The 144,179-nt window shown below is 40.0% G+C and overlaps 2 protein-coding genes and 1 long non-coding RNA gene across 25 annotated transcripts; 1 reads left to right on the forward strand and 2 right to left on the reverse strand.

The window, feature by feature from the left end:
- Positions 1 to 14,603: 14,603 nt before the first annotated feature.
- LOC131201754 (uncharacterized) lies at positions 14,604 to 23,030 on the reverse strand. Its single transcript, XR_009155991.1, has 2 exons — positions 22,740 to 23,030; positions 14,604 to 15,239 (listed from the first exon to the last, which is right to left on the reverse strand). It is a non-coding gene; the product is annotated as an uncharacterized LOC131201754 (long non-coding RNA).
- Positions 22,284 to 57,406, forward strand: NFE2L2 (NFE2 like bZIP transcription factor 2). The gene is made up of 5 exons (XM_058189810.1): positions 22,284 to 22,601; positions 48,460 to 48,729; positions 48,878 to 48,970; positions 49,143 to 49,340; positions 51,053 to 57,406. Exons 1-5 carry the CDS (start codon positions 22,581 to 22,583, stop codon positions 52,223 to 52,225), a joined length of 1,755 nt encoding a protein of 584 aa, XP_058045793.1. The 5' UTR covers positions 22,284 to 22,580; the 3' UTR covers positions 52,226 to 57,406.
- HNRNPA3 (heterogeneous nuclear ribonucleoprotein A3) lies at positions 55,542 to 74,383 on the reverse strand. 23 transcript variants are annotated; one of them, XR_009155975.1, is made up of 16 exons: positions 74,242 to 74,295; positions 70,748 to 70,847; positions 66,225 to 66,347; positions 65,950 to 66,096; positions 65,619 to 65,829; positions 64,424 to 64,513; positions 64,242 to 64,334; positions 64,069 to 64,146; positions 62,791 to 62,928; positions 61,018 to 61,143; positions 60,865 to 60,934; positions 57,634 to 60,778; positions 57,493 to 57,550; positions 56,413 to 56,474; positions 55,963 to 56,071; positions 55,542 to 55,703 (listed from the first exon to the last, which is right to left on the reverse strand). XR_009155975.1 is itself a non-coding variant. In XM_058189875.1 (12 exons), the coding sequence occupies exons 2-11, from the start codon at positions 70,808 to 70,810 to the stop codon at positions 60,882 to 60,884; spliced, it is 1,122 nt and encodes a 373-aa protein (XP_058045858.1). In that variant the 5' UTR covers positions 70,811 to 70,847; positions 74,242 to 74,296; the 3' UTR covers positions 55,542 to 57,550; positions 60,865 to 60,881. The 23 variants fall into 23 exon arrangements, 4 of the variants coding, with proteins under 4 accessions (XP_058045858.1, XP_058045808.1, XP_058045881.1 ...); XR_009155979.1 differs by lacking the exon at positions 57,634 to 60,778 and having other exon boundaries at positions 74,242 to 74,296; XR_009155967.1 differs by having other exon boundaries at positions 57,493 to 60,778.
- Positions 74,384 to 144,179: the final 69,796 nt, after the last annotated feature.

Below are 144,179 nucleotides of genomic sequence, written 5' to 3' on the forward strand. Positions count from 1 at the left end.
TTATCTCGAACTAATTCCCATCAGGACAGACTGGTCATGGTCATTTTATCATCTGTTATGACTTTTGCTGCCAACTTGACCAGCCCAGGATGGGCCTTGCCCGGACCGTCTCAGTGATGCGAACATTTACCGCGGCTGACCTACTTGCCCTGCGAGATGCCCCTCTCTGGTCTGGCCCTCAGATTATCGAGGCCCACCTTGAGGACGGGCTTTGGAGTCCCGAGAGGTGGCATCACGAAAAATAGGAGGCTTAGGGTTTTTAATTGGCTGTTTTAATAGATTTTTAAGGGAGTTTTAAAGGGATTTTAAGGGGAGGAAACCGACGGGCTTGGGTTGGGGGTGGGAGGAGGGTGGGTGTTGGGGTAACCCGTCGGGGAGTCCAGTTCCTGCGCATGCTCGTGGCGGGGTGGGCGGGTCCGAGGTCATGGGGAGTCGGTGTTCCATTGGTCGAGGTGGTGCTATTTCCACGGTAAGGGGAGGGGCAGATATGGCGGAAGTGGGGCTCATATCGTGTTAGGGGTGCGCTCGATGCTTACAGGCGATCGCGCCCGAGCCTCAAACTTCTCCCGTTCCCCGGATGGTCAGGATCCTCAGGGCCCTGGCCTTCGGCTGATGTTATGCAATGCTCGGTCCGTGGCCAATAAGGCCCCCCTAATTCACGATCTTATTCAGGGGGGTGCCGCGGACCTTATGGGCATTACGGGGACCTGGTTGGGCCCAGGAGGCGTGCCCTTGTTCAGATGTGCCCACCGGGTTTCGAGCATTTCATCAGCCGAGGGCCAGGGTAGGGGTGGTGGGGTGGCGGTTGTGATTAGAGAGAGTCTAGAGCCGAGGAGACCACTGTACCTCAGATTGCCGGGTGCGAATCCCTCTTTGTGAGATGGGGTCATAGATGTCAGATGGGCTTGCTGGTCGCGTACCTGGCTCCTTGCTACGTGACAGCTGCCCTGCCCGAGCTCCTGGAGGTGCTTGCTGGGGTGGCAGTTGAGACCCCCAGACTTTTAGTCGTGGGGGACTTTAACTTGCCATCGTCCGGCTCGTCATCGACGGTAGCTCGGGAGTTCATGGCTTCCATGACGGCCTTGGACCTGACCCAAGTAGTTGATGGCCCTACTCACGTTGGGGGTGGCACTCTGGACCTGATTTTTGTCTCTGGTCAGTGGTTGAGAGATCTGGACTTAAAGGAAATAGTCATTGAACCTTTGTCATGGTCAGATCACTCTCTCCTTCGTCTGGACTTTCTGACCGCCATTCACCACCGCAGGGAGACGGAGCCGACACGTTGGTTCCGTCCCAGGCGCCTGATGGACCCGGAGGGGTTCCGGACGGAGCTTGGGCCATTTCCTGAGGGTCTGGCTCACGGCTCGGCTGAGGAACTTGTTGCGGCCTGGGAACGGGCCGCGGCGGGGGCCTTAGACCGGGTCGTGCCTTTGCGGCCTCTGACCCGGCGCAGGTCCCAACCAGCTCCTTGGTTCTCCGAGGAGCTGAGAGGGATGAAGCGCCGGAGAAGACGCCTAGAGAGTTCCTGGAGGTCTAGCCGTTCAGAAGCTGATCGGACACTAGTGAAGTCCTATACTAGGGCTTACCTAGTGGCAATGAGGGAAGCGAGGCGTACCTCGCCTCCTCCCTCATTGCATCGGCAGATAACCGCCCAGCCGCCCTGTTTGGGTGACCCGCTCCTCCTACACCAGGGGAGCGGATGACCCGTGCAGGGACGTGCTGAGGAGTTTAACGGTTATCTATACGATAAAATCGTTCAGCCGGGATGGCTTGGACCAAGATTGCGTGATACGGGTGAGACGGCTGAGGGTGGTCTTGGTGACATTGTATGGGATGAGTTTGACCCTGTCGCTCCCGAGGACATGGACAGGTTGTTGGGGAGGCTGAATGCCACCACATGTTTACTGGACCCGTGCCCCTCCTGGTTGGTGCTGGCCACGCAGGAGGTGACACGAGGCTGGCTCCAGGCGATTACGAGCGCTTCTTTGGTGGAGGTGTCTTTCCGGCCGCCTTGAAAGAGGCGGTGGTGAGGCCCTCCTCAAGAAGCCTTCCTGGACCCGGCTGTTTTAGGTAATTATCGTCGGTCTCCAACCCGCTCATGGCGAAGGTTGTAGAGAGTATGGTGGCATATCAGTTTCCCTTGCACCTGGATGAAACTGTCTATCTAGACCCGTTCCAGTCCGGTTTCCGACCCGGTTACAGCACGGAGACGGCTTTGGTCGCGTTGGTGGATGATCTCTGGAGGGCCAGGGACAGGGGTTGTTCCTCTGCCCTGGTCCTATTAGACCTCTCAGCGGCTTTCGATACCATCGACCATGGTATCCTGCTGCGCCGGTTGGAGGGATTGGGAGTGGGAGGCACCGTTTATCGGTGGTTCTCCTCCTATCTCTCCGACCGGTCGCAGTCGGTGTTGACAGGGGGGCAGAGGTCGGCCCCGAGGCGCCTCACTTGTGGGGTGCCGCAGGGGTCGATTCTCTCGCCCCTTCTGTTTAACATCTACATGAAGCCGCTGGGTGAGATCATCAGTGGTTTCGGTGTGAAGTACCAGCTGTATGCGGATGACACCCAGCTGTACTTTTCTACACCGGACCACCCCAACGGTTATCAAGTGCTGTCCCGGTGTCTGGAGGCCGTACGGGTCTGGATGGGGAGAAACAGGCTCAAGCTCAATCCCTCCAAGACAGAGTGGCTGTGGATGCCGGCATCCCGGTACAGTCAGCTAAATCCGCGGCTGACCATCGGTGGCGAGTCATTGGCCCCGATGGAAAGGGTCCGCAACTTAGGCGTCCTCCTGGATGAACGGCTGTCTCTAGAAGATCATTTGACGGCCGTCTCCAGGAGAGCGTTCTACCAGGTTCGCCTGGTGCGCCAGTTGCGCCCCTTTCTGGACCGGGAGGCCCTATGCACGGTCACTCACGCCCTCGTGACGTCTCGCCTGGATTACTGCAACGCTCTCTACATGGGGCTCCCCTTGAAGGGCATCCGGAGGCTGCAGTTAGTCCAGAATGCGGCTGCGCGGGTGATAGATGGAGCCCCTCGTGGCTCCCGCATAACACCCATCCTGCGCAGGCTGCACTGGCTACCTGTGGCCTTCCGGGTGCGCTTCAAGGTTTTGGTGACCACCTTTAAAGCGCTCCATGGCATAGGGCCGGGTTATCTACGGGACCGCCTACTGCGACCAGATACCTCTCACCGACCCGTGCGCTCTCACAGGGAGGGACTCCTCAGGGTGCCGTCAGCTAGGCAGTGTCGTCTGGCGACGCCCAGGGGAAGGGCCTTCTCTGTGGGGGCTCCCGCCCTCTGGAACGAGCTCCCCCCAGGACTCCGTCAACTTCCGGACCTTCGAACCTTCCGTCGCGAGCTCAAGACACATTTATTCATCTGTGCAGGACTGGCTTAGATTTTAAATTTTATAGGGGTTTTAAATTGATTTTTAATATTTATATTTCTATTTTTAATGATAGGGCATTGGAATAAGTTTTTTAAAGATTATTTTAATTTTGTATATTGATGTTTTATATGCCTGTGAACCGCCCTGAGTCCTTTGGGAGATAGGGCGGTATATAAATTTAAATAATAAATAAATAAAATAAATAAATAAGATATTCAGCTGTTCAGTTTTGAAAAATTGTTACCTGGGACTGCCAGCTGATAACAATTGCTAGCAGACTCTTTCCAAACTAAAGCCTTCAATATTAAAATCTACTCTTGGATCTAATTAATCTGTAAGTGTCATAAATGTGATCCAGTTCCCAAGCACCCAAATTTTGATCACCTGACCACGGGGATGGTGCAATGGACATGTGAAAAATGGTCATAGGTCACTTTTTTCAGTGCCTTTGTAACTTCAAACTCTCCCTAAATGAGTGGTTGTAAGTCAAGGATTACCTGTACATCCATATAAAGAATTATACAAATATTTGTGGGAGTTTTCTTAGTAGACCGTATTCACTGCATTTTTAAAGATGTCACAGCATCTTTAGTAATTCATGCTTATACAATCATTTCATATTGCTCAATTTTAAATACTTTGTCTTAAATACTTAATACTATTTAATATAAAAATAAGGGGTTCAGCTGAAGGGTTAGGGTTAGGATTAAGCTCTGTAACTCTACCTGTTAAACTATTCTTGATGATGACATTGAAAGGCACATTTGAACAATAGGGGCATTAATCATTTCAGATTTAATCAGGGTTTTAAATATAGGTCTTCGTTAAGTGGAGTTGTTGGCTTGGGTGATACACTTGAGTGTTTTTCAATCCTAGAAAAGCCATAAGACAAAATGGGGGCATTTGTATGAACCACCCAGAATAGTTTTGTATGTTTTATGAGCACATGCACCTCCTCTGGTCCTATTTTTAGGAAAGAAAACAGCTAAACAGCACATCTTGCTTCTTTTTAAACACCCATAGCAACTTTCTTTATTCCATGCAATGTGAAGGGATTTTCCCTCAAAGATCAGCACCTCTTATCATTTGTTTCCATTCTTGAGGACAAATTAATCTGGCTAGATTCTGATTTTCGAATTCTCATGTACTGTGTAGCAGAATTTTTAGAGTTATTTTGTACTGGAGACCATCACACCATTCCACTGTACAGATTTATTTGATTTATTATGGTACCGGTGTGTGTATGTGTGCAAAAGATAAGCCTAAAGTAGGCGGTAATGCAACTCCTTTATATAATTCCACTTACCTTCGCTACTGTTCAGAATTGGGAGCACATGTGCGCATGCGCAGAACCTTCTGCGCATGAACAGAGAGTCCATGATGACATCCGGGCGGGTTGGAAGGGCCTCCCGCGGCCACCACTACCGGTTCACCCAAACCAGGGTGAACCAGTAGAAACCCACCACTGAAATTTATGCAAATTACAATATAAGGTGTTGAGGCAATGGGCGGAATTACAATGGCCTTTTGATTTAAACAAATTATGCTTCCTTGGGTGTTACCAAATGCAAATTACTTTCCAGCCTTTTGCAATCTGTATCAGTGTTCTTTCGTTAAGCATCATGAGCAACCATTAGATTGTGTCTGTGACAGTTTTTTTTAAAGAAATGGAACTTTTACTTATTCCTAATTATGTAACATTCAGGTGTCCAGCAAAAATCACACACCCACATACCTACCCTCCAAGAAATGTGAAGTTGGAAACCATACATTGTCACTATGGAAAGGCTGTTGTTTTTTGCTTTCTTTGGGCCATTGAAAGAAGGTATAAAGTAGTGTAAACATCTGGAAAGCTTCCTTATCAAAACTAAAGAATAGATGGAAATCCAGTCACCAGTTTTCTTAAACTGATTTAATTTCCAACTGGTTTCAGCATTGGAGCCAAGTAACTAAGCTAAAATGAATAGTAGAAAAACTCATTGTTCCTGAAGTCCTTTGTTCTTCTAGTTTCTTTGTTTTGTTTTGTTTCCCATCATAGCATTCTGGTCACATTTAATCAGGGTAAATTGATATTCAACTTAGTCCTCTTTCTAGTCCTCCTGGTTGCATCACAAACTCATTTAGAATTGGTACTATTTATAGTTAATAACTTCTCCAAAAAGACCCGATCAACATTTCAGGAAATAAATCTGTAATCAACTTTGGGGAGACTTCACTTTTTTTACACTTTTAATGTTAGGACTGAACCTACTTTTTCTCACCTACAATAATTAGAAAGGCAAAGAGAGGATTATTTATTTATAAGATTTTTATCCCGCTTTTATTACTTTAATAGTTACTTATGGGGGCAACCATATCTAATTATCCTTCTTCCTCCTCCTATTTTGTTCACAACAATCCAGTGAAGTGAATTGGGCTGAGAGAGTGGCCCAAAGTCACCTAGTCAACTTTCATGCCTAAGGAGGGACTAGAACTCGTGGTCTTCTGGTTTCTAGGCCAGCACTTAACTACTACACCAAACCAACTCTTGGTTTGAAGAATGCTTCTGCTTCCCTTATGGGAAAAAAAAATCTGTTAAGGAATCCTCAAGTCTTGATGACAGAAGATTCCAGCTATTCAATGAGAAAAGAAGTCATTTTAGGAACTCAAGCAGTGTGTGATGTCTAAACCAGGTATTCTCTCTCTGATCTGCCTCTCTTTTCAAAGGAATGTGTCATCCTTCCAATTAATAAGCTCAGGTTAGTCAAGACTCTGACAGTTTACTCAGGTTCAAGAAATCCTTTATTGAGTATTGTCAGCATTTAGAAAGGTGAAGCTAGCTCTAAATCAGGAGTCTCCAACCTTGGCAACTTTAAGACTTGTGGACTTCAACTCCCAGCAAAGCTGGCTGAGGAATTCTGGGAGTTGAAGTCCACAAGTCTTAAAGTTACGAAGCTTGGAGACCCCTGCTCTAAATAGTCCCGCGCTCAGCGATAATTAAAATAATAGGATTTTCCCACTCTCATGTCTTTTAGGTCATATGGGCCAATCAAGTCAGCCACAGGTTCCTACTCAGGTCAGACAGATGTCCGTTGACGTGACCTTGGTTCACAAACTGGCTGGTAGATGTTTTGACTAGCAGCCGAGGCACCACATTCCTAAATTCCCCCATCATTCAACCCCCCCATGAATGGCAACCAAGAAACGAAACAGGAGTAAGCATGAGAGAATGGCTCCGTGTTTTTGATGTTTTTAAAGGAAGCATGGAGTGATAACATTTAAAAAAAAAAAAAGATTCTTGGAAGCAGCCATTTTGATTCTGTGTAAAAATCGGTGGAAAGGGGAGGAAAAAAATTAGCAAATATCTTTGAAAAGTTATTAGAAAAGTCAAAATAGTTTTAATCTTTATATCTGTTTGAGAAAATTTTATATACAGACTAGTAAAATGCTGGAAACACTTGGCTAGCCATGTTTTTCTTGCCAAGAGTGTTAGTTTATGTTTATAAACTTTACTTTTTCTTAAGGTTGCACTGATAGTGTTTCTTTGACTTATAAATAAAATTATTATGGCAACTTTTTAAAAAAGAGAGAGAATGGCTTCAGCTGAAGTTGTTTTGCAGGTTGACAGAATGTTTTAAGGGGTTAATTGTTCTTGGAAATATCACAAGCAACTTTTGGATTGCGATTTTGCTAATTTCTAACTAGTTTCCAACATATGCACTTTTTAAAATTTTTGAATACGAGACAAAAACAATGTAAAGCTGAAATGCAGGAAAGTCTCTATGGTCATCTTATTTCCCAAACTGCTTTGATGCCAAACCAAATGAGCTCCATGAACTTTCTTAGAAGATAAAAGCACTGAATGCCTAACTAACCTGAAGAATGTTAAAGAGAAGCAGGGGAAGAGAAGCACCCATCTTCATCAGGAAGGTGAAGTGATAAGAGTTGCCATAGCTGCAAATTTCAGATGGCCACTAGATGGGAGCAAAAAGCTAGACTTTACTGAAGTTCTTTGCTATCTTCCAGTGCTAGCCAATGTTTTTAGTCTAAGTCTGGTAGTCCTACAAAATGGGAATACAGGGACCATTCTGGTAAATTTGACTTTGTATTTGGTTATGTCTCACAATGAACCCACTTAGAATTTTCAAAATTCTAAATGTACCCATCAGCACCAGATTAGGATACTATACCTGATTTATAGTAACACCCAATAAGTATCCTCCTTGATTTAGGCTTCTAAGAAGACAGCATGGCTTTGCAGATGGCAGTGTCTGTAAGGGTCCTGAACTGAACATCTGCTCAAAGAAATTCTACCCTGATACTTCCTAGTTACGGTATTTGCATCTGACATGAGATTTATGGTAACAACCACCTGTTGGTCCAGTGCAGTTGAAAAGTAGATTACTAACTCATGACTGCTAGTGGCTTATGTGGTATCAGGATAAACCTTGGCAATACGGCAGGAGGAGTATTATTATAATGCAAACCTTGCCCCCTTTGGTATGTATCATAGAATAGAATTTTTTTAATTTTTTTTATTGGCCAAGTGTGATTGGACACACAAGGAATTTGTCTTGGTGCATATGCTCTCAGTGTACATAAAAGAAAAGATACTTCATCATGTACACTCAGAAGGACTAGGGCTTGCATTGCAATGTTCCATCTGCCTGTTTACAAGTAATCCTCAAGATATGAATAGCAATAGTAATAGCACTTAGACTTATATATCATTTCACAGTGCTTTAAAGCCCTCTCTTAAGTGGTTTACAGAGTCAGCCTATTGCCCCCAACAATCTGGCTCCTCATTTTACTGACCTCCGAAGGATGGAAGCCTGACTCAACCTTGAGCCGGTCAGGGTGGAAGTTATAAATGCATCCCTAGTGTGTACTTATGATAAGGATTCAAAACTGTGACCAACAAGAGGTCTCGGCAGCCCTGTGATCTGGATTCAATCCAGGACTGGGCTGCTGGAGGTTCACAGGGGTTCAGGAGAACCTCTAGCTAAGATTCTGTGCAGTTTGGAGAATCCCGCAAATCCCACTCCTGGCTGGCCCCGCCCACCCTGCATTCCCCTCCCAGGAATCCCCACGTGGCCCATTTTGGATGCAGGTAAGTGCAGGGCGTGCGTGGCGGCTCAGAGAGGGCAAAAAACGGGCCTACTAGAAGGCCAGAAATGGGCTTGTTTCCGGCCTCCAGAGGGCCTCCAGAGCCTGGGGAGGCCCTTTTCGCCCTCCTGGAGGCTCGAGGAAAGCCACCGGAGCCCAGGGAGGGCAAAAACACCACTCCCACACCGTGGTGCAGGAGGCCCACTAGGCCACGCCCATCATGGCCACGCCCACTCAGCAACCAGACAGAGAATTCCTTGCTAAAATTTTTGAATCCCACTCCTGATTCAATCACTCGTAGAGCAATGGGCATATGTAGTCCCGTGACTGTCCTTTGTCACCTGCCATTATGACAGGCAATTTCTGATGCCTATATGTTTGCTGCTTTTTTTTTTTTTGCCCCTGGTCACATGGGCAATCAAGATCCAAGGCTTTGCAGCAGGCCTCACTTTTTTTCCCCACCCTCATTGCTGCTGGGTGGAGGATTAGAGGAGTGAATCCCTCTTTGCTGCCTTGTTGCTTCTTTTGTTGCTGAAGTACTGAAGACTGCAGTACTGTTTTAATTTTGTAAATACTTTAACATTTTCATTATAGTACTGTGCTTTTTTATAAGTACTTTACAAACTGCTAAGGAGGAGGCATGCAGTTTGATAGGAAATATCAGTGACAGTGGCCCAGTGAATAATGCAGGAATTTCTGGGAATGATACGGCAAAGAAGAGGGGATAGTATCTCAATAGTTAAATGGAACGATCCCTTTTTTTAAATTTAAAAGCCAAAAATTCGTTTTATGGCGAAGGTTGTAGAGAGTGCGGTGGCATGTCAATTACCCCAGTACCTGGATGAAACCGTCTATCTAGACCCCTTCCAGTCCGGCTTCCGGCCCGGATACAGTACGGAGACGGCTTTGGTCGCGTTGGTGGATGATCTCTGGAGGGCCAGGGATAAGGGTTACTCCTCTGCCTTGGTCCTATTAGACCTCTCAGAGGCTTTTGATACCATCGACCATGGTATCCTGCTGCGCCGGTTGGAGGGTTTGGGAGTGGGAGGCACCGTTTATCGGTGGTTCTCCTCCTACCTCTCTGACCGGATGCAGACAGTGTTGACAGGGGGGCAGAGATCGACCCCGAGGCGCCTCATGGGTGGGGTGCCGCAGGGATCGATTCTCTCGCCTCTCCTGTTCAACATCTATATGAAGCCGCTGGGCGAGATCATCAATGGTTTTGGGGTGAGATACCAACTGTACGCTGATGATATGCAGCTGTACTTTTCCACCCCAGGCCACCCCAACGAAGCTATCGAAGTACTGTCCCAGTGTCTGGAAGCCGTACGGATCTGGATGGGGAGGAACAGGCTCAAGCTTAATCCCTCCAAGACGGAGTGGCTGTGGATGCCGGCACCCCGGTACAGTCAGCTGCAGCTGCGGCTGACTGTTGGGGGCGAGTCACTGGCCCCGATGGAAAGGGTGCGCAACTTGGGCGTTCTCCTGGATGGGCGGTTGTCTTTCGAAGACCATTTGACGACCGTCTCCAGGAGAGCTTTTTATCAGGTTCGCCTGATTCACCAGTTGCATCCCTTCCTGTACCGGGATGCCCTATGCACGGTTACTCATGCTCTCGTTACCTCTTGCTTGGACTATTGCAATGCTCTCTACATGGGGCTCCCCTTGAAGAGCACCCGGAGACTTCAATTAGTCCAGAATGCAGCTGCGCGGGTGATAGAGGGAGCGGTTCAGAGCTCCCATATAACACCCATCCTGCGCAGACTGCACTGGCTGCCTGTTGTTTTCCGGGTGCGCTTCAAGGTATTGGTGACCACCTTTAAAGCGCTCCATGGCTCAGGAGCAGGGTACTTACGGGACCGTCTACTGCCATCTTCTATCTCCCAGCGACCGGTGCATTCTCACAGAGAGGGACTCCTTAGGGTGCCGTCAGCCAAGCAATGTCGACTGGCAGCCCCCAGGGGGAGGGCCTTCTCTGTGTGGGCTCCTACCCTGTGGAACAAACTTCCCCCTGGACTTCGACAACTATCCGACCTTAGGACCTTTCGCCGCGAACTTAAAACCTATTTATTCCGTCTTGCTGGACTGGCTTGATTTTTAAAATTTTAACTTGCTTTTATGGGTTTTAAATTTTATAGGGTGTTACTGTATTTTAAATTTGGCCAATTGAATAAGTTTTTTAAGGGTTGTTCTTAGTATTGTATGTCTTGTTCGTTTTGTATTTTACTTTGGCTGTGCACCGCCCTGAGTCCTTCGGGAGAAGGGCGGTATACAAATTAAAATATTATTATTATTATTAAAAAGAATTTCAGGTTGTGGGACAACTGTACTCCTCTTTATTTCTAACACTGTTCCTGAAATTGATACGGTTGACAGATAGGCCTGAGTGAAGGTAAGAAACAAAGCAAATATACCTTGTGTCTGTCACTTTTCTCTCCATGTGAATTATTCAAGGTTTGGCTACCAGCAAAGCGGGAAAATAAAAAGAACTAGAACATATCAGTGGTGAAATTAATTTTTTTTACTACCGGTTCTGTGGGCATGGCTTGGTGGGCGTGGCAGGGGAAGGATACTGCAAAATCCCCTTTCCCGCTCCACTCCTGGGGGAAGGATATTGCAAAATCTCCATTCCCACCCCACTCTGGGACCAGCCAGAGGTGATATTCTCTGGTTCTCTGAACTACTCAAAATTTCCACTGTTAGAACCTGTCAGAACCTGCTGGAATACACCCCTGGAACATATCCAGGAAGCCCTCGGTTGGCTATCCCAAATGGGCCTTCATCAAATCCAGGAAAAGATCCAGTACAATCATCTCCATATCAGATAAAGAAGAGAACAAACAGAGCAACATTTCATTCCACATGTTGCAGGATTATCTGAAAAACTCAGATCTGTCTGTCTGTCTGTCCGTCCGTCCATCCATCCATCCATCCATCCATCCATCCATCCATCTATCTCTGAATACACATATTTAGAACAGACATAAAACTCAGTTATTAAACAAATTAAACCTTGCCATTTGATTGATCAATCTTTCCATTATTTCAGTAACGGAAACAGTTAACCCTATTTAATCACTATTCTTGAGTGATTATGTATTGAGGGTAGAGACTGAGGCATTATTGCCCTTGTGAGCCACTGGGTGGCACTGTTTAGTAGAAATCAAAAAATGGGGACTCTGGAAACAGGGTTCTCAAATCTTGCTAAAGTACAGATAACCTCAGGACACTTTTCCCACAGGGTTGTAAATGCAGCAGATGCATTGATGCAAGGCTACCTGATTCTGGCTGTAAATATCTGGATGATCTCTAAATAAGGTAAAGGAAAAGGTTCCCCTCGCACATACGTGCTAGTCGTTGCCGACTCTAGGGGGCGGTGCTCATGTCCGTTTCAAAGCCGAAGAGCCAGCGCTGTCCGAAGACGTCTCCGTGGTCATGTGGCCGGCATGACTCAACGCCAAAGGCGCACGGAACGCTGTGATCTCTAAATAGAGATACAGAAATACAGAAAATCTTAAAATGTTAGCTACCATCTAGCGGTCATCCAGATATTTGAATTCCAGATCTGATAGTCCCAACTCACAGCCCCTTGAGGATGGAATCGTTTCCTGTGCCCTTCCTGTTTCCTTCAGACACTGTCGCCTCCATTTTAAACAGAATCCCTTTAGAGAGACTTTCAGACATCAAACAAAACATTTGTTTTATGGCCTCAGTTCATCAACAGATGTTTTTTCACTATGCAAATGAGATAGGCTATTTTGTTTGTTGTATTCAACTGGTTCCTGCTTTGACTGGAGCTTCACAGGCCTTTTTTTTTTTTCTTATCTTGAAAAACAGCTGCGGTTGGCTTTGGCTGAATACAGCAGCCGTCTAAGCTGCTTATTCCTCTGGGCAACAGCTTATTTTGTACCCAAGAGGTAAAAGAGATGCAGACCAAGAAGATGAAAATTTAAGGGAAAAAGAAGTGAAAATGGTAAAAACAGCCTTTAAGCTGGTACTCCAACCAGCCATAATGTGAAGTAAACCGGTTTATGTTTGGAAATGAACATTAGATAAGTTTGCCTCAGCACAGGAATGTATTTTGCTTTCTGTAATCCATGAAATCGATTAAAAATGATATTCAAATTCAATTTTATTTCATCTCAGGTCAACCTGCTTAGAAATAAGCAAACAAAATACGTGTGTGTATTTGTGTGTGTGTGTGTATGTATGTATATATTAATGACCCTGTAATCCCTTGCATCGGGATGGTATTGGGTTGACTGAACGGAGCTGAGTGTTTACTGGCTGGACGCTCTTCCTGATGCTTAACAAGTTCCCAGCAGATATTTTCTTTGTGCCCAAATATCTGCCAGTACCTGGGATTGAACTCACACCCTCCTGATTATAAGGCGAGAGTTCCACCTCAAAGCCACCACACCACTCATTTATATACACATTTATTCACACAATTATTCATAGAAGTGTGAATGGATGTGTGTGTGTGTGTTTGTAGGCGTATGTATATACATACATACATACATATACATACACAAACATACAAAAATCAGATCAGAAGCATGGGAATACATTCCTAACTTTGATGATGGCAAAATGGCAAATATGTGTTGTGACATCACAATGCAAGCTCTGCCCTTTTGTATTTGTGCATGTAGAGTACATAGTGCAGAGTTTGCATAGTGATATTTCCTCAATCCCCCATTATATGCAAAGATGCCTATGGCAATATTGATAGAGATAATACTTTTAACATTAGAAACTGAAACTACTTAAACAATATTTCAAGTGTCAAAATGTGGATTCTGAGTCTTGGTTCCTCTTGGTTTTCCCCTTGAAATTTTTTTTGCTGTTGGTCTGGAATATCTAACTTTGCTTTAGTACAATGCGGAAATTCATTTCTTCTGTTTTCAACATTAACTTTTTTGTGCCTGTTTCTCCTAAGCAGGAAAAATGAAGAAATGTTACATTCCTTGCGGTTCAATAACTTGAAAAACAAGTATTACATATATTTTAAAATATCTCACTCTGTGGATATCCTTGAACTATGATGTTTATTGCCACTGACCATGGGCTCTGCTGCCAGGTGGGAGCTACAATCAAGCTTTGGCCGGAGGGTTAATGAATTTGAGCATCAGGGAATACACTACTCTGAAAATGATTTCCAAAGTGGATTCAAGATAGAGGATGCTTCACACAGCAGTCTGCTCATGAAATAGGGATATAATCAGTGGTGGGATTCAATTTTTTTTACTACTGGTTCTGTGGGCATGGCTTGGTGGGCATGGCAGGGGAAGGATACTGAAAAATCCCCATTCCCTCCCCACTCCTGGGGGAAGGATACTTCAAAATCCCCATTCCCTCCCCACTCCTGGGGGAAGGATACTGCAAAATCCCCATTTCCTCCCCACTCCTGGGGGAAGGATACTGCAAAATTCCCATCCCCTCCCTACCCCACTGACCTGCATTTCAGCTCTGTTCTCCTGTGCAGGGCAACAAAAGAAGACCCAGCCAATCACCTGGGAGGCAGCAATAGACTGACCACGCCGATCAGCTGGGAGGCAGTGAATAGATCAATTGGGTGCTCCAGCCTTACAGGCTAGGCCTCCCTGCAGCCCCCTGGAAGCAAAAAGGGGCATGTGGGGACTCCTGGAAGGGGCGGGGCATGTGGGGGTGGGGCCAGCCAGAGTTGGTATTTGCCGGTTCTCTGAACTACTCAAAATTTTGCTACCGGTTCACGAGAACCGGTTTGAACTGGCTGAATACCACCTCTGGATATAACTATAATTGCTTCCCCTAGCAATACAGGTAATCCTCAACTTATGACCACAATTGACCCCCAAAATTTCAGTTGTTAAACGAAACATTTATTAAATGAGTTTTGCCCCATTTTACAACCTTTCTTGCCACAGTTGTTAAGCGAATCACGGTTGCTAATCATGAATCTGGCTTCCTCACTGATTTTGCTTGCCAGAAATTACAAAAGGTGATCACCTGATCCTAGGGTGCTGTGACCGTCATAAATACGAGTCAGTTGCCAAGTGTCTGAATTTTGATCAAGTGACCGGGAGATACGACCGTAAGTGTGAAAAATGGTCTTAAGTCACTTTTTTCAGGACCATTAGAATAGAATAGAATAGAATTTTTTATTGGCCAAGTGTGATTGGACACACAAGGAATTTGTCTTGGTGCATATGCTCTCAGTGTACATAAAAGAAAAGATACGTTCATCAAGGTACAACATTTACAACACAATTGATGGCCAATATATCAATATAAATCATAAAGATTGCCAGAAACAAGTTATAGTCATACAGTCATAAGTGGAAAGAGATTGGTGATGGGAACTATGAAACGATTAATAGTAGTGCAGATTCAGTAAATAGTCTGACAGTGTTGAGGGAATTATTTGTTTAGCAGAGTGATATCCTTCGGGGAAAAAACTGTTCTTGTGTCTAGTTGTTCTGGTGTGCAGTGCTCTATAGCGTCGTTTTGAGGGTTGGAGTTGAAACAGTTTATGTCCAGGATGCGAGGGATCTGCAAATATTTTCACGGCCCTCTTCTTGATTCGTGCAGTATACAGGTCCTCAATGGAAGGCAAGTTGGTAGCAATTATTTTTTCTGCAGTTCTAATTATCCTCTGAAGTCTGTGTTATAACTTTGGTCACTTAATGTATTTATTCTGCCTGTATTTATTCTTTATATAAATATATTGTTCCAATTCCCAGGCCTTTGGTAGTCCAAAGCAAAAACAGAAAAAGAAATACTGTAACACAAAGAACATACAATATTCATTAACATAAGAAACAGTAGTCTCCCAAAAATCATATTATAGGCTAAGGCCTGAAGGAGTTTCCCAGGTCTTTTTAAACACAAGAACCAAGCCCAAAATATTACAGAAAGCATTGTCATGCCCCATTCCTAGGGGCCAGGAACCTCAATAGGGCTTTTTTGATGATCAGACTGGATGAAAATAATGTTTTGTAATGTAATCCCTATATATCCCAGCACCACACCGGAAGTTATTAAACATAGCTGGATCAAAAGGTGGTCTCTTCAGGAAAGGATGATCATCTCTCAAAATAACACTAACCATCTTCTGAATCTAGCCATCCATACCCCATTCTGGCACCCAGCAAGACACGGTTGAAGCCTATCTGTGGCAGAGCTCATACTAAAGACCCAGCCACATATAATATATGTAAGCCATATATAAGCCCCTGAGGGACTTTTGAAAGGCAGTTAAGACCTTTCAAAGGTTTTCGAAGGGGAAAAACCCTACTGGTTGTTTTAATCAATTTTGTTAGTTCACCATTTTGCACATGCTGGTTACTTTAATGAGGTATAGCTTTGTTTCCCCCTCCCCCTGTTGTTTACTTTCTTGTATGCCACCCAGAGTCACCTTATTTGAACGCTTGGGATAAAAGTGTAATACACCCTTTTTCTGCTTTCTAAGATTCCACAAGCTCAAAAGCCCCCAGATTATAATGCAAGATGCTGTCCCGCTTTCCCCACTTGGACATGCCAAAGCAAAAGAAATACAAGCTATTTTACCTACGAGAAACCATGGGCATTTTACCTCACGTCTCTCAGTCACCCAGAAAAGAGCCTTCAGTAGGAGAGTACAGATACGGGGAAGCCTTGCTATTCATATTGCCAAAAGGAGGCTCAAACCTGAGTTGTATCAGTGGTTCACTTTTGGTTTTATATGATGGTTGCTCTCGGTGTCTTTTCAGTTGCTTCATCTTTTTGAGAAGTGAAACTGCATGGGATGGGCCGCTGGAGAAAGGCCACCAGGTAACCTTGTCCCATGCTGTAGGTGCCTCCATATTTTAAATTCTAAATTTTAATTGAATTTTGATGGGTTTTAAATTTCTGTAATTTTATGGGGTGTAATGTTATTTTAAATTTTCTGGCAAATTTGAATCAGTTTTTTAAGGGTTGTTTTAATTATGGTGTATGTTTCTGTTTGTATTTTATTTGCCTGTTCACCACCCTGAGTCCTTCAGGAGAAAGGCGGTATACAAATTAAAACATCATCATTATTATTATTATTATTATTATTATTATTATTATTATTATTATTATTATTATTATTATTATTATTATTATTGCTGCTGCTACTACTACTACTATTATTATTATTATTATTATTATTATTATTATTATTATTATTATTATTATTATTATTATTATTATTATTATTATTATTATATACAAGAGAGTATCTAAGAATGGGACAGAACTAACCTACAAATTATCAGGAAAATCCCCAAAGCCTCTGGCATATGGGGCAGGCTATTCTAATAGTTCGTTCATCTTGGTTGAAATCCAGAGCAGCTCTTTCTCTAGTCTTCTATCATCTTCAATGTCTTCATACCGGTCCTTATCATTGTCTACTCTACTTCTTTCTGCAAAGGAATCATGGCCTCTGTCACAACCAGTTTCTTGTCATTTTGACTCCTTTAGGTTGTATCCCAATTTATTTATTTTTTGGTCTTCTGTTCAATTCTTGGAAACTGGGCAAATCACTGAAGTTGTGACAGAGGCCGTGTTCCCTTTGTGGTAAGAAGTAGAGTTTTCAGAAGTGGTTTGCAATTGTCTCCTTCCTAGGGCTGAGAGACAACAACAGCCCCAAGGTCACCCAGTTGACTTTTGTGCCTTCAGTGGGAGTCATAGTCTCCTGGTTTGTAGCCCGACATCTTCGCTACTACACCAGACTGGCTCTTCTGACCATAAAGGTTAGTATAAATTCAGAGTTATTTGTAAAACTGGTAGTGGGACTAGCTACTCTCTGCATCACTCTCTACACTAAAATCAAGGGTGAGGGAAGGAAACCCAATGCCAGAATTATTGTTGGAGAGTCCTGGAAAATAACATCCTTGGGCAACCATGATGGGAATGGCCAGTTTGATTGATACATGATAATTTTATACAATATCCACATGACTCCAAGTCATTGATCTGCTAATATATGGGTGGACATGATAGATCACAGGATTATATTGGGCCCCGTTTGTCAAATATTTCTTTGAAATACTCATGATTCTAATTTGGGAGAAAACTAGATCATTCAATTTTCTTCTGAACCATAGTGATTTGGCTGCTCCATTAGTGATCTGGTAGTTTCTAGTTATTTATCCATGGAAAAGTTGGACCAGCAGAATCTGTGGGGGGAAAATGGAATATTCTGGAATGTCCCATCCCTGGAACAGAGAGTATTGCATATTCCTGGTAATAGTAAGGCACTAATGGTAAGTATCGAAGGCAACCAAGTAAACAGGAGACTGCTTGCTCAGAAGTCTTTGTGCAAAAGTCTATTTGGACCTCAGTACATCTGCATCTAGACCAGATACTGGTACTGTATATAGTATTAGGCCATATCAAAAGATGGCGGATGATATTTCTACTGGAAACCTGATAACAAAAATGCTTAAGTTGATAAGAAAAGATAGTGACATAAACAAGGTATTAGTATCTGAATAGATAAATGAAGAATTACTATAAGGATCCTATAGACCCAACTGTTAACTACACCCTTCAGGAGAATCATTATCAAAAGATAATGTCCTGGAGAAAAGATTGGCTCCTGAATCCTGCTTCCTGGAAGTCTCCCTTTTTTCCAACCTGTAGCAACGAATTCATCTAGGCCTTTCCTGTTTGTCCAATCTTCTACTGAATCCAGAATGTGTTTTTTAATATTCAACACCATAACCTGAAGACAAACAACTCTATATCTGAAATCAAGGTATTGCTACAGAGTTTGGAGGTAAAGCAGGTAAAGCAGGCTTACACCATATGGAATTCCTGGAGTGTGAGACTCCCAAGTTATTCTACTTCGGTTCTCATGTAAAAGGCAAATGAGAGTTGCCATTGCCATTCTAACCAGGATCTAACTGCTTATTAAGATAAGTTGGATAAGCTTAGGAGGCTTCCAGAGGCTACCTGAACAACAGACAAACAGCTGTTTCTTTTCTTGCCTCTATGAGAATAGAACTATGGAGCAATGAATCATAGAGCAGTCACTTCCTCCAGTTACAGACTGAATGGATAATGCAAGTTATCAAATGTCTTAAATGAAAAACAAACAAACTGGTTTCTTGGGCATTAGCTTTGTGCTAATTATGCATAGTGATTAGCATTATGCTAATTATGCATAAGAATAGGACCCTCATGGCTCTCCAGATATTGCTAAACTAGATTTCTGAGCACCTGCTAGTTTTGGGTCACGCTGCCTGGCACTGGTAGGAATTGTATTCAGTAATATCAGACGGCCATAGATTCTCCATCTGACCAATTCTTAATATTTTAAGGAATGCTAGTACGCCTATATTTGGTCAAAACACATATCTACACACAAAGGAAAGCCCTGATGTGCCGAAAGCTTTCCATGTTGTTCCTAAACTGTTTCTCAAAAAGGTGTTGCTGCATATCTCCTCTCTCTGAGCCTCTGGGCTAATTTAATCTCCATTAACAGGCTAATAACGCCTCTTGAGAGGATCTGGATTTTGTTTGGGCAGGTGGCTGTTGGCTATGGTCATTGTGTACGGTAACCAATCTGCAATTCAATCCACATTTATTGTGCTGTTACTCCACCAACCTCTGGCAGCACTGCAAAGATACTGTCAACAATCCAATTAGGTGAATTGTTACGTGATATTTCACCATGTGCAGACCTCTCTGGGTTCACTCAGTCTAAATTTTCAGGACATTTAATCAAAAAAGCAAACGAAATTAAAAGGCCTACATTAGGCGGTCTCTCTTGCTATAAGTAGATATTGGTTTTGAAAAAGCTGCAACATAGGAGACTAGAAAAATAAGTGCATGAGTTCCCACCCACAATTTATCCCATTACCAATTGCTGTTACCAAACTAATTTCTCCCTGTTCCCATGCATTCCAATGCAGAGTTCCCTCTTGCATAAAGCTATACTATTCCTTAAACATGTGGATGATTAGGGAATGATAACATATCACCAACATGTTACATACCCAAAGTTTTGATATAATGCCAATTGAGTAGCCTAAAATGCCAGGTAGATTGGCTTTTAAGTTTCTACTGTTCTCTTTTGCCCCATTAAAATCTATTTGATTTGTGAAGTGTCCTAAACATTATTTCACACCAAGATGTTTACTGTTTAAGTAGCAGTGTCATATAATGTATAACGCATAACATACACTATAGAAAGCTTCATCTGTCAATAGATGATCTAAAGGAGACCACAGATTCATCCCCAACAGAGCCCCCACCTGTGTTCAACAGTGAAGGGACACAGGGCAGAAAACTTCCTGCAGAAAGCACAGCTCCTTTCAGCACTTCCAAGAAATCTCCACACCTATTTGCACTACTCAGATGACCCTGAGAACACAGACAAACCTCCAAGTGGCCTCTCTAAAAGAATGCAAATGACCAGCTGTCTGCAAGGAATATAAATCCTTCCATTCCCCACCATCAGGTCAGAGCTGAAGAAGCTTCTTGGATGAGAAGCGAAATGATTTCAAAGAAAAACCAGAAAGTCCAGTTGCCTCTTGAAAAAGCATTTTTGAGACAACCATGACCTGGATGACTGAGAATCTCCATAGACATTTAGATCTAAAGGATACCATCGCATTAGAATTTGTAAACCTTGGAGAAAATATTCAGATCCTTGAGAATGTTCAAAAGACATGAGTCCAACAAGTAAGGAAGTGTTTAGAAAAGAATGACAAGCAACTTGACCGTTTGATGTGATTTATGTTACAAACGGTCTGTGAGGCCTGACTTTTAGTACACCTTGTATTGCTAATTTACTAATATTTGTATACTGTGGTTGGCAGGCAGTCTGGAGGCCTCAGAATGGTTTGACATTACATTATACAATCCCACAAATGTTGTTTTTCCCTCCTGCAAGTGATTCATGTTTTATACACATCACTGCCATGGCAATAAAGATTACAAAGCTTGTTTGCATACTGCAATATTCCTCAAATTTTCTGTTTCTACAAGTTGTGAAAATCAGGAAATTATTTTACCTATTTATAACTTTTTATCCCTACTTTCCACTGAGGAAGGCAGGGTACATTAACCCCATCCCTTTCCTCTTCTGCTCACCACCAGCACTGGAACTGTGTGTTATAGCCTTGAAAGCTAAGAACCGTGCTGGAATTAATCATTGAGCTTCAGGACTGATTTCAGTTTTGAACTTCAGTCTCCAGTGTCCTAGATTAGCATTCTGAATTGCTATATTATGCTGGTTCATGTCCCAATGAGACAGACTATGATTGGGGCTCTCATTATCTTGTATAAATGGCTTGTTTGGTTTGGGTTTACTGTGTTGAGGGAAACCTGTTAATGTGATTTGCAGACTGGTTATGTCTTAATATGGAGTATCTATTACATTTATATGTCATTTATCTTACCGTCATGCGATTCTGGGCAGCTTACACGATCATAAAAGCACAATCTAATAACCATAAAAGCATTTAAAGCAATATTTGTCCCATCTTTCAACCGACTCTGGGCACACCCCTGGTGACTGCCTGGCTAATTCTTGCAATTTTCTTGGTAAAATTTCAGGAGTGTTTGCCATTTCTAGGGCTGATAGTGAGTGAGCGGGCCAAGGTCACCCAGCAGGCTTCATACCTAAAGGCGGGACTATAATTCTCTATTTTCTAGGCTGGTACCTACACCAAACTGGGTCTCATCCATCCCATCTACCTCTTTACAAAGAACGAGTCATATGAAGAGCTGGAAATGGAACACCATTGCTTCAGTTCAGTTTATTTTTAAAACTCATCATTTCAAAAGGTTTTTTTAAAAAAGCTCCTTTCAGCTTTTTAAAGAATGTTGTGGTACAATTTATATGGGATGAGATACCGGCACCTGCTTGAGAAGCAAATATCCACATCCACTGGCTCTTTCGGAAGCTCAGGTGGTTCATCCAGCCAAAGTCCTGTCAGCTGTCCTAAATCCTATCAGCTGTTCAAGAGAGGCCACCAAGCAGGTCCTGGGCTGGCCTTTTCTTATGGACAACTCACTTGCCCTTGCAGCGGTGCTTCTGTCAGGCCTCCATTCCCTTCAGTGTGAAGCAGCCAAGTTAATGTTAGCTCAGAGAAGAGAACACATTTCTCTTCATAACTGGCTTTCTTCACCTCAGCGGTCCACTGGGGTCCAGTGGCAATCTGCTGGAGCAGAGAAGCAAGATTTGTGCAGAGCTGGCCTAGGGTTTAATTTTAATTTTAAAATTAATTTTAAACGGAGTTTTGTACTTTTAACTATAGTTTTAAATTTAGCCTAATGGAATAAGTTTTTTAAATGTTGTTTTAACATGTATTTATTTTATATTTTATGTTTTATAAGGCTGTAAACCGCCCTGAGTCCTTCGGGAGATAGGGCAGTATAGAAATTTGAATAATAAATAAATAAATAAATAAAGACGAGTAGGCAAAACCCAGCTGCCTCCTTCACTGGTGTCCGGAAGGCTAAAAAGGGGCCATAGCAAAAAAGAAAAGGAAAGGAAAAGGAGTTGCCCCTCTGCCCGCTTAGGAGAGGAACCATGAAAAGCAGCTGCAAACAGCAATCGCTGACTTATTTATCCCTTGTACCCTCTGGACCGTCTCAATCCCACCCATCACACTTTCCAAGCTGTTTCTTGACACCTAGATTAGCTTTGCCTTGCAGCTCCTGCCGGTGTCCCGCCTTCCTCAGGGTGGGGTGGCTGTCTGGGTGTCCCGCCTGGCCACAAAGACCTGAGGGGCTCCGGCTGCCACCCAAGTAACCCTCTAGAGGGCAGAATCAGCGGGGCTTCCCTGCTCCGGCGATCTCGGCTCCGCCAAGAAGGACGGGCTCCTTCCTAAGCTGCCTTCCTCCTCTCGAGACCAGCCAGTGGCTCGGGAGGAGAAGAGCGGGGCGGGGCAGCCGGCGGTTTCCCGGCAGTCTGGGACGTAGGAAGAACGGACGGCCGAGAAAGCGGCTGGCTGGCTGGCTGGGCGCGGAGAAGTTCAGTGGGCGGCGGCCGACGATCAGGAGCCTTCCTCGCCGCGCTCCACAGCTAGCTCAGTCGCCTGGGAACGGGGAGTTTTAAGACGCCGCTGCTGCTGCTGGCTGCCGTGGCCGGCGCCGGTTCCCCATGGAAGTCGAGATGCCGCAGGTGAGATCCAGCTCCCCCGCGGACAGGGGACTCTCTAGCGGCAAAGGAGAGCCGGGCATTTTCCCCAGCGGAGCATTCCAAAGAGCGGGAGTTTGTGGGGGGGGGATGGGGGACGAGACGGTTTAGGAGAGAATTTACTTCTCTGAGTTGGACCCAGGCTGGGTCGCGTTAAGCAGAAGAGGTGCCGCCCACTCTTTCCTCCCCCCGCCGGCCTCAGGCAGCTAACGCTGGACTCTATCTGGCTTCAGCCTTAGCCCCGCCCTCCTCGTGATGTAACAATCACGTTGCACCGCGCTGACTCATCGGCGCCTCTGCCGGTCTTTGTCGGCGAGGAGGGGGGAAGGGCGAGTTGAAGGAGTGGGAAAAGGCTTGGGAGTGCGTAGAGGGGATGGCGGAAGAGCAGAATAGAGCTGAAAGGGACTTTAGAGGTCTTCTAGTCCAGCCCCTTGCTCAAAGCAGGAGACCCTATATAGTACCAATTTCAGACAAGTGGCCATCCGGTCTCTTCTTAAAAACCTGCACGTGAATGAATAGAATAGAATAGAATAGAATATTTATTGGCCAAGTGTGATTGGACACACAAGGAATTTGTCTTGGTGCATATGCTCTCAGTGTACATAAAAGAAAAGATACGTTCATCAAGGTACAACATTTACAACACAATTGATGGTCAATATATCAATATATATTGAAGCACCCATCACTTCTGCGGATGAAGCCGCGGGGAAGCCCCTGAAGGAAACTTATTTTAAATACGTTTGTCCGTCCTCCGGTCCTTCATTTGTAGTGATATCTGCAATTGGGATTTTTTTAAAGATGTCGTGTGCCGCTTGCCACCCTCCCCGCCTCGCCTCGCCTCCAAAGAACTACAGAGGTGAAGGTTGAGAACAAGGTTGGCTGCGGTTCCAGGAAGCAAGAGTCCGTTTGAGAGTTTACACAACTTAATAGAAATGCGGCGTCTTCCGTATTGCGATGGACACCAAGTCAGGGCTTGTTGTACTGGGACTTGAGGCGCGCTCGTGGAAAGCTGGGCTACCGAGGGCTACCCTTCTACACCGCTGGCCCTTCCACCTTAAAAGAGTCCCCAACTTCTAGGTTAATACAGCGGGGGGAAAGTCTTATTGTAAACTCCTTCCGTGTTACATAATGAACGTGTTGAAGCTTCTGATAGCCAACTTGTGACAAAGTGCTGGACTAGGGGGGGAACTTTGCCTAGATCTAGCAGAGCTCTTCCTAGTTTCAGGCCTGGGTTTTTTGGTTTTTTTTTCCAGATCTGGAACTTTCTGGTAAAAGATGATAAAAACAGGGCTTGGGCTAAATATCTTTAGGCAATTTGCAATGTCAGAGGCCTTCAAAGAGCAGAAAGGGAGGGGGAGAAAGACAGAAAGAAAGAGAACAAAAGAAATAAAAAAAGGAAAGAGGGAAGGAAGGAAGAAAAGAAAAGAAAAATAAAGAAAAAGTTTGTTGTGGCCCAAATCCTGGTGACTTTTTTTTTGGTCTTGGGTGTTTTTCATATGAATGATTGTGGTGTATTAAATGATAATTTAATTTGGAGGATCCTATGCATGAAAATTACCATAAATCAGGAAAAAAAGCAGGCATTTTGTAAATACTACATAGGAGTTTATTTTGCCATTGTGAAATGAGTCAAGAACGAGATATATACTGTCTGTAGACACTAAAGGCTAGAAAAGGATTTAAAGTTGCATTTTCTCATGTCAGAATTTACTTGAAATACAGATGTGCTGCTTTGTCCTATATGTACAAACACCCAAAACATTTATTTCAAATACTGAAGTAACATAATAAAAAGTATACTTTGCTTTTTTTTTCAATAAAATAAATTTTAAATCATTATAACCCGTTACATGTTTACTCAGACAAAAGTCCTATTATGTAACTTGCCTCCCCAAAGAGGAATGTTAATGCTACTGTCAGAAATAGGGAGAAGTATAAGAATATAAGTATAAGAAGTATAAGAAATAAGGAGATTTTGGGCATTTAACATAAAAAGAGTTTATCCAAACTGTTTCTGATAAACTAATCTAAAATAAAATTGGTATAGATGAGCCTTATGAAAAAGCAAAAAATACTTCAAAATTCAATCAAAATATTCTAAAATTTCAGTTAAAAATTCACAGATTCCAGGCATGTTCTTTTTGCAAAGGGGTGTCTTCTGTTCATTGAGATCCATGAGAGTTTCTTCATCAGAGGAAGTTCAGAAGAAAAGTTGGTTGCTGCTGTTGCCACCAAATTCCTTATGTTACCACCTCCCACTGCAGGCTGATTTTGCTGTTTTCAATATTTTGGAAACTTCCAACAACGAGGATGAAAAATTGGCAAAAGTGATCTGCCCTCTTTTTTTTCTAGCCACAGAATCTGAAGTCAACCATAGAAATGCTGCAACATCAAATACTAAATCTTGGAGAAATAAATAGCATCACAGGTAGTCCTCGACTGATGACCACAGTTGAGCCCAAATTTTTTGTTGTTAAGTGAGACATTTAAATGAGCTTTGCCCCATTGTATGACCTTTCTTGCCACAGTTGTTCAGTAAATCATTGCAGTGGATAAATTGGTCATGGTTGTTCAATGAATCTGATTTTCCCATTGATTTTGCTTATCAGAAGGTTACAAAAGGAGATCATCTGACTTTGGGACACAGCTACGGTAATAAGTATGAACCAGTTGTCAACCATTTGAATTTTGATCACAAGACCATGGGGATGTTACATAGATTGTAACTGAAAAATGGTCATAAGTCACTGTTGTAACTTTGAACAGTCACTAAATGAACTGTTGTAAGTCAAGGACTAGCTGTATTTTCTTATCAAAGTGATGAAAGTGTTGCTAACTTACTTGCCTGGGGAAGATAGTTTATAAACACAGGTGCCCCAATGAAAATGAACTTCCCTTAATCACCACAGATCTAACCTCTAAACCCTTCGTGTGTTTCATGCCAGTTGTCAAACATCAAACATGCAAATAAGTGGAACCATCATTAAAAAAAACTCCCCATAAGCCTTGAGAAATGTTACTTTAAATTCTGAGATTCTTTTAAAAGTTTCTTAAAAGTTTGCATGCAATGTGGAACATGCAATTGTTAAACCTGTGCTTAAACAATACCTCTATAGTATTTAGTCTAAAACTGAATATATCCCACGTTTCCACAATCAGACTAACTGCAAATAGGTATATGATGCTCAGGAAAGAACAGCAGTGTTTTAAAAATATTCTTACTTCCCTAGATTGAGGTCTTTTTAAAAGGATAGGGTAGTATTTTCTATCTCCTGTATTCTCAAGTATGGGAACAAGCAATGTTATAGTAAGATTTAGCCAACGGCTTGGACTGAATATCTTTAGACAATTTGCAATTTCAAAGTCTTTCAAAGAGCAGAAATGGGGAGAGAGAATCCTGGTTACTTTTTTTTTGTCCTGGGTTATGTATATGCATGATTAAAGGAGGTTTCCATATGAACGCTGGTGGTGTATTAAATTATAATGAATTTAATTTGGAGGATCCAGAGTACCATGTCTGTGAAATTACTATAAAACAAGAAAAAGCTTGAATACAAGGCTGATGTAGCTGTAAATGGTGCAGGTTTTCCTGCCTGAGCAGGGGGTTGGGCTAGAAGACCTCCAAAGTTCCTTTCAACTCGTGTTATTCTGTAATTCTGTACTTTTACAATCTATAAAAGAGAATTTGGTCTATCACTGATTTACACTTTAAAGAGTAGTAATGGAAAACACAGACTGTAATAAAATTCCCCTGGTGTTTCTTCCTCACCACCCCATTGTCTGGTCTCTTAAGACTTGGTCTTCTGAACCTTCCGTTCTATGGTATTGTTAATTATTTACTTACCTCTAAGTACAAAGATTGCCACTCTCAATTGCTCCATGGGAAGCCAAGTATGATCATAAGGAGAGATGATTTACAATTTCATAAGACATTTGTAACATAGCTTTGCTATTTCACAAGAACACTAAACGTATTAATTTTATGCACAGAGAAACGTAACAATGTTTACTGAGTAAGAGAATAGCCATGATGCTTTAGGTGAATATGGTCGTGGCTATGGAATGGTTATGGTTTGGAATATTGGATTTGACATGTCGCAAAAGTGGTCAGCTTTTCTGAGGCATATCAAGGTTTTCAATGAAATTTAAGATCTCAGTAGTTGCTCCCACCTGCCTCAGTTCAGGAATAGTACCCACCAGTGCTGTTTACGGGTTGTCCTTTTTGTACCAGCAACTCTTGAGCAGACTTGTGTAGCTCAGAATTTTGGTCTTGCTAGAAAGTAGAACCTACACCACAACTTTGCATATTGGATGGGGAAATTGGAAAAACAGAAAACCATTTCTGCATGGCTACCAATCCCACCTTGGATCTGTGCCCATGAAGTCACCAGAAATCAACTTTGTGGGAAATAACACATCTTTTTAAGCTTGTACTTGTTGTAACTGCACAAGGCAAACAACTTGCCTGATTAATTTGTGATGAGGCCCTTGCACTTTTGAGATATTGGTTATGACATTCAGAAAAATAACAAATGCAAAAGGAGAGGCTTTTCTTTGTGTGGCAATTTTATAAAACAGAAGATTCTGACATGAAATTGATCTTCTAGGCCAATGATGGAGAACCTTTTAGACACCGAGTGGCCAAACTGCGCGTGCGCACATGCCCAAACTGAAAGGCAAGATCTTTTTCTTTCATGAGCTTCTGTTTCGTCGTTTGCAGGGAAACAGAAGCTCATAAAAGAAACGCCACGGAGATCTGACTTGGGGCGACGGCATGCGTGCCAGCAGTGTCTGCCATAGGTTCTCCATCACGGCTCTAGACCAAGACAAGCTGAAACATGTGGGCTTATATATTCATTTTTGGACTCTTATGAAAGTTAGGCAGTTGCCAGGAGTCAACATTGACTTGAAGGCATAAAAAAATTAGCTACGCCCAATTTGTATAGGGTGGTATAGATGCTTTGTGCAGAACAGAAATAAACTTAAGACTGAAAAACTATTTGATTGCATCACAATGTTACATTGGTCTGGTAGGCTAAATTTATTTATTTATTTATTTTTCAAATTTTTATACCGTTCATCTCCGAAGACTCGGGGCGGTGTACAGCAAATAAAACACAAATAATAATAAAAAAATTAAAATACAATATTAGTTAAAAATCTAATTCAATGGCTGTATGTTAAAAGTATTAAGTAAAAAATTACGAAATAAATTAAAACCCCTTTAAAAACCCACAATATTTAAAATTAATCAATAAATAAAATTGTGGAAAATTTCATGGCATGAATTTTGGCCCTGAAAACAGAACAATATACTGGGTGAGCAGAATATTACTACTGTGACTTTAAACTATAGTAGCTACATTCACATGTTATGCTGAATCGAAAAAGGTTTGTTTGGTTTTGGCTGAATATGTCCACTGAGAAGGTTAGAATTTATCAGATACATTATACTAAATTGTATCAACCATGGTTTGTTGAAAGTTGCTCATTAACTTTTGACAATACATTTGCAAACAGCGAAATCATTGTGGGCTTAGGCCCAACATAATATCCAAACCTGAAATAAAATTGTGGCTAAGGTAGAGTGTTACGATTTTTAAAAAGGGATGCAAAGTGTTCTCCCAACTGGCATTGTCTCTTATTCTGCTTTTCCCACCATCTGTGAACAGATCTGGAGAAATACTGAGGTGTCAGAAGATTGGAGAACAGTAAACACAATCCCAGTACTAAAAAAGGAAAGGGGGAGGGATCTAAAACTACAACTTATTTAAGATCTATACTGAGCAAGGACAGATGGATAGATGGTCGAGCAGCATGTCTATGAACACTTAGGGAGAAAATGCCACTTGTTAGACTAATCTCTTCTTATGACTGAATGGCTAATTTGGTAGACAAAGGGAATGGAATGGAGATAGTATAACTTGATCATAGTAAAACATGTGACAGATTTTTCCCTGATAATCTTTGTGGGTATAATGGATAAATGTGGAGTTTTGATCTGATGAATTTTCATCTGGTTGGATAACTACCCCAAAGAGACTTTATACACAGATATACTGTACATCATCTAGGAGCTAAAATATTGAATTTGTGAGTTGACATATTTAGAAATGATCCAGATGATGAAATAGAAATGAAACTTATCAAATGGACTGATTACACTAAACTAGTTATTAGCTAATACTTTAGAGGATAAACTAGGTATTGGCTAATAGAGGACAAAAATCACAATTTGAAATTACCTCAGAAATTTGAACTTTGGGCTAAAAGCCAATGGAAGGTGTTAGCTGTGAGAAAGGTAAGATAAGAAAAACTAAATGTATAGCCATAGGGCTTGGGAATTGTGGCTTGGTGGGTCATATGTATGAGAAGGATCTTACAGATTAGCTGAATTTGAGCAAGCAGTAGGATATAGCAGCTACAAAATTGAGCTTTAGTAATAGAAGCATTGTGCCAAGATTGCAGAATGTAAGTGTTGCAAAGAACTCTGGGGTTAAAACACTCTTGAAATACTGTAGTTCAAGGCATTGCACGTTGAAAGAAAGAGACTGGTTCGAAAGTGGTTTGGAAACCAACTCTCTGAGAAATAGCTAAAGGAGCTCACATAAGAGAAGGCATAGGGGAGACGTTGCAGTGTACAATTAACACAGGTATTCACAGGTATAGTATAGGTGGTACCTGGTTCAATACTGGTAGTAGTAACTGTGAGAGGGTTTTTGGAGTCCTAGTGGACAATCAGTTAAATATGACCTAGCAGTGTGCTGCAGCTGCTAAAAAAGCCAACACAGTTCTTGGCTGTGTTAACACAGGGATAGAATTAAGATCATGTGAAGTGTTATTACCATTTTATAATGCCTTGATAAGGCCACACTTGGAATACTGCATCCAGTTTTGGTCTCCACTATGTAAAAAAGATGTTGAGACTCTAGAAAGAGTGCAGAGAAGAGCAACAATGATTAGGGGACTGGAAACTAAAACATAAAAGAATGGTTGCTGGAATTGGGTATGTCTAGCTTAATGAAAAGAAGTACTAGAGGTGACATGATAACAGTGTTCCAATATCTCAAGAATTGCCACGAAGAGGAAGTCAAGCTATTCTCCAAAGCACCTGAGGACAGGACAAGAAGCAATGGATGGAAACTAATTAAGGAGAGAAGCAACCTAGAACTAAGAAGAAATTTCGTGACAGTTAGAACAATTAATCAGTGGAACAACTTGCCTCTAGAAGTTATAGGTGCTCCAACATTGGACTTTTTAAAGAAGAAATTGGACAACCATTTGACTGAAATGGTTTCCTGCCTGAGCAGGGGCTTGGACTAGAAGACCTCCATGGCCCTTCCAATTCTGTTATTCTATATACTAAAAAGCTGCTAGGTGCAAGAAGAGATTAATTTGTTCTTTGTTGAAACAAAGAGCAAAATATAGATTAACAGATTAAATTTAGGAGAAAGAAGAATCAGGCTGAATATTAGGAGAAATTTCTTAATGTTAAAAACTGTAAGCAGTGGAACAGTTTATTTTGCTGTATTTTATTTTTTCAAAATTATAAAACTGTCCATTTCACAAGAAGTGATTTTGGGTGGCTATATAACAGATTAGAAAGACAAGAAAAAGCTGGAGGTTTCCAAAGGAGATTGCCACATCTACCTCTGAGAAAATGTACAGGTATTTTCACTTACAGATTGTTCATTCTGTGACCACACGGAGTAAGGACATTGCTGAAAAATAGGGTTATGACCATACAGAACTTAGCCATGGACATGTTATGTTTCAATTCCCCATTGTTTCACTTAGTGACCAAGTTGCTGGTCCCAATTGTGGTCTTTAAGTGAGCATTACTGTAGTGTGTTCCTCCACTGAGCAGTAACTTGACTGGATGACCTATAAATCCCTTCCAACTCATACATCCCTTGATTCTGTGGGTATGATTTGATGAATGACACAGAAGTTTTTATAATAGCATAATTCTGGATTTTAAAAGTGACCGTTGTTAGTCGTGGGTTCCCTAAAGTGGCCCTTTTTTGTTCTTTAGCGTGCAAACTTTGAGTTCTGAATACCAGAACAATATTGAGAGTTGTGCAATCCTTTCTTTTTCCCCAAGGCAGCTTTGTTTTTGGAATGTCCCTTTTCAAATACGGCTCTAGAAGAGAGGTTTGCTGGTTACCAAGAGTGAAAGATTGCAATTGTAACCTATAAGTATTTTGAACTGACTTTTGCATTGAAGATATTAGTTTGCCTAAAAAAAGCGACTTTTGTTATCAGAAAACAGAATAGAGGAAATGAAAATTTTTCTTGTTAATTAAAGGAATTTTTTTTTTAAAAAAATGAGTTTTTGTATGATTAAAATATTTTTCCATATTTTGGAATGTTCCATATGGAATATGGAATTATATGGAATTTCCCATATAAAAATATATAACACAAAATATTCAATTATCAATCACTTCTAAGATCGATCACTTGTAGTTGCTTTTTATTTAGCAAAAGATGATTGGATCAAATTTAGGTAACAAATTTAGGTAAAATTTGATTGGATCAAATTTAGGACAATGGTTCTCCAGTCCAGGGGTTTCCAATCTTGGTCCCTTTAAGAATTGTGGACTTCAACTCCCAGAGTTCCTCAGCCAGCTTTGCTTAAAGGGACCAGGGTTGGAGACCCCTGCTCCAGTCACAAAGTAATTGTTGTTGGAGGGCAGAAACTGAATCTTGTTGTCATGTGTCAGTTCTCAAAATATTGGGAGCACCCCTCTTGCTAGACAAAATACAGAAGGAAAAGGGGGGAAAACAGAGAGAAAAGGAATGGGAGGGAAAGGAGGAAGAGGAGTTGAAAGGAGGAATGGGGAGAGAGAGAGAGAGGAAAGAAAGAAAGAAAAAGAAAGAAAGAAAGAAAAAGATTGAGAACTTACATTTCCTGTTTATTCACATGTCAGATTATTGGAGAAAATTATTCCCTTTTCCATCAAAAAGTTCTCAATTGCAACTTTCTCCAACTGTACAGGTACCGTATATACTCGAGTATAAGCCAAGTTTTTCAGCACGTTTTTTGTGCTGAAAAACGTCCCCTCGGCTTATACTCGGGTCTATACGGCTTATACTCGAGTTTTTTTTTTTTTTTAAGCCCCTTGGCTTATACTCGAGTATATACGGCTTATACTCAAGTTTTTTTTCTTTTCTTTTTTTCACATTTTACCGGACGGCGCGGGGAAGCCCTGCCGGTGCAGTGAGAGGGCGGGGCGGGGGAGCCGCCAGCCTTCTCAGCTGAGGGAGGGAGGGTTTCCCCAACCGGTAGGTGCCTCATTTCCCACCCTCGGCTTATACTCGAGTCCCCAGTTTACCCCAGTTTTTGGGGTAAAATTGGGGACCTCGGCTTATACTCGGATCGGCTTATATTCGAGTATATACGGTAATCCTCACATAGTGACTCCCTTGTACAGAAACTGTTCAAACTTACAACAGTGACAAAAAGTAACCTTGTGACCAATCCTTGCATATATGATCTCCGCAGAAAACTGTAAAATCGAAGGAAAGCTGAACAAAGATTGTAAACGCAGTCATGGTTTCACTTGGCAACTTGTTTCACTTAATGCTGGTCCCGGATGTAGTTGTTTAAAGAGGACTGACTACCTGTACTGTGCCGGTGATAGTAGATAATGTCACATTCTGTTACAAAATGAAGATAACAGAAGGGTTGCGCGTTCAGTGTGGTTTATTTTCTGTGGTTTCCAATGGGTGAGACTGTGCAGTTCTCGGCATTTTGAATTTATCTGCTGGAAGGCCAGTGCGGGCTAGTCTTAATGTGGGGGGGGGGATGAAAATGAAGGCAACATGGATGAGATTGGAGATGAACAAAAAATGCTGATTTACAAACCCACACAAAGAAGTGCCCCAGAATAAACTTTTGCATTTAAACCATTGTGAGGACTGAGTGATTTGGAATGAGGCCGCAGCAACAATATAAGGGACTTCTTAACTCCTTTCCGCCCCACAAATTCCCAGCCCAGTTTGCTCTCCACCCACTGGCTCTCAGATACAGGCTTGCAAGAGTGGAAGAAGCCACTGGACAGGAGAGAGTGGAGAAATTTTCCCTTGGCCATTTCCTATTATGCAACCTTCCCCCCTCCCCCCCGGTCTTCCATTTGCACATTGGACTATGGCTTGCTTGTTTAACTCTGCTGCCTTGCTTGGTTCACAGAGCACATTAGTCCATAAACTCCAAAGGTAGCTTAAACTATGTCAAAAACTATGGCTAGGTAGCATGTGTGAACCCGGAAGGTTTAATATTTACCCAGAAGGAAGAAGAAGGTTTCTAGACAAGTAATTACCCACCAAGTAATTACCCCACCAAGGCAGGGAAGTTGATGTTGAAAATTAGGGAGTGGTCAGGAGGTCCAATCATGTAAACAAGTGTCTGGAAAGAAAGCAGAGATGCAGCTGTTGTAGTTACAGAGGGGAAAGAGGTTGAATGTGTTGGTCCTTCCGTTTTTTTTTGGTTTTGGTTTTGCCAGTCTCTACTTGGAGAGGGTGAGTTCCTGAAATCACTGCTTTACTTGTGGAGACTTGGAGGTGCTCCATTAAAAATCACTTGCCCTCTAGACCAGGGATCCCCAAGCTGTGGGCTGCAGCCCATTACTGGACCGTGGCCTATTGGCCACTGGGCTGTGTGAGTAGCTGGCTGGTGTGAGCGTATGTGTGGCACTCTGTTGCCACATTTATAGCCCCACTCACATTTACAGCCCCACTCACGTGAGCACTCGCAGCCCATTCGTGTGGGCACTCGTGGCCTTGCTCAAGCGAGCGATGAGTATTTGCACATATGCACATGCCTCCCACAAAACCATCCCCTATTTCCCCCTTCCCCCACTCAGGGCTGCCGACCCGGAAGGTTGGGGAACTCTGCTGTAGACCCGGATGGGAATGAGAGGAGAGTTAGCACACTTGTAGAATAGGACTAGAAGATCTAACATAGTTAAATGAAAGGAAGAGCCTCAGTGCTACTCAGAAAACAATAACCATGTTGGCAGGGGTGAAATCTAAATTTTTTTGCTACCTATTCTGTGGGTGTGGCTGAGTGGGCGTGGCCAACTCAACGTCACTCACAGCCATCCCCACTCAGTCACAACCCCCCCACCAAGCCACGCCCACAGAACCCAGTAGGGAAAAAAAATTAATTTCTATTCTGCCTTTTCCCTTTTTACAAGATGCCTGCAGCTGCAGCCTCTCTGCCCGCTTGCCACCCGCTCGCCACCTGTTCTCCCTTCTCCTTGGGCCGGGGCCCAGGGATGTGCCATTCCCTTAGGCCCCGGAGCCGCCACCTGCCTCAACGGGTCAGGGAATGAACCATTCTTTCTCCGGAGCTGCCGCTCACTCACCGCCCACTTGCCGCCTGCTCGCCCTTCGCCTTTGGTCAGGGGATGGGGCCCAGGAATGCCCCATTCCCTGAGGCCCTGGAGTTGCCCCCTGCTCACCGCCTCCTCAACCGGGTCGGGGAATGCACTATTCCCTGACACCAGCCTTGTCCCAGAGCCGCCGCCCGCTCTTCCTTCACCACACGGCATATACTTACTTTCCTTCAGCGGCTGGCTGCCAGGAAAGGCAAACGTCCAAAAGTTATCGGAGTTGCTCTCCTTGAATATGCCACCTTGTTCTATGTGCCGGCTGTGCAAGCGCACACCCAACCTGCCGCTGATAAATAAATGAAATAAACGGCCAGTGCATGGAACAAGCAGCAATAATAATAATAATAATAATAATAATAATAATAATAATAATAATAATAATAATAATAATAATAATAATAATAATAATAATAATAATAATAATGTTTTAATTTGTATACCGCCCTTCTCCCGAAGGACTCAGGGCGGTGAACAGGCAGATAAAATACAAACATACACAATAGTTAAAACAACCCTTAAAAAACTGATTTAAATTTGCCCAAAAATTTAAAATAACAATACACCCCATAAAATTACAAAAATTTAAAAACCCATCAAATTCAATTAAAATTTAAAAGTAAAATCAAGCTAGTCCAGCCATACGAAATAAATAGGTTTTAAGTTCGCGGCGAAAGGTCCTAAGGTCAGGTAGTTGTCGAAGCCCGAGGGGAAGTTCGTTCCACAGGGTCGGAGCCCCCACAGAGAAGGCCCTCCCCCTGGGGCCGCCAGTCGACACTGTTTGGCTGACGGCACCCTGAGGAGTCCCTCTCTGTGGGAACGCACCGGACGATGGGAGATAGAGGCCGGCAGTAGACGGTCCCGTAAGTAGCCCGGTCCTAAGCCATGGAGCGCTTTAAAGGTGGTAACCAATACCTTTATAATACCAATGGCGGCGGCATATTCAAGGAGAGGGACTCTAACTTTTGGATTCTTGCCTTTCCTGGCAGCCAGCCGCTGGAAGAAAGTAACTATTCGCCACGTAGCGAAGGAAGAGCGGGCGGCGGCTCCGGGACAAGGCTGGTGTCGGGGAATGGTGCATTCCCTGACACGGTTGAGGCAGGCGGCGAGCAGGGGGTGGTTCTGGGGTCTCAGGGGAATGAGGTATCCCTGGACCCTGACCAAAGGCAAAGGGCGACAGGCAGCGAGCGGGCAGCAAGTGGGCGAAGGAAGAGTGGGCGGCTGCTCCAGGGAAAGGCCGGAGTCGGGGAATGGTGTATTCCCAGACCCGGTTGGGGCAGGCGGCGGCTCTGGGGCCTCGGGGAATGGGCCCCAGCCCCTGACCTAAGGGCAAGCAGGTGGTGAGCTGCCTTCTTGTGTCCCGGTGTCCAGCTTGCGAAGGCTGGACTGCGGGCCGTGGACTGGTTCGGGGGCATGGCCAGCCAGTGATTGCTACCGGATCGGTGAACCAGAACCAATCTCCGCTATCTACTCGCCTGATCCGGTAGCATTTCACCCCTGCATGTTGGGGATTAGAATTGTGGAATCCAGATTTTTCTTTTGCCCTTTTCTTGGTGTTTTTGTGGGGAGAGGGTATGATTACCATTGGTGCAGGTGGGGAAGTCAATTACTTTTTCGAATAGGCTGCCTAATGTCACAGATAATTATTTTTAATCGATAGACATTAAGACAGTTTTCTTTGACTGGGTCTTGCCCTTGTTTTATAAATGTATGTAGACCAATGCAGATATAAGGCAAAGTTGTCACACACCCTCATTTGTTGAGAAAGGGAATACATTTGTGAGACTAGTTCTTGAAGAACAAGGTTGCCAAATGACAAAGTAGAGAAGCTTGAACACATTTTGTATGTGCCTTTATACGTAGTCCTTGACTTACATCAGTTCATTCACCATTCGAAGTTACAATAGAACTGAAAAAAGTGACTTATGATGTTTTTCACATTTAATTGCAGCATCCCCATGGTCGCATGATCAAAATTCAGGCACCTGGCTCATATTATTATTATTATTATTATTATTATTATTATTATTATTATTATTATTATTATTATTATTATTATTATTATTATTATTATTATTATTAAATTTTTATACCGCCCTTCTCCCAAAGGACTCAGGGCGGTGTACAGCCAAAATAAAACACAATATATATACAATTAAAATCAAAATTTAAAATAAAGCATATTACAAAAAGGCCAATATTTAAAAATTTAAATTTAAAATTTAAAAATTTAAAACCCCACAACAATAAAAACCCAGTTTAAAATATTAAAAAAAATATATTAAAAAACCATTATGCCAGTCCAGCTTGAATAAATAAGTGTGCTTTTAGCTCACGGCGAAAGGTCCAAAGATCAGGCACTTGGCGTAGGCCAGGGGGAAGTTCATTCCAGAGCGTCGATGCTCCAACAGAGAAGGCCCTACTCCTGGGGGCCGCCAGCCGACACTGTTTGGCGGACGGCACCCTGAGGAGACCTTCTCTTTGAGAGCGTACGGGTCGGTGGGAGGCATAAGGTAACAGCAGGCGGTCTCGTAAGTACCCGGGTCCTAAGCCATGGAGCGCTTTAAAGGTGGTAACCAAAATCTTGAAGCGCACCCGAAAGACCACAGGAAGCCAGTGCAGACTACGCAGCAGTGATGTTACATGGGAGCCACGAGCGGCTCCCATTACTACTCGTGCAGCCGCATTCTGGACTAACTGTAGCCTCCGGGTGCACCTCAAGGGCAGCCCCATGTAGAGAGCATTGCAATAATCCAACCGAGACGTGACCAGAGCGTGAGTGACTGTGCATAAGGCATCCCGGTCAAGGAAGAGACGCAACTGGTGGACCAAGCCCTCCTGGAGACGGTAAAAGGCCCTCCTGGAGACGGCCGCCAGATGTTCATCAAAGGACAGCCGTCCATCCAGGAGGACGCCCAAGTTGCGAACCACCTCCTTTGGGGCCACTAACTCGCCCCCAACAGTCAGCTGCGGGTGCAGCTGACTGTACCGGGGTGCCGGCATCCACAGCCACTCCGTCTTGGAAGGATTGAGTCTGAGTCTGTTTCTATTTATGACGGTTGCAGTGTCCCGGAACCGCATGATCTCCTTTGTCAACCTTTTGACAAGCAACGTTAGTGGGGGAGCCAGATTCTTTTTTCCTGACTTTTTGTGAGAGATTGTCTTATTCAGGATTGCTTTCATGTTGGGTTAGTATTTGGTCCAGAAAGTATATGAGGGCAGTGTGTAGATAAGGCCTTAGTGTTGCACAGTTCTAAGCAGAAATTATTAACTTTATAGGTTGGGTTAGAACAGCAGTCCAAGTGAAAAGTAGATATAGATTAATATCCTAGTTAAACTTTATTTTGGCCCCAACTGCCACATTCCATTCCAAAGGAATCTAATTGTGTGTGTGCGTGTGATTTATTTAAAAAAAATTTAGAACAGTTTGAAGCTTGAAATGACTTTACACGTGTGCATAAAACACCTGCACCCATAGTGATCAGAATGTATCTGATTGGGAAAAGTTTTCATATAAATGGTTAGGAGCATTAAAATCAGACTTAATTATTTCTGGAAATAATGCCTATATTGTGTATGCAGTTGACCAGTTTAACAAGAAAAAATAGTCAGACAACAGTCATTTGTGCTTCCCACCCTGTTGGAAACAGAGTTCATTGAAAAGAAAGTTTATTACAAATTAATGGATTTTCTTTTAAATTCTAGTTGAAGTAGGACGTTTTTGCTCTATCTCTTCTGCCTTTTGGAGGTGAGAAGCTGCCTTGCCTGATTTGGTATCGTTTCCCTCTGTTAATTTAAATAAGAGGAAGCCCACTTTCTCAAGTTCCTCTGGTTTTTCTTTGTTAGTTGTAACAGGGTTTTCCCCAGATTAAGCCCATCTGACATTGGCAGGTTACCCAATCCCTGTGGGTGATAGCTGTTAGCCCATGTGAGAAGCTAGAGTTGAGCAGAGTTGAGTGTAGTAGTACACTCCCAAGAATGACTCTGGATTGTGCAATCCAGTGCTTCTTCCCTGAGGTCCTACTTGTTAGTAGACAACCACAAGAATTCATGGGAAGCGCCTTGTGGAACTTGTCACCGCATGTAGTCACAGAGAGAGATAAGAGTTGTCAGGAGATGTAGATCGTATTTTTTTTTTGTCCAACTGCTGCCTCTGGTCAGTCTAGTTCTGCAGGTTTTTGAAGAGCTGAATAAGGACGTGGAAAGCTAGATATAAAAATGGGGAAAGGGCTAGATTGGATCCCCCACTAATAATTATCTTGGTGGCCCTTTTGCTTCTGATGTTGGTAAGATTCTATGGATTTGTTTTGATATCTAATATTTTGTAAAAATTATAAATATTAAGGATAGTTAAAAACATTTTAACCAACCAAAACTAACTTGTAGTTTTGAACTGTAATTCATACTCAATACACACAGCTGCATAGGGAGGGTTATAGATAGATAATTTCTTTCTCTACTTAGAGCACTTCCTGAATTCAGCTTTTATTGAATCAATAGTTTATTATTATTAAATCAATTAAATACATTCACTAATGATCTAAATCAGGGGTCTCCAACCTTGGCAACTTTAAGACTTGTGGACTTCAACTCCCAGAATTCCTTGCTGGCTGAGGAATTCCGGGAGTTGAAGTCCACAAGTCTTAAAGTTGCCAAGGTTGGAGACCCCTGATCTAAATGAAGCTGACAATACTGAATATATGCACTAATGGCGTTACCTGTTTTGATAATGAAACATCTGCAAGACTACTATGCTCAGAGAGCACCAAGGATCCCACAGTACTGAATGTAATCAGGTCTCCCAGCATCCCCACTGCACCTACCTTGCGTCCTGAAGATCATATCAAAACAGTAGTGTTTATTCCCTTAGCATGTATTTAAATGAACACCAAAGCAGCACTTAAATAATTTTTTTTTCTAGCGGAGATATATGAGATAAATAATAGTTGTACATGGCATCCCATCTTCCCTCAAATTACAACTTGGTTGTCAATTTATTATTTTATTTTATTTATTTATTTATTTATTTACATTTATATCCCGCCCTTCTCCGAAGACTCAGGGCGGCTTACAGTGTATAAGGCAATAGTCTCATTCTATTTGTATATTTACAAAGTCAACTTATTGCCCCCCCAACAATCTGGGTCCTCATTTTACCTACCTTATAAAGGATGGAAGGCTGAGTCAACCTTGGGCCGGGCTTGAACCTGCAGTAATTGCAGGCTGCTGTGTTCTAATAACAGGCTTCTTACCAGCCTGAGCTACCAAGGCCCTTAAAAAGAAAAGAATGAAAACAGTGGAAAATAACTTTGTTGTAAATACATTTGCATAATTGAATAAGATGTAGATGTGGTAGCTTTGATTAGTTATTTTGTTCAGTAGCTGCTTCTTTGAAGATAGCATTTTTTATCCAAAAATGTGCTCCGAGAGATCCATGGGCAGTGTGCTATGAAAGATAAACTCTATAGATATTTCAGCTTGATTGGATGAAAAATAAACAGAGAACAAGAGAAGGTATTACTGGTTTAGGGATTTTGTGTGTGAACAAGGAAGGGACTTTCCATTTGTTTAAGTCATATGAATATGGGTGTATTTTGCTTCCGTTTTGACAACAAATGGAATGTGAAGCATACAGTAGCCAAAATGTATCTACTTTCAAAGATGCATGGATACATGAATTGTTCCTGGAGGTTCATCACAACTTCTAGAATTTAGCTGTAAGGTGTATTTTAATAACACACTGTAAGAATATGATGTTCTGGCTATTCTAACCAAACCATTTATTTTGTGTTCTCCTGGCCTAGGCATTTATGCATCTGGCACTTAAATATGATGGATGTCACAAGACATTGACTATCATTCTCAATTCTTATACATAATAATGGCAATTCTCTTGGCAGAAAAAGTAACAAAATCAGTTTCTCCAGACATTTTTCTTAGTGTATATTAGATTCCTAAACATACATAAACATAATAAAATAGTAACTTGAATGATTTGTCTGGCAGGAGATGTCTTTTCCACACCTAATGGCTACCATGCTAAATGTTTTTTTAAAATATGGACAGAGTAAAATGCAGTTCTTAAACATAAATAATTTAATTGGAAGTGTCCTTTATTGCTTGAGAAATTAGGGGTGAGATTTTTTTTCTCCATGACTTGAATCTGCTGAATAGTAGTAGAAATAATAGTGTCACAGCTACCACAATAATCCTGAAAGCTACAATATTTAGACTTGAAGCTGTCTCAATTTTTTTCTATAAAATTAAATACTGTTTTTCAGCAGATGTAATGATTAAAAAAAAGCTGGATTACATTGGGAGCAATGGAATTGATTGAGTAACTAGAAAAGCAGATCCCGTGGAATTCAAGAGAGATAAATTTGGCCAAAAGCTAGTTTCCTTTATCCCATTAGCATTGCTGCTTTTTTGACACAATCCATATATATATATGTAGGTGGGGATGGGATTGTAGTATTTGTAATCCAATTTCTTAAAGTCTTTTGCCTGTGTTTTTTAAGATGTATTAGCCATATGCTTCAGGTTGTATCAGTGTTGGGCAACAATAGCAAAAAAAAAAACAAAAAAAAAACCAAGCTCCCAGTCTAAAGACCAAAAATTGTATATGCATAGCTTTCAGATTTAATTTTCTCCACAGTAGTGAGGTAATAACCTATTCTGCTTATCAGTTAATTTAAGATAGTCAATCTAGGAGGAGTCATAACTCAAGCTTAGTTCCATAATAATTTCCTTTAGATTTAACAGAATAACAGAGTTGGAAGGGACCTTGGAGGTCTTCTAGTTCAACCTCCTGCTCAAGCAGGAAACTATACCATTTCAAACAAATGGTTGTCCAATCTCTTCTTAAAAATCTCCAATGTTGGAGGTGTGGCCAGCGTCGCGACAAGACGGTCGCATACCCTGACAGCTCTGGGGTGAGCACCGATTTCCCCCCTCCGATATGAGGGTCCGTTTTGGACCATAGCTGCCCCACAGAGGCAGTGAAGAATGGGGGAACCACCGGAGTGAACAGGGAGGCTGCAAACTCCCTGCAGCTCCGGCTTTTCTCCCCTGACCCAGCGGGAGGAACTGCAGCCGCCATCAGCTGCTCCAAAGAATTTAGATATCTTTTAACTTATTTCTTTCCATTTTCACTTTCCATTAAATTTAGCCGCTATTTCAGTATTTCTTCTAAGCTTGTGCCTATTTTCAAAAAGTGCTGCTTCTTGAGCTGGTGTCAACTCACCCGACTTCAATATTCTGTTCAGAAATTGTGCTTTATCTTCCTGCCTGTTCTTGTGGCCGTCCCGACTGACATAACTAGAGGTAATTATTGTTATATTTGCAATGAAGGAGGGAAGGGCAAAAAGGGGGGGAAATATGGGGAATAGACTTGATATGGTATTGATTTTAGGATAGGGGGATGGAGCAGATTTTATGACAGATATGTGCAAAGAATAAAAACTTTAATAGAGAGAAGGAAATACATTGGGTATAATACAATGGGGGGGGGGTGAAATTTTAATTATGTTTAACTATGTACCTGACTGATATCCTGTTCAAAAATGATTTGTATGTGGTTTTTTGTTAAAAAATTTTTAAAAAAATCTATTTTTAAAAAAACCCTCCAATGTTGGAGCAAGCACAACTTCTGGAGGCAAGTTGTTCCATTGATTAATTGTTCTAACTGTCGGGCAATTTCTCCTTAGTTCTAGGTTGCTTCTCTCCTTGATTAGTTTCTACCCATTGCTTCTTGTCCTGCCCTCAGGTGCTTCAGAGTATAGCTTGACTCCCTCTTCTTTGTGGCAGCCTCTGAGATATTGGAACACTGCTATCATGTCACCCCTAGTTTTTCTTTTCATTAAACAAGCCATACCTGATTCTTGCAACCGTTCTTTGTAGATTTGGGAGAAGTAGGCCTGCTTTATTTTATTTTTCTTCTAAAATTAATTTCTCAAGCTGACTGGGTGGTTTTTAAGAGTCACAGTTGAGAGGATTTTTTTCTTTTGACAGTAAGTATATGATTTGGGATCAATGGCAGGGCACTGAAAAGTTTTTTCTCCCCATTCACAAATTTCACTACATATTATCTTGTACTGATTCCCTAACCTATAGTTAATTTATTTTTAAAGCCTGTTGCAAATATATACATGACAGGAAGTATTTCTCAAGTAGCTAATACACAATTCTAAATGTGGGGTTTGTTTATCTAATGCAAATGTGTTTGCTAAAAAGCTAGTCAAACTTTACAATATACCCACAATATATAAAATAAGTAATTGTCTACCTCAGTGTCACATGTTAATGCGTTAATGACAAATAATGCCATTGTTAAACAGTTATATTTATCTTATTAAAATTGCCTTTTATAAATTCAAACCAAGCTATTAATGTGGTTTGGAACAGAGTCAGAGAAAGCATGTAAGAATTGATTTAATGACAAATGCCAGTCAGTATTTAATTTCTAAAAAAAAGAGCTATTTACAACTGAGCCTGTTGGGGAAGGCTTCTCCTCGCTATCTCAAAGGTGCATTTTCAAAAGGCACCTGGACTGTTTTTTCCTTGAGGAAGAAGAAGACTTTTCACTTCTTCTCCAAGAAGCTTCTTCAGTTGTGACGAGGAAAATAACAGTCCAGTTGCCTTTTGAAAAAGCACCTTTGAGACAACTACCGCTTGGATGACTGAAAACCTCCATAGGCGCTTCTTCTCGTTAACGGAAATGAAGGAGCAGTGATTATTTCACACTGGAGCAAAGGCATTTTATATCAAGAATTATGTCAAGAATTTTATTTGAGTTGAATATTAGCTGGCTGTGAGTAGAGATTATTCACAATGGAAGAAGGTGGCGTGGTTATTCCTTATAATTCTTCCTTTTCCTGGCAGCCTGCTAGGCCATTGAAAGTGCTGTGAAAGATTAGGCAATCTTCTAAAAAAAGAAGATTTTTTTTTTTGCTACCTCCAGCATTGCTGGCCCAATAGACCCAAATCTCTTTAGAAATTGAAGGAGTTTTTTGGTTTGCAATAGGACAAGCCTAGACATGATCCTTGTTGATTCAAGACTTAGTCCTGAAGATAAGGACAGGATGTAGCACTTAATACCAAGATAAATAAAATACTGATATCAGAAAAAATGGCTTCATTTTTTCCTCCTCCTCCTGTATAGATTTCTTGTTAAAATTAGATTATAATTTGGAAGACAGTAAAATTCTGATCCAATTGTTATTCTTCAAAGTGTCCTCACAAGGCCATTGTTAATATGTAAACTGAGCTATTGTGTATTATGATGACTTATTTTTGGAAAAGAGTAAAATCATAGAAAATAAAATAAAATCCATGAGTCCAGTGCCACTTGTACTCAGATTGTAAGGATGATTTCAGGCTCTTGATTCAGTTCACAATACATAACTTTATAGTTGTTTAACAGAACAACTATAGGGGTTCTTGTCAGTATTAATTCAATATGATTGTACTGGTCAGATGATTGGAATATCCAGTGCACCTGAGTTAACCAAAAAAAAAAAATTGTTTAGGGCACCCTTAGTTTCACACTGTATTTCATAGATTTTGAATCCTTTCCTGTCTCTTTGGATATTTCCTTTTTTTGGATTTGCCCACGCAGTTATATGCTCTGATGCAATATGAGAACTTAAAAAACTAAAAACAGAATAAAAGACTTTTTGAAGAACAAATCACATGCTGTAGCCCACTGAACTGATTTAAGGATGTAATTATCGGGGGGGGGGAGGGGCGGGAAAGACATGTGGCATAATGTATGTACCATTATCAACACTTTGCTCCTTACTTTAGTATTAATATCAACTTGCAGCTAACGTGTTTAGGTTTTTAAAATCATTTAATGAACTTATAAAAAGATAAAGGTTCCCCTCGCACATATGTGCTTCCTGACTCTAGGGGGCGGTGCTCATCTCTGTTTCAAGCCAAAGAGCGCTGTCCTAAGACATCTCTGTGGTCATGTGGCCGGCATGATTAAACGCCAAAAGCGCACAAAATGCTGTTATCTTCCCACCAAAGGTGGTCCCTATTTTTCGGCTTGCATTTTTTACGTGTTTTGAACTGCTAGGTTGGCAGAAGGTGGGACAAGTAACGGGAGCTCACCCTGTTCCGCGGCACTCGGGATTTGAACCGCTGAACTGCTGACCTTTTGATCGACAAGCTCAGTGTCTTAGCCACTGAGCTACCCCGTCCTATGTGAACTTATACTTGTAGTATACTTATACTTGTATACTTTTAGTATACTTATACTTATAGTAAATAATAGATTTAGGATGACACATTAATTATTTTGAAAGGGAAAACAACTTTATAGGAGTGGTTGGTATACTGACCCAAAGGTGCTATACCAGCCATTGTCCTTATAATTATCAGGGAATTCTGCATGTGGGTCTAAGGCTGGTAACCTAGTCAACATGTGTTCTGGTCACCTGGTCTTCCGGTTTCCGGTGCTGCCCCACATGTGCAAGCTCCTGTTTCGGCACTCGGTGCCGAAAAGGTTCACTAACACTGATCTAGATTGTTGGGGTGTATGAAAGCAGGAATGTATAGACTGTTAGTTATATCTTGTGCTCCAGTAATGGTGATAATGGAAAAAATAGAGATGAGCCTGAGAAAAAAATACACATTATGATTAAGCTTGATCCCAGAAAACAATTTTTCTTTTTTTAAAATAATTTTTTATTGCTTTTTTCTTTAATAAACAAAAACATAAACAAAATAAGAACAAAAACAAAAGGAAAAAAGTTTCCATTTTAAAACAGTTCTGTATCGGTGTATATCCACAATTTGTATTCCCCCCCAGAAAATAAATTATTCTGTGACGTGAACATGAACAGATGGGTAAGACAGATAGCAGGAAAAGTGATTGGATAACTACAGTAAATGAACAAGAATGAATGAAAATTATGTGCTTAGAAAATGTCTCTTTTTAAAAAAAAGATGTATGATATAAGCAGAAGTCTATTCATATATTGACACGGCAAAGAATGAATAGAAATTTAAAAGCATGATTGATTTCATTTCTTATGTTGAAAGGTGGTGGGAATTTGCAATGAGTATAAGGTTGTATGGGAGAAATAGAATTGCAAGGAATGTAGTCAGAGAAAGCAAGGCATAATTAAGACTAAAAAAACACATAAACATTTCTCAGTGACCAACTAAAGAGGGGTCTCCAACTTTGGCAACTTTAAGACTTGTGGACTTCAACTCCCAGAGTCCCAAAGTTGCGGGTGATAGGACAGATTAAATCTCAATTAGAATCCTCCTGGATGGTGTAAATTCCACATTACATTAGGAGCTGTGGGATTCCTGCTTCTTGTATAGCAGCACCTGAGTAATAAATTTAAGAAAATTATTGTACAAGGAATCTCTGGCATAGAAACTCAAAGAGAGATACAGTGGCTACTCTCAGCAAGGCTGAAATGGATGACCCACTACAAATATAATTTTCAAACTGAAAAATATTCAATTACAAAAAGCCCAAGTATCTTAGATGGATGATTATCTATGCAAGATTGCAACAGTTACATACAGTGGTTAATCTGAAAGGTTTAATTGAGTTCACTCTCACTTTCACCTATATTTATTTGTGGTTTACCAGAGATTGAGGATATACCACATGAATTATCTGACTACCAGTTGTATTGCCTAGAAGGAGATAATTATCTTAGAACACAGAACATAGAATAATAAAGTTGGAAGGGACCTTGGCTCTTCTATTCCAATCCCTTGTTGAACCCTATATAAGACAAACAGCTTTCAGGAAACCATATCTCAGAGCAATACATTTATATGTGGTCAGAATACAAATATTACATATAAAACAATTTCCTGGATGAATAAAGCAGTGCAATTGGAGCTGCATATGTACGGTACATCTGATTGAGTTAAATTGTAAGTGATGATAAGAACATATGACCCAAGTCTGTTTTTAGTGATTTTGCAATGAAGGCTGTATTCAAAGATTTTATATTACAGTATGAATTTATGGCTGAACAATAAAATATTATTGTTGTCATCTAGCAGAATAATTTTTCTCCTGGATTTTTCCCTAGATTCATTTTTTTACAAAATAAGTAAGCTTGTAATATCTGGTATCATTTACTGTCGTAACTTTTTGAAGTACCCTGAAAGGAGATTTGCCTTAATCTATAAGTAGTCAACATCCTTAGCTGGCCAATTCCTTTATTAAGACAAAATAGCAATAAAGAAACTGGAGTTAACTTAAGCTGACTTCTAAACATTGAATAATTTTTTAAATTAGATGATTACCTGTCATCTATTCATGTAACAAGTGGTGAATATTAGTAGACATGATATACAGTAATTCCTATCAATATCAATAATAATGAGCAGTATCAAGAATTTATTAATTAGCTGTGTTTTGGCAATCTTGAAAAATCACTGACATTTAGAAAAATATGGCAAGATTACTAACATTCCCATTTTATTAAAAGTTTCTGGAACATGATATATAACGGGGCCTCTGTGGCTCAGACTGCTGATGCAGTCTGTTATTAACAGCAGCTGCCTGCAATTACTGCAGGTTCTAGTCCCACCAGGCCCAAGGTTGACTCAGCCTTCCATCCTTTATAAGGTAGGTAAAATGAGGACCCAGATTGTTGGGGGCAATAAGCTGACTTTGTATATAAATATACAAATAGAATGAAGACTATTGCTAACATAGTGTAAGCCGCCCTGAGTCTTCGGAGAAGGGCGGGATATAAAATGCAAATTAAAACAAAACAATGGCAGCCCCCAACCTTTCGGACACCAGAGACCGATTCCATGGGCGTGGTTTCATGTGCTGTCTGCATCCCGCAGATGGGGCTTTGCTTCTTTGTGCAGCTCAGTTTCTGGCACTGTGGTGGGAAAACCCTGATATATAACATTATGTAATTCTTTGTTGAACTACTTATTAATGCTTGCTGGCGCATGTCTTTAAATATATTTTGGAATATGATAATACTTATTTATGACATACACCAGGGGTATCAAACTCGATTCCATTGAGGGCTACATCAGGGTTGTGTTTGACCTCCGGGGTGGTTGGGTGGGTGGGGTGGCCAAGGTGAGCATGGCCAGTTTGGTGTCACTTGTGTCGGGGCGCCTGTGATGGCCCAAGCGCTCTGCCAGCGAAAATGGGTTCCTGAGCTGTGTTTTTGGCTGCAATGGCCTCCTGCAACCCTCTTTGGCAGAGGCACGATGGACTGGTCCTTTGCTATTTCCAGGGTGGCCCTGTGGGCCACATTTAAGCACCCTGCGGGCCAAATCCGGCCCATGGGCCTTGCGTTTGACACCCCTGACATAGACAATTCAGTCTTATTCACATTTACTAATAAGCAATAAACACATTTAAGACTACAGGTCTTATCCACTGCATGTTTATTCACAAATAATTGATAGGATTGTTTTCAGCTGTTTATGTACATATATTTTGCATTAATAGTGCTCAAAATTGCAGTGCAAGTAATGTGTTTTTTTAACAACTAATTATTCTTTATTGGTAAATTTCCATGTTTTGTAATCAAATACCGACTGAATTTTTTATTATGGGATATAACATTGAACAATGCTCTCTACATGGGGCTCCCCTTGAAGAGCACCCGGAGACTTCAGCTAGTTCAGAACGCGGCTGCGCGGGTTATTGAGGGAGCGTCTCGGAGCTCCCACATAACACCTATCCTGCGCAGACTGCACTGGCTACCTGTTGTTTTCCGGGTGCGCTTCAAGGTATTGGTTACCACCTTTAAAGCGCTCCATGGCTTAGGACTGGGCTATCTACGGGACCGCCTACTGCCGGCTTCTATCTCCCATCGTCCGGTACGCTCCCACAGAGAGGGACTCCTCAGGGTGCCGTCAGCCAAACAGTGTCGACTGGCGGCCCCCAGGGGGAGGGCCTTCTCTGTGGGGCTCGACCTGTGGAACGAACTTCCCTTGGACTTGACAATTACCTGACCTTAGGACCTTTCACGAACTTAAAACTTATTTATTTTGTATGGCTGGACTAGCCTGATTTTTATTTTTATTGGATGGGTTTTTAAAATTTTGTGATTTTACGGGGGAGTACGTTTTTTAACATTTTGGGCATTTAAATTAGTTTTTTAAGGGATGTTTTTAATTATTGTGTGTATTTATATTTTATCTGCCTGTTCACCGCCCTGAGTCCTTCGGGAGAAGGGCGGTATACAAATTAAAATATTATTATTATTATTATTATTATTATTATTATTATTATTATTATTATTATTATTATTATTATTATTATTATTATTATTAATATTAATATTAATATTAATATTAATATTAATATCAATTCATAAACTTCAGGATTTGGTTCTATTTTCAACTGTTTAGGTATAATGACCACTCTTTTTGAATAGTACGTTTAAAATGCCCTGATGTCCTTTATTTTCTGTCTCTCTTGCATATAGGATGTGACTCTGATTGACATTCTCTGGAGACAAGATGTAGATCTTGGAGCAAGGCGTGAAGTTTTTGATTTCAGCCAAAGAAAGAAAGAATATGAACTTGAGAAGCAGAAAAAGCTTGAAAGTGAGAGACAAGAGCAGCTTCGGAAAGAGCAAGAAAAGGCCTTTTTTGCCCAGTTGCAGCTGGATGAGGAAACCGGGGAATTTATTCCTATCCAACCAGCTCAAGCTGTTGAATCTGGAAATTCTGCCATATCCAACAATTATTCACAGGTATAGTTGTAAACACATCATCTCTTTTGTTTTTACTGATTGAAACCTTGTATTCCCTCTTTCTTCACAGCAACACTGTAGTTGCTGTGGGTGTCTTCAATGAATCTGCATTTAACACAATTGTAACCGTCTGTCTTTTTTTACACAGAGTGTACATATTTCCAAACAAGATTCAGATGATCTGTTTGATGACTACATACAGATTTTAGCAGAAACATTTTCATTTGTAGACGAGAGTGAGGTAAATAAATATTCATCACTTTGACAATCTTTATGGACTTAACTGCGTCTCTTACTATTTCCTATGTTCCTCTTAATATTATAAGCCACAGATTTTATGATATACATCTTTTCATGCTAATGTTTAAGGTTCCAAGGGCAGGTATATCGAAGATCTATTTTATATATTCTAGATTTCCCCAGATGAATTTCAACAAGTGGCACCTTTGGAAATGGCTGCCAACCAGGTCTTTGTTGAATCTAATCACATGCAGCGGCTTGACTCATCCGTACTTCAGTCTACAATTCCAGAGTTATTAGAGACAAAAGTGGAGAACACACAAGATATAGAACAAGTGTGGGAAGAACTCCTGTCTATTCCAGAACTGCAGGTATTATTTGCTTTCAATGTTTGACTATGTATTTTGGACAGATATTTTAGTAAAAGGAAAAATCAATGTTAGCATTTTTGTCTTCTCCGTCAATTCTCTCCCACATGGCTCTGAGTAGTGGGGGAAAAAAAGTTAGAAACTTTACCAAGTAACAACTTGGCACTGATCTAATAGCTGTGAAATACTTAACTTACAACCAAGAAGATTTAATTGTAGTGCAAATGAAATAGCATCCGTTTTCTAGAGAGAATGTGTACTATAAACTGTACAGTAATTGCATTTGCAATTTTCAAGTAGAATCAAGCCCTAACATACATTATAATCCTATAGCTAGTTTGCTTGAAAATGTATTGAAAGGCTATTTGGTTATTTTTTTGATATACCACTTACAGTACAGTAATAGCAAAAGCACCTAGACTTATATACCGCTTCACAGTGCTTTACAGACCTCTTTAAGCGGTTTACAGAGTCAGCATATTGCCCCCAACAGTCTGGGTCCTCATTTTAAACCACCTTGGAAGGATGGAAGGCTGAGTCAACCTTGATATTGAGATTGCCATAAATCTTGCTATTTAATATCTCTTTGATAATTAGGGAGAGTTTTTTGAAAAAATCTTGCCCATATCAGTTTTATCCATAATTGCACAGGAAGAGTAAGCCTGCTTTTTCTTAAAAACAAGCAAAATAGTTGGTTAAACTTGGTACTCCAGAAATCCAATTACTTGCAAGATCATCAGAGACATTAAACAGTTAAATTTTTTCATATATCATGGATACTGTTTTATGAGAAAATGACACTTTGTAAATCTAGAGTAACAATAGTCACAGGAGCAGGAATTTATAAGCAAAAGGCAAATTATTTTACCCTGAATGCAGGGAAATTTCTCAAACAGAAGTTCATTCTTGAGGAAAGAAACCTGGTAGGTCTACAGTCATTTGCACTGAAAAGTCACATCACTTTTCAAAGTCCACTCAGTCCCACAAAGGGAATGGTTCGGTTCCAGTTATGAGGAAGAGCATACACTTTCATAAACTCTTACATTTAAATAAATTTGTTGAGTTAGGCAACTGGTTCAAATACGAGTTGAATGACTGAAGGGGGGTTGATAGTTGTAGTTTCAAGGTTCTGATGCATTTCATCCCCTTCTTCTCAGTATTCACATTTCCTTTTTGAAATTGTCGGTGGTGAAAGTGGGGGAGCTACTAATAACTTGCATCTCTTCCCCCCCCTCCTCCTTATTTCTCTTGGATGATGTTTGTCTCACCAGGTTTTCTAGTCTCATAGTACCATATGTAAAAAGGTGACAGTAAAAACCATAGTTTCCATGTCTGTGTGGCACAAGATTACCAACAAATGCTGCCTCCCTAGCTCCAGAGATGCTTCTCCTGCTCAGAAACTGCTAATATGTAAAACACAGTTAGGGAGATTGTCCTCCTCAGAGGTCCTCTCCTAATTGTCATTTTTCATGTGACAGAAGGGAAGAAATGCTAAAACGGATAGAAAGGAATCATGTGATTATTCTGAATTACATTTAAATTGAATTAAACCAAAGCTTAGTTGCTACGCTGCATGAAAGTGTGCCACTAAAAATTCTAGTGTGGCTTTCAGACCAGAAACCCTGCCCCCCAGTACAACTCTAAAATGGAAATACGTAATAAGATAGTCATGTAAGTTTTATTGCTGAACATTTTTTTAACTTTCCTTTCTACAGTGTCTTAATATACAAAATGACAGCCTCACCGATGTAACATCAAACCCATTTTCCGTAAATACCACTTCAGAGGCAGCCTTCTACAATTCATTATCTGCCATGGAGAAAGAAGTTCTTAACTGCAGTGAAGATTTCCTGAAACCTTTGGGAGATCCCTATTCCAGCATGGGGTTGCCAGAAGATTCCAGTCAACGTAGCACTGATTTCTGTGAGGATTTCTATTCCTTTATCGATGTGAAGATGAACACCAGAGTGGCTACCCCACCATCTCATTTTGTGGATCAGGCAGTTGCTGGCTTTTTAAGTGAACCGATTGATCTTTCGGATTTTGCTCAGTGCAAAGCTTTTAACCAGGACCTTGTAGGAAATGCCCCAGAGTATAATGATTCCGACTCTGGTATTTCACTAAATGCAAGTCCCAATATAACCTCCCCAGCTCATTCTGTTGAGTCATCGTCACTCTGTCAGGATACAGGCTTTGGATGCAGTGATTCAGAAATGGAGGAGATTGATTGCACCCCTGGAATTGTGTCACCGAGCAATGCCCAGATTCATTCATTTCACCTGAAGGCTCCTGCCTCTCCTTCTCTGGAGCAAGGCACTCCAAAGCCTGAGTTACCGTTTACTAGTACACCTCAAAGAGAATTGCCTGCCAATCCTGGCCATGTTGAAGCTCCATTTATGAAAGATAAATGCTTCAACCAGCAAGAAGCTTATCTCACTAGAGATGAGCTGAGAGCAAAAGCTCTGAAGATCCCTTTTCCTGTTGAGAAAATCATCAACCTCCCTGTGGATGACTTCAATGAAATGATGTCCAAACAGCAGTTCAACGAGGCTCAGCTCAGTCTGATTCGTGACATACGAAGGCGAGGCAAGAACAAAGTCGCTGCTCAGAACTGCCGTAAAAGGAAACTGGAAAATATTACTGAGTTGGAGCACGATTTGGATTACCTGAAGGATGAGAAAGAGAAGCTCCTGAAAGAGAAGGTGGAGAATGACAAAAGCCTGCAGCTGCTGAAAAAGCAGCTGAGCTCCCTGTACCTTGAAGTCTTCAGCATGCTTCGGGATGAAGATGGCAAGCCATACTCCCCTAATGATTACTCACTGCAGCAAACCAGAGATGGGAGCATTTTCCTTGTGCCTAAGAGCAAGAAGCTAGAGACTAAGTTCTGAAGATCAGGGAGACAAAAAAAAAATATTTCTATGAATATTTTTACATTGCAATTTTCTATTGATAAGTATCATGTAACCCAACGTTGTCCTTTCTCAAGTGACTACATACATGTTTCTTTAGAGTCAAATGTACCAATGCCACTCAATCATTAGCGTAAAACAAAATGTATGCACATGGGCAATACTTCCACAATACACTAGTTCTTCCTGTTATATAACAGCCACTTTAGTAGTTTTTATCTTTTGTGTAAATATTTCAAGTTGTCTTATTTATATACAATTTCTATAGTTGGCTTTATTCAAACAAGTACCAAGCGTGATTTAACCGCTAATCCTACGTATTTACAAAATTAATTTTATGTCTTAAGGTACATCGTTTTATAAATACAAATGAATTTTTTTAGTTTACAAGTGTATTTACTTTAATATAGCAGCTTGAATGTAGTGTAAACTGATACTCCTAATGCAGCAATAGGACACAACCCAACCAAAGACAAGCACTTTGAAGAATAGCTTAGAGTAGGAACATTAAGCACATGCTTAACATTCTTTCATTAAAATTAATGAGGCTTCAGGAACCTGATCATTGGAAGATTGTTTAGATGGTAGGAGTTTTATACTTTTAAAGTGGTTAAAAAAATTCTTTCATAATATAGTGAATTGTTATGTAAAGTATTATGATTTTGTTTCAGCCAAAGCTGTACAAGTATGTGACCGAATGCGGTTGAATGGGGGAGTGACTCACTGGATGAACACAGCTTATTGTGAATCTAAGCTTTTATTATCCTCACTTTTTTCCTAACTCTTATATTTTCATATATTTGACTTGAAATGTATTAAAAGTTTCTGAAGCCAGATTGGGTAGTTGAACAAGGCTTTATTGGTGAGTTGGGGATCTTTGGCATCCTAAATTTTAGGTTTTTAAGAAGAGATTGGACAACCACTGTCTGAAATAGTATAGGGCAGGGGTGTTAACTCAATTTTATTGAGGGCTATTTCAGGTTTGTGTTTGACCTGGGGCGGGGGCAGGTCTGGGTGGGTATGGCCAGGGGCATGACCAATTCAACATCACTCGAGACTCCATTTTTGGCCCCCTGACAGTCTCCTGCAGTCCTCTGCCAACTAAAACAGAGCTGGGTGTGTGTGTGTGTGTGTGTGTGTGTGTGTGTGTGTGTGAAAACGGAGTCTGTTTTGGTTGGCAGAGGGCTGCAGGAGGCAGTTGTGGCCGAAAACAGAGCCTGGGAGGGCCCTCCCAATCTCCATTTTCGCTGGCAGAGGCACTGTAGGCTGGTCCTTCATTGTTTCCAGGGTCACCCGCAGGCCTTGAACTTGACATCCCTGGTATAGGGTCTCCTGCTTGAGCAAGGGGTTGGACAGGAAGACTTCCAAGGTCCCTTTCATTGTTCTGTTAAATAACCCCTTGGTCATATTCATAATTTTGTAGCTTATCTGCACTAGACAAATAATTGCACAATTGGATTTAAGTCCAGTACCCATGCAAAGTTGGACTTTATATAAATAGGATTATTCAATTCTATTAAGCATGTTTGCAATTTAAAATTTAAGAGTGCAGCCATTATTCTATATTTCAGAAGAAAAATAAACTGGGAGGTAGTTTTCAGGAAACTTTTTTTTAAAGAAATGATCAGTTGTCCCTTGAAAAGAGCACTGGACAGTCCTTTAGTTTGATATGTAATATTTATCCCCAAAGGATCTACCTAAAAGTATCTCAAATGAGTATGTGCCGTCAAGCTGGTGTCAATTCAGTGACCATGCAGATTTCCATGACAATCTGCCCCTAGCCCAGTCTTTCAGGTCTTCTAGTAGTGGCTTATGGCCATTGTGTCCTTCATCCTTGCTGCTGGTCAGCCCTTTCCTCCTTTTCTTTCCAAGCATTTTAATGGCCCTCCTAAATATTAGTAAGGATGGGAGCCATTCTGACTTTTAGGAGCAGACTTTGGGGAAGCTAAGCGGTTCGTTTCTAGACCCTTCCTTTTACATCCTGTTGTGTGGAAACTTGAAACAACCCTTCAGCTGAGCAGGTGCTGTAGATACGCATGACCACAAAGGGTTTAAAGGGAATAATCAGCATCTGGGATTGCAGCCAAAACAACTCTTATTTCAAGACTCTTATCTAAAATTGCATTAGGTTAAAAACCCACCACCTCAAATCCCTTCGCCAGATTTACTGAAAATAGATTTCACCCCGTTGTTTTTCTGTAATGGAATTCAGTCCAGTGTAAAGGGGATAGGTATCATTGGTCATCCAACAGGTTTTGTGCTTGAAAGATTTGAACTTGAGATTTCATCTCCAATTAATACTGGAGAGACCATGTTACTCTTAGCATTGGAGGCGGCATCGATGAGAGTTGTTCCATAGCAAAGTTTAATGTTGTTGCCAGTTTAGGCTCCAGAGTGACTTCTGCAACTGAACTGGAACAGAACCAGGGCTTTAGAATGAGATCCACAGCAATGAAGGCCTCCCTCTCTTTATTATACAGTATCTTCTAATCAGCCCATTCACGAGTGTTCCCGTTTTCCCACGTTTTACTTTTGTTGGCTTTTCTTTTTTTTACATCTTAAAACTAGTACTGTTTTACATTTCTACCATTAAGAAAAATTAGCAGCGTTTTTGTGAAAAGTTTATTGAACAAGATGCCACTCTTTTATGTGGTAGAAGAAACAGTACCTTATTTGAAAGAGCCCTGCAGTGGTTATCCTCATGGGTTTTCACTGTAGTTTTAAGGAAGTCAGTGATGTGGTTCAGGGTCTTCAGCTTTTTATATCTCATGCCTAATTCTTTTTAGACTCACGGAAGGAAAAAAGCATACCCGGGTAGGGCACTGTTTTGTTCCCTTGCCTGCAAAGCATCAGATTACTGTTTTACAGTGAAATTGCAAATATGCCATTGTAAAATTACTCATTTTATGCTCCAGAATTAAACAGGAACATTGGAAAATAGTAATGATACAAATCTTGGTATTTTTCATTCTCAGCTTATTCATGGGACGCTGACATATCAACACAAATTACTAATCCACATCAGCCAGAAATTATTTGTGAGAGTGCTTGTTCATGTAAGCATGCCCTGAAGTTTTATTCTAGTAGGATGTGTCCTTAAGCTGAGAAATATCTCCTAGGCTAGAGCCAAACATATGCACAGAACCTGTTGTTTCATGTGGAACTAAACGAGTAATGTGAATCCAACATCTCTTTAAGTGGCTTCAAATATTTCAAGTTTGTGTTGTAACGATTTAGAAGAAATCATGCAACTCGGTTGCTTAATGCAGAAATAAATGATGGTCCAGTACTAGAATTGAGATTCACTATCATGATTAACTGTGTTTTATTATAAGCATTTGATTATTACATGCTTCAATTTTTGCTCTCATAGCTATCAGTTGTATGCATGTTCCATTGAAGAATCAAAAATTTCAATTTATGGAAACAGACGATTGTTTCTTCAGGATTAGTCATCCTGCAGAGCAGAAGATAAAAGCAAACGATTTAGCACATTAAGAATGGTAACCTACTGAATATCTTAACTTTGCTAATAGTTGATTGAGGACCACAAGATCCCTATATGCTGGCACTGTTCTAGTACCATAATGTATCTAAAGCCCATCACCAAACAGTTGGTTGATCTCCGTCTTGTTTGGGAAAATACTTAGCTGAGCGCATACAAGATTCAGATACTCTTTTAGTAAAATGTGAGGCACAGAGAAACATGCACTCACCCCATTTCCATCTTGCTGGGGATTGCTGAGATTACTGTACACATTTTAGCCTCAACCCTGTTTTCATAAGACAAAAAGGGAGCATAGGTGCTCTTTGCCACTCATAGTCCTAGAATAGCAAGACACAATCCATAAATATTCTCTAATATTCAGTTGCAATTAGCCACAGTTCCTATTTACTATAACATAACAATTTGTACATTTGATGCTACTGTAGATAGGTACAGAAATTATAAGATGCTTAGAAATTCATAACTTGTGAGTTAAACTGAGATGCTGACCAGCCAAAAAATGCAGACAATCCAGAATCACAATCCTACTCTTACAGGCAGAATAACAACAGAATAAGGCAAATGAATTTCAGTATTAGATTATACAATTAAGGTTTACAGAATGAGTTTTTAAAATATCCTTTAAAACCCCCAGAAACTCATTTTAAAGATTTGTTACCTGAAAATTAATTTAGAGGGCACATCAAGTATTCCAGGTGAGAATGTTACTGATTTTCTTGCCTGCAATTTGGCAATTAGAAACATTACCAATAGGAATCCAGCAACACTAACTTTAATATTGGCTACTTTTCTAACTGAAAAACCACACAAGTAATAAAATCAGGATTTTCAGGTTGTATGAAAGGTTATGTGCTTTTTTTTTATTTGCCTGATGTACGTAATTAGATATGTTCAACAATCTGTGATGCATCATACACCTTTCTTACCAAAATCACTGGGAAATTATCCCTCCACAATACAAGTGATTCCTGACAAATTTTGGTAACAGTGTTAGGAAGCTATATGCCAGAAGCATGCAAAAAGCAACCAACCACTGTTCTTAGTGTTCCCAAAAGTAAAACAAAATAATTTGTTCCATTGCTTTCCATATTCTGCTACAGTTAACAACTTTTTGTTCTAGGTAAGCAGGGTAATAAAGCTTGTTTCAAGGAGTACCCATTTTTCCTATGCTAAAACAAAGGTTGTTTCATCAGGAGAAAAAAAAAATCTCAATGTATTGAAAATGTTTTGTTTCAAGCTCACTTCCCCTCCCCCCACATTCATGCTGATATATGATGTTGCGTGCAAATTGCCTATGCCTACTGTATAAAAAATGATAAACCCCACTGGAGACCACTATAATTTTTTGACCCATTCACCAGTCACGAATTTAGCTGAAGACAAAGGATTTTTTAAAAAAAAGGTTACTTCTCATTAATTGGTGGATATTTGATCCCCCACCCCTCGGTCACATAGATATGGTCTCCAAAACTCCAAAATCTTAAATTAAGCCTCATCCCCAGCAAGGTCCAATTATTAATCCACCCACTTCTATAACAGCTGTCTGAAGTACTCTGAATGGTAGACTTTTAGACCTAAATGCCAATTAGATGATTTAATATGCCCACCCACACTGATTTGAATACAATAATAAATATTCCATATATTTCACATTTACCTAGTTTGTTGTTCTTTTCAAAACTCAAATTTTCAGAGCTCAGAATACAATAAAAGAAACATTCGTGTTGGACATTCTTACCAAGCAAAAGTTTTCCAATAAGATATCCACCTCTGGTCACAGAGGTTTCTTCAACAATCTGCAAGTCAAACAGATCTTTCTTACCATGTTCAGAGAGGAATCCTTTTTTAATTCATGAAAAGTGTTAGAGACAAACCTTACCTAGTCTTACTCCCCTTTCAGGTCTAAATGCTAGACCTATGACTGTAGGCCAACTCAAATAGCTATGACCTGGGAGCTTCCAATTGGTGAAGAACTCTTCCTAGACTTTCTTCGTTATTTCATCACTGACAGGCAGATTTAACTATTTTGGGGAAGCTGCTCACTATCAGCATAGTAAATTTATGCCTTCTCTTGTCTGGAAGTTGAAGCTGTTGCTGCCTTGTCCTTCTTTAATTTGCTGCCTTGGGCGCTGCAGTCCTGTCTCAATCTCGTTTGATCCTCATTTCGACTAAGACATCTTTAATGCCGGTTATTCACTGTCCACTCCTTTTACTTGTCAGAATTCAGAGAGATCTAGGTCTAAGTCACTGATTACCTTACAGGTTTCACATTTTTACAAACGATTAACACACTGGTATTGTTTTCCCTAACATCAAGAGTCATTCCACCTCCATTAAAAACAGATTGAATGTCTTAACCAATTACTCCAGTTATGCTGCTGAATTCAGTGACAGACTTAGAAGGGATGAGTTATATCTGATCTACCTTTACGGGAAATGCACGTGTGTACTAATGTAAGGCCACCCCCCAGTCACCCTGCTTGGGAAATGGGTGGCATATAAATTTAAAAAATAAGAAATGTACATGCACATATCACTACAGTAACAGCTGAATCCCTTTCAACAAGCTTTGACTATTGGTATGCACACACTTTCTTGGAGATAAAAGATACATATCAAGAAACGAACACCTCATTCCCACATTTAGTCATATGACACTGTAGATCTTTGGGAGATTGATACTCTTGCGTTGGGTTCACATATATACCACCCCATAGTGCTTTATAGCAGAGGTCTCCAACCCCCAATAGTGGGCTGCAGTCTGTTCGAAACTGGGCCATGGGAGATGGGCAAGTGCATGCACATAAAGCTCCACTCATGCATGTTGAGCAAGGATGCACTTGCGTGCAAAGCTCCACTCGTGCAAGCAGAGGGCATTGGTGCTCTTGCGTGACGCTCCACTCACACAAGTGGATGTTTGTGCTCATCCGCAGAAATGGAGTTTCACGTGCAAGTGCCCTCTGCTTGTGCAAGTTTTGCGCACAAGCACCCTGCTTGTGCGAGTATAGTTTTGTGAATGAGCAAAAGTGCCTGCTACTCACGAGTGAAGCTTTGTGTGCAAGCACCCACAGCTTGTGCACGAAGCTCCATTCGCCGAGTGGCGGGTGTGTGCGCATGCTGCTTGCACAAATGGAGTTGTGCATGCGTGCACCTGCTATTCAGACGCTCCCTTCCTGGGCCAGGCTGCCAAGCTAGAAAGGTTGGTGACCACTGCTTTACAACGCTCTTTGAACAGTTTACAAATGTCAGCATATTACCCCCAACAATCTGGGTTCTCATATTACCAACCTTGGAAGGATGGAAGGCTAAGTCAACTTTGAGCCACTCAGGATCGAACTGCTGGCAGTCGGCAGTTAGCTTGCAATATTGCATTCTAACCACCGTGCCACCACGTTTCCTTATATAAAGTTTTAAAGTATTAACCATAGCATTCTATACCCAATGATGACTTCATGTCTGATTCTTGAGCAATTTGTTCCATCAATTCCTACACTGGAATTAAGTTTATCTTAAACTCATTGACCTACAGAAATAAAAAGGTGAAAAATGTCTGAATTTCTTCTACTCACTGTGCCCTACTCTTCTGGATGTGTACTGACAGAAAGCACTGCTCTGGCAATAGTTCAAAAAAAAGTCTGATCAGATTAAGGATAGCAAATTATTAGGGAACATGGCTGTAAATAAACCTAGGTAAGTGAAGGAGTAAACAACTCAGTCATGATTGTGACTTTAATAATTTTTATCAAATCATTCCAATGAACAGTCTTTATTTAACTATAGCCATAGGGCCCTCATTAGCAACAACAGGTTCTACCAAATTTGCTCCTATTTCTTTCACTTTACCTTCATGACCCATTATCAGGGCATTAGAAAGTGTGTGAAACATCTTGATGCATTCATGCTCAGAAGAGTTACACTTATTCCGACTAACTCAGAGGGGTTATTTCTGTGCTGCAAATTAACATCAGACAGAAAGGGGCATACCAAATTATACAAAGTAGAACTTAGGCACCTTTATAGATGAACCTATATTTTTAGGGCAGATATATACGCATATGAAACTGTAGAACTGTAAGCTAAGTAACAGACCCACGCTATTAGATTCAAAGTTTTAATTTAATTATATGTGTGCATTTAATCTGTTTGCAATTTGAGGGAAACTGAATCTCAACAATTTTAAAAGGTAGAAACCTGTCCTGCCAATGTTTCTTGTAGCTTCTTTATATATCAGCGAAGTGGGAGGCAAACTGAATAAACTTTAAAAGATCTCATCAATGCTTATTTACTTAGGTTTAAACTAAAAACAAATGCTACAAATTATGATATGCACAACCCAGAAATATCTGGAATTCTCATTTGAAAGTAAAGCTTTTATCATTCACAAGCATTGGTTTAAATGACTCAGTCCTAATTATACAGCTAAACAAGCTTTAATGCAAACATCTTTCCTCTCCTTATGCATGTGCAACTCATGTCATTTGGTTACATATGCAAAAAAAAATTAGACGTACTTAAAACGGTTCAGCATATCTATTGTTTTAAATTAATACAGATTATAATGCACTGATTTTTTTTTCCTAGCAAGAATATACCCTAAAACTACATTTCTTTGTTTAAAGAAGTTTCGGTAAGAAAAAACTGAACTACACAAGTATTGAAAAAAAAAATTAAATGTTCCTTAATTATTTTTAATTCCTGGTACCACTACCACAAATTTACAGGGCAATATACCTGATTTTTATGAAGAAAAGACAAAGCTACAACAACAAATTAAAAAAAAGTCAGGAATGTACATCTAAACACTACATTGCATTAAATCAATAGCTGCACTCTTTGCAAACTGTGGCTATTAACAGTCCTTAAGAAGGGTTTCCTGTTTAAGCTGCAGTAACTTTTCTGACTATGGTTCATCGCTCCTTCTGTGGCAGATTTTACAGTTCCTCTAATTCATTTGGGACGACTGTCTCAAAGTAACCTGCAGCTTTCCTGACAACTCCTCGCTTTCTCCTGCTAAGAACTGTAGCCTGTTGAATACAGGATAAAAAAAAAAGATTACTCTCAAAGAAATGTTGTAAGCTTAATTAAAAACATTTATTTGTAGCATACATACCATTATCCCACTAGTTTTTAGAATCTTCTTCCACCATAGCCACCACTTCCTCCACCTGATCCATAGCTACCTACAAATGGAGTATAACTGTTTATATTCAAGTTCTTGTTGAAAGATACTATCCAGCTGCATATATTTTAATGTTGCATTTACCACCATAGGGACTGCCTGAACTTCTGCCACTGAAACTGCCACTTCCTTTCATGGGTCCATAACTTGAAGCCTGCTGTCCACTGTAGTTGCCAAAATCATTGTAGCTTCCACTGCCACCATAGTTGCCTAAAACAGAAATTTAATTTTACGTTCATCAAGTCTGTTATATAATTTGAATTAATTTAGAAAAGTACTTCATTAGATTAAATAAATGAAGCACTACTGCATATAATTTAATATGCAACATACGCATTTTATGGACTTACTGAAAGTATTTTATGAAATTTCGATGAACAATGTGAGTTGTAAAACATAAAAACATATGCAGTTTTTAGCCACAAAAATGGAAGTCATGAACTCATTGTTTCTGTTCTTCTTTTGTCCACTGGTAAGAAACAAACAATACTTGATTCTAGCTAGTAACTTTGGTATGATAACCTGTGAGAAACAAGCCTTAGGAACACTGGGAGGAAGAAAAGCCATGTGTCTCCTTCTGCTTCAATTTAAGTGTACCGAAATATGTTTTTTCAGTAAGGAGGGGGGAAAAAAAGCAATCTGTAAGCAAGCCAGCCTCTCCATAAACCGGCTGGCAGATAGCCGAACTTTCTCAGTTCAAAGTGCCCTTAGTGTCCCATATTTTTTTCATGATGCCCTGTAGTTCCCAATATTCTTTAAATATACAGTCATCTTTCTTTTAGGTAAAGGAAATTTAAACCAATTCCAAGTTTTAATTCTCATACTGATGCATATATTTGATAATCTCATTTGTTCATCATCTTTTAAATCAATAGATTCAGTTTGCTCTTTCTAGAAATATATGCTGATTGAAATATTTATCCTTGAAACTGTGGGCCAGCAATCAACCCAAATATTTCATATATGGTGCAGTAGTTAGAATGCAGTACTGCAGGCAAACTCTGCCCACAGACTTAAGTTCAATCCTGATGAGACTCGAGGTTGACTCAGTCTTCCATCCTTCCAAGGTTGGTAAAATGAGAACCCAGTTTGTTGGAAGCAATATGACAACATTGTAAACCACCAAAGAGTGCTGTAAAGAACTATGGGGTGGTATATAAGTCAAAGGGCTATCGTAATATAAATGGTACTGGGGAAAGTGTCCCAAAGAATGTGACATTTACCTAGTGTTAGTCCTACATGTAGACCAGATTAAGAAACCAATGCCATGAAGGTCAGTACTACCTTTATTGTAAAGCTATAGCAAGAGAATTTTGCATCTCCTTCACTTTATCTGAGTTGGAGGGGGAGGGCTTGTGTGAAATGTTTTCTCAAAATAGTTTTCTGGCCCTGATGCTTATCTGACCATTGCCTAATAGTGACTCTTCATTCTCTCCTTTAAGGCTAATCCATACGCCCTCTACATCTCCTTTAAAAATAATAATTAAAGAATACTACAGAAAAATTAACAGAACAAACTCCTTATAAAACAAATACAGGTTAGAAAAATCAATGTTATATCCCTAGCAGCTAGCACTGGAGCTCTTGAAAATTAAGCTTCCAATCTAACATAGATGACAGCATGCACTGAGACATGCCCCTGAATACTTCAACAAATTTTTAATGTGATTTCACAACATTGGAAGTGTTGTGAGCAAGTTTACGCTGCATAACATTTTACTTAATGAAATCTACATGATGTTTTAAAGTGACAAGTAAAAAAATTAATTTTATAGAACTTTTTAACAATCATGCTAATATTTATTAAATTTATATTTATAAATATTTATAATTCTAATGCAATTCAAGGCATCTCACCTCCAAAGCTTCCTCCTTCATTATAACCATCATAGCCTCCACCTCCTCCGCCATATCCACCACCTGGATTTCCATAGCTTGGGCTACCACCATAACCACCTCGACTACCATATCCAGGGCTACCACCATAGTTTCCACCTTGAATTAAATGTAACAAAAGTTTTGTTATAAATAAAAAGATTCTGCCAACATCTTTATTTCAGATGTTTTGGTTTGTAGCATGTGTCATTCCTAATTATTAACCATATATGCCTTTGGCTGATCAGAACTGTTTTTCCAAACACATGGAGGTACCTAGTTTAAAGAACATAAGCAATATTCCATATTTTATAGGTCATATTTTAGTACTTGCTTTAGAAGCAATGGCACTGTGCTCCATTGAAATTAATGGGTTAAGATAATGACTGACTTAAATCATCTAATTATTCAGTACACAGATTTTCTGTGAACCTCAACGTAACATTTCCTATATCAAGATATTCCATAATCACTAAAAGCTGTGTCCTGTTACGATACTTCTGTTCTCTTTAATGATAACTGTATTCTTACCCCTTTTCATACCAGGGACAGGAGTGGTTTTATAAAGGAAATATAAAGAAAAATGTTATCCCTTAAAAACCTTTCCCAAAGTCCTCACCAAGCCCACTTTCGAACTGAAATCTTTTTGACACCAGTGCAACCAGGTGTCGCTGTCAAATTACTGAAAGTAATATAGCTCAGGTATTATGCAAGTTTCATTTATTTCATTTCATTTTCAAAATGAAAAAGGTCTTCTGCAGTCACGACATAAGCCTAAGACTCAAAATCAGGCTTGTCAGATATTACATCTTTTCTATCCTGCTCTACAGAGTAGAGAGTTGGTCTCTGACAGAAAACCACTTGAAGAAACTAGAAGCATTCAAAATATGGATTTACAGATGGCTGTTACGTATAAGCTGGGCTAACAAAATCACAAATGAGGAGGTGATAAGCCGCCTGGAAAAGCAAAAGAAAATCATCAAAACCATTAAAAAGTGAAAGTTAGAATATTTTGGACATGTGATGCAACACCCAGAAAAATACGGCATCCTTCACAGGGAAAGTTTGAAGGCAAACGAGGTCCAGGCAGAAGAAGAACATCATGGCTTCAAAACCTAAGGGACTGGTTTGGACAAAACTCAGCAGCACTTTTTCATGTGGCTGTTGACAAAAATAGGATTGCCGACATGATCGCCAACATCCGATGACGGATATGGCACAAGAAGATTATGCAAGTTGTATTTGCACTACCACGCTTACCATCACCAAAACCATTATATCCATCGCCACTGCCAAAGCTTCCTCTACTGCTGCTGCCACCTCCACTACCGTAGCTTCCTAAAGCAGAACAAAAGTATTATATTATGAACAAGTTAACAACCAATAGTGTAAAATAGTATCTTGGAAGGACACTGGGAAGAACTAACATGTACCTCTACTACCAAAACTTCCACCTCTGTTGTAACTTCCACCACTGCCTCCAAAGTTGCCACGACCCATGAAGTTGCTTGAACTACTCCCACGACCTTAAATAAAAACAACATAATGCATGTCTAATGATATTCAATAGGTAGCATAAATGCTGTATTTTGGACTCCTACTAACTAAGACTCACTTCTTTGTGCAGTTGCAGTCTGCATTTCTTGCTTGGAGAGAGCTTTCTTCACTTCACAGTTATGTCCATTTATAGTGTGATATTTCTGAACTAAAATAAATTTTGAAACAAATTACTACTATGAAAATATGCATTCTGCTCAATAATGATTTATGCAAAGTATTGTAAAATATACCAAAATAAAAAAGAAACAAAAAACAAACAGGAATATAAAATAAAGAACCTATACTCATTCTCTTACCCACATGTAATTAAAAGTATAATGAAACCTCTTCATTTTCAAGGGCATCCACAAACACTTGCAAAGTAATTTATTCAGACTTTTATCTCTAACTTTAAATTGAGTTAAAATTGTTTTGACCTCTATTCTGGCTTGGTTTGCTTTTCAACCCCAAGTAGAAAAAAGCAGAATTCTGGTTTCCAATCAACTTGCCTCCTTTTTTCTTCTAGAACAGGGGTAGTCAAACTTTTTATACCTACCGCCCACTTTTGTATCTCCATTAGTAGTAAAATTTTCTAACCGCCCACCGGTTTATCCTCTTCCTTTTTTCTTCACATTCGTTTGTATTTTATTGTTATTTAATATATTTTTAAAAAATAAACTGAAACTGCAATTAGAGCTTTGACCTGAACCTGCCTTTATGTAATCAATAATCACCATTTGAGCTCGAATCTCTCAAATCCATTCCTCTGCTCCTGCTGGAAGTATATATTTCCTGTGGAATGAGGTTTCTTTTGAGATTTTAACATTTTGTTAAGTTATTAGTTAGGCTGTTCAATTTGTTTGGAAAATTCATCCAGCTATAAAGGTGGCTACTAGACTCCTGTGCACCGATAGCAGAAAACAAGCAAATTGAAAATACTGTACTTTATGAGAAATGTTGGCTATCATAATGCCTCCCAGGCAGGCATTTAAGCATAGTGGAAAAATTCAAGAAAGCTGTAGGTAATGGAAATGATTGAGTCAAACATGTGGTTGTGAATAAGCAACTATCAGATATTTGAAATTGTAGGAACTGACGTAAATACACAGGAGAAAAAAAGTCAAGAATTGAATTTGGGGCTACAAAGTATAATCTTTTAAAACATGGAACTATCTTATATTATTCCTATGATAAAAGTTCTGTTTATTAAAACATAGTATAAATCAGTATTTATCAAACAGAAGTTATCACAAAAACAAAATACTACATACCAACAATTTTGTCTACTGTATCATGATCATCAAATGTCACAAAGGCAAAACCTCTTTTCTTTCCACTCTGCCTGTCTTCCATTACTTCAATGGTTTCAATTTTGCCATATTTTCCAAAATAATCTCTTAAATTATATTCTTCTGTGTCTTCTTTAATTCCACCAACAAATATTTTCTTTACTGTTAAATGAGCACCAGGTTTCACAGAATCCTATGAAAATTTAAGTTAAATTTAGTATTTCAAACTTTTAAATTAGTTCAATGTTTGAAAAACACATTTAGAAGTAAGCATTTGGTTAATCAAGATATAACATTTTAAACAATTACTTACTTCTCTAGAAACGGCTCTCTTTGGCTCTACCACACGGCCATCAACTTTATGTGGTCGAGCTGCCATTGCAGCATCTACTTCTTCCACACAAGAATAGGTCACAAAACCAAAGCCTCGAGAGCGCTTTGTCTGTGGGTCTCTCATCACCTTCAAGAGATATATAGTACATAGAATGCCGATTGAAACATTTTTTGTTTAAATCTAATGCTCTAATCCTATTGAGTAGAATAGAAGTTTATCTGAAATGCAGACATAGAAATGTTAAAATTTCTCACCACACAATCTGTGAGTGTGCCCCATTTTTCGAAGTGGTCTCTTAGGCTATCATCTGTTGTTTCAAAGCTCAAGCCACCAATAAACAGCTTTCTCAATTGTTCTGGTTCTTTAGGATCATGACCCTGAAAGAAGAAAAGTTTCAATATCTGCACTAGATTCATACTGCTGCTAAGAAATTCACTCATGCAGTTTGTCCACAGAGTTTGCAATTATTAAGTAACTTACCACTTCTATAGCTATATGCTTCAGTATGAAAGAAATGTACTTTCTAACATGTAGGTATACAGCTATAATCTGAGGCTGCAATTCTATTCATAACTGCTCTAAGCTTTGCCAACTGAAATCTATATGACTTATGAAAAGTAGAAAAGGAATCACAGTAAAACTGCCAATAGCCCTATTTATTTTATCTATCTATCTATCTATCTATCTATCTATCTATCTATCTATCTATCTATCTATCTATCTATCTATCTATCTATCTATCTATCTATCTATCTATCTATCTATCTACACACATTTCCATGCAAAGGGCTATTACTGTTAGAATGTCATTACATTCTATCTAGATATAATGAAAGGATCATATTTAAAAAAATTATTGCTCTTTTAAACAAAATTTAAAATGATAACAGTTTTTCTTTCTTTTTTCAAAGTTCATATTATTTTGTTCAAAATATTCTAACAAAGTTAAAAGCTATTCGGTCCTAGTCATACTAATCCAGAGATCTCAAATTTGTGGCCTGCAGAGTTCTTCTGTAAGGCCCATGATGGCTCACACATCAGATTCTGTTTCAGCTTTTGTTCCTGTCCCAATGTATGCATTTGTCCCAGATTTTTGAGTCACAGGCATATCCCCCCCACCAGTCTTCTTTTCTGCGGAGCTCACTTGTCCCACACAGTGTGAGTGTCAAGTCTCCCCCACAGCATCAAGTAGCTGGTGCCACTGCAGAGAAACCAATGTTGTACAAAGTGGTATTGCGCGGAAAAGCAAAGACAGCTTGCACAAGCCATGTTGTGGAAGAGGTGGTATCTGCCTACTCTGCAAGGGAGGAAAAAGTGGGAAAAGAGTGTCAGCCACGCCTTCACTTCTTCCCTGTAGCACCCGCTTGTTCATTTTCTGCTTTTTCCCAAGTCACTTAGTAATCTGCCTGCTGAGGCCATGAAGAACCAAAACTGGAACTGCCAGATAGGGTGATAGGACAGAAAGCAAGATGAAAGGGAAACACAGGAAAAATAGTTCCAAAGAAAATTTCACAATTGCTATATGATTTTTGAGCTTCCAGACAACCCATGTGCAGAGTGAAATAAAGCATGCTCTACATGCTTTGCTTGGTTTAGAATCGAGTGATTAGATGCCAAACTTTGGACGCAATGCCCTGGACTGAAGAAAACAAACTACAGTACTTAGATCAGAGGTGGAGAACCTATGACATACATATCAAAGGTGACATGCCAGATTGTTTTGGGTGACACACTAGTGTTCACCAACAGATGAGAACAACTATTCTTGAAAGCATAACCTATTGTCACACGATTTTCAGAGACCGCCGAGGACAGATGAGAATGAAGTGTGCTCTTGTGCAGCCTCCTGAGCCTCTAAAAATTGTGCAAAAACAGCGCGTGCTCTCAAATGGTGTTTGGAAGCAGTGGAAGAGTATTCTATGAAGCTGCTTCAGAAATCAAGGTGTTATGCAACCTGGAACAGCCTTGGATAGGCTGCAAGAGGCCTGTCAACAGAGAGAAAGAACGCCTGAAAGTAAATGGTGCATGGCAATTCCTGGAGAGTGCTGGGTCATGGGGCAATCACACAGTTCTCCAAGGCTTGTGCTCCTTAGGGAATGGGGTAAGGCAGCTTTTTTAAGTGGCAGCTATGGTGCAAGGGCTGAAGACGAGACCTGGGCTTCTATTTCAGACCTAGTCTCAGTGCTGCCAAGTGCTGCTGTTCAGGGCTGCCTAGATAAGAGAGAGATACAGAATTGTTTCTTTTGTTCGTGGGTGGAGACCATATGTCAGCAGAGAGATGTTTTCTGAATTTTTGACATGCCAAGCCCAAAAGCTTTACAATCACTGACTTAGCTCTTCTGTATTAATTAAGATGGATGGATGGCAACCAGCCAGCCATAGAGGGAAGTTTTTTAAATATATATATCCGAGGTTGGAGTATAAAAGAGATAGAAGCTGCACATCCTTTTATTTGAGGGCAACTAGCCAGTGCCAGGCTGCCAAAAAAAATGGGGATCACACTTCTTTAAACACTAGGTTGAGTGTTTAAAGAATCTGTTCTTCCTTTCTAAATATCACTAGAAAAAAGTAAAGAGTCGAAATTATTCTTTCTCCTTGCTGCTGTTCAGTCATTTCCTAGTCCAGTCTCTCACACTGAAAACTTTGTTTCCTCTATCCAGAACTTCCAGATCGGCTCCAAATTCTAATCTAATCTCAGAACAGGTGAACAGTTATGGATCCTTCTCTCTAAAAAGTCTCATGTAGGCAGAATGGAACAACAGAATTTGAGGAGAATGTGTGCAGAGTTCAATACATTTTCTTTCCAAACATATCCCTAGTTACAAACTGAAAAATCCAGGAAATGGAGTGACTAAAAAAATCTCAATTTTTCATATTAACATTGTCATTTCCCTGTTTAGCAACTCTTCATTTGAAACAATTCACCAAGAGGAACATAAATTTGGTATCATTAAGTTTTATTTACATTTATTAGAAGTTATACGTTTTTTGAATTAATCAGATTAATTGGTGATTCTCAGAACACACACATCACCGTTTTTTTTTCTGCCTCAGTAACAACATATTTTAAAGTCATTACCTCAAATTCCAAGATTGCAAAGGAAGGAGGAAGTTATTTAACTGACAGTCATTTTGTCAGTGAATCAAGTAGGGTGTGTCTAATAATGATAAAGGCACACAGAATAGGAAAAAATCTGCATTTGTGTTGTAAAACTATTTGAATTTATAGCAACAGCTGACTTTAAGGGCAGACTTTAAGGGCGGTTTGGTTAGTATCTGAATAATGGAAACTAAACATCACAAGGTGATTGGCCTTAATAACCTAGCTGAAATAAACCTAGTTTATTCTGATCTCCTATGATTACAATGGAAATTGAAATCAATGGCCATACTGACAAAAGAGACAGCCTACACTTCCTTCCCCTTTGGATAGTTGTATTTATAATGAGTTGAGCGCTGCTTGTACACTTTAATCTTTCCCTGACAAAAGAACATATCACCTATTGTAAAGCAGTAAAGTCTCCATAACTCTTAATTCTAAAGCCTCTCCTTACCAAATTGCTAGCCCCAACAATCTCGTTCTTAGATGGAAAAGGCCATGGACCACTAGGACTTTTTCTGCCATCAATTTTGTTTCTATAATAATCTCTATTCAATTCAACATTACAGAGGAAATAAAGGTTTCACTAAATAAACTACAAGTAAGTGTGGACTGTTACAATTTTTTCAAGAACTACCATTGTATCATTTTAATTCTCCCTAATCCCTTAAGATACATTTTTGCAGGTTATACAAGCCATCTGTCTGTGGACAGTAGCAAGCTCTTTCAGTTCCTTATGAATATGTTATAGGTTAGAAATTGTAATGATACAAAGAGGAATTTTCAATTGTAGGAGTTTAAAATTCTATTATTTAAAGCATATATCGATTACTTCCAATATCTTTAAGTTAATTTGCTTAAATACTGTTAATAATTACAACTTCTATAGTTAATTTTCAACAGATGGCCATAGTTCTCAAAAACAGCTTAATTGCTGAACATATGTAAATATTACATAACCTAAAGATTCAGGTATTTATTCAAGTAAGCTGATCTATCAGTTCATAGCTGTATTTGACCTAGTTTTAAATGATGCAACCACGTCTGGATTCAGTTTTTTACTATATGAAACAGATACAATATTCTTTTTAAAAGAATGTTAATTTTCAATTCTCAATGTTCTAGTTTTTATAGAACAATACTGATGCAACAGCAGACCCCAGACCACTGCAGCCATCATAAATATGATAAATATTTGCCAAGCATCTGAATTCTGATTACATGACCATGGAGCTGCTGCAACAATCATAACTGTGAAAATGGTCATGTTACTTTTTTCAGTGTCTTTGTAGCTTTAAGTTGAGGACTACCTGTAGTTACCTCCTCAATGCAACATGGATTTTAGTCAACTAGACATGTCCATTCAAGCAGACAGAACCACCAATAATTGCCTGTTTCAGGACTTTAATAATTTAACTACAATTTTAAGATTTATTTAGATATTAGTTTTCAAGTTATTCCCTTTATAGTAACATAAATTTATAGAATTATGCATATAATAGTGCACTTTCTGTAAACCTTTATATTGGGAAAAGGAAATAATGTATTTTCAAAAGCGAAGCAGAACAGAGTAGTGCAATATAAATCTGAGCCACATAGACCGATTAAAGCAGCAGCAAGCAAAAACTGACTCCATTTAACTCAAGTAAAAACGCTAAAATCATAAAAATATTCCACCTGTGAGGATCTTCTTCCCCTTCTCTTGTAATCTTCATCCTCTCTCTCCTCTTTACACGCCATTTTGGGAGTGTGTTCTGACTCAGTTGCTCCTTTTAACCTAGGTAACAAGTAGTAGGAGTTCCTGTGAGTTTTCTCCTTACTCTCATACCAAATAAAGGGGCCCTAATTTTCAATGGACAATATATTGGAGCCACTTTAGCTTAAGTAATGTTACTGTATGAGAGAATAAGTAAATAAGTAAAAAAGGATGGCTTTCTATTATCAACTCATGTAATTTATCTTTTAAAGAAAAAATGAGTATCAATTGAAAAAACAAGCATGTTCATCATGATATGCTATAAGGATAGCAAAATGAACTGCTAGCCAATTAAACTATATTCAAAACTATGCAGTAAGAATAGACAAACTGTTTCTAAATAGATATGATATTTATTTGCATTCATCATATGGATTAAAGAAGCAAATCCCAGCAGGGGAGAGAGAATCAAGACCATCTCCAATGTACTCAGTTCATAAACACCCTATTCCCTGGATATTCCTCTTGACTGTGCTATTCTAGATCTTTAGATCTGGGAGGGGTTATTAATACTTTAAGGCTTTTGCTATAGCAATGCTTTGAAAGCTACTATTTTGAGCATTTGGAAAACAGCTTCTCAATGTCTTAAATCAAGCTTGTGCATATAAGTACTCAAGACCTTGCTCAGATATATAGTAATAAAAAAATGCACTATTTAAATGCAGCTGTAAATGGGCACTAGTATTTCACTATGGCCAAAATTATTAAGTAGTTAACAAATTATTAAACATGTTTCACATTTAAAAACAGCACTTCCACTGTACCAAGTTATTAGGTACAGCCTTGAGAGAGGTGAACCTAACTGTTGGGTAAGAATATCTCAAAAAAAGTCTTCAGTCTGATGTGAAGTAATGGAGACAGCAATAGCAATAAGACTTGAATACCACTTCACAGTGCTTTACAGCCCTCTCATGGTTGTTTACACAATATGCCCCCAACAATCTAGGTTCTTATTTTATCAACCTCGGAAGGATGGAAGCCTGAGTCAACTTTGAGCCGGTGAGACTTGAACTACTGGCAGTGGACAGTCAGCAGAATTAGCCTGCAATACTGCCTTCTAACCACTGCATCACCACTGAGATGAAGACAAGATGGCAAGTCCACTTTGTTACAATCTTGTCCTTTGGAACTCGTCTTCAGAGGTTTGAGGATTTTTTTCTGGTATTTCATAGAGCTGTCCTACCTCATATCATTCTTTTAACCAAGTCTGAATGTTTCTGATGTCCATCAGATATATTTCTATTAACTGGGAAGGGTTACAATAAACACATTATCCCAAGACTATAGATTTGAGGGAGCAGAATCGAAAATTGATAAAATTGCATTCAGCTAAAAGAATTGCTTACAATCCTGAAGTTAACTGAATTACAAGTAGAATTGAGGCTGGTATAGATTATCACAAAAAATCCCACCCTCTCCCTATTAAAAATATTCTTGGATTTCAATATTCTTTTGATTGCTTTCTTCAATATCTTTTCTTGCTCAGATTCTCATATGCATATAAAACTTTTCTTTAAATAAAAAGTTTAAAATGGGATATAACTTGGACAATCTTTGCTTCCGTTTTGCCTTCACATTATACCTGCCCACTTAAAAATGGGTAGATGGAATTTTAAAACTTGGGCTTTTCTATTCTCCATTCTACAAGGCCAGAAAAAAGAAAAACCAAACAAGAAATACAGGAAAGGCCCTTTCTGTTTTTTCTTTCAAAACTATAGGTGACACAGAAGCATCAGTTGTTGACACATGTTCCCAAATTATAGTTTGGAAAAACAAAGATAGAGAATGCAAGCCTAGAAACCACACACAATAGCAAGCCCCAGCAGAGTCCCACAGAGCTGATTTCAGCAAAAAAGAAGCAGCTAGAACCTTAGGATCACTGGTCTTTAGTGTTAAAAATATAATACTTAAGTCATCTTTTGACCTTGAATTCCTGTTGAACAAGACTATTCTCTAGTTGAATCATTTGACAATCAAAACATAATTTCTACATTTTATGCGCCAAATTATGATCCCCCCCCAATAAAGTGTTTTAGGTTCAATCACATATACTTCAGGCTACTTAGAACTCAACTGAGTGGCATATTTTTCCAAATAAGTTGGTGACATACAATCATAGCTGTCTGTTCCTTCTGCAACTTAGATGTGCATAGGTTAATGATTTCCTAAAAATTGAATATAGTTTTGGCAATTTATGTGGCAGAGGCCAAAAAAAAAAAACTTTTAAAATTGTGGCTATGGTATGAGGATAAATTAAACAATTCAGAAATAATAACAATTCCAGAAAGTTAATCTATTCCACACTGTGCAATCTTATTATAAACACAGTTTACTGGCTTTTATGTCATACCTGGATTCAAAAAGAGCAGGATTTAATTACAGTAACTAATCCTGTGATACTTACAAGTGTGAAGAGCACTCAACGACTAACAAGATTTCTTTTAATGTAATTACAGAACTTAGGTTTGGATACTAGTCATTCAAAAAATCTAAAGATTCATTACACCTGAGATAGAAAATACGGTGGTTATCTGAAAAAAAGATCCTGATTCCAAACAGAAACATTAAGTGATCCAGCACTTTTAAGAACGATCAAAACTCCCAATAGCTTTTATATCGAAATCATTCAAATCCTGCCAGAGGACTGCTTAAACAGAAAATTAACCGTAGAACTTATGCTATTATTTTTTTGCGGTGAGCTGGCCACGTACATACAATATCATTGCGGTGGGGGTGGGGTGGCAGACGTCACAGACAAGAAACCTTAACTGTGCAATATTTAGTTCTATTTCTCAGCGACTAGGCTCACAGAAGCAGCGTTCAACAATTCGTATTTGGGGATCCTACTCAATGGCATTTTGCTCAGGGATTGCAAAACACAACACACACCGTTGAAAAAAAGGGAGCGTTTTCCTAAGGGTTTAAACCAAACCCGGCACAATTACGAGTCGGCGGCGGGATCTGCGTGTGCACGTGTCTCTACTGCGCGCCCTGTATCCTCCGTTAACCTTCTCGTCCCTTCCAAGGAAACAGGGCCAGCTGCCTGGGATTTACCTAACGGGCCACGCTGACGACTATCACCCTCCCCCCCCACGCGGATCTACTGCGGCCGCTCTCGCTGGAGTTCAGCCTCTTTCCTCCGCGCGGGGGTTACAATGGCGGCCGAAGCAGCCGCCTTTCCCGCTCCACTCCCCCCCCCTCTCCACCCCATTGCGCCATTTCGGAGACGTCGTGTGGCTAGACTGGTGGGGAAGCAAAGAACCGGTCCAGCTCGGGAGCCGGTCAAGAGCCCACTCCCCTCCCGCCTGGCCGCCTTGTTCGTTGCTTCGTCTGCCGCGCCTAGCCATCTCTGGGGTCCGCTGCTGCTAAAGCCCATTGCCCGCCGCTGTTCCCGCGCGACGCCGAGCATCGTTACCTCCATTTTGTGACTGGATTTTGTGAGCCTCCTTCAGCCTCAATATGGAGTCGAGAGGAAGCGGGTGGGAGGAGCGGGTCAGAGGAAACTAGGCCACGTGACAGAGAAAGGCGGGGCTCGGCGGCAAGGAAACGGGGGCGAGGAGGGGGAGAAATTGGTTCAAATTTATGTTTTGGTACGAGCTACTGTACAGTACGGTATTTCACAAGTTGTGCCAGCGGGAGGGGGAAGGGGAAGAATGAGATGGTTCGCGTGTCATTAACTACCTGAAAAAAGAGGAGAGGATCGTCACGAAGGAGAGCAACGGTAGAACCTGAGAGGAAAATTCCAGACCACGCGCTTGGTGCGCGCGGCTGTCCGTCACCTCGTTGCGCCGCCTTAAACCATCGAGGCGAAGTGGGTAGTAGTAAAGAACGGCCCGAGCCGCCAGCGCGAGATCGGCCGCTTGGAGGAGGCGTGTATATGTGCGTGCATGCGCTCGCGCGCGCGCTTTCTCTCGCTCGACTCGTGCTCGGACCGAAGAACGGCTGGGCTCGAAAGGGGGCTGAACGGCGTATCCGTGTTTGTTTCTCTTCTAACCGGCTAATCTGCGCTACCCTTTGGGAAGCGGTGTATCAGTATTGATACATACATACTCAACAGTATTGGGTAGCTTTTCCCGAACTGGTGCGCGCTTTTTTCTGGTATATTGGAGTATACACCCCACGTGATGTCGCCGCCCTCGAGGGTTGTTCGGAGTTACTGTAGCCAGTCCAATGCATCCGGCCAGCGCCGGGTTGAAAAAGGACGCCAAGGAAGGGAGGGAACAAGTGATTGGGAAGCCGGCTGCTTTATCTAAAGGCAGCTTGGTTTTTCGCTTGCCCCTTTCTGGGTTGGTTTGTTCATTTGTCCTTTCTGGGTTGTGCTTTCGCCGTCCTAGAAAGAAAGTACCGGGCGAAGGACGGCACCCTTCGTGAGGCAAAAACGGTCCTTTCATTTTTGCTCGCTCACAGTCTCCATCTTGGGCTCCGCCGCATGGAGCCGAGTTGCGTTTCTCTTGCAGGGTGAAAGGAGGCGCTTCGATGGCGCGTGGTGCTTTTTTTCCCCCCACACGCGGGACGCTCACAGAAGAAGCCGTTAACCGTGAAAATCGGTCGACACCCACTCACCCACCCTGACCAAATTCGAAATAAATGTTCGGGTCAGATACCCATCCTCCGTGTTTTCCCCACCATCCTTCCACAATAGAGATCTTCAAGAGGAAATACAGTAGAGCTTCGCTCGCCCTCTTTTAGCTGATAAATCAGCTTCAGTTGGAGTTTCGTAGGCTAGATAAATAAATGTTAGTTTTCTCCCCAGCTGCACTTTTCGGCTGACCCTTTCGCCTGTTTCTGTTGTTGCTGGGCTACCCGAGAAAGGGCGCCATTTCTTCTCGGCTGCGCTGTCTTAGAAGCTGAGGCGGAGGAGGCAACATTGTTATCCCTAGCAGAAAGAAAGGCGCTCTTCTCATCTGGAAGAGCAAAATCTCAAGGACAACGGCTAAGACTATAACTAGAAATCTTTTCTTCAGAGGCATAGGGCGGTGGATTGGTTCCTCAGTTTGTTTTATGCACAGTTGCATATATGCTCAGTGAAATTCAAAACACAAACGTTTCATCTTACTCAGTTGAAAAAAACGCTCCAGAGGAGAGATGATAATTTGGTTTTAGAATTATAATTTTGGTTTTCCTGATCTACAGTTGAAGTATTTATATTAATACTAACCACATCTTGTAAACAAATTGTACATTCTTGCAAACAAATTTACAACACGCTGTTCCACGTTTTAGTTGAAATGGAGCCATTTTCAAAAAAAAAATTATTGTGAATTCCTCACTATTGGTGGCTTGTAGTACTGTTGGATTTCTCCTAAGATTTCTCGAAAGTAAAGAGGCAGATAATAGATGCACAAATGATTTGATGAGACATTAAATACATGCGCTTACTGTACACACATATATAATGGTTTATAAAAAACAATACTCAAAATAATATTGATAACATGTTCAGAGTTGCAGTTTAATAACATAGTTAAAGCATGGGAAAAAAGTTCCCTTTGAGACTTCTGGTGATTTCATAAACATAGTCTGGAATCAATACACACAGGTGGTTTGCCATCTCTTTCTTTCAAAATTATTTTTGATTCCCGGTTGAATCTATAGCCCAAGTATTTCTTGTTGATTTCCTATTCAAATACCAAATTGGACCTTGCTGAGCTTTTTAGGATCAGTCAAGATTGTCTTAAGTGTTGCCACGTAGCTGGGCAAGCAAGAATTTTAAAAATCAAATTAATTACATGGTGAAAAATGAAGGTAGTACCGCTATATTTTTGCTTTACCTTCATCCATATATATGTACTTATTTGTTTTCTGTAGAAATCTCAAGACTGGAAAAGTTTATTCTTGAAAATAAGCGTTATTAAAATGTATGTTGGAAAATTATACCAGTATCTTGCATTTGTCTTTCTAAAATGTTCTTAAATGTATAGCATCAAATTGCTAATCTCAGGAATAAAACCTTTGAGGGGGTTTATGTGGAGATATTTCCTAGATGCCAAGATGGCCAACTGCTCAGGAGTTACTTTGCAGTTTTCTCAAAATTTCAATTATAAAGATTTGATTTTTAAGAATCCATCTCTTAAACATGACAAATATTTTGATTAAATCTTAAGAGAAAAATTCTAAAAAAGCCCAATTTATCTAAAACTGTTATTTGACATTTTAATGCTGCCTTAAAAGAATGTATTCAAATGAGCAGGTGTTAGTTTTTCAGAACTACGTTATTTTAGTTGTAACTCCATGCAGGGTAACAATTCAGATCTTTAGTATTTCTTTACGAAATTGTTATTTTTGAATATCATACTATATATTTTATTAGATAATCCAGCACAAGCATTTAAATATGTCAATTGTATATTTATGAATATCTATGGTGTGCTTAGAACTACGGTGATTAGATCTCTATTTTTGTATCTTAGGTTTTATATCTCTGCAGTTCATTTACTAGCATGGATTCTATCCCATGCAATAATTACTGCTGCATAGATAATGTCTGTATATTCGTTCACAAGGATGACATCCCTATAAAAGGATGTATTGCAGGAGGCTTTAATAATATACAGAATTACTGTATACAGAGCAACCCTCTTCCTATATATATATATATATATATTTAGATTTTTTTTAAAGATGTAAATAAAAAGGGGAAGGTCAGAAGAGATTAATGTTTCAATAATTTTACTTGCCCCTATCGCATATCAGCAATATATAATGCAGGAATGCATGCTTTTGTATGTTTTTGTCTCATGACTGGTAACATTTTTTTATTCCAACTCCTGTAAATGTCTAGGCTAGTCTATAAAATATATGTCTATCAGAGGAAATACTTGAAATGGAAGGGAGATTGTTCATAGTTTATTTAAGGGTAACAAATTTCATTTGTTGTATTTTAGTCTAGGTTAGTGACTGCTGATTTCACTTAAGTATGTCCCTTTGTAACCCCTTTAATTTCCATGAAGAAATTTACGGTGAGAAAATAGATGTCATCATACTTACAAATAAGATGTAAATTTTTGATAATAACCTGATTTTAAACATCAAAATTTAGTAGATATGTACGTGTCCTTTCTGACTGTCTCCACTGATGAGCAGAATTTTTTTAAAAATATCCATGACTGCAATGCAGGTCTGTATGGGGGAGTGGCTCTCTGCAAAAGTCCTAGCCTGTGTTTCAACCAATAATAGTCTGCTCTCTGCGGCTGGATTTGATTATGTGTTATTGATCTGAATTTTCTTTTTCAAAGGCTTCTAAACGCAGAAAAAATCTCACTTTTTTTCCTTTAAGACAAGCAATTTCCTCAGCATATTTATTAAACAATAAATAAGGAATCATGATAAAGGACAATTTAATTCTTAGAATTTAGCAGAAGCAAATTAGACCTGAAATCATAACCTTTTAGTGGGAGAATATGATTTATGATAGGTAATCCAGTGGGATGAACTAGACAACCTAAAGGACTGTTAGCTTATGGCCTGCTTAGCCAAAAGTATATATTCAGAATTGCCAAACAGAAGAAAATGGTAATGCTTGCAAAGAAAATATCAACTTAACAGCACCCTCCATAGAATTTATAGATGACATGTGTAACCTCAGGCTCTCACAGACTTCTCCATCCAGATTCCTCCACATTTTTTATCAAGAAATTGCCACTGTTCACAAGATAATTTTAATAACTAATTGAGGAAAGAGGACTTGATATAAGAGTTATTGCTAATGAGGAAAAGACTAGCTTGTTTTGTTTGGCTTCCCTTTGAAAAATTGATTTCCTCTGCAGAGCTGTCAAACTGGTGGCCTGGGGGCTGGATGTGTCACATGCAGGCCTTGTCCACCCCAGCTCCGCGAACAGGGAAAACATCACAAAACATCATGTGATGACAATGTGACACGACAAGTTTGACACCTGTATGGATGTCAGCTCACTGTTTTGAAGCTTAATTGCAGTGAAAAGTGGTGGTGTGTATGTGCGTGGTAGAAAGTAATAAAAGTGTTGCTCCAGGAAAACATTTTAAAAACTATATGTATAGTGGTGTCCTGCCTGTTAGTACATAACTCATCTCAAGCTTAGTTTTGATAGTTGTTCCAAAGGCTTCTACAGATATCCCGGGCAATTAGGAGATAGCTTTGCAGATTTTCAAATAAGCCCTCCCAAAAATATGGCTGCTTTAATTTTTGAGGAAGTGTACTTCATTTGTGCTAGCACACTTTTTGAAGCATCTCCTTTGTGTCAACTTGCGAAGCGTCCCTGGCCTGAATATTTTGCATAACTGCCGAAAATAACCTCTGCTTGAAATCTGAGCTTTACCACCATTATAGTCTTAATTGGCTGAAATAGGATCCATATAAGTGCCTATGATAGCTATAGTTAAGCAACTTTATATATAGATTGAGACAGGAGGACAACTCCAGGATATGGCTCTAATTCAAAACATCAGACATAGTTCCCGACTTGGAGAAATTATGTTTTCTGAGTAGGGGCAATAATGCTGATTGTAAGAGCCTTCAGAAAGTTTCTCAACCCTAGCAACTACCGGGATTCCCCAACTGGAATTGAAGTCTACGCATCTTAAAGTTGCTAGGGTTGAGAAACAATATAGAGAATGCAGATTGTTAAATTTGCAGGGGCTTTGGGCAAAGTGTTTTCAAAATGTTATGATTCTTGATTCACATAACAGGCTCTTCTCTGATCTATATTGGGGAAGATGATCTGCTGGTCTCAAATTGTTTAGGGTTTTGTCTTCCAAAAGTGATTTAAAAGTAGCTCAGTTATTCCTTTCGTTAATGCAATATGAACATAACCAGGTATCTTGCCTGGGCCCTGTATTCTTTGTGGATGCCGCTTCTGCAGTAAAGAGTAGCTTCACATAACGCTTTGGAATTATCTAAACAGGGACACTGGTGTGTACATTTACTAGCTGTTACCTTATCCAGAAAAAGATGATGCTATAGTTGGTATGTCAGTGAAACTGACCTCAGAAATCATTTGTTAAGCCCCCCTAACAGTAATTAAGGAAACTAGATTTTTGCACAATAGGTTAGGTTTATTGCAAAGAAAAAGGTTACAGAACCTGATAAACTGGACATGAATGTACTTTAGCTCAATTTATGAGTACATTTAAGTAGGTCTTGCCCTTGATCTTTTTACTTCATTTAGGGTGTAGCTAGTTAGCCTTTAGGAAATACAAAAGAATGTTCATCTGCTCTTCTTTATCAATGTTAAGAAAATATCTATTCTTACTCTCAAACTCAGAATTCTGTCTCATCTGAGTCTCTAATAACAGTGTAGAAGCTAGAAGCACCTCCAAGTTATATTTTTGCTCCCTTGAAAGGATTTTTAGCCTCAACTAAAACAAGCAAATTTCTTAATATTCTGGAACCACTCATTAATAGCACTTTTAACTTTCCAGAAGACTAAATTTGTTATTTTTTAACATACTGCTTCTATATGATGATGTTTTTATATAATGACTATAACTCCTTCCCTCAGAACTTAAGATATAAGATCTCAGGAATCAGTTCTTAATGTTAGTGGATTTGGAAGCTAAGGCTCTGTCTAACATGGTCTGTCTAGCAATCTGTTTTCACTTCACGCAAATGCAACAGTTTTGTTGAATGATTGCCTTTAATGTGTGACATGGCTTCCCATAAATGAGTTGACTTTTTGGGAGTGTGATAAGCACATTTTAAGCATAAGACAAAATATCTTGGCAGGATTAATGAACATGATCATTTGCCAAAACTAAATTCATTAAATACGGAACTGATAACCGTCCAAGTACTGATGAACATATTAAAGGATAAATTCATTGGTTTATCACTGATACATTTGTGTTTCTTTTCACTACAGTAATGTACATCCAAATGCTTAATCATGGGTCACATTGCAATAGGCAGTATAAAAAAGTGCTGAATACTACACGGATATTTCTGGCAATATATAACTTGATGACATTTCTTGCCTTTAGGACACCCATGATTTGAAGTCTCTTGTTTTCATAGAACATATGATTAATCATACTGTTATGCGAATAACAAGAAGAGTAATAAAAGCAGTTTACACAAACAAAATATTAAGTTAAGGTCAACTGTAGAATGCATAAAATGTAATATCTGTGTGATTAATTCTTATGCATATGATTTCATGAAACAAATACCCTTCAGATCAGAAATACATTACAGAGGTAACAGTCACTTTTTGAGATAAAAGCATATATTAATGTGCATGGATAACAATTAACAAAAGATAGCAATAAAGAGTTTTACATTGTAAAATATCTTTACAACTGCATACTTTTATATAAATCCAATCTACATAGACAATCCAATGCTCTCCAAACGGTTTGGGCTGCAGCATAAGTAAAGGATAGTAGAAGGGCTATCATTAATCTAACTAAAATTAACCAAATGAATTGATTAATTTGGAAATTAATAGATAAAACTAAAATATTGGCTGTTATAGGTTTTATTTGTTATAAATAGCAGTTTAACAGTGAACCCACTGCTCTGTTATTGCAGTGGCAATGCACCCTTGAATGGGGCAAACAATATATGCTGCTATATACATCCTTGCAGAACAGGTGGAAGCTGCATTTGGTGCAAATGGGTGGTTAAATGGAACCTTATAATACCAGTCCTGAAAGCTCCACATTTTGAACTCCTGGGCTGATTGAAGGAATCAGTGTTTCCACACCCAAGGGCATTGCTGATTAGAGACTGTAAGTTATTTCTGTGGTAATATGATTATTGTATTGCACTTTTTTATTTTATATTGTTTTTAATACTGTTTTTATTATTTGCTAGGTGCCCAGAATTCCTTGTTTAAAATGGCAACCATATAAATTATGTAAATAATATTAATTTAAACATTACTCTTGTGCTTTGGGAGCTGAGTTAATTAACAGAAATTCATTAGCTCAATTTTCAATCCAGAGGAAATATTGTAATGAGTCAAGATATTTGCAGATCCCCATTTCCTTTGGAGGAAAATATAGGGTAGCTTTTATAATGGTGAGCATTCAAAGCTTGCGCTGCATCCCATCATTAAAATTTCTCCACTCTTTAGAAACTAAGGGCTACTACTACTACTTGCCTGCTCTCTGTTTTTAAGAACTGAATGAGGAGGCAGCTCTGCTGCTCATCTGGTAGAATTTCTATTGCTTTTTTTCTTCACCTGTCTTGTTGAAAAGCTAATGTGGAAAAGTGAGCACGTAAGATGCATCTGTGAGCAGGCATATCTTTTGAAGATCCTCTTACATAGAACTTGATTTTGAATTACCTTTGTATTTTTCCTCTCATGAATTCTCTTTACTTACTGAGATCTTCTGAAAATACCATTATATTATTTTTTTTGGATCACGAACTGCCCAGAGTGGGACTTCTATAGTGGTAGCTATGGAATTATTTCCTTTTTTTTAATTTTATTTTGTCATAACAGTATATACAATCATCACCACAGAGATTTCCCAGATTATACCTTCATATACTCAAGATGTATATTAGTATAGACGGAACCTTGTGGCACCCCACTGCTTATCTCCATGTAGACTTAGACCCATTAAAGACTACTCATTGAGTATGGTTTGTCAGCCAGTTGTGAATCCATCTGGTGGTGAAGCTATCTATCCCACTTTTTTCTAGTTTATGAGGAAGTAGGTTGTGGTCTACTTTGTTGAATGCCTTGCTGAAGTCTAAGTATATTATGTCGACAGTATTTCGCCGGTCTACTAATTTAGTCACTGTTGAAGAATGAAATATTGGTTTGGCATGATCTGTTTTTAACAAACCTGTGCTGACTGCTAGTTATTACTTTACTCGTTTCTAGGTGTTAGCATGACATAGAATACTAAACTGCATGTCTAGAACAAATAGAAATAAATTCACTAATTAAAATTAAAATATAGTACATCTCACCATTTATATATATTTATGTCATTTGGCTAGTTAGTAATTACTTTTTTGGCTTTGAACAGAATTTAGTTGTTGGTAATTGTTCCCCTCAAACAGCCATTAACCCCCAAAGGGAGGAGTGGAATCAATCAGGGATTATATGTGCAAAATGATGTATGACAGCTAGAACATCTACCCCTATTTTTCGGAGTATAAGACGCACTGGAGTATAAGATGCACCTTAATTTTGGGGGAGGAAAACAAGAAAAAAAGAATTCTACGTCTGCCTAACAGCATTTAAGGTGGTGCTGCTACTCGCTTTCCCCGAAGAGACCTCTTGCATGCTGTGCGGGGAGGGTCGGGGCACAGCCTGAGGAACAAGCCTCTTTGGGATAGTCTGGGGGTGGGGGAATCACCCCCAGATAGTCTGGGGGTGGGGGAAAGGCGAAGGAATACCAGAGGAAACTGACAAATGTGGCAACACACCAACGAGGTGAAATGCCAACTTTGCAACAGTGTGAGAGATGACACCTCCTGCAGAGCTGGAAGGCTCCCTTCCCTGCAAGAGCATACCGTAAGCAGTTCCATCTGCCTGGTATTCCTTCCCCTTTCCTTCCTTTCTCCTTTCCCCACCCCACTCCGAAGCAGAGGGGATCACACCAAGAAGGAAGCCAGGGCCAAAGCCGGCCTCCTCCAGGAAGGCGCCCCACCCCCACCTGTCAGGCTGGGTCCTCCCCGTATCTGTTGTAGAAGTAGTCAGCCACGTCCTCCAACACCCGCTTGATGGTGGGGATTTTATCCAGGTGCATCTTCCCCCTCCCCTTCAAACGACAGATCAACCCCCACCCCCATTCCCTGCTATACTGTGCAAAGCACTGTTTTCAGAACTGCCTCTGGAGAGGTGAGAGGTGACCCAAGGAATCCACATTGGCAAAAGTGGCGCCCATCCACGAAAGCTCAGGGAGATTGCCTTTTGCCTTCCTTCCCAAAGCATCAGCACCCCCAGCTCCTCAGCCTCTCTTCCTCCAACACTGACCACGGTATTTGCAGTTAAGAGCGTGCATCTTCCCCCTCCCCTTCAAATGACCGATCAACCTCCCACCCCCATTCCCTGCTATGCTATGCAAAGTGCTTTCCTCCCTGAATCCAAAAGCATGCCGTGTGGCTGGCGCTGCCACCTGAAAATGCTTTCCTCCCTGGTTCCTCGAAGCACATTGGAGGGAACTGGTCACTGCCTCAAACGCGGCTCTGTGAATTGCATTGGGCAACAGGTGGCAGTGCTAGAAAGGAGGGACGTTTCGCTTAGGGGCTCCCAGGCGCAGAGAGGGCTTAGACGGTGGCAATGGCTCCTCACATTGCTGGTGAGTGAAGTCATTGTGGCCATTGTCTCCCCTGAGTTGCCCGCTGGACGGCCAGAGGGGGAACCAGCTGCAAACTGTGGGGCCCGCCTCGGTTGTTCGCCGAAGCTGCCGGGCAGATTCCTCCACAACCAGACCATCCTGAAGAGGCTTGTTCCTCAGGCTGTGTCTCGACCCAGATCCCCGCCGCCTGGAACCGCCCAAAATGCAAGGTCAAAAATGTCCGAGGGGTGGGGGCTGGTAGGTGGGCATGACTACATTTGGAGTATAAGATGCACCCAGATTTTCACTCTCTTTTTTTGGGGTAAAAAGGTGCGTCTCATACTCCAAAAAATACGGTATATGTCATTTTTTTTTATCCATAAGTGTTTTTCCACTCCATAAGGTTTAAGTTACTGCATTTTGGCATGATATAGAACTGTGAAAAGCAGAAGAATTAGTTTCCCATTCATACCAGTCCTAAGTTGTAGAAAGCTTCATGAGTAAAATAATCGTAGATCTGTCATTATCTAATCTCTAGCTGACACAATTATATAAGGTGTAAAATGGTTTAGCAAGTTAGCACCCACCCCTCTCCTAGAAGAATGAAATATTTTAGAAAATATTAAAAAGGGCAGAATATTATATTTCCCTTTCCATGGAGAAACATGTTTTAAAGACAAAGCAGCTTCCTGCCTCCCCCCATCTTTGTCAATGGGCCAGAGGCAGAAATTCACCCCCCCCCCAATTTTGTCAGTGGACCAATCTGCAACACAATAGGACCCATCTAGCAACAGAAACTCACCACATGACACCTGGGAAGATTACATCAGCCAGCAAGGCTAGCTAAGACCCCCACCCAGGATACTCTTCCTGTGCCCCAGAAAGTTCAAAGTTCAGAGAAAGCATAAAGCCAGGGAGCGCACAGCATCTCATCCCTTTTCTGTTCAGGAACTCAAGCCATGTGAATCTGACCACCACTAAACCATCTTTCCAAGCAGTCTCCTTGTTTCCAGTGTCTTTTTCCCCACTTGAAACTGAACCCAGATGGACATTTCTTCAAACAATGTCTAAAATATTTCAGTAACATCATGTTTAATATAATTTTTAAAAGTTATAATACCAGAAGGTCCTAATAACTGTGCTTGAAAAAAAAATCAAGATTAAATGGTTAAAGAAGCAGTCATGTATTATTTATTTATGCTCCTTTAATAGGAATGTTATCACTATTGAACAGTCTTCCTTTCCTCTGAGAAAGAAATCTATTTCAACTGCAACATGTTTTGAGAACATGCTAGAGTTTCCTTTTTGTGCACAATTATCCGTTTCTCCTAATACTTGCATTTTCCACAACAACAACAAAAAAAGATAGTACATCAAAAAAATTGCATGACAAAACTGGATACACTCTGCATTATTGTCACTCTCATTCTTTTGTTCACAACTGGCTCTTCTGCCTGTGCTGCCATGTTAGTTAAAACTGCAAGAGCTGTTGTCACTAGGTTATTTTTTGTTTGCTTTCAGTAAAAATCACTTCACTTTCAGCAAAGATCAGGCAAATGGCTTTCAGTGAATTCTGAGATTCCTTCTCTTCTGGAATGCCTGTAAGAGTTGGGGTGGGTGGGTGGATAATTTGTGGCCCTCCAGATGTTGCTGAGCTTTAATTCCTAGAAACCCTATGGAAGTTGTAATGTATCTTTAAGAGTTTTGGAGGGAAATTAGAGCGGGAAATAGCACGTTGCTGATTGGCCGCTGCCTCCGACTGAACTGTATATAAAGAGAGGTTTTTCTGTTGTTCGCTGCTGGGTTCACTATAAACTAAAGAGCTGTTGTCACTCATCTGGTCTCCTGCCTCGTTATTGCCCGAATCTAACACTGGCGACGAAGGTGGGATCTCGAGGCAAAAGAGCGCCAGGAAAGAGCTGAGCTAACCAGGAATACGCGAACCCAGCAAAATAAGGGCAGATAGCAGCGATGTCCAGCTACACACCGCCAGCGCCATTCGACCCAGCTAAAGAAAAATGGGGGTCATACATGGCTCATTTCGAGTGCTTCCTCGAAGCGAACGAACTCCAGGGGGTCTCCGACAACAGGAAGAGAGCGTACTTCCTAAGCCACTGCGGTTCGGAAGTTTTCGACACCGCAGAGTCGCTTTCGGAGCCAACGCCGGTACAGTCGGTACCGTGGCAAACCCTGCAGACCGCCCTTCGGGCTCACTACGCACCGACGCCCTCAAAATTTGTTCAAAGGTTCGAATTGCGGCAACGGATGCAACGAGAGGGCGAATCGATTCGTGTGTACATGGCAGCGCTGAGAAAAGCCGCCAACCATTGCGAATATCGAGACTTGGAAGACGCATTACTCGACCAACTCATTTGCGGGGTCAGAGACATCCGATTGCGACGGCGGCTGCTGTCCAGAAGCAACCTAACACTGGCAGTCGCCTTGGACGAGGCCAGGGCTCATGAGATGTCCACCCAAGCGGCAGAAACCCTGCAAACGCCGATCGCGCCAGGGACTGGGGTGAAAACAACCCCGGTCCACAATGAGGAAGTCCAGGCCGAGGAGGAAGGCGAGGAAGAGGAAGAAGTCTTCCACACCGGGAGGCCAGAGAAAGAAGACCGGGGCGAATGCGCGAGTTGCGGGGGACAACACAAACGACAAGACTGCAAGTTTAAGGATGCGACTTGTCGGCGGTGCGAAAGGAAGGGGCACATAGCGCAGGCCTGTCGAGCGCCCCAACCTTCCCGCCAAAAATTCAAACCGACCAATCAGAGCGCGGGAACGACGAAGAGGCCCGTGATTGGTCGATTCAAAAAGGCGAAACTTAATCAGACTGCCGTGAGAGTAGGCCAAGCAGCCACGCCTTGAAAAAAGATTTTACTAAAACACACATTGAAGGGGTGCCGTGCGAATGGAAGTGGACACGGTTCATCGATCACGATCATGTCCTGGGACACTCGTGAAAGCTTGCCAGCCATCGCGGCGCAAGCTGCAACCACAGAAACTAAGGGTACAAGATTACCAAGGAAATCGCATCCCGTCCGAGGGGTAACGTCCGTCAAGTCAAGTATGGACAGCACAACAAGACCCTGCCCATCACCGTGGTCGACGGAACCTTGCCGAGCTTGTTGGGACTGGACTGGTTCCGGCATTGGGCATGGGAGTGACCGAGTCTTCCAAACGACGTCGACCTAAAAGACGAACTAATGAAGGAGTTCGGGACGTCTTCAAAGACTGTTTGGGCAAGTACGAGGGGACCCCGATCTCCTTTAACCTTGACCCACAGGTTGCCCCTATCCGGTTAAAGGCTAGGAGGGTTCCGTTCGCCCTAAAGCCCAAAATCGACTGGGAGCTGGACAAACTAGTAAGCCAGGGAATACTAGTGCCAGTTGACCATGCAAAGTGGGAGACACCCATAGTCACCCCAATCAAACCGGACGGGTCGGTCCGGATTTGTGCTGACTACAAGGCAACGCTTAATAAAGCGTTGCAGAAGAGTGCCTACCCCGTCCCAGTAGTACAACACTTACTGCACTCTTTGGGGCAAGGCCAGGTCTTCGCCAAGCTAGATTTGGCCCAAGCCTATCAGCAGTTACCCGTAGATAGCAACACGGCCGAAGCACAAACGATCAGAACGCACAGGGTGCTTTTAAATGCACCCGTTACAGTTTGGGGTTAGTGTGGCTCCAGGGTTATTTCAGAACCTAATGGAGCGGCTATTGCAGGGACTCCCGGGTGGTACCGTACTTTGATGACGTACTGGTATCCGCCGACAATCTAGAAGACTTAGGGTACGGCTGAGAAAAGTTTTGGGCATTTTCCGTCCGCCGTCTCAAAGTCAAACTGAATAAATGCCAGATCGGGTAGGATCCGTGGAATTCCTGGGCTATCGGATAGACAAGGAAGGAATCCACCCCACTGAGAGCAAGGTTAGGGCAATCAGGAAGGCCCCAGCTCCCCAAAACAAAACGGAGTTACAGGCGTTCTTAGGTCTGGTCAACTTTACGCGGTATTTTTAAAAATAAGGCGACCATAGCCGAACCGCTACACAAATTACTAACGAAGACAGCTGTGTGGTCTTGGGGAAAGGCGGAAGCTAGGGCATTCAAGCAGTAAAAACCTTCTGTCTAGCGATAGCCTACTGATTCAATACAATGGCACGCTGCCATTGGTGTTAGTTTGTGATGCATCTCCCTACGGGTGGGGCTGTGCTCAGCCACCGGTTGCCAAATGGCACAGAAGCCCCTATAGCATTTTACTCCCGAACAATGTCATCGGCTGAAAGAAACTATAGTCAGCTAGATAGAGAAGCCTTGGCCATAGTTTCCCGGGTAAAGAAGGTCCATGGATATGTATTAGGCCGTGATTTCGAAATCGTCACAGACCATAGACCCCTACTAGGCCTGTTGACAGGCGACCGCCCAACGCCCGTGGCACTTTCGCCTAGACTGACCCGATGGACTATCTTTCTGGCTGCGTATTCTTACAAATTGTTGCATCGGCCAGGAAAAGAGTTAGGTCATGCAGACGCTTTGAGCAGATGCCCACTACCAGAGACTATCGAAGACCCCACTCCGGGCACACCCGTCCTGCTAATTGACTCTTTGGACTCGGGTCCAGTCACTTCCAAGGAGGTGGCTCGGGCTTCTTACAAGGACATTACAATAAGAACTGTAATTGGTTGGGTGCAAAGAGGATGGCCCGCTGCGCTGGGCGAGTGGTTTAAGGAATATGTAAAGAAACGGGGAGTTGTCGGCTCAAGGAGGGTGTCTGCTGTGGGGGGATAGAGTGGTGATCCCGGAGAAATTGCGGAAAAAAGTTTTGGAACTCCTGCACGAGGGCCACCCTGGGATCGTGAGAATGAAGGGTTTAGCAAGGAGCTATGTGTGGTGGCCCTTGATGGACACGGAGATTAGTGACAGGGTAGGAAAATGCCAAGCCTGCCAGGAGTCCAGACCACTACCACCAACGGCCCCAACTCGGGAGTGGGAGAGACCCCAGGGCCCATGGTCTAGGATCCACATCGATTTTGCCGGCCCCTTCCATGGGCAAACATTCCTAGTGGTAGTCGATGCCTATTCCAAATGGCTGGAAATCATTCTTATGAGATCCATGACAGCCGAGGCCGTAATCTCAGTCCTTCGGCGCCTATTTGTAACCCACGGGTTACCCGACACCCTAGTTTCCGACAACGGCCCTCAATTCACAGCGACCCTGTTTGAGGGGTACTTGGCGGAAGAGGGCATCCGGCATGTCCTCTCGGCGCCGTTCCACCCTGCGACGAACGGCCTTGCAGAACGTTTCGTACGGAGTGCAAAGGAAGCATTGTCCAGAATCAGGCCAGGCGATTGGCAATTAAAAATTGACACCTTCCTAGCAGTACAACACAGAACCCCCTGTGTAGCAACTGGCCGCAGCCCAGCAGAGCTACTGATGGGGAGGAAGCTTAGGTGCCCATTAGACCGGTTAAACCCAAACTACACCCCAGACGGGTACAAAGGGACAAACGGTAAAACAAGAGAAATGACAGTGGGAAGTCCAGTATGGGCACACAATTATGGAGAAGGCCCAAATTGGGTAAAGGGGACAATCCTTGAAACAACCGGACCCAAATCGTACCGGGTAGAGATAGAGGATGGCCGGGTTTGGAAGCGCCACATAGACCAATTAAGAAAAAGAACAACCAAAAATCCAGAAACAGGCCCTGACTATCCAATGTTTGAATCCACAGCTAACTCAAACCCGGGGCAAACGCGGGACTTATCTGAGTTCGATGAGGTCCAGCGACACCAACCGGTCCCTCCTGAAGAAAGCAGGGACGATTCTGCAAATAATCCAGGGCCGGATGGCCTAGAGGAGGAGCTGAGAGGAACAAACAGTCCCTCCGGCCAGCTCGACTCACTCCCAGAGAATGAATTGCGCAGGTCCGAAAGAGTTAGGAGACGCCCAGTCTACTTGCGTGACTACGTAGAGAAATAAGATGTTAATTTGATGCAAATAGGGGTAAAATGTTTTCTGGGAGGGAAGGAGTGTAATGTATCTTTAAGAGTTTTGGAGGGAAATTAGAGCGGGAAATAGCACGTTGCTGATTGGCCGCTGCCTCCGACTGAACTGTATATAAAGAGGGGTTTTTCTGTTGTTCGCTGCTGGGTTCACTATAAACTAAAGAGCTGTTGTCACTCATCTGGTCTCCTGCCTTGTTATTGCCCGAATCTAACAGAAGTGAGGCCAGTGGTGAAGCTTGCCAGAAATTGTAATTCAACATTAGGAGACATATTGTGTATTTCTACTCTAGATTCCTTATTAAGTACATGTTTGATATTTAAAACAAGAGCATCCAATAGATTTAAATTTAATGTCAACCGCTTTAATCTAGATTGCAGAAAATATGACTTCTGTAACAGAATCATCAGTGCTTGGAATACTTTACCTGACTCTGTGGTCTCTTCCCATAATCCTAAAAGCTTTAACCAAAAACTTTCTACTATTGACCTCACCCCATTCCTAAGAGGAGCATACATGCATAAGAGCACAAACGTGTCTACCGTTCCTGTCCTATTGTTTTTCTTTCTTCTTATATATATATATATATATATATATATATATATATATATATATATATATATATATATATATATATATATATATATATATATATATATATATATATATGCTTATACCTCCTTATATTTACCCATATATGTTTATATACTATATAATCTTTTTGTATGATACTTACATATATTGTTGTGACAAAATAAATTAAATAAATAAATAAATAAACTACTTTTCCCTTTTGTTTCCCTAGGTAATGAAATCTGGGTTAAGTACTAGAGATATCATCTCTATTTCTCTTTTGTTGTGCTAGTTACCTGCGGTAAACAATCTTGACTATCTTTGCCTTTATTTAATTTTACCTTTATTGTGCCACTGGCAAGAACTGATGCTGCAAACTTAACAAAACCACAGTCTCTGTGTGATGATTATAGTCATTTATTTTATTTATTTGTCAAACACAACAGTATATAAGCAACAGTATATAGGCCGGTATAAGCATGAAATAACCATATGAATTGGATACAATCAAAGGGTACATTAGGTCAGGAACGGTAGGCACGCTGGTGCTCTTATGCACCCCCCTTACAGACCTCTTAGGAATGAGGTGAGGTCAATAGTAGATAGTCTTTGGTTAAAGCTTTAGGGATTTTGGGAAGAGACCATAGGGTCAGGTAGTGCATTCCAGGCATTAATAATTCTGCTACTGAAGTCATATTTTCTACAATCAAGATTGGAGCGGTTCACATTAAGTTTAAATCTATTGTGTGCTCGTGTATTATTGCGACTGAAGCTGAAGTAGTCTTCGACAGGAAGGACATTGTAGCAGATGATTTTATGAGTTATACTCAGTTCACGCCGAAAGTGGCAGAGTTCTAAATTTTCTAAACCCAGGATTTCAAGTCTGGTGGCATAAGGTATTTTGTTGTGATCAGAGGAGTGGAGAACTCTTCTTGTAAAATATTTCTGGACACGCTCAATTGTATTAATATCCGAAATGAGGTGTGGGTTCCAGACAGGCGAGCTGTATTCGAGAATTGGTTTAGCAAATGTTTTGTATGCTCTGGTTAGTAGTGTAATAATCCTGGAGGAGAAGCTACACAAGATTAAGTTTACAACTCTTAAAGCCTTTTTGGTGATGTAAAGTCATGTTTCTGTCCTCTCCTACCTTTTAAATTTCCTCTTCCTTCTGTGATTTTGCTACTTCCATGAAATAGAATAGAATAGAATAGAATATAATTTTTTATTGGCCAAGTGTGATTGGACACACAAGGAATTTGTCTTGGTGCATATGCTCTCAGTGTACATAAAAGAAAAGATACCTTCATCAAGGACAACATTTACAACACAAATGATGGTCAATATATCAATATAAATCATAAGGATTGCCAGCAACAAAGTTACAGTCATACAGTCATAAGTGGAAAGAGGTTGGTGATGGGAACGATGAGAAGATTAATAGTAGTGCAGATTTAGTAAATAGTTTGACAGTGTTGAGGGAATTGTTTAGCAAAGTGATGGCCTTCAGGAAAAAACTGTTCTTGTGTCTTGTTGTTCTGGTGTGCAGTGCTCTATAGCGTCGTTTTGAGGGTAGGAGTTGAAACAGTTTATGTCCAGGAGGCGAGTGATCTGTAAATATTTTCACGGCCCTCTTCTTGATTCGTGCAGTATACAGGTCCTCAATGGAAGGCAGGTTGGTAGCAATTATTTTTTCTGCAGTTCTAATGATCCTCTGAAGTCTGTGTCTTTCTTGTTGGGTTGCAGAACCGAACCAGACAGTTATAGAGGTGCAAATGACAGACTCAATAATTCCTCTGTAGAACTGGATCAGCAGCTCCTTGGGCAGTTTGAGCTTACTGAGTTGGCGCAGAAAGAACATTCTTTGTTGTCCTTTCTTGATGATGTTTTTGATGTTAGCTGTCCATTTTAGATCTTGCGATCGATAATATATAAACAACTCCATGGAATTTCAAAATTAAGTAGCCCTGAAGCTGTTAAAACTGTTAAATGAAACAGGGTTTACACAAGATAATGCAGGAGGGGGCAACTTGATTTTTTTTTCATTTGTTTGGGGTGTCAATTCCCACCTGATACCATCACCTGATAGGATGGCATAGCTCAGTTTCGTCTGGGCTTAAACTGGGATTTCAGGGCCAAGACACTCTTATTCCTAATTATATTCCTAATTTACCCTCCCTTTTACCATAACTCCGGTCTGGAAAGAATTGGCAGCTCTTTTTCAGTGTCCAGAGGAAGCTTGTGGCTAACAGCAGTGAAGTCAGTACTTCCTTGCATGCCAGGCCAACATCCTGTACAAAGGATGAAAAAGATGCAGCTGCATGCTTGGGATGGTGATTAAAAGTCAGGGTCCCCACCTCCCCAAAAAAAACCATGCAACTTTTTTGAACCAAAGTAAGACACTACGCTTCAATGTAATTAGAAAATAAGCAAGAGCAATTCTATCCCACCCCTGCCCACTAATTTTTGCTTTATCTTAAGCTGCTTCAAGCACTATCAAATCAATGATAGTGAAATTAATGAATCTGAAGTTAAACAGGAGACTGACTTAACGTTCTAACCATGGGTTTTAAGGGTATATAGAAAGGGGCTATAAAGTAAATTTCAGTGCCAATGTTCAAGATATTATTATCTGAGAAGAAGCAATGCTACTGTCAGTTCAGTTGTGCCAACAAATTTTCTTGGGCCTTCCCCACACCCTCATATATATATATATTACTGAAGGCTGGCTATTTTTGTGTTTAAAATATCCCTTTTAAGCTGAGCTTGTTTTTCTTATCTGAATTTTGCTTTACCTGGTTAATTATTAACTCCAAACACTAGGAAGCTACTCAGCAACTCATTCAGGTGGAACTTCAGAAGGTTGCAAGTAGGAGATGGAAGATCATTTGTATATAACTTGTCCCATTAAATCATATCTTGATTTCAAAACTGGATTAATAATAATCACGCAGTCTCTATAAATCTAGAAATAGGTGTGGCTCATTATTCACTTAATCAGCTTTAGAATTAGAATCTATTTTAAGTATGAAAAGGAAAGTGAACCCATAGAATGGAAGTGATTTCTTTTAAACCCTCATCTTTAGGCTATTCAGCATTAAGAGATTATATAAATAAACATTCAGCAAAATGAATACAAAATCTATGAAGAATCACCATTTGCTCAGGAAGGAAGCTTATTTTGGCTGTGCTTTGGGCAAGTTCCTGTCTCCTGAATACCAAGGTACTTCATGTAAAAATGCAGCCTGAGGCATGGCTCATAAAACTTGCTATGCAATTAAACGAGCAGTTTCTATTGGAAATAAAATCGGTATGTTGCTTGGAATCTGAATTAAGCCAAGCATAAACAGACAGCAGTTAGCACCAGCCATTCTCAAAGCAGCAAATAAATAAAAGCCAGTCAGGAAATAAAGCTGTTTTTTAAATTAAAAAGTGAGCTTAAAAATGTTTTAGCCTACAGTCTAGTCCAATGAGTGGCTCTGTGAACCATGACAGAGAGCTGAGTACCATTCCTATATGAACTTCCTCCTATATTTGGTACATGAATTTATCCAATCCAGTCTCCCTATTGCACGAATAAGGCAACATGAGGCTCACAGATAACAGCATATCCCTATATAACTTTCTTGACGCTGACCATGTTATTCTCCTACTTGACTAAAAATAAATGTAAAATTAAGAGACTGGGTGTACTGCAGGGCAAAGCACCATTTTTTCATTCAATTTGACAAAGGACCTAATGACAGAAATGGTAGAATGATAGAAAGCCTTCCTATGGAATTATTTTGTCTTCTATTTAGTAAATAAGAATTGGAGCCTGATCCTGTCCTATGTAGCAGATATTTCATGAACCAATAGGCAACAATTTTGTGAATGTATCTACTACCTGTTCACAAACACCAAGCTTTGAAAATTTGTCTATCCTTGCTTCTCTCCAAATATTAGGGCTAACTAATCAATGGACTGCAAGGATCCAGATGACTCTTATTAGCATTGCATAAGTACCTTTTTTGTGTATCCTTTTATCATAATCCAGGGTTTCCCAGATTTTTGTACCCAAGACCTGGTAGCTGTACAAATGATGACTTGCCCATTAAAGTTTTCATTACAGCTTTTCCCCAGCATTTTTGGTAATTGAGGACATGTTTTAGATGCAAAATACATGTTATCTGAAACTGAATTATAATCCTTGCTCACAGTGGTGCTATGTAAACAGTCCTTGCCAGAAGAGAATGCTAAAAATAAGTCCAACATCATTCAATCAGCTCCAGTTTCAGAAATTTTCTTAGTGATTTTTATAAATCCGGCTGCTGTTTACAGCTTATCATGTTTTGCAAATCCAACCAAGTATAGTTTATTCAACACACCACAATTAAGCAAAGCATGGTTTATACAAATCGTACAAACTGGATCTATTACAGCATATATAAACTAAGTGCTAGATGTATTGAGGGTGAATGGGGAGGATAGCAACAGAGTGACCTATCTGACACATTGTGCTAAATCAGGGTTGGATTAATAAGTGGTTATTGAATTAGTCACATATAGCTGTCTTTACAAAGCCATAAACTACAATGATGGGTTCATACAGCATATGTTGTCAAACAATGATAAATCCAACTTGTCTTTTGGGATAATTATCCCCTTAGTACTAGAGTGGCAGATTTTATTTTCCTGGGCTCCAAGATCACTGCAGATGGGGACTGCAGCCAAGAAATTAAAAGATGCTTGCTCCTGGGGAGGAAAGCTATGGCAAATCTAGACAGCGTACTAAAAAGCAGAGACATCACCCTGCCAACCAAAGTGCGTATAGTCAAAGCTATGGTTTTCCCAGTTGCAATGTATGGCTGTGAAGGTTGGACCATAAGAAAGGCTGAGCGCCAAAGAATTGAGGCCTTTGAACTCTGGTGCTGGAGAAGACTCCTGCGAGTCCCTTGGACTGCAAGGCGATCAAACAAGTCAATCCTAAAGGAGATCAACCCTGACTGCTCTTTAGAAGGCCAGATCCTGAAGATGAAACTGAAATACTTTGGCCACCTAATGAGAAGGAAGGACTTACTGGAGAAGAGCCTAATGCTGGGAAAGATTGAGGGCAAAAGAAGAAGGGGACGACAGAGAACGAGGTGGCTGGATGGAGTCACTGAAGCAGTAGGCATGAGTTTAAATGGACTCCAGAGAATAGTAGAGGACAGGAAGGCCTGGAGGAACGTTGTCCATGGGGTCGTGATGGGTCGGACACGACTTTGCAACTAACATCAACAACTAGAGTATAAAAAGGACTGATGGCCATTAGCAAAGCACAATCTACAAGAGGAAAACTTTTCACTTCCAGGCAAAATGAAATGTTCATTGCCTGTGTTAGATTTTTTTCAGATATTCAGATTTGAGTGACAGAATAGATTTTTGAGCACATGGAGGCAAGTTCAGAAGACTTGGGAACACCTTTAAATCAAATGTATTTTTTTCTCCAAATGACCTACCAGTATCCGAAGACAAATGCACTCACTGAAGATATAGCACAGTGTTTTAAGAATTGTGGAGAAAATAAATCTAGCAAACAAAATGGAAACTGCAGCTTTTTCCTTCTTGTTTTGGATACCTCTAGAGTCACATCCAGCTCCTCACTTTGCCTAACCCAATCAGGCCCAAATTGACCTTTCCTACCCTGGACAAAATTCCCCTTCAGTACCATCTAACCCAGTGGTTCTCAACCTTTATAGTGCTGCGATCCCTTTAATACAATTCCCCAAGATGTGGTGACCCCTTTAATACAATTCCCCATGATGTGGCGACCCCCAACCGTAAAATTATTTTCGTTTTGAATTTATCGCGCCTGAAGCCATATTGGCTAGCGATCTGAACTGCTTGCGACTGCCTTGAGGACGGAGGCATTAAAGCGGAGACTCCTCCTCTGTTAAGTTTATTGCGCCTGAAGCCAGATTAGGCTAGCGATTGGGAGTGATTGCAGCTGGCTTGAGAAGGAGACATCAGAGCAAAGATTTCTCTCTTTTTAAATTGATCACGCCTGAAGCCGAATTTGGCTAGCGATTTGAAGAGCCTGCAGCTGGCTTGTGAAGTCAACCATTGAAGCGCGATTCTTCAACTCACAAGTATACTTCCCATATTTCCGATGGTTTTAGGCAACCCCTGGCAAATCGTCATTCGACCCCCAAAGGGGTCCCAACCCACAGGTTGAGAACCACTGATAACCAAACTTGTCAGCTCAGAGTACAGCCCAAGGCAGCCGTCATGGAGCTGCACCCAAGTAACAAGCTGAGAAGCCCAACTTTCTGTCCTCCGTCAGCTGATGGCCTCAATCTTTCTTTTCCTTTACGATGGATTTTTCCTAGCTGTGTTGACCCTCCTGAAAGGGCTGCTTGGTCTAACAGAATTCATCCCAACTACAAGGACAAGGACCTGCCTAGTTTCCCCAAACTGGACAGCCAATCAGATCCCTAGGATTTCCTGCCTTGTAGCTAAAATCTTTGCTCCCCCATGTTTTGGGATCCCTCTGTCTTGTAAAGCAGCCATTCAATGTGCAATGTACACAATTCTTTCTCAATGTTTGCCCTGAATTTCCCAGGACAGTTGCCACCCAAGGTTACCTGAGCGGCCGCATTATCCCCTTTGAATTTGGATAATTGCATAGGTCTAGTGTGAATCTATAATAGCAAGCAAAGCCAAGTAATACATCTTATTTAGTTTTATATTATTTTTAGAAATTATATTTATCTGTTCTCTCCCCTTGAACCCCAGCTCGGAGACCATTGGACCTGTTTCTATTGACTGTTTTTGCTGCAGTCAACAAAAAGAACATATGTGTCCAGATTGTTTGACCCTGGATTTTGCTTTGACAATCTCTTCTGCCTGCAAAATGTGCTGGCTTTCAGTCCTAATTAGGAATCCCCAAATGAGATAGCTGTTTGAATGACATTTTTAAAGCGATGGTGCCAGCTAGTGGCAAAGAGATGAAATTGATTGCTTCCATCACACGGCTGATATTTCTGTAAGGATACATAATATAATTTTATCTGCGCCTACATTATGTTTTATTTGTCGGTCATTCCATCACTGTACCAAGAGTGCAGTGGCAACAGGGAAATAGCAAAGTAAAATCTGGCAGCAATCTCCTCTGTAATAGGATTTAATTATATATTATTTATATGGAATTGTAATGTTATCACTGTATTTGTGGAAAGATTGGCTCATGTCAGGCCTTTTATTAGCCATCTCTCTTCATTTCAGTATTTACAACTGTAGATCTTGCTTGCTGTTTATTTGCTTACTGTAAACACATCATTAGATATACTGTAGTTTTTTTTTAAAAAAACCACATACATATTTTTAACATATTTTTTTCCTTTAAATAGTCACTAAGAGTGTAGATGTCTTATTTCGTCAGCTGATTCATTTGTGAACATAAAGAGGGCTATAAAATGGCTGATAAAATTTGAAATGTCTGCACTGGCATGAAAATGGTACTATGTTGACTAAAAATAAGGATCCTGTCTTTCACAAGAAAAAAAAAATCTTCACCTTACGTTTATTTATTCAGTCCTCAGCAAAATGTGTAATAAATATCTGTAAATTACAAAGCAAGTATTTTGTATATACAAAGAACCATTGATGGGTCATCTTTCCAAGTTTGAACAGGCTTGTTTGATCTTTGAACTGCTGTAGAGATCTTAGAATAGTAATAAATAAAGCTATGGACTAAAGGCATTCTGTTAAATAGTGAGAGCTGTTTATACTCTATTACTAACAGGTAGGAATAAGTTATTACTAATACTTGCAAATAATTTATAGCCCAAAGTATTAGGAAAGCAATTAAGTCAAACTTTTCTTTAAATGTCACATGTGCCTAAGAAGGTCAGCCGCTGTGAATAAAGACACCCCAGATAGAAGCACTTCCAATAACATTTTGTGAAGATAAATGAGGGATAGTGACACCAGATTTTATTTACCTTTATATGCAAGTTGTATTAATTGTATGCTTCTAGCTTCACCCACTGGGTGGAGCTGCACTCTTCACTTTTTAAGCTTGATCCCTGGCATGCCAATTACAAAGCACAGCCAGATCAATCAGAATAGAGCTAGAAGGGACCTTAGAGGTCTTCTAGTCCAGCCCCCTGCTCAAGCAGGAGAGACTTATATAGCATTTCAGACAAGTGACTGTTCAGACTCTTCTTAAAAACCTCCAGTGATGAAGCGCTCACAACTTCTGAAGGCAAGCTGTTCTACTGGTTAATTGTTCTCATTGTTAGGAAGTTTCTCAGTTCTAGGTTGCTTCTCTCCTTGATTAGTTTCCAATCATTGTTTTTTGTCCTGCCCTCTGGTGCTTTGGAAAATAAACTGACCCTCTCCTCTTTGTGGCAGCCTCTCAAATACTGGAATACTGCTATCATGTCCCCCCAGTCCTTTTCTTTAGCCAAATCCAAATCCTGCAACCATTCTAGTCTCCAGGCCTTTGATCATCTTAGTTGCTCTTCTTTGCACTTTTTCCAAAGTCTCAATATCCTTTTTGTAATGCGGTGACCAAAACTGAATGCAGTATTCCAGAAGGTTTTATAAAGCGGTACTAAAGTGTTCTCCACCAATCCTTGAGCCAGGAGGAAAAGTATTGTATTCCGGCATAATATTTGCTGCCTTATCTGTTGAGTCGTATTCTATCACAGTAATAATGCTTTCCTACTGTTTTAATATGGGACAAGCAAACGGAAGACTTCCCCAGCTTCATTATCTTCCCCCAGCATCCCTTGCTGGTAGGAATACAACAGCCAATCATGCAACCTAATTCAGACTGGAAAGTATGGGCATGTATTTGGAATGGCATAGTTAGACAACCATCAGTCAATTTGCCAGACTAACAGGTGTGGCAGCAGGTGTGGAGATGTTTTCCATCTGAGGCCAGAGGTGGTCTGCTGCCGGTTCGGACCGGCCTGCCCACCCATCCTGGCGCTATTCCATCCTATATCGCCATGTTTTTGAAGCCGTGCGCATGCGCGGAAGGCCACACACTCACATTTTCGGTGCTGGGCAAACCGGTTCTTACAACCGGCAGCGGCCCACCACTGTCTGAGGCCCATCCATCAGTCTATTTCTGAACAGAAGTGTTAGCACTCTTCTGGAAGTACTCAATCTGTAGCTGATAGGACATAGATTTGGAGAATTGGCACAAGGGGATTAATGATAATCAAGCTTCATTTTTGACCTACTTTGCCTAGGAATGGCAGTGATCCTGTTCTTCTGGGTCAGAGCACCCAGAATTAACCCACAGATACAAAATCTGGAACGCTGTTGATTATCTGGACAGGTCCTTGCAGTTTTCTTGGCAAGGTTTCAGAAGTAGTTTGCTATTGCCTCCTTCTCAGGGCTGATAAAGAGTGACTGGCTCAAAGTCACCCAGCTGAGTTTTATGCCTAAGGCAGAACTGAATTCATGATCTCCCAGTTTCTAGCTTTAAAGCAATACACCAAATTGGCTTGCCTGGACTAGGCAAAACAGTGCCCACTCGATCAAAGTAATGAAAATAGTAAAAAGTATGATTATATAAAAACCCTTCATGCCAGAAACAGGGAATAGTCTTTAATGGTGATTCATCAACAACACACAGGACATAGCTCTCTTTCCTGGTTTATAATTATATAAACCAGGAAAGTACATACATTTTAAATACATATATATATATATGTATTTAAAACTGGAACAACTAACAGTAACTTTAAGCTGCTTCATTCAGTATGGACTAGGGACAAGAGGAAGGTGAAGACCTGGTGTTAAAATGGTTGATGAGGTATATTCACACTACATTTATGAAACGTGAGGTTTAGTCCAAAGGTCATGTAGATTCCCATTCCCCAAATTCACATAATCAAATTTATATGATGGCACACTTGACACATATTTATATGGAAGTAAGCACTTCACAATGAAAAAAACAACAACCAGCCTTTTATTTTTTCCTACGGCTATTTACAATTTTAAGATAACATACCTGAATAAACATTATTAAGGAGGTAAGTTTGAAATGTGGTAGAAAATTCCCTTTTGATTATTAATGGGGTTGCTCTCTGAGTACCTCCAGTTCATAGAGCTCCTATGTTTGAAAAAACCGTTTGTTGTTAGAACTGTACCCATTTCACAGAAAAACAACTCTATATCTGAGCAAGATCTCCTTTCCAGTCTTCTGTCCTTTCACCTGGTTCAATAAGCTTTTTTAGTGAGTGTAGCTGAAATCTGTGGCCATCTTTTTATTCTTCTGTGATTCAGTGAATAGCTCATTAATACTCTTAATATATTTAAGTAACGTATATGGTTGCCCATTTCACGGAAGTAAATCTGGTCGGGGTAAAGAGATTAAAACCCAACAGTTAAAAACAACAACCTATGATGCCTGAGGTAAATGATACATCCAAATCACAAAATCACATCAATAGCCAGGTCTTCAAGGCCTAGCAGGGTTGGAGCCCTCCAGCTCTCCAGATGATTGCTGTTCCAATGCTACCTTCAGTCAAAGCAGGAAGAGCATTTCTAAGAAAGCCAACAGATATCCAACAGCACAGTAGCCAATATCTTTGCTTTCTTCTCTTTGCAAAAGCTTGCCTACTGAGCTTTTCCTCACAAGATCTGACGCAGGATGGTGGTTTGCCCACATCTGTTAGGAAATAGCTGCAGATGGCGGGGCTCATTAGCTGACAGAACTCCTTGGGAACATCATCAGAGAAGGCTGGGACTTCATTTGACTAAATGTGAAGACTTACTCCTGTTCAGCATCATTACACTTTCTCAGATCTTTAACTGGCTGCCTGGCACCTAGGGTATATTTAAAAAGGCAGACATAACATAACCTTGCTTATGTGTCTAACTGAAAGACACATCAACTTTAAATGGGAGTGGTTATGGCATCATTAGAGGGATTCTGAATAAAGTTTGCAGTTTAATACTGTTTTAAAAGATGGTTTAGGGATAGCATTTTAGATATAATTTTTAAAGCATTTTGAAATAGTATAGTACATGTTTCAACAGAGGCAACAGTGAAGCTAAGATTGTAGTTTGCCTCTTAATTTTTTTTTTCAAGAAATCCAGAAGGGGGAGCTCATAGGTTATCCTATAGCTGCAAGTTTAGGTTAAATAGTCCCAGTCTAATTTTGTTTATGTAAAGAATATTTTTTGGGGGGAGGTGTTTGGTACTACTGTAATTATTCATGTACTAGACTTTTTTAATTTTTTTATTTAGCATCTTTGAGTTGTTTTTTAAAAAAAATTATCGTAACATTCTGTTGAATTTTTTTTAAACACAAGTGTTGGTATTCTTTTATTCTCAATTTATTGAGGCCTTATTGAAGGGCTTTGATATTTTAAGATTTCTGTTGAGAATCAGCATAGTATAATGATGAGTAAGGTGCTGGGCTAAGAACAGAAAGACCTAGTCTTTTTCTCAGATGGGTGTTGTTGGGCCATTCACTCCCCCTCAGCCTTAATCATCATCAGGTTCTGTGACAAGATGGCTGGAAAACAAAATCCCTCATTACAGCATGTATTGATTCTTCCTTCACCTTCAGAGGTGGGTTTCAGAAAGTTCTGACCAGTTCGAAGAACCGGTAGTAAAAATTCTGACTGGCTCTGCCGCCATCTATTCTCTGCCTCCCAAGTCTCAGCTGATCAGGAGGAAATGGGGATTTTGTAGTATCCTTCCCCTGGAGTGAGATGGGAATGGAGATTTTACAGTATCTTTCCCCTGCCATGCCCACAAAACCAAGCCATGTCCACAAAGCCACGTCCACATAACCATTAGTAAAAATTTTTGAAACCCACCACTGTTCACCTTGTGAACTAGACACCTCATTACAAAAATGTGGACCCTGCAACCAAAGGGGACAAGTTCTAAGAACAGCATTTAAGGCAAAAGTTAGAAATAAAATCAACTTCCAAGAAGATTCATTTGACACTCCCAAAACTTAAAACAGCCTCAAAAAACAGCCTCAAAAAAACAATAAACCTCTCAAAGTAAGAAGAAACAGTGATATGGATTAAAAGACAACTAAGTCAAGCTAAAATCTGATTTAAACCAGCAATTGCAACAAGCTAAAACCCAATAGATTAGTGTTTCTCAACCTTGAACACTTTAAGTTGGGTGGACTTCAATGCCATGCTGGCTGGGGAGTTCTGGGAGTTGAAGTCCACCCATCTTAAAGTGTTCAAGGTTAAGAAACACTGCAACAGATAAATAACAGGAGCACAAATCCCAAGGCAATGGCAACTGCTAAGATGACCCAAGATGGCCTCAGATGAACATTTCTTGGAAAGAATCTGTAGCTATGATGTCAGAGAGATCTGCCTGAAATTACAGCATAATGATACAACAAAACCTATCTTTAACAATTAAGAGGAGGAAATGTCTTTGTCTATTAAATATGGCACTTCAAATGTGTCACCTGTAATCTGTTTCACCTATGATTAAACAAAATGACCTAAATTGCCAGGATATCATAAAATTACGATTATATTAATTTGGTTTGTCTCACCTAGACTTGTTTATTTTGCTGGGTGAAATGGAAATTTGGTCTGTTGCATCCAAAGTCTGCTAATTGCAGGATCCGTGAAACTGAGGTTTATTGTAATACCTCAGGGGTATTTTTTGTGGATCTTTCACCATCTTTTGATGGCTGCTGATTCGCTGCCACAGGCAACTGTTTGAGGATGTCCGGGAGAGTTTGATTTTTTACTAACGTTTTGTGCTTTCCTTGAGATATGTGTTCCATCTGTTCCAGGTGAGAATAGTTAATGAGTGGAACAGACTGCCCTCCAGGAGTTGTGAGTGCTCCATCACTAGAAGTTTCAAGAAAAGATTGGACAACCATTTGTCTGGGATGGTATATGGATTCCTACCTTGGGCAGAGGGTTGTACTAGAACAGGGGTGTCAAATTCGATTTCGTTGAGGGCCGCATCAGGGTTGTGTTTGACCAGGGTGGGCATGACCAGCTTGACATCACTCCTGTCGGGGGCACCTCTGGTGGCACGAGGGCTCTGCCAGTGAAAACGGAGTTCGGGATTTAATCTAATCTACCTCCAGATCATGTTGTTTGGAATAGCATGGAAAAAGTTTTCTAATGTTATTAGTCAATCCTATGATTGACCTAAATAGACTCTGCAGAGGACAAGACAATTCTAGAATTCATATTTACTCAGGTTATAGAGCTTATTTATTTAAATTAGCCTTATAGTTGAAAGTTTAATATAATGATTCCAGTGTAATTTTGAATTGTATGGTATTGATTATACTATATTTGGGTCATGGCTCTAAACTTGAAATAAGTATCAGTGGTTGTTTTCTGCATTATTGCACTCTGGTCTTGGTAAAACCAGACTGTTGATTATCATTAAAATGTTATTTATTTCATATTTATTAATCCCAATTTTTTCATTCATGTTACAGGTTAATTTATACTTTTATTTCATGCTCTGTTTGGCTTTACTGATTAATATGCTCCATGGCATTCAATAAAGCCAGACTGTGGTAAAAATAAGAGTGGTATTAATTTCTACCATTACAATAAATTTACCTTAATAAAACTAGTTCAGTAACTCTGCAATGTTATTATAATGGATGCTTCAACATTATTAACGGTTGTTCACAATTGCGGTCATAGCACAAATGAGGAAGAGTTGTTAATTGTTGGATTCAAAATATAAACTCGATTGTATTTCATACTGGATTTTACATTCTTAAACTTTTAAATACTTCTAATACTTTTTAAACGTATAATTTTTTTCCAGGATTTAATTATTTCCTTTTCTGTTAAACTTGAATATTAAAACAGATTTTGGATTATGACAAAAATTACATATTCTCTGTAAAATTTACATGATCTTTTCTAATAAAACTTGCAGATGTAGAGATAGATATGGAATAATTGATGTTATTTGTTTTAAGGCAATCACATAAGTGACATGAATTACCGTATATACTCGAATATAAGCCGATCCGAGTATAAGCCGAGGTCCCCAATTTTACCCCAAAAACTGGGGTAAACTGGGGACTCGAGTATAAGCCGAGGGTGGGAAATGAGGCACCTACGGTTGAAACCCTCCTCCCTCAGCTGAGAAGGCTGGCTCCCGCCCGCCCCCCCACTGCACCGGCAGGGCTTCCCCGCGCCGTCCGGTAAAATGTGAAAAAAAGAAAAAAAAAGCAAAACTCGAGTATAAGCCGTATAGACCCGAGTATAAGCCGAGGGCTTAAAAACAAAACTCGAGTATAAGCCGTATAGACCCGAGTATAAGCCGAGGGGACGTTTTTCAGCACAAAAAACGTGCTGAAAAACTCGGCTTATACTCGAGTATATACGGTATATTTGCTAAGTTTCTGATTTATATACAGAACCAGGCAAGGAAGTTGTGTGTATATGTGCATGTGTGTAATTTGTTGCCCATCTCACTGATTTATTAATATTGTAAGTCTGCTTTACTAGGTAAATATGAGATAGAGATACAGTTTCTGATATTCTTGGGCTTTTTATATTTGTGAATACTGCACGGCAATATTTTGAATCTAATTATAAGTGGACACCAGGAAAAAAAGGCTGGTTGACAACAGCACATTATAGAATGTACAATTAAGAAAGCGCATGCTAAACCACTAGCGCTCCAATTCACCACTCGATCAAGCTTCTTTTTAATCTGGTTTAAGTCTCATTGACTTTAATAAAGCCATACCAGCTAGTGTTCTGCCAAAGCAGGTTGGGGTCCAACATTATTAATTCCTGGATATAAAAGAATAGGAACAGAGAAGATAGGTAGTTCTCATCTTACAACAGTTCATTTAGCGACGGTTCGATGATACAATAGCATTAAAAAAAAAGTGAGTTACGACTGTTTTTCTCACTTATGACCACTGCAGCATCCCCCTGGTCACATGATCAAAATTCAGACATTTGGCAACTGACTCATGATGGTTGCAGTGTCCCGGGGTCATGTGATCCCGTTTTGTGACCTTCTGATAAGCAAAGTCAATACTTCACAACTGCGTTACTAACTTAACTACTGCAGCGATTCACTTAACAACTGTGGCAAGAAATGTCGTAAAATGGGGCAAAACTCACTTAACTAATGTCTCACTTAGCAATAGAAAATTTGGGCTCTTTTTATATATTCTGAATTTTTTCAGAATTATAAATATCTCACTTGATAGTCCTGAGATTTAGAAGCTTTTCCCAATCTTGATGTGCTTAATTTTGCTTTTGGACTTTTAATCTTGATGGTCAGATCCAGAATTTGTGGCACTAAAATGTGATCATCTAGAGTATTGCAATATATGGGAATGAATTGGGAGCCTTCTCTTTATATTGTACCACTTCTTCTCATATTGTTAGGCTATTTATAAAACAGCTCTTAAGCCATCACAGAGTAACATTCCAAATGAATTTAGTCCACATTTTCTTTATATCGTGCTTTTAAAAAGCGTTTTAAGATAATTTGTGAATTGTCTGAACGATTTCTCAATTTTTTCTCATCCCGTGACTTAGTGGTTGTGAAAGGAGGATGTCATGAGGAGCCAGTAGTCAGCCAAATTTAGTTTGGCTGCCTCTAGATCAGGGGTCAGCAACCTGCGGCTCTGGAGCTGCATACGGCTCTTTGGGCCCTCTGCTGTGGCTCCCTGTCAGGTGATCCCACCACTGGCTGGCCCCGTCCTTCACCCTCCCTTCCCAGTCACTCTTCATCTGGCCTAAGAAGGTAAGGGCGATGGCGTGGGATGGAGAAGCGCCCAGGGCAGAGACAGAGAGATACGAGGCGGGGGGGGGGAGACATAGAGAGATACAGAGAGAGAGGGAGGGTGGTGAGAGGGAGAGAGGGGAGAGAGAGTTATGTCAAAAGGATTTTGTGGTTCCCAGTGTTTTTTAACAACTGGTTCTCTGCCCTAATGACCAGCTGGGTAGGCGTGGCTAGGGCGTGTGTCATGTGGTGGAAGTGAGTGAGTTGGCCACGCCCACCCAGGTTTTGTGGCTCCCGGTGTTTTCTTTTCTCTGGGAAAAGGGGCCAAATGGCTCTTTGAGTATTTAAGGTTGCAGACCCCGGCTCTAGATGAATGTAAGCACGCCCCTCTCTTAAATATGCTAGTTGAGTTTGGGTAAGAACAAACAAAGCAGTCCTGAAGAGTTTTCCTGAACAAAGGAGAATGGATCATCCTTTTGTTTCACTGGACAAAAGAACAAGAATGAGTCAAGGATCTCAGAATATAGTAGTAGGAAGCCTCTGCCCTGGAATGGTGGTAGAAGAGAGGAAAGAATCTCTGGTATGTTAATGTGGTCATTCCTTCCAAGGCCATGTCTTAGATTCAAGATGGAATTTGTTTCCTCTCCCCTTACACAATATTGAGGACAACTCCATGCCACCACCGTTTTCACTCTTCAAATCCTGAGACACTCAAGACGGTAATAGTCAGAGTCTCTCAAAACATTATTGCAATAGCAACGTGGCACCAGCCACATAGCCAGGTTCAAGAACACTCTCATCCATTGAAACTCACTCAGTGATTTGGGGCCTATTGTCCCCATTCACCTCACAAAATTGTTGATGTAGGGATAAAATGAAAGGTTTCTTTGTGAGCTGATTGAGTTCCAGAATAAAAGAAATTAATAGCAATGTAACAACTATAATAAAACAAAGCAATTAATGCTCCATTTAGCTGACCAATAGAACAGTTAAAGCATCTAGCCACTGCATTGCCATCGCCATAGTCTTAAATCATGCTACATTTGTGATTTATAAAAACTCTGCACAGTGTTATTGGGGGCCTGGCAGCTAAAAAACTACAAAAGAGCCCTTTTTATTTTTTTGATCAGTTTAAAAGTGAATAAAATTGTAGTGATCAAGCTACAGCAATCAAGTCTCTCAAGGGAGATTGAAGAATTGGGACACAAGATGCAATTTGCATACCGAGCAAATAGATCAACAGATGATGCTGTTAATATGGCTGTGCACTACATCCTACAACATCTTGAGTCTCCAAAGACCTATGCAAGAGTATAGCCTTTTTGTAGACTTTAGTTCAGCATTCAATACCATCATTCCAGACATTCTTCTAACTAAGCTAAACCAGCTACAGGTACCGGAACAGACTTGTAAGTGGATCACAAGCTTCCTAACAAACAGGAAGCAGCAGGTGAAGCTAAGCAAGATCACATCAAATACCTGTACAATTAGCACAGGGGCCCCCCAAGGCTGTGTGCTCTCCCCACTTCTCTTCTCTCTGTATACCAATGACTGCATCTCCAATGATCCATTTGTTAAGCTACTGAAGTTCGCAGATGACACAACAGTGATTGGTCTCATTCGAGACAATGACGAATCCGCATATAGACGAGAGGTCGAACGACTAGCCTTGTGGTGCAACCAAAACAATCTGGAACTGAACACACTCAAAACCGTAGAAATGGTGGTAGACTTTAGGAAAACCCTTCCATACTTCCACCTCTCACAATACTTGACAACACAGTATCAACAGTAGAAACCTTCAAATTTCTGGGTTCTATCATATCGCAAGATCTCAAATGGACAGCTAACATCAAAAACATCATTAAAAAAGGACAACAAAGAATGTTCTTTCTGCGCCAACTCAGTAAGCTCAAACTGCCCAAGGAGCTGCTGATCCAATTCTACAGAGGAATTATTGAGTCTGTCATTTGCACCTCTATAACTGTCTGGTTCGGTTCTGCAACCCAACAAGAAAAACACAGACTTCAGAGGATAATTAGAACTGCAGAAAAAATATTTGCTACCAACTTGCCTTCCATTGAGGACCTGTATACTGCACGAATCAAGAAGAGGGCCGTGAAAATATTTGCAGATCCCTCGCATCCTGGACATAAACTGTTTCAACTCCTACCCTCAAAACGACGCTATAGAGCACTGCACACCAGAACAACTAGACACAAGAACAGTTTTTTCCCGAAGGCCATCACTCTGCTAAACAAATAATTCCCTCAACACTGTCAGACTATTTACTGAATCTGCACTACTATTAATCGTTTCATAGTTCCCATCACCAATCTCTTTCCACTTATGACTGTATGACTATAACTTGTTGCTGGCAATCCTTATGATTTATATTGATATATTGATCATCAATTGTGTTGTAAATGTTGTACCTTGATGAACGTATCTTTTCTTTTATGTACACTGAGAGCATATGCACCAAGACAAATTCCTTGTGTGTCCAGTCACACTTGGCCAATAAAATTCTATTCTATTCTAAAAGTATTCCTGACAATGGAAGAAGGACATTGAGTTCCAGTATTTCTACCAGAAAGCCAGATTCATGATGGTTTGGGGTTCAGATAAACTGATTTAGATGCTGGACAAAAAAGGCAACTTGAGATCACATAGGTTCAGGAGAACCAGACAGGCTGCACATGGAAGTACTTTGAGTTAATATTTTATTGATATATCAATCACGATGTCTTTTTAATTGCTGCCAGTTTTGACAATACTAGAGAGAGGTTGCGCTAAAGCAATATATTGAATCACATTTTGGTCTAGTGTTATAAGAGTCTATCTCCTTCTTTGTGGCTCATTATGACAAGTGAACATAAAATTTTTGACTGAGTAAAATACATTTTATTTTTCATGGATAAGGATGTTGCATGCGCACAGCCAATATACTGTATGTTAGACATTTCTTTCTTTCTTCCGTTCACATTATTTCCTTACCCTGAATTTATTACTGTATTGCACATTAACCTGTTACGGAAAAATTCCTTTGGAACTCTTCAAAGTTTGCCTTGGTTTTCATCAGCCTGTTATAATTTCGTGACACTCACCACTTGCATTGTTTCTTGCTCACTCTCCACATGGCGAACAGCTAGTTGGTTTTTATTTCAGCAGATCGATCATTTGAGCAATGACATTTTCTGGCAAACCAAGGATCTGAAAAGTAAGAAGCATACAATCCAGAGCCTTGCCCCAACTGCTTAAACTGCATGTGAAGCAGTAAACAGCCTAAGGTGTGCCTATAAATTGTAATAATAAAATACAGTATTTTATGGATGTGGTAACATTACAAGAAAAGATTGAAAACTGTTTTAAGACCCTTCATGGTTCATAAGCAGAGATTTTGTCCTGATATTATTTCCATGTCGGCATCTTTTATGCGCCTTCCTCTAGTTGTGGGTACTAAAAGATCTTTTTACAGGAGTTCTTGATTTATGAGCCACATGGCACAATTGCCTAATGGCTTCTGGAACCTTATTTCAGGTGATTTGGAAGCTTTATACCAAGGGATGATTAGATATTTGCTTCCTCATTCTTGAATTTGATACACGAGTCCAGAAGCCATTTGTGATGTACGCTGATGATACTCAGCTGTACTTTTCCACCCCGGACCACCCCAACGGCGGTCAAGTGCTGTCCCGTGCCTGGAAGCTGTACGGGTCTGGATGGGGAGAAACAGACTCAAGCTCAATCCTCCAAGACGGAGTGGCTGTGGATGCCGGCATCCGGTACAGTCAGCTGCATCCGCAGCTGACTGTTGGGGCGAGTTAGTGGCCCCAAAGGAGGTGGTTCGCAACTTGGGTGTCCTCCTGGATGGACGGCTGTCTTTGATGAACACCTGGCGGCCGTCGCCAGGAGGGCCTTTACCAGGTTCGCCTGGTTCGCCAGTTGCGCCCCTTCCTTGATCGGGATGCCTTATGCACGGTCACCACGCCTGGTTACGCCTAGGCTGGATTATTGCAATGTTTCTACATGGGCTGCCTTGAGGTGCACCCGGAGGCTGCAGTTAGTCCAGAATGCGGCTGCGCGAGTAGTAACGGGAGCCGCCGTGGCTCCCACGTGACATCGCTGCTCCGTAGCTTGCACTGGCTTCCTGTGGTCTTTCGGTGCGCTTCAAGATTTTGGTAACTATCTTTAAAGCGCCCATGGCTTAGGACCCGGTACTTACGAGACCGCCTGCTGTTACCTTTTGCCTCCCACCGACCAGACGCTCACAGAGAGGGTCTCCTCAGGGTGCCGCCCGCCAAACAGTGTCGGCTGGCGGCCCCAGGAGTAGGGCCTTCTGTGGGGCAGTGACGCCTGGAATGAACTTCCCCGGTCTCGCCAAGTGCCCGATCTTCGGACCTTCCGTCGTGAGCTCAAAACATATTTATTCATTAAAGCGGGACTGGCATAATTAGTGATGTATTTTAATTGGGTTTTTAATATTTTTTAACTTTTTAATTTAAATTTTAATAATCGGCCTTTAAAATTTGCTCTTTTTAATTGTTGTTTTAAACTGTATATATCTTTGTTTTTACTTTGGCTGTACACCGCCCTGAGTCCTTCGGGAGAAGGGCGGTATAAAAATTTAATAAAATAATAATAAATAAATAATAATAATAAAAAACTACGAAGGAGCCCTTTTTATTTTTTTGATCAGTTTAAAAGTGAATAAAATTGTAGTGATCAAGCTACAGCAATCAAGTCGCTCAAGAGAGATTGAAGAATTGGGACACAAGATGAGAAAAGTATTCCTGACAATGGAAGAAGGACATTGAGTTCCAGTATTTCTACCAGAAAGCCAGATTCATGATGGTTTGGGGTTCAGGAGAACCAGACAGGCTGCACATGGAAGTACTTTGAGTTAATATTTTATTGATATATCAATCATGATGTCTTTTTAATTGCTGCCAGTTTTGACAATACTAGAGAGAGGTTGCGTTAAAGCAATATATTGAATCACATTTTGGTCTAGTGTTATAAGAGTCTATCTCCTTCTTTGTGGCTCATTATGACAAGTGAACATAAAATTTTTGACTGAGTAAAATACATTTTACTTATCATGGATAAGGATGTTGCATGCGCACAGCCAATATACTGTATGTTAGACATTTCTTTCTTTCTTCCGTTCACATTATTTCCTTACCCTGAATTTATTACTGTATTGCACATTAACCTGTTATGGAAAAATTCCTTTGGAACTCTTCAAAGTTTGCTTTGGTTTTCATCAGCCTGTTATAATTTCGTGACACTCACCACTTGCATTGTTTCTTGCTCACTCTCCACATGGCGAACAGCTAGTTGGTTTTTATTTCAGCAGATCGATCATTTGAGCAATGACATTTTCTGGCAAACCAAGGATCTGAAAAGTAAGAAGCATACAATCCAGAGCCTTGCCCCAACTGCTTAAACTGCATGTGAAGCAGTAAACAGCCTAAGGTGTGCCTATAAATTGTAATAATAAAATACAGTATTTTATGGATGTGGTAACATTACATGAAAAGATTGAAAACTGTTTTAAGACCCTTCATGGTTCATAAGCAGAGATGTTGTCCTGATATTATTTCCATGTCGGCATCTTTTATGCGCCTTCCTCTAGTTGTGGGTACTAAAAGATCTTTTTACAGGAGTTCTTGATTTATGAGCCACATGGCACAATTGCCTAATGGCTTCTGGAACCTTATTTCAGGTGATTTGGAAGCTTTATACCAAGGGATGATTAGATATTTGCTTCCTCATTCTTGAATTTGATACACGAGTCCAGAAGCCATTTGTGATGTAGGCTTTGGGAGAGGAAGTTGTATGTATTTTACGGCCACAAGATGACGCCGTTCACTGTAGCTTTGAGTTTTCTTATCGACCATCCTTCTTTGCTCTGGCAAACATTGCCTTTGCTAAGGACTGGGGAAAAAAGGCCAAAGATCTTTCTTTTGACCCTTGGAAGCTGAAGAAAGAAGCTCGATAGATCAATGCAGTTGATGGGTAATACTCGCCCTTAAGACCTGTTAAAAATCTGCAATAAATTTAGGGTGACTAATGCCCTGAATGTAAGCAATGCAACCGCAGGGAAGGGAAGACCATTAGCAAGAACATGCACCAGAAGTTGCACTTTCTGTGCTGCAGAATGGCTCATCTCTGTTCTGCATTTTATTACTGGGTTGCTGCGGTTGAGATTTTTTAAATCCCCCGTATTTACTGTACAAGGAAAATGACAGAACAAAACTAAACACCTTTACTTAGGAACTTTCAAATTGGATTAACTGTATGGATTAACTGAAATGGTCTTACATTTCATATAGATGTACATGGGATTGTGCCAGTGGTAGGTTTCAACCGGTGTAACAACTGGTTCGCTTAGTGCATGTGCCAAACTTTGCGCACAAGTCAAACTTTGCACATGCGCCAAACTTGCACTCTGCGCAAGTGCATTGCATTTCAGAACAGCTGAGGCGCGGCAATCCGCTCTGCTGCGCCTATCAGCTGGACTAAAAATGAACAAATATAGGTAAGTATATTGCAGGGGTGGGCGGGATTGCCCAGCTGACGGTCGGAGCAAAGCGGTTCACTCTCAGCTCACCATCGCCGCTACCGGCTCGCCTGAAGTGGAGTGAACTGGTAGAAACCCACCACTGGATTATGCTCTTAGCATGTTTAGACCCCAGCTTGAAAGGGAAGCAAATGACTGGAAGGACTGGACAATAGGACAGAGACTTCTCAGCACTAGGAATCTGGTTCCTCACATAATCAGGCAAAGCAAAATGTTCCAACTTTAAACCTAATTTCACATTAAACCATTATGTGGTTGGTTGGCTGGTTGGTTTGGCTTTAATTGTATGAATCCAGGCACTATTTTTTATAAGCCATGTTTTATGGCTTAGTCTGTTGTGCAAACTGGTCCCATTGTGACTTGTCCCAAACTGCCTGAATTTAGATGGAGGATTTGCAGCTGATGGGTCGAAAAGAAAGCTGCTAGTTGGTTCAGTTTCCCTGACTAGATAAGGATGATGATAGAGCTAAGAATTTGAAGCTCTTGATCCATCTAGGGATCTAATAAATCAAGATACATGCTGTATATCTGAATAGTGGTGCTTTAGTAAATATTTTTGGGACAAGGGTTGCTCTATGCCATTGGTTAGTTAGAAATCATTTGGATATGATCTTTCAGCAATTAAATCTCTTGATGGGTCATCATTTCCAATATAAAACACCCATTGCTTCTGTACTGCTGAATAGTGACTAGGAATGGTTATACATACACATACATATACATACATACATACATATATACATACATATATATTGCTGATAAAGAAATAAAGGGAGACTAGTTTAGATCTATTTCAAGCTATTTAGCTCTCATCAGCTAGTCACACCCTTATTGGAATTTGAACTTGGGCTGCCTACATATTAGGCAGTTGTATTAACGTCTGAGCCATAAGTTCTCTCTTTATCAGCTGAGCCAGGGGAGAGATTAAGTGTTTTTCTGTCGAAGCACCTTGTCTGCCCCAATATGGGAGGAAACATACTGCTTCCCCCTCTAATGTGCAGGCAGCCCAAGTTCGAATCTGAGTAAGGGTGTGGCTAGCTGAGAGCTAAATAGCTTGAAATAGATCTATACTAGTCTCCCTTTATTTCTTTATCAGCAAAATATATTTGCTACAAAATAGTTTGTCATGAAAGCGACTGCCTGAGGGCTCCTGGCTTTGAGTTGAAAGGCGAAAGGAAGCAGTATGCTCCCATATTGGGGCAGGCCAGGGCTTTGACAGAATGAATATATATATATATATATATATATATATATATATATATATATATATATATATATATATATATATATAATCTTTGTTCGGGTTTTCTCCGTAAAAGTGTCTTGGCCACGGTCTCATTCGTCATCTTCAGGCTTCAATGTGGAGCTTGCTCCCAGAAGCACGAAGCAGCCTGAAGATGATGAGTGAGACCTCGTCGAAACGTCGCCGAGATACCCTCAACCTTACACGGGAAAAGACCCGAATATGCCAAGACCTACATATATATATATATATACATATATACATATATATATATATATATATATATATATCTATATATATCTATATATATATGCACGAAGCCGAAAGCACCAGCCTGAAGATGATGAGTGAGACCTTGTCGAAACGTCGCCAAGATACTCTCAACCTTACATAGGAAAAGACCCGAATATGCCAAGACCTACATACCTATTCCCGTGAAAACCTACGAATACACACACACACACACACACACAATAAATTGCAAGATTTCCCCCCACCATTCATGAATCGGATGGTAAGAAACTCCTTTTAGAAATATCAACAAGAAAAGGTTTTCAACTGTATAAAAAGAAAATCTGACGAGGAAAAGGTCAACCTGGACAACAGTATTGTAACCATACAAATTAAAGAAATGGATCTTTCTTTATTAGGTCCAATAAAAGCCCATCTGTTGTTGAAAACCTCTCAGTCTTCCAGGCTGCTTTATCAGACTGCAGATGCTTAAAGGGCCACACCAGACTTTGAACATACGATGGGGATGATTTTTCCAGAAGTTCAGAATTAAAAGTTAATCTGATTTCATTTGATTTTAACATTTACTCAACACAGTGGATTCAGTTATTTCCCTTATACATAACGATTTCAGTCTTTTGTCACATTGTCCATTTTTATTCAGTGGTAATATTTGATGGGACTTTAGGTTGTTGCATTCCAGGCTTTCTGGTGGTGCCTATAAATAACCAATGATAGCTTTTGTGTGATGAAACAAATCAGGTGGGAATGGATGATGTTCTAATTCTGAATCTGCATTTACTTATATTCCCGAGCAGGAGTGTGGGGGAAAGCTGCAAATATTCAGATTAAACCCTGTAAAGTGCTAGGATTCTTCAATATGTATGTGATGCTTTTCCAGGTCTCCTGGGATAAAGAAAGACACAAATCAACATGAGTATTGATGAAGATATAAAATCTGGCTATTCCTCACATTTGACCCCCTTAGGTGAAACACATCAGGAAGAAATAAAGCACTTTTTAAATTAAGAAAGCTGGACTGTCTTAGGTACTTAACAAGATAAAATGCAGCATTTTGAATGTGACTTCCAGACTTCCAGAATATGTGTGATACAGGGCAGCAATAGAGATAGTGGCTTTGTGGTAGTCAGTAAAGCAAATACAAAACCATGTTTTAAACAGTACTTTTTTTTTTGCATTAACAAACCATGGTTTATTTACTGTTTGAATGGTATCAAAAGCCTGTTAAACACTATTATTGTATCACCCCAATCATTGTGATGCATTCTTTTAGTATTCGTTTAAGACAGGAAACTGATGGGTTTGAATCGGGTGAAATGGTCCCAGTTCGGACCGGATCACGCGATCCGGTAGCAATGGTGGCGGGTAGTTCGGAGAACCGGTAGCAAAAATCCCTGCCCCTCCCATGCCCAGCTGAGCTGCGTGATCATCAGAGGGTTTTTTTTACTTTTTTTTTTCATAAAAAAGTTTTATTTTTACAATCATATCAAACAGCTCATCCAATGTACAGTTATATACAATTAGTCGGGCTTGCCCAGTCACCACCCCCCTTTTTAACACTCTTCCCTCTTCTACCTTCTTCTACCTTCTTCTACTTTCCAGACCTTCCTCTCCTTCTCTTATCTACATCCTCTCCTCCCTCCACCCTACACCTTCCTTCTCCCTCTTCTACCCCTCTTCCTTCCTCTTCTCCTCTTTTCTACCTCCTACTCTCTCCTCTTTTTTCTCTCCCCACCGTTCTAAAATGGTAACTGGGCAGACCCGACCCTACATTAATTATATTTATACATCTTCAATAATCCCTGTACATTAACCATCACTCCATCCTCTACCTCAACCCCAATTCCCTCCCCTTACCCCCACCCCCACCCTGACTTCCCAGAACAAAATGCAGGGTATCAAAACTAACAATCATAATCCAAAATAATTCCTAAATTATAATCTCTAGTCACTCCACACGTAATCACACTCTCAATTCCCCTCTCCTTCAGAAATAAATCTAATACAAAATATTTCCTAAATTTACTCATATGCTATTCGATATTTTTTTATCTGATACTTATTTTGAATATAATCAATCCACATTTTCCATTCTAAAATATATTTTTCTTGTGTATAGTCTTTCAAGTAAGCAGAATTTTTTTTTTACTTTTAAAAACATTTTTTCTTTGGCTGAAAAAATGCTTTTAAAAGTAAAAAAAAAAAGCCTCTGATGATCGCGCGGCTCTGCTGGGATTATCAGAATCTTTTCAAAGCATTTTTTCTACAACCTCTTTGGCCGAAGAGGCTGTAAAAAAAAGCTTTTAAAAGGTTCTGGCGATCAGGCAACTCAGCTGGAATCGTCAGAACCCTTTCAAAGCATTTTTCTACAACCTCTTTGGCCGAAGAGGCTGTAAAAAAATGCTTTTAAAAGTTTAAAAAAAAAAAAGTTGGCTACGCCCACCCAGTCACATTACCCCCCCAAGCCACGCCCACAGAACCAGTAGTAACAAATTTTACATTTCATCCCTGGTTTGAATCCTTGCTTAGCCCCAAGCTTAGTAGGTATCTTGGTGTCAGTGAGAATCTCAAAAATAAAAATAATAACATATATCACCCAAAGTCATACAAGAAAAATATTTTGATATTTAATTTTATTTAAGGATCGTAACAGTTTGAAGCTGTGTTTTTCAACAATCATGCCATCCGATGAGGTTTGATTCATGGGAAAGACCTCTAGAAGGCCTTTGCTGGTTGCCAAAACCATTTGCTACAGTCCACTGCAAGTTTGAAGACTTGCTTTGATTGCAATGCAGGCACACACCTTACTAATTGCAAAGGGATCGCCTCTTAATTAAAAATCAATGAGCCTGATTTTATTGTGCCTTTTTTAGACTGACGCAGGAGAGTCACACATTTTTCTGTAGGTTCACTTAGGTTTCTTGGTGAAATAAATACTGTAACTGGTTTCTCTTACTTGGGCATTGGATTTATTTTGCTAGATGATGGTCTGAAGGAGGATGAAGCGGATTTGAGGGCTATCATACAAGGAATCTTGTCCCATTTTTTGACCATGTCTGATCATTGGCAGCTTTCCTTCCTTAAAGAAAGATAACTGTATTCAGGAAGGATTCTGAAGTTGCACTACTTATCCTACAATGACTTGGGAGGCAATGAAGCAGCTGTCACATGGAGTCATCCTGCAGGATTGTTGAGTCTAAGTCCTTTCTTATGGTTACTTGAAAAAGTAACCTAAGAATCTTAGGCAAGGATTGGGTTGTGCATCATCTCTGACCACAAGGGAGAATTGTAAAATGACCACCAATTGGCTGGAGTGGATCAGATGATATGCATTTCATCATATAGTTTACAAAGCACATACCCTTCCATATAATAAACATAAAAAAACATAAAGAATAAAATGCTGTAGAACAGATAAAATCATAGGGTATGTATGAGCTAATCACAAAATCCATCCAGACCCAACTTGGCACCAATAGTAGAAACACAATTTGTCTCAAATGTGACTTGTTAGCCAATAATGAATTTTGACTTTGAAAACTGAGACTTCCTAATATGGCATCTCTACAGGTCTTTGTATGACTAAGAAGGCTTCAAGGGGATTTCGATTAGGTTCATTTTGGAAAGATTTTGTTTTAGCTTTTATCCCATGCGGATAAAGGTAATCTTCAGTTAACAAAGTTAATTGGAATTGCAATTTCCATCACTAAGCAATGCAGTCATCAAGCACAATGTCACATGTTCTCATCACTTAGTGACAGCAATCTTGGCAACTTGCCGTTGTTGTCATTAAGGGAAGATTGCAGCTCATCAAGTGAGTCCCAGGTTGCTTGAAAGTAGACTGACAGGCAAGTGGCTGCATATGGATGGGGGAGGGTCCACACAACTTACTGGAGCAATTTGTAACCTCCCCTACCAACTTTTGCATTAACTTTTGGAGTAAGCTGGCAGGGAAGATCACAAGTGGCAATCCTGTCATTGTGGGACGCTACGACTATTGTAAGTGCAAGCTAATTGCCAAGCCCTCAGTTTGTGATCACATGGCTGCAGGAATGCTGCGGCAGCTAGAACTTCAAGGAACCTTTCATAAGTACAGTTATTCAGCATCGTCATAACTTTGAATGGTTGCTGAACAAGTGGCCGTATAAATTACAATAATCCTAGCCTAGACTTGAGTAAGGCTTGACATAGTTGTGTCTTCGGCTGAAACTGTCTCACAGTTCAGCTCCTGTGTTTAGATCCCAGAGACTGTGTAGGATATGAGAGCCTTTCTAGCCAATTTCCTATTTCTAGCCAAGATTATGCTATTGGATATGTTAAAGTCATGGTAAAGGCCTGTTCTTTTCATTTAGCTGTACATTAATTTCATAGGAGCCAGAAACAATACCTTCTCCACAAGGAACTCAAACCACACCTACCTGGGATAGAGACAAGACTTATTTTCACCCTAGGGTAGATATCTCTAATTTGTAATTAATCAATTACAAGTTAGAGTAATTGATTAATACCATATCATCGGGGCAGGAAATACTGCAGAATGTGACCATTATAATTGTTTAGATTTACAATGTGATTTGAATTCTGCTCATGCTGCTTTCTGCCTGAGGAACAGCCTGTGAGGAAGCTCCTCCTCCATCCTGTTGCCTCATAGAGTCATAATGATATGAAATAATTTTTTAGTATGTGTAGAAGACATAATAAGGACTTTTGCTGTATCTTTGCTACTAATCAAACAAAAGACAGCAGGAATAAATTTTTCTATTGCTCACTTTATAGTAGGGGTCTCCAACCTTGGTCCCTTTAAGACATGTGGACTTCAACTCCCAGAGCTTTGCTGGCTGAGGAACTCTGGGAATTGAAGTCCACAAGTCTTAAAGGGACCAAGGTTGGAGACCCCTGCATTAGAGCAGGCTTGTCAAACTGGTGGCCTGTGGGCCGGATGGTGGCCTGTGGGCCATGGCCACCCCAGCTCTGCAAAGGCAAAACACGTCATGACACGTCACAATACATCATGTGACGCGATCGAGTTTGACACCCGTGCTTTAAAACAACTTTTAGAAGTAACTCCAGCAAATCTGTAAGAATTGCAATATATTCAAGTAGCCCATGCTAATCGAGCAGCAGTATTAGATCATAGGTAGACTTAAGCAACCAGCAACAATAATAATTCAATACCCAGCAGCTTTGCTCTAGAACTAATGAGTAAATGAAAGAGGATTCTCATCTCTTTTTTTTATAGGATAAAAGATGCAATCCAATACATCATGAAGCCTCCTTAATTTTATTGATTTTAGTTTGCCAACTTTTTGCAGAATTGTGGGCCAAAAATGTTTCTCCTGTTAGAACTCAGAGTTGGAATATATAGATCATTATTTACAAGAGCCGCGGTGGCGCAGTGGTTAGAGTCCAGTACTGCAGGCTACTTCTGCTGATCACCGGCTGCCAGCAGTTTGGCAGATCGAATCTCACCAGGCTTAAGGCTGACTCAGCCTTCCATCTTTCTGAGGTGGATAAAATGAGGACCCAGATTGTTGGGGGCAACATGCTGACTCTGTAAACCATTTAGAGAGGGCTGTAAAGCGCTAAGAAGTGGTATATAAGTGCTATTGCTATTGCTATCCACTTCTGAAATAAAGAAAGTGCACTGATGGAATAATCCTTCAATTTATTGTCATAAAACTGTTGATCTTGAGAATGTTGAAGGGCTAATCCTGATTTGCTTATTGCTTAGAAAATACTCAAAGTATGTGTAGATTCATATCTTCCCCTTTCAGCTTAAATTATAAAATACTGACAATAAAATTATTTGGCTTCAGTATCAGTTGTTCTACAGTTTTTTTCTAGACATACCGTATTCTTCAGAGTATATGACGCACCTTAGTTTTTGAGGAGGAAAATAAGAAAAATGCTGATTGGTGAGTGAATTGGCCTCCCGGAATACCCCCAATCAGCTCTTCTCAGAGGTGAACTTTAGCAACAGGTTCATTGGTTGTGAGCTCTGGGCCTTGCTTTTTTTTTCAGCCTCTGAAACCTCTGTTTGAGAGGCTGGGCAGGGCTACATTTGGTGTATAAGAAGCACCCAGTGGTGGGATTCAAATAATTTAACAACTGGTTCTCTGCCTTAATGATTTCTTCCAACAACCAGTTCACCAAATTACTCAGAAAGTTAACAACCAGTTCTCCCGAAGTGCTGCGAACTGGCTGAATCCCACCACTGGACGCACCCAAATTTTCACCCTCTTTTAGGGGGGGAAAGGTGCATCTTATGCTCCGAAAAATATGGTACTCTTTTTAGGTAAGTAAAATAAATATGAGTAGTTTTCACCCCTACAAATGCCACTGTTTACAAATCCTCCTGCCAACCTCTGTTGTGAAAAGGTTTTAGAAAAGGGTTTAACAGCACCCATTAAACAAAGATATGCTTCTATACAGATATGGATTTTTATAATGTATATTTGAACTCTGGGCAGTTATATCTGAGTAATTGTAGAGATGGATGCTACAAAGTATGCTTAAATCATGTGTGTTTTTGGCATGATGATTTTGGTTAATACAGGAGAGAATTCAGAAAAAAAATATGAACATGCTAACCACTCTAGGTTTTATATTTGCATTAAAAAGAATTCAGAGCAAAGTTGTTTTAAGACTTATTACTAATCAGGGAGATAAGAGTGTGTGCCATTGAATCTGTAACATTTCTTGGTGAATGACAACAACTGCCTCCCAAATTCCCATTTTATATCCCATACATATGTTCCTTTTTGTTCAGAAATGGGCTTTCCTTTCTCTAGACATGACATCTGGTAAAAATGTGTGGTAATTTAGCTTCAGATCTGTACTCCCTTTTATCTGGCTTGAACTGGGCAAAATTCCATAAGAATTAGAAAGTTATTTTTTCTTGGGAGTGTGAACTTCAGATTGTGGAACGACAAGTCTGCCGTTATATGGAAATTCAGATAACATTAATCTCATGTAGTCTCCTGTTCAGAAAAGATAATTCAGAGGCCTGGTTCAGGAACTATAGAAGACAGATATAATCAGCATGTGATCCCTTAACTATCCCTTAAAAAGTCTTCTATAAAATGTACTCAGGAGATGGTGGATGACAGCTTCTGTAATTCCCAGCCATTTTGGCTGTCTAATACTGTAATCTAATATATCTGAAGAGTATCAGTTTGGAGAAGGCTGACCTAGCTGTGGATCACAGGACACAGAATTACCACAGAACCACTATTCTGGCAGAGAAAAAAACCCAAGCTACTTTCCTGGTAAAATCCCCAAGAATGGCAACTGAGTTCAGTGGGTTCTATGATCTGATCTATTGTTGATGTGGTTTTAGCTGACCCATTTTTGCCTTCTTCAAAGAACAGCGTTTTTTTCTTTATAATTTATTTATTTATAAAAATTTATAGGCCGTTTATCTTACCTCAAGGTAAGCTTACAATAATTAAAGATGAAAAACTACCGTATTTTTCGGAGTATAAGACACACTTTTTCCCCTCCTAAAAGAGGCTGAAAATTTGGGTACGTCTTATACTCCGAATGTAGCTTTTTTTGAAGTTTTTTTCCAGCCCTAACGAGGCGCTAGCGAGTGAAGCGATCTCCATGGTTTGCCTGCTTTTCTCATTGCTTCTCTTTCCAAAGATCAGTTGTGCTTTAGAAACTGTTTTTTATCACCAAGCAGGGCAGGGATGAAATGCTCCTGGTTTGGACCGGATCGGCCGATCCTGTAGCAATAGTGGTAGGTGATTCAGAGAAGCAATAGCAAAAATCCCTGCCCCCCGCCCATGTCCACCCAATGCCCGGTTGCTCGCTTCCCGCTTCTTTTAAAAAATGCTTTTAAAAGGTTAAAAAAAGAGGCTCTTACGATCCCAGCTGAGCTGCCTGATCGTCAGAGCCCCCTTTTTTTACTTTTAAAAGCATTTTTTTTACAATCTAATTGGCCGAATAGGTTGTAAAAAATGCTTTTAAAAGGTAAAAAAAGAGGCTCTTACGATCCCAGATGAGCTGCCTGATCGTCAGAGTTCTTTTTTTAAACTTTTAAAAGCATTTTTTTTACAACCTGTTTGGCCGAATAGGTTGTAAAAATGCTTTTAAAAGTAAAAAAAGATCGTGCGCCACAGCTGATCACACCCCGCGTGCTGTTCTACTTACCCTATGCCTCTTTTTGGCATGCATTGCATGTGCACGCTCCTTGCATTTGGTCATAGTGCACACTTGGCATGCATAGTGCACATGCGCAGCCAGTGAACCGGTAGTAAACCAGTTCAGATTTCACCACTGGAGCAGGGGATAAAAACCAGCAAACTAATGTGTTGAAGCTGACTAGCCTAAGGACGCTAGCCAGATAAATACCTAGGAGGCAGATTCCGCCCCCCCCTATTTTCCTCCCCAAAAACTAAGCTGTGTCTTATATTCTGGTGCGTCTTATACTTCAAAAAATACAGTGTATAAAATAAAAACATAAATAAGTTAATACAAAAAGCCAAACTGTTTATATAGCACTAAGTGGCTCACCGGGCTAATGCAGCCTGTTATTAACACACAGCTGCCTGCAATTACAATTACTGCAGGCTTGAGTCCCACCAGGCCCAAGGTTGACTCAGCCTTCCATCCTTTATAAGGTAGGTAAAATGAGGACCCAGATTGTTGGGGGGGCAATAAGTTGACTTTGTATATAAATATACAAATAGGATGAGACTATTGCCTTACACAATGTAAGCCGCCCTGAGTCTTCGGAGAAGGGCGGGATATAAATTAAAAAAAAAAAAAAGAACAAACATGCACAATCACCATTTGCCTTTACTGCTTAACTGATAACAGGACATTCTCCTTGGAACAGAGTATACCTTAGACACATACATACAAACACTGCCACCTACTGGCTGAATACTTCTGTTGTTGTTGCAAAATATACGTTCCAACAGTGTATTCCAATACACACGGCAACACCTTGAATTGCACCTGGAAACAAACTGGCAGTCATACATCTTGTGAGGCAGCGGTGTTACATGGATCAATAATTGGGCTTTTTTGTGCAAAATCAATTTCATTCTCATAATATGCCAAAATTGTGGTAAAGTTTGTTTTATTTGTTTTCTTTTTTATTTGTTTTCTTATTGTTTTGTGTCCTGGCTTTTGAAGGAGATATACTCTGCATTGCTTCAGGATTTTATGGCTATAAGATCTATTATTTGCTGAATAATCAGAAATTCACATTGTAATGAGTCCACAGTTGAAATTCAGGGATAAAGATAAATAAAACAAAGCAAAAACTTTCACACTTCCCTGAGGCAGCATATTTAATTCAGTATGATATCTGTAGTTAGTTAACCAACCATACTATAATTAGAATTTTTTTTGACCGTGCTACCTTGAATTATGGACTCCAAGATGTTTTTTTCTAAAGATATGCAACTGATATTAATTAGTCAAGTCTCGTCATGTTTTCAGCAAGTCAGTAAAGACTTTTAGTTATCTGTATATGTTTATATGTGTATATACTATATAATCTTTTTGTATGATGTTGTGACAAAATAAATAAATAAATAAATAAATAAATAAATAAAAGAACAACAAAATCTTCTCTGCAGTCTGGCCAGGTTTTTTGGGGGGTGGGGGTGGTAGCACGTCTTTAAATACTAGGTGTAGAGAAAATCACAGCAAGAGAGAAGTATGTCAACATCTCTGATTTGTGAGCATCCCAAAGGCATATTATTGGTTATTTTGAGAAACAAAATGCTGGACTAGGATGGGGTCGATCTGATTTAGTAGATCTGTTTTTATGAAGTAAATGACAGCTAATCTTTTGCCTGAAAAGACAATCCCAAGATGACTTGGAGGTGAGGGATGTGACTAGGAATAGGCAGAGCAGTTTAATCTGATTCCACAAATGTTTGACTTTCCCTCGATAGACTTTTTTCTGGGCAAAAGCAGCAGGATTTTGTCCTAGACAAGGTTCACACAACTTGTTTTATTGACTTTTTACTTAAATGTGATTTAGCTTTAGTCTTCTCTTCAATATACTGAATTTTGTAAAAAATTTTGGTTGTGGTTCCCTTCTTGATAATATTTTTCGGAAGTAGTTTGCCATTGTCTTCTTTCTAGGGCTGAGAGAGTGTGACTGGCTCGAAGTCATCCAATTGGCTTTGACCCAAGGTGGGATTAACATTCATGGTCTCCTGGTTTTCAACCTGATGCCTTAACAATATACCCAGCTGCCTTTTTTATATAACATACCTCATTCTAATCAAACTTTTTAAAGCAGAAAATGACAGTTAGCAATGAAAGCTGTTTATTTAATTGATCACAGCATTTTAATGTTTGTTTTACTGCCTCTGACATTAAAAAATATTCTAAAGCAACCATGTTGATGTTGTTGTGATTGGTAGCTAGAGAAAAGCTGTCATTTTTGTTAGTGCAAGAATACTGGATATTGGAAGAGCGTTCCAATAAATATATTTAAAAAGTATACTTGGGTAAAGGTAAAGGAGGCCCTGAGGATTTTACTCCTCTAGCTGTTGCTGACTATAAGGGATGGTGCGACAGGAATTATATTTAAGGCATTATTTACACCCAAATGTGTTTGTATTTTTTTTTTAAATCACATCAATGTAATAGGATGTAGTTATGGGTAGATACAGTACATGGAAAATTAATTTAAACCAGAAATAAGCTGATTCTTCCATCCAAGGATTCATGCATAGGACTATACAACTATGCACAAGTCTTGCATTGTAAGAAGTAAATTGATTTTTATTCTTACCTGGAATTTATTTTCAGGAGAAATCGTATCGCTCAGTGAATCCCTGAACAAAAGTATTTATTATTAAACCATAGGATATGTAAGGGTATATTGTATATATACACACATGTGCTTCTATAACTTACATCTAAAATATCAGGTATTTTGGATGCAGTTTGATTTTTAATTTTATGTAAGAAAGGAGTTAAGAAATTTTTGCAAATCAGATTTTGAACAAACTGCAAACATAATAGAGAAGGTTGTCAAAAAGGGAAAGTTTACTGCATGTAATGGATCAGATGTACTAAATTAGCATTGACATCAGTGGCTGTCTTAAATACACATTATTATCTGGAAAAAAATGAATCCTATATACTTGTCTTGATAATGTTGCATACCCATATCTCAAGGATATGTGGTTAGCACTTTTATATTATTACTCATTTGGAAATGACGTTGTTAGGCTGTATTGATTTAATTTTAAGGCAGTGATCATGATCATGGTGGGACTAATAGTTTTATTTAGTCTCTTTTTTCTTCTTGCCACTTGGTGCCCACTCAGCGGACACCCACCCTCCAGCCAGGCAGACTTCCTGCTCTATGGTTCCAGGTCCATGCAGCTGCCCCAGATCTTAGAAGACTCGGCAGCAGGCAGCTGGCCCGACTGGTCTCTTCTCCGCTTCCACCTGGGGGTTGGAAGCCGCAGAGGAAGCCAGCCTCAGTGCTGGGATGGCAGTGGCACGGACTCCTTAAGAACCTGGTGTTCACAGCTTCGCCCACATTGTGATCCTGGGATACCGCTTGGTCGGTGAGTGGTGCTCTGTCTGGCCAGAGAGGGGGGTGTCCACTGGGTGGGCACCAAGTGGCAAGAGGTGCTGGGCGGCTGCTTTCTTGTAAGCAGGCTCCCGAAGAGTCGGGTACCAGGATGTGAGGACACAGGCAGGGCCTCAGGTGAACAGCTGACGAGCAACCATTTGCACCTCCAAAATAATAAGACCCCTGATAAGAAGGCCAAGCCCTTATTTCAGGGTTCAAAAGAAAATAAGACCCCGTCTTATTTTTGCAGAAATACAGTATTATTTCTTTTTTCCTTAATATTCCAGTGGACACTTTCATCAGTATTTTTCTCTTTGGCATCATGAATTTTCTACATAGCAGTAGTCATTCTTTATGTATAACGTACCTCCTCCATTTTTTCAGATCTGTACTATATTTCAATCATGAGTATAATCTCAATAGGTTTCAGTAATGTAATGATGCCATTAGTGTCACCTCATATTGGAACTTCAAATTCTCCATGTTGGTTCCTTGTATGTGAGCACTGCTGCACAAGCCTGAGCCCTATAATACTGTCCTTCTTAGACTTTATTCACATCTCCTGGTGATTCTCCTCAGTGGTTCTTCATATCACTTCTTTTCTTATTGTTCTGTCTTTGAGTACTGGGTATTACTGATCTTTTTTCCTTCCAGGTTTGATTTAATGCCTATCACCAGATGACTTGTATTCCAAACACATCATTTCCAATATTTGTGCGGTGTAGCCCATCTTTCACCAAAAGGCCTCCCTGTAATAATAGTAATAGATTTAGACTTTATAGAACTCTTTACGGTTTTTACAGAGTCAGCATATCACCCCCAAAAATCTTCTTCATTTTACCAATCTTGGGAGGATGGAAGGCTGAGTCAACCTTGAGCCAGTCAGGATTGAACTCCTGGCAGTGGGCAGAGTTAGCCTGCAATACTGCATTCTAACCACTGCACCACCACAGCTCCTTATCCAGGAGTCCAGGAATCCGAAGTTTTCTTGACAACTCCATCCATTGGTTCACTTCTGATCCATTCATTCTTCCCTGGCTTTCAATTAGTAGTATGAACAAGAATATCAATCATGCCCCAGTCTTTCTCCTCATGGTCCTTCAATATTCTCTCCAGGGTTTTTCTGGCGTTTGAAATCAAGAAAAGAATAATAGAAGCAAGGGCAGGTTTCAAAACCCGTCGCTACCGGTTCGCTTGTGGGTGGGTGTGGGCGGAGCCTCCCAACATCACCGCTACCTGGGGCTAACCGGTAGCAACCCATCACTGGTTAGAAGGTTTGATTAGCTTGGTCAGTCTCTCTATCATATTCTGGTCCTTCCCTTGCTATTATGTCTGTTACCTTGCTATAATCCTGTGTTAGGGATCTCTTTTCCTATACCAGGAGTTTCACATGGTTTACAGAATTGTGCAATTAGTTTTTATATCTGTCAAATCCAATTAGTTTGACTCTTTCCTTCAACCTGTATTCCTCAAAGTTTAAGGAGGGCCTTTGGTTTTGAATTCTAGGAATTCTTGGATTGCAATCTCAACACATTTGAGGGCACCTCAATGGAGATTTTGCAGTATCTTTCCTCTGCCATGCCCACTGAGCCATGCCCACAGAACCAGTAGTAACAAATTTTGAATCCCACCACTGATGTGGTATTGAATCTACTATGGTCTTCAGGTTTTTCATTAAGAGGAAGAAGAAAACCATGAAGTTTCCTTTCCTTCTTGGAGAAGGAGCATGGAAACAATTATTTTTTTCACTGCCATCATCAACAGAAATTTAGCATTTTTAGATTTTTTGGTGACAGAAAGGGGAAAGTCTCTAGTTTTTCCTTTTGTTTTAGAGAAAAGGACCATAACAGTATATTCCCTATAGCCTACAGATCAATTGATGGGCAGATTCTTTGAGATTGCTCAGGAAGGAGTGGACTCTTGGCTAGCCTCACTTGTATGTTCTAAAGGCTAAACATGATCCATAGTCCATGACTTTCTTTTTTACCTCTCTTGTAAAGAGTATGAAAAAAGCCAATAGACTGGTACATCAGCATTTTTCCTTTGTAGAATTTAGCCAAAGACCACAGTTTCCCCAGGCAGCATCTGTTTCCATTTTCATGTTTCAACTCACTTGCATAACTCCAACCAATCCTGATTTCTGAAATTCAGAAATGTTAACTTCAAAAGGGAAAGAAAGACTTCAAAAGAAACTCTGGAGCAACCAGCAATTTTGCTTTATTCTGAAGTTGCAAATTGTCAACACCGTTGAAAAGAAAATTGGCTGCCTCCTTTCAATTAGCACCCAATTATCCAGCAATAATATTATATTTGTTCAAAACAAAACAAAACACCAAACAGCCAGTAATTTGAGAGCCTTGATAGCTTAGAATTAAATATTTAAATCATCCCCACGAAAAGTTGAGGTTTTAATTTTTAATTGTAAATGTTACAAAGCGGGAAAACCATGCAATTGCAGACATTTTCAAGAGGAAATCTGTCTTTTTAAATAACTCCAGTGACTCCTGGGAACCAAGACCGCTGTCAAAACATAATAACTTTGAGGCTAGTGGTGGGGAGTCAAGCAATGCATATTTATAAACAGGGAAAAATTTCATTTCCCGTTGAAGGCTGCTCTCTTGAGATCACTGCACTTTCATTGCCAAACAACTCCTGCTTAAATCCAATACGACCTCGGAGCTCTGGCCTAGCCTGGCATTGTCCTCTTATCTGTTAGGATGCTAATTTTTCCCCACCTTTGCCCGGAGAAGGGTTGCAATGACATTACAGGATGCGCTAATGATTAAGCATATAATTATTGAGCAACTGACATGATTCCATGATAGAGTTCATATTTACCTAAACCTTCTTGTTGCCAATAGTATTGTGTCTGGATGTAAAGAAATGCTAGTGTCTGTATATCTCTCTCCCTCCTTCTCTCTTCTATCATTTTTCAGTGCAATAAAAATGAACAAAAAATAGAAAGTAAGAAAAAAAGAATAAAGAGAGAAAAAGAGAAAAAAAACCCCCAGAATTATGCATTCCTCCCTTCTCTATATCAGGTATCATCTTTCCCCCATCCCCTTTGTGTGTTTTTAGTCACCATGAAGTGCTTTCTTCTTCTTAACATAACTTGCACACTTCAGATTGAAAAGGGGTCACCTACTAACTTCTCAAAGGCGCAAAGGGAAGGAAAACACATGTGTCTTTTGGAGTTCTAATATATATATATATTCCCTCTCCATCCCTCTCCTTTTTAAAAAAACAGATGGGCCATGCAAGATTAGTGATGTGTATCAGCAACTTTGCAGCAGCTAGATTGTATATATTGAGCCGATTGGTATGTTTTTGTACGCTATATTAAAAGAAACCCTATGCACTTTCTTTCATTTGACATGTGCCATGTTTATTAATAGGGTTGAGCACTTTCTTGCATTTTCTCATTTCCCCTATCTTTCTCTGTTCTAAAACCTGTCATTGGTATCATATGAACTTCTCTATATGTTTATGTTCATCATTCCTACCTGTGTTTCTATATGATACCTAGCTACTAGAAAAAGAGACATCAGATAGCTTTATGTATTTAATTTACAAACTCATTCTAATGATATCATTGCAGTCAGTTCTTGAGTTATACAAAATTGCTACCTCTCCAGGAGTATAAGCTTGGGAGTTGATGGGTCTTGTTCAAATGTAGATGGCTCCTAGTTGTTAGGTGACTCATCTTAACCTTATTTGGAAGAAATTAAAAGCTTGGTGATTTGGATATAACTAGTAGGAAGACTAGCAGAGGATACCTAGAGTAATGGCAAGCTAGCTTGATAAGGCTTGGAGAGTATGCCATATAGATAGTCCAGTAAGGTCTGCTTTATAAATAAGACCTTTTGATCAAAAGATGTTACAAATTTGTCATACACAATTTTATTTGATAGGCACTTCAAAAAAAAAAACCACAATAAAAGCAAGTCAGTGTGCAAAATGGCAATGAGAGAAAATGTAACAATTGTTGGGTAAATAATATTTATGCGAATGAATAGGATAGTTGGAACAACAGAACTAGTTTCCTCGATGCAAAAAGTATTTAGTAGGCATTGCTGGTGAGACAAAACTCATAAACAGATTGAAAGGATTGAAGGACATGACTTATTAAAAGGGGGAATGTATCAGACAAAGGTGAAGATAAGTGACATTGTATGTGGAGGAAATGGAACATGTAGGATCTGACTACAAGGATTCATTTAAAAGCATTTGGGCCAGAACAGAGGCAAGGAGGAATAATAAAGATATGGCTGTGGAGGTGCTAAGCCAGAAGAAGACTTGGATAAATGCCTTCTTGGACTAAATCATAAAACTTTTAGGCAGGAAAAACATAGCTGTAACGGGAGAATTCAGTTACTGGATTACATTTCAGACTTCAGTTACTTGGAAATCTGTTGAGAAACAATTTGGCTAAGATTGTGAAGTCTCAACACAGTCTCAGTGGATTTGTTGACTGTTTTCAGTGTCTGGAAGCCTGGAAAACAGGCTTGGAATTTGGCAGTCCTGGATCTAATTCTAACCAATAGTGAAAAGTTAGGTGAAAAGATAAAAGCAAGGGGAACTTGGGGAGGGGGAGGAAGGGCTCATCTCATCCTGAATTCATAGTATTGCACCACAAAAAGGGAAATTGGAACATCACATGCATATTATATTTCAGGAAATCCCTTTTTAGTAAGCTTAGAAAGGACTAGGTGTGGGATCTCTTGGACAGAAATTCTCAAAGGAAGTATAGGACCAAATGTTTGCATATCTTAAATTGAGCATTGTGTTCCTTTTCACAAAAATAATATAAAAAGCTGGTTGTATTTATTAATATATTAAATAAGGATGAGAAAGTTTATAACTATATGTAGACCCATTAGGTAAGGGGAGAAGAATTTACTGGATTTTTTTTCCTAGCATCCAGCCCGGGATGGATTTTTAAAAAAATCTTTAATATTAGATTTATTTGATGTTTGGGCTATTTTTTTTCCTATTGTTTGTACACATTTTTTTGTTTTTGTTACTATTGGATATATATTTTACGTTTCCTTTGTTTTGCATTTTATTTTTGTTGAATATATGTGTGTGTGTGTGTGTGTGTGTGTGTAATACACACACACATATATACCCTGTTCCCCTCCCCCAAAGTAAGACAACCCCTGATAATAAGCCCAATCGGGCTTTTGAGCGCATGACAATAAGGCCAAACGATTATTTCATGGTTCAAAAAAATATAAGACAGGGTCTTATTTTCGGGGAAACACAAAGATGGGATTCAAATTCCGGCGCTACCGGTTCACTCTCGGTAGCGTGCTTTGCTCGCGTGCAGTGCTTTGCAGAAGCTTCTGTGCATGCGCAGAGTGTTTTTGATGATGTCTGGGTGGGTGGGCGGAGCCTCCCGCCACCAATGCTACTGGTTCGCCCGAACTGGGGTGAACCAGTAGAAACCCACCCCTGATATATGTAAATAAATTAATATAAATAAAAGCTGGTTAGAAACTTTAATAAGGATATTATTACAGAGCAACATCTGGTTGCCCAATTAAAATGCTGGTACTGGATTATATAGGATCACTTTGTTCAATCAGTTCATAAAGTGATAACATGAATAAGGTCCTGTCCCCACCTGAAGTGATAGAAATGGCCAGAAGACAGGTTTCTCCATAGGAGCCCTTGTATGGTGGAAAATGGGAATGCTCTGCCTCTGCAAATACACTTGGCTCCACTTTCCTGGCTTTTAGCAATATCAATATCAATAGCACTTAGACTTATATACTGCTTCCCAGTGCTTTACAGCCCCCTCTAAGCGGTTTACAGAGTCAGCCTATTGCCCCCAACGATCTGGGTCCTCATTTTACCCATCTTGGAAGAATGGAAGGCTGAGTCAGCCTTGAGCCTGGTGCGATTTGAACTGCCAAACTGTCAAATTGCAGGCAGCCAGCAAGCAGCAGAAGTAGCCTGCAATATTGGACTCTAACCACTGCACCACTGTGTCTTTCAGGTAACTTTTTTATGACACCTGGTGATTTCAGGGTTGAGATTTTTTCTCTACCACCCAGAATAGTTAAATTGGGGCATTATAGGCATTTTGTAAATAAATAAATATTGTTTAATTACTTAATGTAATTAAGTAGAAAATAAAAGCATCACTCTCCGTAATTGATATCCTCTCTACCTCTCTCAGGTTATCGTATTTGCACAGCAGCCTTTTTTAATGGGCTGCTTCCAGTCCCAACATTTTGACAGAGACGTTTTGCCACTCAGTGTCTTTGTGAAAATCTTTATCAACAAACTATGAAAGATTATGCATAAGATAGAGCAACAGCTAGAGTAGCTCACATGTTGACATTTTCTTTAGATATGTCATGAATGCAGAGGCAGTCAGTGACACCCAGAGGCATATTGTTCCTGAGCAACCAACTACATGGTCTCTGTTAGAAGCAGTTTTGATTCATGGAAAGCACAACTTGGATGCTTAGAACTTTGAATGTCGGGGGCCTCTTCTCTGGTGACTTCCTCACTGAGGTGATAGAAAGTTTTCCCGTAGTGGGTACCACTAAGGAAGAAACATAATTCTGAGGAGAAAAAGCCACCTTTATTGCAACAATCAATGGCTGCCTGCTTTGCAAGAAAGAAAAGCCTTAACAATGGAAAAGCAATTTCTTTTTTAAAAAAAGAAGAAGTTGAAGACTAACTACAAGGTGAGAAATCCTAGAGATTTGATTTGCTGGGAAGATTTGGAGCGGTTAGGTGGGCTCATATAGATGCAGTTTGTTCTGTCAGCAGGTAAACGCTTTGCTTTCAAGTGGAGGAGAATCCTTTGTTAGGGAACTGGAACTGTGAGGTAATCAGATGCAAGCCCTCAATTAACAATGGTTTCTTACCTAATTACTGTACTGGGTTACCCTTTTTTTTGTTAAGCTGCCCTTGGACTAAACTCAGAAGGAGTGAGCTAAGCATCCATTCTTTCCTTTAGGTAGGATTGTGCTCTACCTATTGGCAGTGATGGTGACTTTAGGCTTTATGAAAGGTGAAGGAGCGAAAGGAAAAACTAGGTCAACGTGGGTAAGAGAAGGGGATTAATCTCCTTCAATCCATTACATTTACTGCTATTATTCCTCCAGTATTTTTGCTATGGCCAGGGATCTATGGAGCCAAGTTAGGGCTATCCAGGGAGAGCCATTGGATCTTCCTGTCCCATCAATGTACCATCTGAGTGGAGGAAAAATTATACCAATCCTGGAATTTGCGCTCTTATTTTCCTACTCAATGAAACCAGTGGGAGGGAAAACTAAAAATACAAATAGATAGATAGATAGATAGATAGATAGATAGATAGATAGATAGATAGATAAAAAATCGTACAGGAAGAGAGAGAAAGCTCTGGTATTTACCTCAGATTGTGCAAACCAGGCCTGACGTAGAAAATAGGGTTTCCTCTTCCACAGGCCCACTCCTTCTGGTAGCTATACGATTACTCTCTAATTATATTATGATTTTTTTGCAACAATGGATGATAAAATACTGCTTTGATGCACGTTAAGTACCAAAAAATTCAGAGGCCAATATATAGAATTGTAACCCCAAATATATGATTCTGAAGTTGGCTTATTGCTATCTTAATAACAGGTTGAGTAATGTGTAATTTTTGATTTTTAAAAAGTTTAATGTGGCCTAAAGTCAGAATAATTATGAATCTAACAGTAATCAGGAGGATAATACATATATCTACGGTACATACATGGATACAGTAAAGAAGCAAAGTTTTTCTTCAGAATTCTGGAACAGAATTTCCTTTGTTCCCATAAGAGAAGCCTTGTAGAAAATCTGAGCCAATTTGGGGGCTGAAACTGTTGTTGCTGGCTCTTTGGCTTGTTCAGTTGGATAGATACCATAGATACCGGAGAAAAACTGACTCAGCAGTTATACTTATACTCCCTCTCTGTCCATCATTTCTTATCCTTTCATTAGAATTAGAAGATAGAACCACAGATTAAAAGCCTCTTGTCTAGATATAAACAATAACACTGATTAAAATGGCATCATTTGGCCACAGGAGATTTGGCAGTGTGGGCTGCCCATTTTTCATTCAGATCCGCTGTTTAGAGAAGTAGCTTCCAGCTCCTAATAGATTGAATCACCATTAAGCCAGTGAAGTCATACAAGAAGCGAAACTCCGAAGTGCAGATTTCTTATTAAGGGAAATAGATTGTTTGTCTGCTGATGTGAACAGTTGCTCATTGATGCTTAGCTTATTTCACACGACAGAAGACTATTTTCTCTGATCACTGAATTACACCTGGCTGATTGGGCCGAAATAGATGACTAAAATGATTAAAAATAATGAATATTAATAAGCAATGTAAGATTATTAATAGTAAAGGAAACTTTCTTCTCAACAGAGATAATAACTTGAGTGTGTAATGTATTTGTTTTCTCCAGGCTTCCTTCAACCCTGTGTCTGCTTAATCTCATCATCATATATTTTTCTCAAGAATCCCTTGTTTATAATAAGATCTTTATATAAAAACAATATAGCAATTGTAATTTCCCCCTCTCTACAGACCATTTATAGGGTTGTTGGGTTTATGATGAGCCACTTAATTATTAACTCTTTTGGCTTATAGATCAAACTAAATAAATACATCTTTTTTTAAGAGCCATGGCATTCAAATAGGACAAGAGTCATCTCTTTTTGTAAGCACTGCTGTATAGTCAAAAATCTTGATTGTCAACAGAACCTCAGACCAAGTTCATAATCATCCTACTTTTACTTATGGGCTTGAGGATAAAAAAGCAATGAAATTTCCACCTTGTGGTAGACAGCAATAAATCTGTATCTTACAGGAGTTTGAAATTTGGTACACAGCTGAAAATAATAAACTTGCACAAATTAAGAAAGCTGCACAAAATTGCATATATTTGGGTGAACAATGCGCCAAGACAAAAGTGCTTGCTTTAGACTGCTCTAGGAAAGGTGCAAAATAAACAAAAATTGACCTACGAAGGAAAATATGCATTCTAATGCATGTGAAATTTTGATTTTGGTATTTTTTTTAATCACATCAGATTGTTTTAGAGGGAATTGAATGCAAAATGCTAAAAAGATAGTCAAGAATCCAAAACAACAAAACATGAACGTGAAATTAATGTGTCAAAATCCATCCAGGAAAGTACACAACACTAAAATATAAAATAAAGGATAAAGACAAGGATAAATAAAAGGTAAGAAACCAGGCAATGGGAAACCATTTCTGAAATCTTGCCAAGAAAACTGCAGGGACTAAAGAGATTTTAAAAAAAGAAATAAAAGAAAAAGATATGATTAAGCCAATGAAGTCAACTGGCAATAAGAAAATACTCTTCTGAATATAGTTTTCTGTGCAATTGGGCTCATCATGAAACAAATGCTCAAAGTTGACCAGTCATGATGCTTTTTCAAGAAACACATAGAAAAGAAAAATATTTGATGATCATTTTTTATAACTATCACAGTTGAGTTGTGCATGTCTTTTTTCATATACTTTGCTCACACTCTCAATAGCTAAGTTTGCTATGTACCCAAGATTTGAGGAAGTGGAGCAATGGCACTCAAATTATTCCAGGTGCTATTCTAGTATAGTGGATTTTGACTCCCATAACTGTTTACCCTGCTATTTAGAGATTATGAGAGTCAGAGTGAAGTCAGAAAAAGGTAGCCCAGACTTGACTGAAGAAAAAGTTGAAATCTGGAAAGGGATTTCTTAAGTTTGCATTCTTTCCTGGCAATTTAACACAGTGTAGTTGCAATGTGGAAATGTCCTTAGAGTGGTTTCATGTTTGGTTGTTTGCTTACTTGAATTTATAAGCTGCCTTTATTCCCATGCTCATAGTGGCTTAGAACAATAAATGTATGTGTACCACAAGGGTGGTTTGATTCAGGGATGGCCAACCTGGGCAACCTTAAGACTTGTGGACTTCAACTGCCAGAATGGCCAGGTGGAGAATTCTGGGAAATGAAGTTTACAAGTCTTAAAGTTGCCAAGATGGGCCATCCCAATTTGATTTGTCTAAATAGTAATTTGTAGATTTTAGTGTTATCAGTATACGGTATATGCAGCAAACTAGTAACTGAATGGAATCAGTGCTTATTTCTGATATTTTATATTCATATGCCAAACACGTTTGTTAGTTCTGTTCCTTACAGAACAGCCAAAAGTTTCCTTATGAAATTGGGCAGTCTCAGGCAAAGCTCTCTATAGACACACAGGGGCTCCCACACCTCTAGGAATTCAATGGGTAGGGCTGATCAGTCTCCAAATACTAAGTACAAAAAAGACTTCTCATTTTAATGACACAGAAAAATATTAATTGTACCTTTTTCTTTTCCAACTTTACAAAGATGTCCCAACCTCAAGACGGGAATTAAAATTTGCATCCACAGTGCAGAAACCCAAATATAATTTAAGAGTGCCAATTTGCAGCGCAATAAAGAACGATGTATGAAGCACTTTCGAAACCAGATAAGAAATCTAATGCTTGATGAGTTCATATAATTGAACTCTTTTTTTTTTAGTATGAATTAGTCTTCATTTCAGACTTTTACAGCTAGTAGAGATAAAAGAAACAGAAATAAAATGCCTACAATGTTTCCCTTCAACATCCTTTAATTTTTGACTGTTACATTTCTCTGGTTTGTAATGGTCACCAAAAAAAAAAAAAGCCCATCACCTTTTAAGGCAGAAAGGATCCTAATGGTTATATTCTTTGACCTTCCATGTAGCACAAGCCATTAACTTTATCTGGGTCACAAATTTGTGGGTTATAGGAAAGTCAGTCTTTCAGAAAAAAATAGGATTTGAAAGTTAATTACTGGCACACCTTCATTCCCCTTGGATGATTAGGCTGAGGGATAAGAATCCCCAGTCCAATGAAAAAGTTGAAGAAATCTGACTTATTTTTTCTTCAACAATCGGCACAGTATGATTTTAGATCAGCTCCAGATCAATTATAGTTATGGATGGTGAAATCCCGTACCTTCCATTATCTCTTCACCAATTAAGCATCCTGGTTGCTAAAATGCTAAATTGAAGCTTTCTTTTGTGGCTCACAGAACTTAGGACACGTACTAACACGTACACAACAAAGTAGTCACGTTGTGCCAGGGGAAAATGTGGGTTACCCAGAATGGTGAAGATCAGGACGATGGCATCTCCATTGCCTCTGCCACTCTAGATGATGCTCAGGTATCAGAAAGCAGTATTTTCCTTGGACCCATTCTCAGCCAAAGGGTTTCAGGTTTCAGCCCAGATTCAGTCAACCCCTTGGACAGCTTTTCAAAGCAGCAAATGAAAATCAGTAGGTAAGAGCTTGAACTCATGGCCAGTAGGTTGATGAGTGGTGGAATTCCTTTTTCTGTGATTATTATTTGCATGTGTGAATAGATACGTAGGAGAAGGTGATAACCCTGTATAACTGGACTTGGAAAAAGCATTTGACCAAATGGCTCATCAAAGACACTTTAAGTAAACTTAGAAATTGTAGAGTAAGAAGACAAAAGTCCTGCAGGCGAATGTAACTGATGGAAGTAGGGTATGAATAAATGGACCCACAAGAATGAAAAAGGAGCATTTTCATGATAGATTTTTTTTTTGCTCTGTTGTCTTTGTGTAATTGAAACAGAAGCAGCTTCAACTGCAGTTTTATAAATATGTAAGGAACAAAAAGCAAAGAGCATTTAAAAAGTAAATAGGATTTTACCCTCCCTGCCAAGCCAAACATATTTCAAAGAGGAAATTGATATTTTTTTTTAAAAAGTGTTCAATATTTTGTACCTGGAATATTTCCCTCCCCTCCCCCAAAATACCTTAATCTTGAATACATAGTTTTAACATCTGATCAGTAGGACTTCAAACCTCAAATTGGATCAAGCACCTATATCCATTAAAATGTCCCAATTACATGCTAGCCTAAAGAGATTAGGAATGCTCTGATGTACACATTTGCCTAGAGAAGAGACATACCACACTGAAGATCACACTTTTTCATGCTGTGCACCTTGTACATCCATCCTGCTCTTAGATAAGACCTTCCCATAAATGCTAACTGGAAATTGATAGCTCATGGAGTTAAGTAGCTGGCTGTAGTCATTAAATCCAGACTATATATACATTTAAAACTATTCACCTAATCAATGTCTGTTCAATTGGATGTGAGAATTACACATTTTATTTCAGAAATGTCTGAATCTGGATACCTGGAGGCATGCAGATTTTTGTAATTCGGTAGGGTCTGGTTTTTTTATTTTTGAATAGTAGCAAAAGCAAGATGAGATTGAGCTAGAGAATAGCGTAAGCTGAATTTTTAACGTATTCTAATTTATTAACCTCTATTCAATTAGACCCAACTACATTAGGATGGATTTTCTATCTACTTTTGATCTATATGAGGACCATAGGCTGTATTTCTAAGAAACACGATTTTCCTTATTGCCATCTCATTGACAAAATAAGTTACTTCACATAATACATTTTCGTAACCCTGTGATCTTTCTTCTTTAGTTTTACTTTAGAATTGTTTTTATGCTTTTTTTTAACACATGTGGTCTCAAAGCCTGAGCTGTAAGTCTAGGTTAAACTGCCCAAATTTGCTTGCTGGAAGCCATCCCTTGCTGGATGGTTTAATTGGCTTTCCTGAATATTGCAGAGGGTTGGATTATATCAGTGTTTCTCAAACTCTGGTCTGAGGACCTCTGGGGGAGGTTCCCCAAGACCCCCTCAGAAGTCTCTGAAATCAAAATTATTTGCCAGCCTATGTTAATATCATATTAAATCCAATATTAAAATCCCATCAAAATTGTGAGAAATGATAGTTGCAGCAAATGTGTCAATTTTAATTTTTAATACTGTAAATATTGATGAATATAACCCTGGAAACAGAAACTCAGAAACAGGTCCTCTTAATTTTTAAAAGTGTTCAATATTTTGTACCTGGAATATTTCCCTCTCCTCCCCCCAAATACAACTTAATTTTGAATACATAGTTTTAACATCTGATCAGTAGGACTTCAAACCTCAAATTGGATCAAGCACCTATATCCATTAAAATGTCCCAATTACATGCTAGCCTAAAGAGATTAGGAATGCTCTTATGTAAACATTTGCCTAGAGAAGAGACATACCACACTGAAGATCACACTTTTTCATTCTGTGCACCTTGTACATCCATCCTGCTCTTAGATAAGACCTTCCCATAAATGCTAACTGGAAATTGATAGCTCATGGAGTTAAGTAGCTGGCTGTAGTCATTAAATCCAGACTATATATATATTTAAAACTATTCACCCAATCAATGTCTGTTCAATTGGATGTGAGAATTACACATTTTATTTCAGAAATGTCTGAATCTGGATACCTGGAGGCATGCAGGTTTTTATAATTCGGTAGGGTCTGGGTTTTTTTATTTTTGAATAGTAGCAAAAGCAAGATGAGATTGAGCTAGAGAATAGCGTAAGCTGAATTTTTAACGTATTCTAATTTATTAACCTCTATTCAATTAGACCCAACTACATTAGGATGGATTTTCTATCTACTTTTGATCTATATGAGGACCATAGGCTATATTTCTAAGAAACACGATTTTCCTTATTGCCATCCCATTGACAAAATAAGTTACTTCACATAATACATTTTCGTAACCCTGTGATCTTTCTTCTTTAGTTTTACTTTAGAATTGTTTTTATGCTTTTTTTAACACATGTGGTCTCAAAGCCTGAGCTGTAAGTCTAGGTTAAACTGCCCAAATTTGCTTGCTGGAAGCCATCCCTCAATTGGCTTTCCTGAATATTGCAGAGGGTTGGATTATATCAGTGTTTCTCAAACTCTGGTCTGAGAACCTCTGGGGGAGGTTCCCCAAGACCCCCTCAGAAGTCTCTGAAATCAAAATTATTTGCCAGCCTATGTTAATATCATATTAAATCCAATATTAAAATCCCATGAAAATTGTGAGAAATGATAGTTGCAGCAAATGTGTCAATTTTAATTTTTAATACTGTAAATATTGATGAATATAACCCTGGAAACAGAAACTCAGAAACAGGTCCTCTTAATTTTTAAAAGTGGGGAAGAGTCATGAAAATAAAGGTTTAAGAAATACTGGATTAGACAATCCTTCTATTATTTTCCGACTTTACATTACTACGATCAGCAGCTCAGTTGGATTTAAACCTTTAATAGTTCTGATGTTACAAAGGAAACTGAGGGTTTCCAGCCTCGTGTTTTTTTGTACATGTTAATGGAGAAAGTTAAATTTAAAGTATAGAGTCAGTGAATGTACAAATATTTAATTCTTTGTATAATTGAGCCCTGAGTAGCATTTGCACATGATGCCCAGTGGGTACAAGAACACATAAACAACCTTAAGCTTTTGATTCTTCTAATTTTCTCTCCTCCTTCATGTTCACAATTCTGCTAAATTAGGATTTGGATCACATGTTATCTGAAATAATATACACCTTTTAATCAGCTTATCTGGGTGTGCAGAAAATTATCTATCAGACAAAGTGAACACTTAGTCCATTAAATGAAGACCAAATGAGCATGAACTTACCTCTTGTATTGCTTCCCTTATGCTCTAATTTCAAGATTTTCTTGGGATATAATTATCCCCAGATTCAGTCACGTGTGTTCCAAAAGTACAATAGCATTAAATTCTTTTTACAGTGAAAAGCATCATGTAGAAACAAGGAATATAATCAAATTTAGTGAACTAGATGCCAAAGACATTAACCACCGACCATGAAAACAGCAGTGTTTCCAGACAGATGGCTCTTACCAAAGAAAAGATAATATCTGGCTTTTCCAATTAAGAGATTTTCTGTAGTCGTAATAAACCAAGCATTGGGAAAAAAACCCTGAAAGGCCAATGACAATAGGAGAGCACAGCAGGAAATGTTAGCCTTTGTCCACATTTTTCATCCTTACAGCCTGAATGAGAGGAACCCACAAAAATACAGAAACTTAGCGGGAGCTATTTTTTCCCCTAAAGGTGAGAAAAACACTCACAGTATGAATTAGCCACTAGCAGAGTGTAATTGGCAAATAAGCTTTAACATTAGGTTAAATAATATAGTTCATATAAAGCTGTTGGATTTTTGAAGAAAAAAAAAGCAAACCATATACGACTACCCTATATAAAAAATACTTTATGTACAATTTGGCGAAAGAACAAAACAAAAAGGAATGTGGAGAAAAAGCAAATGATTTGTGTTATAGAGGTTTGCCAGGATTGCATTCTGGGGGGTGCTGGCCTTTACAATAAACCTTTTGTGATTTGTTTACAGAAGAGAGATAAAGGAATGGGGGTGCAATGTAATGCATCAAGACATAAAATCTTTGGTTCTGGGAATAATCCAAGCTTATCGGTGTTAGTGGTGATATAAGTGAAAAACCCAGATGACTTCATTGCTAAGCAGAAATCTAACATAAACATATTCAAATAAGGAAGAAACTTTACTTGGAACAAAGTATAAAAAGTGCTTGAAAATACACTTCAAGCCAGCATTCATTCCCTAGGAGAGAAATCATGTTTTATCTGACATACCAGAAAGAAATAAGCCATAAAATGATTGTAAAATTTGTTTTTACCATTATTTTCATTTATTTATTTATTTTATTTATCAAGCATGTGTAAGATAACAGATATAAGTATAAACATGATTATGAATACAGGAAATGGATACGAATAAATGGGGACAGTAGGATACGGATGGTAGGCACGTTGGTACCCTTATCACGCGCCTTACAGACCTCTTAGGAATGGGATGAATTGACAGTAGACAGTCTAAGACAGTGATGGCTAACCTTTTTTTCCTCAGGTGCCAAAAGCGTGTCCACACCCTAATGCAATGCCACTCCCACATGCCCCCTGCATATGTGCATAACCCCTCATGCGCGCATGACCTCTCTCCTCACCATGCATGCGCGCGTGACCCCCCCCTTTTGGCCTCACATCCCAAAACAGCACTGGGGATGGAACAGCATGTGGGGGAAGCCTTTGCCTCCCAAAACAGCTGGGGGGGGAAGCCTTTGCCCCCCAAAATGGCTGGGGGGAAAGCCTCCAAAATAGCTGGGGGGGGAAGCCTCACCTCCAAAAATAGCGCTGGGAGGGGAATCTCCGGAGGTCTCGGAAGGCACAGACTGTAGACAGTAGGGGAGAAAGGTAAGTCCCCCCACATGTCTCCCGCTTGCAAGGCAGAGCCGAAAATCAGCTGGCCGGTGGAAAGCATGCGCGCATACGCAATGGAGCTGAGCTGAGTGACGGCACGCGTGGGTCTAAGGTTAAAGATGCCATCATGGGTCTAAGGTTAAAGCTATGGGGGTTTGGGGATGATGATCAAAGAACTTTTACAATAGTGTTGCTGCTTATTTATTTTTAGTAATCAGTAAGTGAACTATCCTAAAGAGAACAATAGACATATAAAAATCTGCTTCTTGAAAAAATATCCTCTTTACAAAGAAGGAAATATAGAACCTTATTGATCAAAAATGTCTGCAAAAGTCATCATGGAAGTTAGGAAAAGTCATTCTGTCAGATAATTTGCTTTGAATAAGCATAAGGATTTGGGAGTGCAAACAAAATAAATAACTAAATAGGTGATGTAAAAGGGCAGAGCTGCCAGCTCTGGCCTGCTGCATTTATTTATTTATTTCCTTTATATCCTGCCTTTATTTATTTTTTACAAATAACTCTAGATGGCGAACATATCCAATACTCTTTCCTCCTCCCATTTTTCCCACAACAACAATCCTGCGAGGTGAATTGGGCTAAGAAAAGGTGACTGGCCCAAAGTGACCCAAGTTGGTTTCATGGCTAAGGCAGGATTTGAACTCGCAGTTTCCTGGTGCCTTAACCACTAGATCAAACTGACTCTATTAAGAAGAACAACATGTTTCTAGCTTCCCTGGTTTCCGACAACATATATTGACAATATTAAGACGATATTAATATCAAGACAATATTAGTGCAATCCAGTTACTGAAGAAGATGTTGACAAGTGCATTATATATCCCTTCTGGAAGAGAAAGAGCAGAGATAGAAGAGATATCAGTGAGCTGTCTGGAAATCCTTCTGTACATGAAAGAGTTGCTTCCCCACACAACTCTTATTCTAATACTTTGCAACTATAGGCATCAACTGAAAGCAAACAAAAGATATTTGGATGTGTTTCTGGAAAACGATGGCTGTATTTTTGGTTTATATTTTAGGAGCAAGTGAGAAAAATAGATCCCTGTCCAAGAGCCCAGGGAACGGCTGCTAAGGGCATAGTTAAGCTCCACCCGGACACAATACAGAACCTAATAATAATCCTCTATCCCAGAAACCATTGGTTCAATAACAATTGTACTGTTTAGTTATTCACATTACTTTTGCATAGACTTGTGATTGGAAGCCCCATTGTGGTTCTAATGTTCAGAGGCAAGGGGAAAGTCTGTTCCCGAAAGAAATGCAGCTGTACCCAGACTTGTTCCAATAAATAAACTGAGACATGAACTATGTAAGCATGTGTTACATTCTTTAGCTTTGTTTTCATTGCTTTTTATGGTTTTTTATAAACTATACGCCAGATCACTTCTGAGGAACCCAGCCCCTGAAGTTACGCTTCCACATAGAGAAGTTCATAAATATTACAGGTTCCTTGTATTCCTTTGGCCTGGTCGCCTCTCCATTTAGAGAACCTCCGAGGACCAGCACCAGGAGACACAGAGTAGTTTCTTGGCAAAATGCTCAGCTCTGAAAATAAAGATATTTTAAAAATACTGTTCAGAGAATGATGAAGCATTAGTCACCCAAAGTTTGGAATTGTTTTCACAACACACGACAAATAATTATGGGCATGAACATGTATGGTATTAAGGTCTAAATTGAATAGATACCTGAGAAACCTGTATCTATTCCAAATTATAATGAATGCTCAAAGCCATGTGTGAAATAAAGAAAAGGCAACACAGCCAGTGCCTGTAGACAGTTATCAATGAGCCTTTTCTGTCTTGGAAGTATGTGAATTCAACAGTCTTTCTGAAAAGAGAAAAGATCACATGTGGCTACTCTTGGCGCCCATATTTTTGGTATCTGGCAAAAATAAATCCTTTTTTTTCCTCAGGCAGTTTTATAATTCTGAACTCAGTTTGATGTTTAACGACCACCCTTGCTGCAATAGTGAATAGTGAAAAATATTT

The sequence above is a fragment of the Ahaetulla prasina genome, chromosome 1, assembly GCF_028640845.1.
Source record: "Ahaetulla prasina isolate Xishuangbanna chromosome 1, ASM2864084v1, whole genome shotgun sequence".
In the NCBI taxonomy this organism is placed as follows: domain Eukaryota; kingdom Metazoa; phylum Chordata; class Lepidosauria; order Squamata; family Colubridae; genus Ahaetulla; species Ahaetulla prasina.

What these genes read in the sequence shown, in the direction of transcription:
- NFE2L2 (XM_058189810.1), top strand. Translation starts at nt 22,581, where the DNA reads ATGGAAGTCGAGATGCCGCAG. An exon ending in CATTTGTAGACGAGAGTGAG is followed by an intron (nt 48,971 to 49,142) that starts GTAAATAAATAT and finishes TATATATTCTAG; the next exon opens with ATTTCCCCAGATGAATTTCA. An exon ending in TGTCTATTCCAGAACTGCAG is followed by an intron (nt 49,341 to 51,052) that starts GTATTATTTGCT and finishes TCCTTTCTACAG; the next exon opens with TGTCTTAATATACAAAATGA.
- HNRNPA3 (XM_058189875.1), bottom strand. Translation starts at nt 70,810, where the DNA reads ATGGCGTGTAAAGAGGAGAGAGAGGATGAAGATTACAAGAGAAGGGGA. An exon ending in GCACACTCACAGATTGTGTG is followed by an intron (nt 66,097 to 66,224) that starts GTGAGAAATTTT and finishes TATCTCTTGAAG; the next exon opens with GTGATGAGAGACCCACAGAC. An exon ending in TGAAGGAGGAAGCTTTGGAG is followed by an intron (nt 61,144 to 62,790) that starts GTGAGATGCCTT and finishes TTTCTGTTTTAG; the next exon opens with GCAACTATGGTGGCAGTGGA.